Here is a 140,478-nt window from a genome sequence, read left to right on the forward strand (position 1 = left end):
ATTCAGATTATGCACTCTGGGCAGGAATATCACAGGAACGATGCGCGGTTCTCAGAGTAGCCTAGCAGGAGACACGTGCTGTTGATTAGTCCCATTGCTGCAAGCTTATCTTTGGTCATTTGCTCAAGGTGGTGTCCACCACAGTTTTCCACTGTAAAGTAACTGGTTTGCCCTTCCCAGTGAAAAAGTATTTGGGGGGAATATTTCTTGAGGTCCACCATATGACTTAGCAACTATACTCATGAGCATTCTTCTCCAAAAACAGTAAAATCTCGACTGACCAGAGTCAATAAAATGCAAGTTGTTCCTTGCTAGACTGTTGGTTGCTCCCTACAACCCGGGGAAAAGAGAGGATTTAAACAATGTTTTAAAGCTGGCATCAGGAGTTTATCCCTCCAAAAGGATATTCTAGGGTCTACCTGAGGTTCTGAGGGCTGGTCTTGAACCCTGGCATCTAGCGTAGCTGGCCATGAGCACAGATGTTTTGATACCTCAGTCTTCAAGGGTTAACTCAGCCATGATGATTCTTTGTGCTTAGAAAATCAGGAAAGCTTACATATTTTAGTAAGAGTTAAGAAAAAAAGTGCTGAAATCAAAGTCCCATTTCCTATTTAAACTTGAATAAAAACTTTCAGACTAATCAAAATTCTCTAGCATATAAGGAGGTCCTGTTCCATCTTTGACAAATACATTCCTAATACATAGTACTTATTCCATATTTGATTTTTTATGCTTTTCCACATATATGTGAGACTGTATTAATGGAGCATTTGATTTTTACTACAATAATTTCTCTTGTCATTTAACCTTCGGGGTTAACTGTTTTTAAATGAACATTCCTGGCATCAAATCATGTGGTAATTAATGGGCAGGAATTATGTTCAGTCTCTAAAATCATCTTCTAGAATATTTATTTATTTTGTTGTTTCTTTAGAAGAAGTGTGGGAAAATGTGCTACACATATTTCTCAAAGCTAGGCTGTTACCACTTTAAAAAAACACAAAACGCCTGGATTCTAAATGCTTACTCATCGCTGGGAAAGCTTTCACAGCTTTACATTTACAGAAGTGCTGGGCCCTCCAGTTCCAGAGAGTCTTCATTTTATGTTTTGTTAAATAGGAAATGAAGACTTGAGAGGATATACGTCTGAGCATGAAGTCTGACTGAGAGTCCGTAGCTTCCTATTCATTGACATCCACTGACAGATTAGTAGGAGAGCAAAACTTTCTTTCTCAAACAAAATCAGATGTGGAGAACAGAGAAGCAGCAGTGAATTGGTGTGTGTCTGGATGCTTATTTGGCATTCTCATCCTTCATGCCCTTCCCTGACTCCCGCGTTGGCTATGAATTGCTCTCTCATTGGCACTTCCCCAGGCCTTGACCAACCCACCATTGTCCCGTGGTGTGCTTAGCCCCCACTAAACCGAGGACTCCAGTTCTTATTTGTATCTAGGACACCTAGATAAGCTCCTGAGACATGTCAGGCAGTTGAATGGACAACTGAATGCTTCAGAGGTTTGATTAATATCACATAACATTTTATAGGCAGAAAGAGACTTAAAATAATTTAGCACAGTGCAACTTTTTATGGAAGACGAAAGCAACTCCATGTATTTAAGTGACTTGCCAACTATTTAGAAGATAAAATAGGACTGGAACTCATCTGGTACTTTTTCCAATGCAGTATGCATACATAAATTTGATTCTTATAGGATTGGACAAAACCAAATTAGAGAGAATGTAGAGACTTCTCTCCCCATATTCTTTACTTAATGTTGATATAGCTGAGGTCCCTGGAAATTCACCTTTTGAGACTAACAGCCTTGAAGGTCAGAATGAATGACTGTGACAGAAAACCTCTGTCAATCTTCATGTCCAAGCAATGATCCCCAGAGGGTCATCCCCAATGGAACCTGCTCCATTTAAATGACATTTTCCATTTTAGAATCAAGTGCGTAGATGAAACTCCGGTCATATTACTTCTGAATCTTTGTTCTCAATAGTCCCTCCACTTGGAATGCGTTCTACCTATTGAAAACTTTCTGAGACATGGAGTGATCCATAAATTTTTAAATGTTGAGTAAATAAGAAAGTTGCAGAAGGATGAGCATAGTATATAACAACACTCATGTAACTTTTTTCTCTACTTTTAGTTACGTACAATAAAATGTACTCTTTTTGGTGTACAGTTCTGTGAGTTTTGACAAATTCAGACAGTTATGTTACTACCACTACAATCAAGGTACAGCACGGTTTCATCACACACACCCCTAAATTTGCTTCTGCTACCTCTTGGTAGTCAGCCGTCACTCTACTCCCCCAAGCCCTTCCACACTCTCATGAGCACTGATCTACAGGCTGTCATTATAGCCATCTCCAGAACGTCCTATCAATGGAATCATAGAGAATGCAACCTTTTGAGACTGGCTTTCTTCACTCAACATAATGCCCTTGAGATGAACCAAGTCGTTGCTCATACCCAATTATTTTTTCATTATTAGGTAAGTCTTCCGCTGCGTGGACAGACCTTGTTTTGTTTATCCATTTCCAAGTTGAGAGCCATTTAGGTTTATTTTCAGTGTTTGACACTTGTAAGTAAAGCTGCTGTTAAACATTGCACACAAGTTTTTGTGTGAACATGGATTTTCATTTCACTTAGGCGACAACCCAGAAATAGGACTACTGGGCCATATAGTAAGTACATATTTAACTTTATGAGAAACTGTCAAGCAGTTTTGTGCTACATCCTTGCCAATACATGGCATTGTCAAGCATTTTATTTTTTTAGTCACCTTAATAGCTATAGTTATATTTCATTGTGGCTTAATTAGATTTTTTTCTAATTACTAATAATTTGAACATCTTTTCAAGTGATTATTTGCCATTAGGATATCTTCTTTGGTGAAGTATTCGCTCAAATCTTTTGCCCATTAACAAAACTGGATTGTTTTCCTATTGTTGAATTTTGAGAGTTCTTTATATAATCTATATAAAAATCCTTTGTCAGAGATGCAATCTGCAAATACTTTCTCCTTTTTTTTTTTTTTCCAGTTTTTTAAAGATACCTTCTGCAGAGCAAAACCTTTTAACGATGATGAAGTCTAATTAACCATTTTTTCTTCTATGGATCATTGCTATTTGCATCACACCTAAGAATATTTTGAGTAACCTATGCTGTCCTCAAAAAGTTTTATAGCTTTATATGTTACATTTAGATCTATGACCCATTTTGGATTTGTTTTTGTATTAAGATGTGACATGTAAATTTTTAAACCACAAAAGTACTGCTAGATAAACATAAAATAAATGTGATAGATACACAGGGTAGGAGAGAAGACCATGGAATTGGGTAGAATTTACAAAGAAGTGTTCAACATGAAGCATAACATTTTATTTCCTTAAAAATCATGAATCTTGGAGTTATGGGTACATGTAATTTTCCCTATTTCCCTAGCCTGAGTACAACTATAAAGGCTGGACATTACATAGAAAACAAATGTAAGACTCTGAAAGGTGAAAAGAGGAAGGCAGACTGGCTAGGGACCTCAGGTCTCCAGGAATGAAATGGTGCTAAGTTCCCTGGGTTTTCTTTCTTTCTGTCTCTTTCTGTCTCATATATATTCCAGAGAAATCCACAATTATATTTGGGGACCTCAACACTCTGCTTAACAATTTATAGAACAACTAAATAGAAAATTAGCAATGGTATAGAATTCAACACAAATAACTGACAGAACCTCACTGATATTTATAGAACCCTCCACGTAATGACATCAGAATACACATTCTTTCCAAGTACCAGTGGAACATATACCAAAATAGGTCATATCCTGGGCCACAAAAGAGAGTTCAGAACATTTAAAAGAATTAAAATCATACAGTGTGTTTTCCAACCACAGTGGAATCCAGCTAGAAATCAAACGTGGAAAGATAACATGAAAATCTCTAAACACTTGAAAACTAAACAACACTGCAAGATGATCTGAAGAGACTATCTCAAAGGAAATAAAAAGTTATATTGGCCTTAATAAAAATAGAAATAATACCACATATGGAAATTTGTCCCCATGAAGATTATATGATTTTCTACGTAGAAAATCCCAAGGGAAAAACAAATCGATCAATCAATCAATTAATCAATCTCCCAGAACTAACAAGTGTGTTTAGTGAGGACATAGGATACAAGATAAACTTACAACAATTAATTGTATTTCTATATACTAACAATGAACATGTGGACACTGATTAAAAATATAATACCATTTTACAATTGCTTTAAAAAATGAATTACTTAGGTGTAAATTTAACAAAACATGTATAGGACTTGTATGTAGAAAATTACACAATGCTGATGAAAGAAATCAAAGAAGAACTACTTCTTTGAGAGACACACTGTGTGCATGGATTGAATACTCAACACCACGATGATGTCGATTATCCCCAAATTTATATACAGTTTTAAGATAATTCCTATCAAAATCCCAGCAAGAATTTTTGTAGATATAGGCACGATTATCCTAAGATGTATATGGAAAGGGAAGGAAACAGAATAGATAAAATAATTTTGAGAAAGAAGAATAAAGTGGGAGGAAGTAGCCGACCTAATTTTAAGATGTATTATATAGCTCCAGGAATCACGATTGTGTGATATGGGTGGAAGAGCACACTTATAGATCAGTGGAACAGAATAAAAACCCAGAAGTAGGCCCACACGAATATGCCCAATTAATGTTCGACAAGAGTGCAAAGCACTTTAATGGAGGAGGAAATGTAGCTTTAATGGTGCTGGAGTACTGGAATATCCACAGGCAAAACTCTGAACCCCAACCTAAGTCTCAAACCTTCTAAAAAATTAACCCAAGGTGGATCATGGACCTAGTGTAAAATATAAAGCCATAAAACTTTTTGAAGAAAACAGAGGAGAAACACTTCAGGATCTAGAGCTAGGCAAAGCACAACAAAAGCACAATCCCTGAAACAAAAGCACAATCCCCTGAAAGAAAAAAATTAATAAACTGGACTGCATAAAATTAAAATTTCCTTCTCCGCCGAAGACCCTGTTGAGAAAAAAGAAAAGCCACAGAGTGGGAGGAAATCTTTGCAAACCACATACCTGACAAAGAACTAGTATGTAGAATATACAAAGAGCTCTCAAAACTCAACAGTAGAACAATCAACGATCCAATGAAAGAATGTGCGAATGACAGGAAAGGACATTTCACAGAAGAGGATATACAGATGGCAAATAAGCATATAAAAAGATACTCAACATCATCAGTCATTAGTGCAAGGCAAATCAAAACCACAAGGAGATACCAGTAAATACCTACTAGAAGAGCTAAACTAAAAACTACTGAGAACACAAGATGCTGGCAAGGGTTCAGAGTAATGGGGCGCCTGGGTGGCTCAGTCGGTTAAGCATCTGCCTTTGGCTCAGGTCATGATCCTGGAGTCCCAGGATCGAGCTCCACATCTGGCTCCCTGCTCAGCACGGAGTCTGCTTTTCCCTCTCCCTCTGCCCCTCCCCCTGCTCCTTCTCTCTCTCTCAAATGAATAAATAAAATCTTAAAAAAAAAAAAAAGGATGTAGAGTAACTTGAGTGCTCATCAAACTACTGATTGAAATCTCATATGGGACAGTCTTTCTGGGAAAGAGTTTGGCAGTATTTTAAAAAAGTAAACATGCTGCGACGCCTGGGTGGCTTAGTTGGTTAAGCATCTGACTCTTGATTTCAGCTCAGGTCATGATCTCAGGGTCCTAAGATAGAGCCCTGCGTCGTGCTCCGTGCTCAGTCCAGAATCTGCTTGAGATTCTCTCTCTCTCTCTCTCCCTCTGCCCCTTGCCCCTCCCCCTGCTTGTGCTCTCTCGCTCTCTCTAAATAAATAAATAAATAAATAAATAAGATCTTAAAAAAAAAAAAACATGCAATGACTACAACCCAGTGATCATACTCCTGGGTCTTCATCCCAAAGAAATAAAGACTTATGTTCACACAAAATCCTGTACGTGAAAGATGGAAGCAATAATAACGTTTATTAATAACAGCCCCAGATGTCCTTCTTTGGATGAAGGGCTACATAAGCTGTGTACCATGGAAGATTATTCAGCAACAACAGAAAAAGAACCCCCTAGCACTCGGAACAGCTTGGATGAATCTCCAGGAAGTTAAGCAGACTGAAAAAGCAAATCCCCAAAGGTTACATATTGTCTGCTTCCATTTCTATGACATTGGTGACATGATGACAGTATGGAGATGGAGAGCAGATGAATGGGGTCCAGGTGTTAAGGAGAGGTCAGAGTGGGAAAGATGGTTAGTGTGGTTATAATGGGCACCATCAGGGATCCTCGGGGTGATGGAAATGTTCCATATCTTGACTGTATCAGTGTCAGTATCTTAGCTGTGATATTGCAGGATAGTTTTGCCAGATATTATGGGGTGAAACTGGGTAAAGCTTACAGGGGAGCCTTGTCTTATTTCTTATAACTGCATGGGAATCTACAATATCTCAAGATAAAATGTTTAATTAGAAAAGTGAATTTGAAGCAAAAATGGCAACATGTTAGTATTTATAAAAATAGTACATGAGTGCTTATTACATAATTTTCTGTATTTTTTTATGCTGGAAGTTCCTTTATTTGAAAAAAAAAAAAGTGCGTTGAGACTCAGTCACATGTCACCCGTACTCAAGGCTGCTGTCAGTTAGAATTATAGGAATTGCTCTTTCTCCATGACTCTGTGGGAATAGAATCAGAATGGGAGCATCTTGCACCTAGCACAGTCTATCCATCCTTCTATACACCTCCTCTCATACCCCAGGATTGAGTCCAGTGCCTTGAATACAATTGTTATTCTTATTGGTACTGTTAATATGATACATTTACCTGGGTTCTAGGGTTCTCAATTAAAAGGAAAGAAAAAAAAACCCCACACAGTTTGAGTCTTCATTCCATAAAGAAAACAAAACAAAACAAAACAGGCCAAAACAAACACAAAGAAGTATAGAAATTCAAGGAAATCATAAGGTACTGCAAAGTACTCGCAGTGTGCTTTTCTTTTTCAAAGCAGTTTCTTTACCCAAGAGGACAAAATACGGTTTGTGGAGTGGAAATTCTGTTTTTGTTCCTTTGAGGCTGGCTTCTCTATCTTTGTATCGTTCCGAATGCCTTCGGCGTCAAGTAGCAGATGCTGAACTTAACCAGCTTACACGGTGAGACCCTGTCTTGGTTCACAGGCCTGGAGGGTCGGTATGGAATGGTCAGGGTGGCTGAATCCGCAGCCGTAGTCCCAGGCCCCCAGGCTCTGCCACCCTTGTGGGCTAACACTGAGAAGTTCTGGACCTCATATCCTCGGTGACTGTCTGGAGAAAGAAGGGAAAGGCCTTGTTTTCTCCTCAGAGTGAGGAGACTTCAGGAAAGCTCTCTTTTTACCTGGGCTGCTCACTGGGCATTGCCAAACTAGCTGCTGACAGCAGGGCTGGGATTCTGAAGATGGAGGCTATCTCCCTATCAACCCTCACTCAGCTGCCATTTATTTATGCCTTTCTCTTTCTGCAAATTTATTCGGTTTTAGTTCTATTAATGGGGTGGTACCAGGAGTTTAAAATTCTGGACTGATTTGAATTTAAGAGAAGAGAGGAACTTTCTTCTACATGTTTTCTGCTCATGATGATATATGCTAAAAGGCTAGGGCCAGATGGAGCATGTTACCCACTAAACATCACAAGAAGGGATTCCCTAAGCCTGGGGAGAGAGGACTCAGGTGGAGTTCTGCTTCCAAGTGGATAGAAAGCCTGAGAATGCCTGGCAGGTGACAACAAGCCAGGGGCCTGTCACTCTGTGGCAGTCCCTTAGTGGCTTGGGTGAAGTTGGTGAGTTTCCCTAAGAGCAGACTTTCCCTAAGAGGCCGGAAAGACTCCACAAAGATCCTCGGGGGCAAGCCCAGACACAGTAGGGCATATCTGGTATGTGTTTTTAAAAAGCACAAAGGTTAAAGGTACGTCCAGGGAGAACAGGAAACCAGCCAGGAAGATAGCTGGGAGCATGATGTGTTCCTGTTTTAAGATTTAAAGGGAATGGTTAGGGTCCTGCATCTTGAAGCAACAAGATATTCAAGGTCTGTGTGTCCGCTAATGAACATCCTAGTTCCACGTGGTCTCCTTGGATTTGCAGGATCGGTGTTAGTTTAAAGCTCCACTGCATTTCACTAAATGAGGCCCTTTTTGTAATTAAGGAAAAAACAGCTCCATAATTCAAAATGAACTTGGGAACTCGGATTAAAAACAGATAACAGAGAGAGAACCCAGAGAAGGCTAGTGACAATATTATTAAAAGTCTGCCTCTAATACTAAGAGATTATTTTCTTTAATTATCTCTTTCATGTATTTGGAATAGCTTGAGATATTTATGGGACTGGCCTGGTAAAGATTTAGTGGTGATATAAAGTACTGTGAGCTCTGGAAATTTAAAAAAGAGAGAGAAAAGGAATTGGGGCACAGAAAAAAATCATTTTTTTTTTCTCTTTTCTCCTCTCCGAAAATTTCTAGGAGAACACATGAGAAACTATTAATAGTGCCCGTTTCTGAGGAATGGGGCTGGAGGTTGGGCAGGTAGGGAAAGGAAATTTTTTCACTACCACTCTGTGAGGTAGGCATTTTTTCATTCACTATGAGCTTAAATGACTATTGCATTTTGTAGAAATTAAGTAAAATAGAAAGAAGGGAAAAGCATTTATTAAGTGTATTCTGAGTTTACGGAGAAAGTTAGGACTGAATTTTTCAATTCTCAGTTCTGTTATGATCCTGTTACTGTCTTCCCTGTGAAGAATTCATGTTTGAATTATCCTGGGCAGCCTTCATTCAGGAGAGGAGGACTGTAGGCAACTGATTTAAATAACAATAAAGAACTAAGATTCTAGACTGTACCCTGTGTAAAGATGCTTCATGTACTAAATATCACCATAAGAGACTCTTTTTTTAAAGATTTTATTTATTTGAGAAAGAGCAAGCTAGAGAGAGAGAGAGAGCGAAAGAGAGAGAGAGCACACAAGCAGGGGGAGGGGCAGAGGGAGAAGCAGACTCCCTGCTGAGCAGGGAGCCTGATGAGGGGTTAGATCCCAGGACCCCAGGACCCCAGGATCCCATGACCGGAGCCCAAGGCAGACGTTCAACTGACTGAGCCACCCAGGCATCCCCACCATAAGAGACTCTTAACTGTAGGAAACAAACGGAGGGTTGCTGGAGGGGAGGTGGGGGGGGGGATGGTGTAACTGGGGGATGGGCATTAAGGAGGGCACGTGATGTAATGAGCACTGTTACATGCAACTGATGAATCCCTGAACTCTACCTCTGAAACTAATAATACACTGTATGTTAATTGGATTTAAATAAAATAAAATTAAAAATAATTAAATTAATAAATATCACCATGAAGTCTCCGCTAAGCCTTAGCCGCGCTATTGTCATAAATACCCCAGGAAATGCCCGAAGATCAGACACAGCTCATTAGGAAATGTAACAAGAGTTGTAACTGAATGCAAGTGACAGATTTTAATTCAAGTTAGCCCAATAATGCAGAAAAGTCCACCCTTGATTCTGTTTGGGGTGGGGGAGGGGGAAGAATGTCATAATCAAGGCACAATTTCAAGGAAAGAATGACTCCTTAATGTGTTACAGAGTAAATGTCTTTTTTTTTTTTTTTTAAGATTTTATTTATTTATTTGAGAAAGAGAGCACAAGCGGGCAGGGAGGATCAGAGGGAGAGGTAAAGGCAGACTCCCCGCTGAGCAGGGAGCCCGATGCCAGGCTTGATCCTGGGACTCCAGAATCATGACCTGAGCCGAAGTCAGACGCTTAACTGGCTGAGCCACCCAGGCGCCCCTGGAGTAAATGTCTTTAATATTTCACATGGGCACGCATTATTCTGCTACCCATCTCAAAGAGTTAAACAAAATCCCATGTTATTTCACAAGGATTTGCAGGGGATCTGGCTTGCTCCTCACACTTCCAAAACATCAGAGCTAACCTGGAATTTGTAACAACTCTTCGGTCTTCAAAAATATAAACTCAACTTAGATTCCCCAAAGCAGAAACTCCAAGCAAGCAAAAATATTATGACAAGTGATAACCTTAAGCCAATGTATTTGTAATGCTGCTTACTTTTTTGATACTAGATTTTGGTAACAGTTCCTAAGGTAAATTGTTTTATCCATTTTTTTTCCCTTTATAACCTCTCCTGACCTGTAGCTTTCAAATCTGCATTACTGGAGGTTGAAGAGATAACCAGGAACCTTTGGGCCACCAAGGTCCTTCCAAACCTACACACACAAAACTTTTAGTTATGTCTCTCCTTCCCTTCTGTTTCATCTTTCCTTTCCTTACTTTGCCCTTATGCTACTGCCCCATCCTAGCTTATATTCTCTTTTCTTTTCTTTCCTTCTAAGGGAGAATGAATGCTGGATATTATTCGGGGTAAGGGCAGGGGATAGGGTATCTATTGAATACTCAAGATATTTGCTTGCTACCAACAGGTTTTCACTTAAGGTTTTGACTTTAAAAATCTACTCTCCCTATAAAAGCGTATGCTCGAAGAATACATAAAAACAAAAATATAAGCTTCTGATGAATAATAGGGCTCTAATAATTTAGGCATGTACGACGGTTTCTTTTCCCTCAAGGTTCTTGAGTGTGATTTACCTGATCTGGAGTCTTATGAAATTCAACAGTGTGACTCTTGAAATAACTAGAGAAGGTGCTTTTGTTTCTCTGTATGATTTTTAATACTTGCTTAAGCTGGGACTAAGAGCCAGAATTAGTAAGAAACTATTTAAAATGGTTTATTTCAGAATAACGTGTACTCCTTGAAGCCAGGAAGCCAAGGAATCTGTTTTGCTTGGGGCTGAGTGAACAGTTAGACAACAGGAAAATAAAAAAAAAAAAAAGTATAGGAAAAGACCTAAACCAGTTTGTCAACCTTGGCAGTGATGACATTTGGGGCCGGGGAATTTTTTGAGGTGGTGGAGGGGGACGTAATACGGGATGTTTAGCAGCATCGCTGGCCTCCACCCGGTAGACGCTGGTAGCGCCCTCTCCTCCCTCAAGGCGGGACAACCAAAAATGTCTCCAAATATTGCCCAATGTCTCCTGGGTGGTGGTGCAGGGGTCGGGGGGAGGTGGGGGTACACAATCGCTCTCCGTTGAGAACCACTAACCTAAATAGAGTAGCGTTACTGTTTTATGGACAGTCTCCGGGAGTTATTTCAGACACTTGAAAAAATTAAAAACTGTAGAGGGTAAAATTGTACACGCCTCTTCATTTTCCTTGGTCATTTGCCTAAGATGGTGTGTCACCACCTCTCCCAGGGGACACCGGCCTGCTCCAGGAATGGGCTTTGATGACCTAACAGATCTTTCCCTGTCTCAGGATTCTGGCTAATGACAGCATAATCAATGTGCTGATGCTGAAAACATGCTGAGAAAACAATGGGAACAGGGTCAAATTCTCCTGAAGAAAGTTTTTTTTTTTTTTTTGGTAGCCTGGGCCAAGTACAACATTGCAGTGTACATTTTTCATAAGGCAGAACACGTTAGAGATTCAAGGCAAAGTAAAAAGTCGGCCTTTTTAGCGTAGTGAGGTCCGGCATAGATTTGTATACAGATGAGCTAAGATACAGTCGCAAAAGGAGAAATCTTGAAATATGTAACCAGGTGGCTTCAAAGTCACAGCCAAATCTAGATATTCAGTTTGGCAGTAAGACACCTTCTTTCCTTTCTGGGAGAGATATCACACTATGCCTCCTAGATTCTGCTGAATTAGGAAATACAGAAATTGAGACACGGGGACCAAAAAACCAGTTTTTCCCTGTCTTCTTTTCTTCTTTTTTTCCATGATGGTGTTCACAGATAGAAGAAAATTTGATTCAACACATCTGGATTGTAAAATCAAGCACGGGGCATGGATGTGTTAGTACGAGCATTGAGTACCGCTAATGTGCAATTGAACATTGAAAATCAAGCAGCTGCCTTAGCCAGCCCCGTGAAGAAGGTAGCATGGATTTTACTATCTTCTCCGTAGCTTGCAGAACTTTTCCTATTGTATGAACCCCGGAGGGGTCTTTAGTTGTAAAAGCGAAACATTATTCCATGAACTGCTTTCTGGTGGGTGGCTGGACAACTGGCTGAACCAGCCAGGTAGCTTGATGCTCCTGAAAACGTCTTCTGCTAGGAGAGGTATGAGGGGGTCAGACAAGTGACTGGCTCATTGATAGGAATTTCACTTTATGGAAAGACACCCCTATTCATGTTTCCTAAACCTCATCAGTAGAATTTATCATTAAAAGTCTGACCTTCCAGCATCCTACACCATGAACGGACGAAATTCCCTATGCTCTGTCCGCCTCCTGGATTTTCCCACTTCTAGCCTTAGTCCTGGTTGTTTCCCTTGTCTGGGATGGTCTTTCATCCCAGGGCTGAGTGCCCTCCAAAGCCTGCCCATCTCAACTGCCACCTACGTCCTCCATGAACGCTCTTGTCCCTTATCCTTTGAGACCAAGGAAATCACGCCTTCCTTTGAGCTGCCTTAGCACGTTATCTCACCACGCCTGTGATGCTTCACTTTGTCTCATTTTGAGGTCATTTATATTTCTTTTCCTATTATATAGAAAACCCTTCCAGTGAAGGATCTGTCTTTGGTTCCTTGCTCTATTTCTCCTACCATGTGGCCGAGGGCACGGCTTTCAGTATACAACATGTTAAATATATGGCCCTGAAGATACCACATCCATGTCTGATGTTTGTTCTACCCTAAGTAATTAGGTCTGGAGGTCAAGAGAATGGAGTTAAGCTTCTCTCCAGCCCCATCAGGTGAAGAAAGGCAAATAAGAGTTTTAGTTCAACTCCCTGATCTAATGTTGCAATAGTTCCCTTTGCAAACATGTGTCAGCATTTTTGCTACCATTCTTTCTACAGATCTGGGATGAACGACCTCCCTAGTAAACAGGGGCTGCTTCTTGAAACGGGGCCGGTTACTAAAGACACGGCCATTCTTTTTCTGTCTCTGTTGTATAACACACCAACCTGCTCATTCATATTCAGAAATATAAAAACAATTATGTCACCTAGTCCAACCCCTTTGCAGGGGCGCCACTGCAGGAGAGACGCTGAAATGACACCATGCCTGACCCTTCGGAAAGACAAGAAAGAATGTTCTGGAAGTGAATTCGTCGGGCGAGGAAGGACGACGTTTAGTTCCTAAATCCGTTGGTTTGTTACTTTATATAAATTGATGTTTGGATTAAAGGAACTATTTGAGCTGAATATTTCTTCCCACAGAATGAGAATTAGATTTCTTTAACTTGGCCTGGCTCAGGGTTTGTCTGTCTTCCTCCTTTTGAAGAACTGAACTCTGGCAAAACAGTTTCACGTTTTCTGCCAATTTGTGGCCATTGCCTCTTTTGCAGTATTTGAGATTCATATAAAATTTCTTCTGTCTCCAAGATACTGTGCCATTGGTTGGATCTCAGATGCTATCGGGGAAAAGGTAATGGTGTTCTGGTGGGCAGCATATGGAAGGACACCCGCATGGGTGTTCTGGCTTTGTCACTATTGGTGATTTCGTTTGGGGAAAGCCAATTAACCTCTCCTCCTCCCAGTTCCCTATCTGAGAAGTTAAGACATTAAAAATACATATCTTCTAGAATTGTTGCAAGATTTTAATGAGGTAATGCAGGTGAATATGCATTGGAACATTGTTCAATGTTCTATAAATGCCAATTCCTATACCACCAGGCTCTCTGGTATCCGAACCGTACATTCACGTCAAATCAACACTTGGTGTTTACAAACACCTTCTCCATATGAGGGAGAGACAAAGTGAGTAAGAGTTGCTGACCTTGCCTTTTGAGGACATTTAATCTCGAAACGAAGAGGAGGAGGCATGTGAGTTTGGTCATGTTTGCTTTGTGAATCTCACTTTGGTGAGTGTTGTTTTCCTCAACTGAAAATGAAAGTAGTAATACCTACTTTTCAAAAACAAATAAGAGGATACACATGAAGTATTGAACCCCCATGCCTGACACCTCTAGTTGCTCGGTCAATGCTACCTTTCCAAGGGGATAAGAAAAATGCCAAGCTAGTATTCAAGGCTTCAGATTAATAAACAAGAACCAAGAACCATTACATCTGTCTGAAAAAATCTGGCCAGGCTTCACATAAGGTTGACATCTGGCCTGAGGCCTGGAGGATAAATACATTTCTGCATTTGAAGATCATGACAACAGGGGGTAATATGTGCCCCGCGTTGTTCAGAGCACTTTACATGTGCTGCCTCATCAAATACTCGCCAAAACATGGTTAGTGTTGTCATCCACTTTGCAAATGAGAAGATCAGGGCACAGGCAGGGGAGGCAGCTAACCAAAGTCCCACACACCGTTTGGGGCAGAGCGGTAACTAGACCCAAGTGGCTGGGTTCCTGAGCTTGAGTTCATAACCTTGGCATGGAACAGGACAGGGGCCAGGTGGGAGGTGAGAGGGATAGGGAAGGCAGGGCACGGGAAGATGTATAGGAGCAGAGAGAGTGAATGAAAAACTCAGGGTCTTCCTCTCCTGAGAAGCAGCCGTGTGAAGGGGGGAAAGAGGCAAGGTCAGGAGGAAATGGTGTGTGATGAAGAAGTTTCGGGATACAAGGGCCAGAGGACAAGGCTGGGCACTGTGGCCACAGAGAGGTCACAGAGAATGGCCTGGCTTTGAGCCCTGTTAATACCTGTTGACTTCGAAGGCAGCAAGAAGGAGGATTCCAGATTTTGCAAATTCAGGCCAGATTTAAACACAGGGCCTGAGTTTTCTTAGGAGGCTACCTTATCTAGGAAACCAAGGTTAACCCCTTCGTTCTCTGTCCATGAAATGCTGCTGACCTTTGACTTACACCAGGGATTCATCTGAAAAGCTTTCCTCTGGTGTTACCTCTCATCAGGTCTTAGCAATTACGTGTGCTTTTTTAAAAGGTTAGAGTCGCAATTTTTTATGCCTGCATAATAGAATGTTGTTGTGCTCCTGTTTAATCAATCACGTTGGCATCTAGACTGTGAAAAGTACTTCGGCAAAGTACAGTGAAGGAAACAAGAAACACCTGTCAGTCTTTCAAACAGAAACTGCTACAAAAATGTACATTTCCCTTAAGAAGCATAAAGCCTCTGAGTACATCTAGTTTGTATTATTGTTTTGCAGGAGATTTCTTCTCCCTCAGATTCAGAGTTTTGCGGACACAATTTCATGGGAACTCCAAGGTTGGACTTTCTTTTAAAGAGAATCATGATGTCTTTATATAGCCCAATATTGTTGGCATTTAGATTCAAGGTTGCTTCCTCTACAGAAGTTAATTGGATGGGATGATGGTTATTCCATGATAATACATTACACTGCCTTAGTGTTACCCTTGGGCCTGGAATTTCATTAACAGTCCAGAGAGCATGTCTCACTAAGGCTTTTTGGCTCCTCATCACATGAGCTCACCTCTGCATGCAAAATTAGAGTCACTGAAAGGTAGTTAGCATAAATTATTCCATCATTCAACCACAAAAGCATTCTTTCTTTGGGCAAAATATTTATGACTTTTAAGCCACTTCCTTGTACGTGCGTTTCTGCTTCCTATCCAATGAAGGGAAACCTAATGTTCTGTCAGAGTAATCTAAGCAATAGTTTGTTTCTTGCCCAAAAGACCCAAAGATCTGCTGGGAACTTCTTCAGCTTAAAAATAAAATTACTGTAAAAACTACCTGCTGGAAATTTTGTCAGTTTTGTTCCTATAAAAATAGGTAAATACCACCGGTGAGTAATATATCAAGGAGAAGGGTAAATGCTATTATTTGTGTTCAGCCTTTCTACAATGTCGATTTTCCCCTCCATTTCCTTACTTCAGAAACCCTTTAAAGGGGATGTTTTTTGCCACTAGTCAGTATGCATCCCAGAACAAAGGCTTTATTCTCTCGTTTATTTCCTCATTCAAGCATTTATGCATCAAATATTAACTGAGAACCTCTTAAGTGCCTAGCACTATTCAAGTCCCTTGGAATGCATTAGTGATAAAGAAAATTAGTGAAAAAGATTCCTGCCCTCCCGGAGCTTATATTCTCATGGGAGATAGTCAGATAATAAACAGTAATCATAATAAGTAAGAATGATATAGTACCTAGGAAGTTCAGAAGTGCTTTGGGAAAATAAAAATAAAGACAAAGGGACACCTGGGTGGCTCAGTCATTGGGCGTCTGCCTTCAGCTCAGGTCATGATCCCAGGGTCCTGGGATTGAGTTCCGCATTGGGCTCCCTGCTCCACGGGAAGCCTGCTTCTCCCTCTCCCACTCCCCCTGCTTGTGTTCCCTCTCTCACTCTCTCTGTCAGATAAATAAATAAAATCTTTAAAAAAAAAAATAAATAAAGACAAAAAGGAGGGTAGGCTAATGGGGATGGCGGCCTAGAGTGTGCATATGTGGAGACAGGTTAAACAGGGCCACCAGGATAGGCCCTGTGGAGAAACCAGGATGAAGAGAAGCGAGGCAGTTGGCCAAACAATATCCAGCTTAACGCAGAAGCAATAGTTAGATAGGGCCCCAGGGGGGAGCCTGGTGTCTTTCTGATGTTGGCAAGAAGGTCAGAGTGGCTGGAACAGAGAAGACAGGAAGAGGAGGAGGCTTGTAGACAGGCAGACAGAAGTGGGGGTGGGGGGTGGGCAATACAGGATTTTGAGGGGCAATGGGACGTGAGCTGAAAGTTTAAAAAGACCCCTCTAGCATTGGGTTGGAAAATGGACAGTGGAGGAAGGAGAGCATGGAAACAGGAAGACCAAATGATCGCTTGAACAGAAATCACATCAGAAAGTATGAAAACCTCTTTGGTTTACATTGTTTTATTTATTTTCTTTTAAAGATCTTATTTATTTATTTGAGAGAAAGAGCAGTGAGGAGGGGCAGAGGGAGAGAGAGAGAGAGAGAAGCAGACTCCCTGCTGAGCAGGGAGCCCAAGGCGGGGCTCAATCCCAGAACCCCTGGAGATCATGACCTGAGCAAAAGGCAGATGCTTAACCAACCTAACCACTCAGGCACCTCTGGATTACACTGTTTTAAACCGGACTTTGAACTGGAAGACCAAAAACACAATACCACCTCCGGTTCAGCCCCTCTCTTGAGCTCCATCTCTTGCACAGAAAACTCGGCCACACTCCTCCACACAGGCTGCAAGGTTCCTAGCATGTGACTTCTTCCACTTAGGCGGAGCATTTCATTTGAGCTAACCTGGTAGTTCCCTTGGGGGGCAGTACAGTTATATCACGGAAGACAAATCATCAAATTAAGGGGCACTGAGGCAAACATAGGGTTGGAGGTTCCAGAGTAGTTCTGGAATGCTTGGTGACACAAGCAAAGAACAGAGTCACGAAAGGAGGCCAGCACTGGGCTCTAGGGTGAATGTATCTAAACTATATAGTGGATACATACAGATGCTCTTGTTCTTTTTTTGTTTTGTTTTGTTTTTATTTTTGTTGAGAGAGAGAGAGTGTTAGGTTAGGGTGGTGGGGGTAGGGATAGAGGGGAAGAGAAAATTTTAAGCAGGCTCCACATTGAGCGCAGAGCCCAACACAGGGCTGGATCTCATGACGCTGAGATCATGACCTGAGCCAAAATCAAGAACTGGACACTTAACTCCCTGAGCCACCTAGGTGCCCCAGAGCTGCTCTTCTTTGATATTTAGAGTGACAAGATGTAAAATACCACACTGTTCCTTATCTGTCATTGTCTTTGAATTTCGTGAGGTAGCTTAGACTTGTGTCATCTATCTTTTTCTTTTTCAATATCTAACATTAGGGCATTAGGGATGTAGTTGAGAGAGAGAGAGAGAGAGGAGAGAGAGATCACTGTTACAAAAGAGTATCAAAAACCAAGACAAAAGACCTATGGGCAATAGTAAGGTTGAACCTGATACTTGGAAAGAACTGTCTTCATAGCCCATGTCAACATCAGGAAGTCAGCGAGAATTTTTAGGGCCCTCTTCATTATTTCACATGACAGAATGTAGGAGCACAGCTATGAGAAGAAATCCTAGGAGAGATCACTGCCCTAGAAAGGGAGGTCTCTAGGCTTTTGCCAAACCAAGTAAAGCCATCAGAAAGTTTAAATGGGACTACAGGGAAATATCTACTCACAAGAGACTAGAAACAATACTGGAAGGTCATTTAGTGCTAGGATGGCAAATAGGTTGCAGACCTCATTGCCTATTGGGAGTAACATCTGGAGTGCTGAGGGGAAGGATTCTGAGACCACACCTGGTGTTGGTGTAGACATGGGTACCATGTGGACGAGCGATGTCTGCTCCGGGCTAAGGGAGTGGGAATGGTATACGCAGACCACGTACTTATCTTTCCTGACTAGCCCGTCCTCTTGCCTTCATATTTATCTACGTTTAAATCATCTAAGAAAGATGAGGTGCTATTCTATTTTTAAGAGGTTTGCAGAGGACATTATATAAACTTCTTTCAGAAATGCAAAGATTGTTGCTTAAAATAAATTCCCCTTGCATTATCCAAGGCTTTGTTGCTTTAATGTGAAGTTCTCTTTTTTCTCGGCCTCGGTGGAGAGTGGAAGAAAGCCAGGTCCTGGGAACCCACTGCGGTGTCCTGGTCACCACCTGGTCACCTGTGTCAGAGGTCTAGACCTCGGACTCTCCCCTTGCTCTGACCATTGGCTTCTTCAGTCCGGGGCTTCCCCTCCCTAGGTACCCTCTTCCCCATCTTTGTCGCCTCTGCCGGCAAACTGGGGTCTTCAGACTGAGAGACAGAAAGAGCCTCAGGGAGATGGTGGCTCATGGAGAACCCACGCTCTTTTCCTGGATTTGCCACAGCTCCCTTTGAGGACTATTTTGCTTTATCTTTCAGAGGCTAATATTCCGCATCTGTAAAACGAGGGGGATTTTAACCTCGGCACAAGGACGGGACTGAGATGATATATGTTCGGTGCACAGTTCAGGAATGGGGAGTTGGCCTCTTTTATCAGATTCTCAAAAGGAGCTGTAACCCCCACACTGTTAAGAGTCAGAGGCATAGGTAATTTCTAACACTTGTTCAAGTTGAAACATTGCATGTAAAGATCCCTTGTCCTGTATGGATGGATCACTGTGTCTCAGGCTCACAGCTGCAAGATGGGACCAAATCCTTCAAAGGGCAACTTCCAGTTCTTACAGAGAAAGGACCCACCTTAATATTAAAGGACCTATATTAATCAACTTTGTAGAAAATGACTAAGGGAAACCAAAAATGTAACCTGTGTGAGAAAGAGGAAGTAGTGCTGTTAAAATTACCTTGAAAGCCCATGAGTTATGAAAGAAGGAGACATTGTTCTAGAGGATTCCCTTGTCTTTTAAGGTCGTGAATCAGAGGCAACATGCATGGGGGACGGGGCATGGTCTGTGACGTACCCGGGATGAGGCTGTGGCGGCGGCAGACCTCGTCCTGGCCATGGTCCGGGGGGAGCTTTGGTTTTACTGACTTGTATTTGTTGGTAGGGATGCTAGTTTCACACACTAGGTGGCTGAAAACAATTGGAATTTATTCTCTCACAGTTCTGGAGGCTAGGAGCTCAAAATCAAGGTGTCAGCAGGGCCATGCCCCCTGCGAAGCTCCAGGGAAGAATCCGTCTTTGCATCTTCCAGTTTCTGGTGGGCTCAGCCTTTGCTTGGCTCATGACAGCATCACCCCAATCTCTGCCTCTGTTGTTACATGGCCTCTTTCCCTGTGCATCTGCGCATATCTTCTCATCTTCTTTCTTTTTTTGAAGATTTATTTATTTATAGTAGAGAGAGAGCTCGAGCGAGCAGGGGAGGGGCCGAGGAAGAGGGAGAGAGAGGAGGAGAGAGGCAGACCCCGTGCTGAGTGTGGAGCGAAATGCCGGGCTTGATCTCCGAGATCATGACCTGAGCTGAAATCCAGAGTCAGAGGCTCAACTGACTGAGCCACCCAGGTGCCCCTCCTCTCATCTTCTTCTAAGGGCATTGGATTTAGGGCCTGCTCTAAATCAGGATGATTTCATGTTGAGATCCTCAACTAATTACATCTTCATAGACCCTATCTTTTTTTAAGGTTTTATTTATTTATTTGTCAGAGAGAGAGAGAGCGTGAACGCACAAGCAGGGGGAGCATCAGGCAGAGGGAGAAGCAGGCTCCCTGCTCAGCGGAGCCTGATGCGGGACTCGATCTCAGGACCCTGGGATCATGGCCTGAGGTGAAGGCAGACGCTTAACTGACTGAACCACCCCGGCATCTCTTTAGACCCTATTTCTTTTTTTTTTTTTTAAGATTTTATTTATTTATTTGACAGAGAGAGACAGAGTGAGAGAGGGAACACAGGCAGGGGGAGGGGAGAGGGAGAAGCAGGCTTCCCGCGGAGCAGGGAGCCCGACGCGGGACTCGATCCCGGGACTCCGGGATCATGACCTGAGCTGAAGGCAGTTGCTTAACCAACTGAGCCACCCAGGCGCCCCTAGGCCCTATTTCTTAATAAGATCACATCCTGAGGTTCCAGGTAAATGGAGGATGCGACTTAACCCACCATACCAGCATTGTTTGAAGTTTTTTTTTGTTTTTTTTTTTAATAAGATTGTGCTCTTGTAGTACTTAGGATATTAAAAAACCAAACGAAACAATCACAGAAAAGAGTGTTCTAGGCAGCTAGTATATGTGTATACACCCACATATATTTGCTTGCTTACCTTGGCTGAGTTGCAGGTGAGGCGGTTGATGGGAAGAGAAGGGAATATAATAATACCTAACACTTGTAGAGTGCTTACTGTCTGCCAGATACTGTTTTAAGTGCTTTTACCTATTAAATCACTTAATCCTCAGGGCAATCTTATAAAGTAGGTGATATTATCATTCCCATTTTACAGGTGAGAAAACTGAGGCACAGAAAAGTGAAGTTACTTCCTCAAGCTCCCAGGGGAAATCCAGGATTGGAATGCAGACAGTCTGACTCAGAAACGGTGCTCATAAGTGCCCTCCTGTCCTGCACAAGGCACACGTAGGAGATGTAGGTCTGCTTAAAGAAACTTCTCACCACTTCCTGAACATGCACAGACGCGCACGCTCTCTCTTCCAAATAGAACAATAATCAATGAGCGGGTAGCTGCTATGGTTGGACGTGTTTGGAGCATTTCATCTGCAGAATCTTTTGAACCAGATACAGTCAGACATTTACTCAGAACAGATAAAAGCCAGTATGGGCTGAGTAAAACACAGTCGTTCAAGTGTATCACCGACTGCCTTGCAGATTCCTCAGACCACACGTGATTACCACTAATTAGGGTGTGATGTCGCCCGGGTCAAAGAGGAGCTACAAATTGGGGGGGCGGGGTGGTTCACTTAGAGCAGCTTCGAGCAAATTGCTGTTCAACTGCAGTTGTGGTTGACTTGGTGTCTTACAGGCAACACACACCGAGTGAAGGAAAGGGAACTCGTAGGCATATTTAAAATAATAAGAAGAATGACTGTAGGGCTTACATAAATGCCAGGTGCTGCGCTGGGTATATCACCTCATTCAGTCCTAGCCGCAACCTTCTGAATCATCAATCGCCCCAGGGCTGGGACGGTGACTAATAATAAAGTGGTACATTATCCTTATGATAAAAATGGCTATGGGCTTGTTCCTGTAACTTGCTCCAGGGGCTCCCCAACCTCCAAAGCGGACTTGGCTCTATGGAGCCCCACGCACATTCACTGAGGACCAAATCTGTAGGGCAACAATGACCTAAATGAACATTCAGGACGTTTTCACTGTGGGAGCTTGGTGTATGTGGCTTTTCAGGTAATTTCCCTCATCTAAATAACTTCTTTTATTTATTTATTTATTTATTTATTTATTTTTATTTTTTATTTTTATTTTTTAGATTTTTATTTATTTGCGAGAGAGAAAATGAGAGACAGAGAGCATGAGAGGGAGGAGGGTCAGAGGGAGAAGCAGACTCCCCGCTGAGCAGGGAGCCCGATGCGGGACTCGATCCTGGGACTCCAGGATCATGACCTGAGCCGAAGGCAGTCGCTTAACCAACTGAGCCACCCAGGCGCCCTCTAAATAACTTCTTGAGAGAAGACAGGTCCTTCAAGTGCACGGCCTAAAGTTCTGGGGGGAAGGCAGCATCCTCATGAGCAGAAACCTGGGGCTAACACAGCCCAGTTACGTGCCGGACTGTTCGTACCCTCAACGGCCAGATTGAGAGCAGGAAAGTGCACATACCTCTTGATTTTTCCTGCTTTCCTGTAGGATGGGGCTTGGTTGACAAGAGCATCCCACCAGACACTGCAGTGCTGACTGTGGAGGCTGAGTCATGGGCTCTGGAGCCAAAGGGCCAACTTGCAAATCCCAGCTCCATCACTTTGTATGTATGTTGACAAGGTGCTTATGACGTTGGCAAGGTGCTTAACTCGGGAGTCTTAGTTTCTTTATCTGTAGAATGGGCATAACAATAAAACGTCCCACCCAAGGCTGGTGTAAGGATTGATGGGGTTACTTTCAGCATGTGCTCTGCAGAAGGCTTAATGCCTCGGGCCAGGAAATGCTAGTCATCATTACTGGGATATCAACAGTGGAATTCTGGGCAATTGCTTCCCTTCTGGAGGTGAGGTGTGAAGGCAACATCATTGGACTGGACTCAAGAGAGTTACTTTGTGCTCAGTTCACTCCTGTTGTACAAGGAACCATGACCCATCTGCCAGCATTAGGTGAGAAATAGACAAGGAAGAGGAAACTTTTCAGAGACCCACTTTTAAAATGTCTCCATCTGACCACTTCCTAACGGAGGGCTGATGGGGAAGGGTCCATTTCCCTTTTCTGTAAAGTCCCTTAGGCCCTGCTGGCTGTTTCTTTTCTGATAACTAGAGCAGGTTTCTCTCCCCACAGGGGCCCCTTTCTTTCCCCTGAACCAGAAGGGAAGATCCCCTTTCTCTCTTCAGTAATGGGCAAGAACAACGTTCCATTGACAACTTGAATGGAGTGTTTCTTACCCTGGGACTCTTCCTGCTGCAGAGGCAGGGACCTTTTCTCTCTCCATTGGCTTCCGAAGACAATGTTCCAGCTCTCCAGAGGCGGCCAGGGCAGGCGGTTCAGGATTTCTGATTCCGGCACGATCTGAGGAAGGGAAGCTGCTCAGTTTCAGGGTCTCTGTAACAGGCCATTTTCCTTATGATTTCTGACATGCGCAAGTGCCAGAATTTTCCCTGTGTCACCTGCCTCTGGGCCTGCCCTGACCACCCAGCAACATCCCCTCCTTTCACAGCACCTTCCCTCACTCTGCTTCATTTTCCATTAGAGCGCTTAGCACCACCTGGTCCATTTCTATTAACGTGTTTATTGTTTGTTCTTGCTCTTGTGGGAGCACGAGCTCCAGGAGAGTAGGGACTCTGCCTTGTTCATTGCCCAATCCCTAGTGTCTGGCACAGACCCTGGCAGCCAGTAGGTGCTCAATGGAGATTTCGTGAATGAATGAATGAATGAATGAGTGAAGGCTGAAAGGTATTTCTGGTTTCCCTCTAAAATCTGGAAAGTGACTTCCTGATACATGGATAACTGGAGTCTAGCTGCAATCGTTCTTCCAGAATGGCCTGGGGTTGGATCCGTCAACTGACTGGCATGATCCTCCCAGGGCCTGGCAAACTAGAGACACAGGTTATGACCTGATCCTTGCTCTCTGGGCAGACAGAATTTGGCTGGTGAGACAAAGCTCACAAAGGACAGGGTAAAATGAACCCCAGCAGAAGAGAAGCTCTTAACAGCTTGGACAGCTGTGGAGGTAGGTGGGGTGGGTGGGGGGTGGTGGGGGACAGGTCTGCAGCCTCTCTGTTTATTCCCGTCTCTTTAGGGAGAAGGAAGCCAGGTTGACAGCCTGGTGCTGAGGGGCTCGGGTCCTTCAGGTGTCTAGTTTCTTGGCGCTCTCTGCAGAGACTACCCAGAAACCCCACCAATGTTTCCAGGAAGTGTGCACTAACTGCATGTCTTCTGTAGGTTTTTTCCCCTCTTCCTTTCTATCTCACTGCTTCTTGCAAATTAAAAAGTGAATCAGAGAGCAATGTTAAAAATAATCAAACCACAGCTAAAGGAAGGCGCTATGAACAGAAGAAAGGGGAAAAAAATTGAGTTGAATATTATTCCGCAGTGCTTTATACACAGGACCTGTGATTATTCATTCTGTGAAACCCTGGGGGCCTGGGGGGAATTAATGGGGCCACCATTACTTGCCTTTTGCATTGCTTAAACAGGCCATAAGAATGAGCATTGGTTTCAGGGCCACAGGCTGGAAAAAGTCATGCTATGGGGAGGGAAGTTGTCAAGAAAGAGGGAAAACCCACAGGTCCAGTTTTCCTAGATTGTAAATTCTCACTGTCATCTCGTTATGCCTCTCCTAATCAAAATCAGCTTGGGGCATCAGGCGGTCCTGAAGGAAAAGAAGATATGAAGACCCTAAGAATGTAGAATCGAGGCTCCCCAACAGCCCAGGCTCACCAGCCCGGAACTGGGTGTCTGAGGGAGGGCCAGGAGCTTCTGAAAGGTCAGCGCTCCAAGCTGGAGCTGGGCAGAGAGGTGGGGAGTGGGGTTTATGCCCCTTTGGTGTTTTCAAGGCTCCCAGTATATGAAAACATGGGATCACAAAAACTGTGGCATATTTAAAAATAATTATACTTAACAAATGAGACGTTTGAATACCCAAGCAAACCAAGAAAACAAGACAATGGTGCTATTCACAAAGTAAATCCAGGACTTATTAAAAGTATGAATTCAGCTAAACGGGTGATGGGGATTAAGGAGGGCACTTGTAGTAATGAGCACTGGGTGTTATAGGTAAGTGATGAATCACTGAACTCTACTCCTGAAATGAATATTACACTATATGTTAACTAACTAGAATTTAAATAAAAATCTGGGGGGAAAAAAAAGTATGAATTCAGGGTGTGTTGCATGCTGCTGGTGGCAGGGATGGACATGGGACATGCACGTGCGTCTGGCAATATCTTCTTTCTCTTCTGTCGGTGGATCCCCTTAACCCTGTGGGTAACCCAGAGAGTACTGTTAAGTCTAAATTTGAGTCCTGCTTCAATGGGGAGCCCTCCTTTCCTCACTCCGATGCTCTGGGCAATTAAGTCACTTCTAGCTATCCTTTGATACTTGTTAATGCTTGTCCTGCTCTGCTGTCTGGGAAGACACAGAAGGGCCTCCTTTCTGGGCTTGGCCTCCAGGCGCTGAGGGTGGGGTAGCCTAGGATGAGTTGGCAGTTCCGTCGCTGGCTCCTTGGGGCCTCTCCCAACGCCACGGTTTGTTCAGGACATTTTCTCTGAGTCACCCTTGGTGATAAGACGGGCGGGAGCCTCTAAGCAAGTCAGGTTTTAGATTCTTACCCTCAGAGGTTTTATTTCAGAATTTGCAAGTTCTTTAACAAAACTATAGGAGCTTGGGCAGAGCTGTAGTCATTCCAGGAGCCAAAACAGCCGAGACAACAATAAACAGAACCCAGAACCCACTGCATAAGATTGAAGGAAGCTTTATTCTCTGGCTCCCCACTGCTGCCTTCATTTATTCATTCAACCAATACTTACTGAGCCCCTTCTAAGAGCCAGGCTCCATGCTAAGTGCTGGAGGAGTAATGGTGAGCAGATGCAGACCTAGGTCCCTCCTGAGTGAAGTCCACTGTGTAGTGGGGGGCTAGAGACCGTAAATGAAAATCACAAAGCATTGTAAATAGCCATAGCAGCAAGTGCTCCAAAGGAGAGGTACATGCTACCATGAGCACCTATATGGGGTCTGGCTTAATTAGGAGGGAAAGAGAAGGATCTCTGAAGCCAGATATTGAGCGGGATCTAAGGGAGGAGAAGGGAAAGAGAGGGAAGTCTCTTTTTGGAACCAACAATGCATGTGCAAAGGCCCTGAGGTGGGACAGAAGAGAATATAAAAACCAGAGAAGGAAGTGGGGCTGGAACAGGGTGGTGGAGATTTAGGGTCATGCCTGAGGCACTTTGGAGCTGGGGGCAGGGTGGGGAGGCCTAGCATGGTCTGCAGGAATGAGGCCACTTTCAAAGGGCTTCTGGGCCTCCCAGATTTTCTTTCAGCCTCAGAGCAATGGGAAGTCACTGAAAGGCTTAAAGCAGGGGGAGGAGACTGGAGATGCCTGAATCACATTAGCATTTTGAAAGATCCCTCTGGCTGCAGTGCTAAGGTCTCTGAAGGTGATTTCTGCTTCATAAGCAGGGCCAGGATTCAGTTACTGGAAGCAGAAGCTGGGGTGGCGCAGCCCAATGTGGGTTTGAATCCCAGCTTCTTGCTTCATTTCCAGCATGGCCTAGGGCAAACCAGTATTTCAGACTCTCAATTTCCTCCTATATAAAGTGGGGATAATAATACCTCCTTGCGCGTTGGTGTGAGGGATAAGCAAATTTCAGTAAATAAATGGTCTGGCCTGACACACTGCGAACTTCCCTTGGGATTTTTAAAAGTAGAAACCTACTTTGATATTATACAGAGTACGAAAAAGCCAAGACTCAGCCCATCATACAGACTTTCAGCTTTACATGTAGGAAATATTTTGGACTTCCCCTGAACTTCACCTTCCTGCAGATGGATAGTCTGGAAATGCCGCTGCTGCTTCTTTAAACAACATGGTAATAAAACAACGGCGTAGTAAACTGTTTGTACAAGGAGCTACAGCAACGCCTCCTGATTTTGGCATTTATCAGATGACAAACCATGGAAAGATGAACCAGAAAACATACACATGACAAGGGAGCATCACAGAGAAGCAAGCCACTGGCTGTGGGTTAAGTGCATTTGTTGGTGATGAATAAGAGTCTGCTGGGCGTCTTATATTTAGCCGGAATGGGGCTGGTAAGTAAGCCTGTTTTGTTCAGGCCTGATTTGGACATTCCAGCACTGTCCTCTCCTAAACAGCCCAGGGCCCTGGTGTAAGGGTGCTCCAGATGACCTTAAGTCAAGGGTCTTGTCAAAAAGACTCAGGAGCCAACTTGAAGAGGCTCTCACTGGCCAGTGATGAGATGTGAGCACCAAGGATATGAAACATATCAACTACGTTTAATTTCTTGAGTCACTCATGACATTGACAAACATATTGATCACCATTGCAAGGTGATAGGAAACCAATATATTATTTTGCAAATTTGTGAATAAAGGAAAGGAATCAAACATTTATCCTGTCTTTCTGACAGAAACTGTGCCAGAGAGTAGCTGAGGGGAAGTTTATCCTTATAGGAATATTTCAGCTGACAAACAGAGAAGGAATGACAGAATTAGATTATCACCACTCTGTGACCCTTCATAAATTAAGGAATCTAGATATTGATCATCAATGGCTGCTAATATCATAAAAAGATAGAAAGGACCCCCCTCCCCCTCCCCCCATCACGGGCTGCCTGATAGAAGCAGACAAAGAAATAAAATTTTGCCAAGAACAACAACAACAAAAAACTGAACTGGAAACAAGTGAACTAGACCCAGCCACAAATTTTAAGAAAGGTAGGGGTGTTAAATAACATAGGCTGTGGGAAACAACATGGCAAAGGGCCCAGTTCCTTAAAAAAAAAGAAAAAAAGGAATTACAAGGGAAAAGGACATAGAGCAGAAACACAGAGACTTTAGTACAGTATATTACCCAACTACAACGTATGAATTAAAATAAACTATAAGCATCTTTTTAAAACATCAATGAGAAACTTCAAATCTTGCTGGGATATTTCATGATTTTTAAGGAATTATCGTTAATTTTTTAGGTGTGCTAATGGTATCATGGTTCAGTTAAAAAAAAAGCTTTTATTTATTTATTTATTTATTTACTTATTTATTTATTTATTTTAGCAATGCAAACTAACATATGTGCAGATGAATGATATGCTGTCTGGAATTTGCTTCAAAATAATAGGAGGGGTGATGGGAGGATGGGGAGGGTAAGAAAGCCTATTAGCCATGAGCTGATAATTGACGATGGGCCACAGTCTCATGGGAGTTTGATATTTCCCTTAATAGAAAGTTAAAAAATAAATCCATTGACCAATCCAAAATCTGTTGATTACTTTCTCGTAATATTTAGCTATTACTGATAGCATTATATTAACATGAAGTCTCACTTGGGCATTTCATCCAGTTACTTTCAAGGGATGTCTGAGGGCTGGCCTTGGCAATTAGGAAATGTGGGTTCTAATCTTACTTTCCCATTCACCAGCTGAGTGATTTTGGAACTTCAGCTCTCTGGGTCTCCCTGCCCTCCTTTGGGAAAGGAGGGCAGGGATGATTTCTAACATCCTGCTGGCTGTGTTTGCTTAGAGCAATGAAGAGATTTGGGTCCTACAGTCTGACTGTCTGGGTTGGAATCCCAGTTTTCCCACATGTATCCTCCGGTAAATTTACTTAATCCCCCAGAGCTTTAGCTTCCAGATTTGTGCGATGGAAAGAACAGTAATGCTTACCCCAGAGGGATCTTGTGAAGATTAAATGAGATACTGAACGCATTCATTCCATGAACACTGAGCACCTAGCTTCCAGCTCTGGGAGGGGCAGAGGGTGGAGCAGTGAGGAAAATGCTGGGGCCAGGCTGTTTGGAGCCTAACCGGGGATCCCAGACAACACTCAGTAAACACTAAATAAGAAGCAGGATTTCAAACAGCTAAAGCTAGGAAGAAAACCCAACACAGCTATTTCATGGAGGGCTACTTTCAGGAAGGTGGGTCGCAAATTTAAATAGGTTGGTTGGGTTGAGGAAGTTTGCCTGCCAAGCGTGCATAAATGAACTGACTACATCTTTGTCTACCATGGCTCCACATTTGGCAATGTGTGGGCATTTTTGATTGCCACACGGAGGGTGTGGGGAGGGGGTGGTTCTGGCATCTAGTGGGTAAAGGCTACCAGGGATGCCGTGCAATATCCCTCAACGCAATATCCCCCTCACCAAAAAATTATCAAGTCCAAAATGTGAATAGTGGCAGGACTGAGAAACCTTAATAGAGAAAGAACAGCAGGGCAAGGGTCCTGGGTCAGAAGGGAGTTTGTCGTGTGTGCGGTACAAACGGAAAGCCAGTGTAGTGAGAAACCAGGATGGTGACAGAGGACAGAGGGAGGTTGGGTTAGATGAGGGAGCGCCTTTTAAGGCACAGTGAGGAACCCTAGAATTATCCCCAAAGCAGTGGGCAGCCCTTGGAGAGTTCTGAGCAGGGGAGGAAGTTAAGTCAGGTAATGCGCTTAGCACATATAAGCTCTCTAATAAATACTGTCTATCATCACCAGCACCTTTGTATCTTTGCTACTTTGCCCCCGCCCAAATCCAGGCCTCAGCGCGGCCGCAGTAACTAACTCCTCCTGGCCAGCAGAGGGCGCCGGCCGACACTTGGCCTCCGGCCGCCCAGGGCGGGCCTCCTCTTGCCGTCCCCCTTCCTCCGCTTTTCCCCTCCGGAGAAGTCGGGAAGGTGGCGGCGGCGGCGGAGGCGGCGGCGGTTGTCCCGGCCGGGCCGGTTGGTGTGACCCGTCAGCCCGCGCTCCGCAGCGTCCGCGCCGCGCCCAGCGCAGTCGAGTCGAGCCGAGGCGGCCAGGTCCGGCGCGGGCGGCGCGCGCTGACGGAGGGCGGCGGCCGCGGCCAGGGCGGCCCGTGGGACCGCGGGCCCCCGGCGCAGCGCCGCCCGGCTCCCGCTCCCGGCCCTGCCGGCCTCCTCCCTCGGCGTCGCGGCCATGGCGGCCAGCGCGAAGCGGAAGCAGGAGGAGAAGCACCTGAAGATGCTGCGGGACATGACCGGTCTCCCGCACAACCGAAAGTGCTTCGACTGCGACCAGCGCGGCCCCACCTACGTGAACATGACGGTCGGCTCCTTCGTCTGTACCTCCTGCTCCGGCAGCCTGTGAGTGCCGGGCGGCCGGGCGGGCGTGGGCCCTTCCCCCGGGTTGGGGGGCGGGGGAGCGGGCGGCGGGGCGGGGCGGGGGCGCCGGGCGGCGCGGGAGGCCAGCGGGGGCGCCCGCTCGGGCCGCGGCGGCAGTTGGGGAGCGGGGGAGCGGGGAGGGGCGGCGGAGGCCGGCGGGTGGGATGCACTCGGCCCCTGCCTCCGGGCTGGGGATGCGCTTTCGGTTTCTCCGGGCGAGGGTCCCGACCCGGGGCAGCCTTCGTGGGTGGGGCGTGGGCGAAGGTGGGGTCAGGAAGGGGCGCCCGGGGCGAGCATCGCTGGTCCCCGCGGAGCCGGCGCCGCCTCCCTCGGGCCTCCGCTCTCCAGGGCGCTGACCCGCTGGGGCTGTAGGGGAGAGACCGGAGGAGGCTGGGGAGGGCCGTGCGGGTCTTTTGTGTGCCCCGCCTCTCGGCGGCCGGGGCGCAGAGGTCCCCAACGAGGCACCTGCCGGGCGCCCGGAGAGGGGGTGGGGGAGAAGCTAGGGTGGGAAAGAGCAAGGATGCGTAGCCTGGGCTTTTTTTCCCTCGGGTGGAGAGTACCGAGGTCAGTGGGAGAAAGCAGGCACTTAGGAATAGTAGCGGGATTAAAATGTCTTGATGGCAGAGATTTGAATCCCAAGGGAAAAGTTCGAGAGGCTTAATTGCGAGAGAGGAAGAGAAGCAGATGTGAGGTGGTAGGGTTTTAGCTTTATGGTCCAAAGAGAGTCTTGAGTTTGGGGAAAGTTTTAATGGAAACAGGATACTGACTAGAAGCTGTGTCATTGTACTTGTGGTGGTGTCCGTAAGACTTCTCTATCAGTATCGGTATCAGGCTGTAAACAGAAATTGGGAGAGATGGGAAGACAGCATTGCTTCAGAAAAATGGAGACTGCCGTCTGACCTATTGGGATGGTTTGTATTCTTCTTTGCTTCATTAAGCTTTATTTTGATAAGATTCTTGTTACTCTGTTTCTCTGAAATTTTCTTTGGAAAGTTTGCGGATGATTTAGGAACTGATAAGTTGCTTTTATGTACTAATATCTTGTATTTAAAGTAGTCACTTAAAACCTTTGTTACACCAAAACATATACTTAGGTTCTTCATTTGTAGCATTCCTTCATATAAAGTAATTTGGGCACCCCCCGCCAAGAAAAAACCTTTGTAAGATTAATACTGAGGCAAAGTACCATAATACATTAGAAAATATTTGGAAAATGGAGGACATGCCCAGCAGTGCACGATTTGCTTTTTTTCCTTCATGTTGGGCAACAAGGCATTATTAGTCTTTGAATGTTATTTCCTCAACAAACATATACCGGGTGTCTACTGTGTTCTGTGTGAAGCCTTGGGATGTGCTGATGAATACAGTAAAATCCCTGTTCTTTTGGTGCTTACATTCTACTAGGGGAAATAATAATACATAAGTAATTAAATGAGAAAAATGTCCGGGATAAGTATGCACTAAAATAGTATGATAGCAGAGACCTTGTTTGAGAGGTTACTTTTAGATTGTAGTTAGGGAAGCACTCTGAGAAGTTGACAATTAGTGATATTATTGAATTACAGCGGAATCATAGAGCTGGGTGGAATCTAGGAGATAGTTTGGTTCATACTTTTCACTTACAGATAAAGTGACATGGATTAGGCAACTTGGGTTCTAAACGAAGCCAACAGTCCAGTGTTTTAAGTGTATTTGATTTTTATTATGTGCATAGTAAATATGTCCTTTGTTTACTAAACACAAGATCCTTTGGTACATATGAAATACTTGGTTTGGAAAAAATGTGTATAGTTACTGTTTTGAATTTCTGACATTTCTCTGTGGTTCTTACATCTCACAGGGTAACATTTAGTCTGTGCAGCAAATGTATGAGATCAAGAAATACTTACACTTTTCTTCCTAAAACCCACATTTCTGAAACATTGTATATAAGAGGATATCTCAGTATAATGACAATTGTTTATTTTAAAGAATTTAATCTGTAATAGATAGGGCTTCATATCTCCATTCACTGATGATTTTACAAATGTTTATTGCTTGACTGGCCTATGTCATACATTGTGGGAGGTACTGGTGTTCCTTGGATCCTCCTATCTTTAAGGAGCCTGCATTTTAAATATGTAAACAGTGATGACACGTTGTAATATTTCCTTTCTCTAAATGAGCTATCCCTGAAATATGTAAATGGGTAGAGAAAGCTTCACAGAAGATCTGATGCCTGAGCAAAGACCTTTAAAGACAAGATCCATGTGGCTGACTGCTTCATGTTGTTGAAAGAACAAGTACTTGTGAGCTAGATAAACCTGGTCCTAAATCCTTGCTCTGCATATTAGCTGTGTGGTATTGAGAATGTCACTCAGTCTCCTTGAGTTTGAATTTTCTCATCCATGAATAGTGAGGATAAGGTTTACCTTGTAGATTTTGGATGTAGATTAGTTTTCAGTATTAGAGATAACATGTGTTTAACGTCTCACCTGATGCCTGGTACATAATAGCTGCCCAGTAGATGGGAGGTGTTAACAAGGGGGAAAGGATATTCCATGAGTAGGGAACAGGATGTGAAAGAACATTGAAACAAGAAGCACCCTTACAAAAGTCTATGAGTTTGGATTTTTCTGTTTTTAAGTAAGACTTTTTCCAGTGGCTTAATGATGTTGCCTAGATTTCTCTCATCCAAAGATGGCTGCTTCCAGCTCCTGGGGCTGCATATTGCCTTATTTTATATCATGTCCCAACTTTTCCAGAAGTTCTGCAATTCACTCAGGTCATATAGCTACCTTGAATAGTGCCCTGATTGGACTCCTATTCTACAGTGACTTCATTAGAACAACAAAGATCCCCAAATAGAGTCTCAAATCAGAAATTTGGGATTCTTGGGAAGGAAGGAATAGATGCTGGATCAAATGTCTATTGCAAAAATATTAAAGGGACCTATTGAAGCTCCTAAGGATTTCTGTCCTTGAAAAGCAGTAATAAAGGAATATAATTTGAGAAGAATTAAGTAACTATTGAGTTTATAATTATTATATGTTTGCTATTTAGATGAGATGGTATACTTGGAAAAATATAATTTTGAAATCAGATTCTGCCACTGCCACTAGCTTTGTGACTAGGGCAAGGTATTAAGCCAGGTCACCATGTGCCAGTTGACCTGGATCCATCTTTTCAGCCTCAGTTTCTTTTGTATTAAGAAGATAATGCATAGCTTAAGGTTGGTATGAGGATTAGATGGTACAATTTGAGTAGTTACTGAACATATACTACATGAAAGGATGAGGCTAAGCAGTGGATTTTCAAAGTATAAGGCCTCTAACTACCATCAGGAAAACTTGATTGCCTAGAAAATGCTAATATACAATAAGTAGTATCTACTGTCACGAATTCTAAATTTTAGAGGTTAGTCACATACCTTTTATCATTAATTTAGAGTATCTTTGTTTAAACAAATTGAACAAGCATCTTACTGTTTATTTTAGTAGACTCAGGGAATCTTTTTCCCAACGACTGTCATATGCTTGTTTAATGCTCATTCAGAGTATATAACTGAATTCAGATTGCAAAACTTTAAATTTGGTGCAGTTATACTATTTATTACTGAGGTAGAATGGGGGTATTGTAACAGATTGATTTGTCACTTTCGTTCTGGTTCTAGCTGCCGAAATACTTAAAATTATGAATGGATAGCCAACAACAAAACATTGCCTTCATGCCAAAGAACTTTAGTTGATTTAAAGACTAGTTTTAAACCAAATTATTTAACATTAGTATAATCCGTAAATAAGAATTGTTCATCTTTAAAAAGTGATTCACAGGTTTTTCAGAGAGGGTTTAGATAAAAAATAACATTTAAGAAACACTGTCTCAATACCAGCTATTTTATGTGGACAGGGTATTTGAAGTGGGAATTTCATGGGTGTATAAATATAGCCTGATATTAACTTACACGTTATTAATTTTGTGTGCATTTTGACTTTTGTAGTGAATATTGCAAGAATTTTTTTTTTTTTTAAAGATTTTATTTATTTATTTGAGAGAGAATGAGAGAGAGCACATGAGAGGGGGGAGGGTCAGAGGGAGAAGCAGACTCCCTGCCAAGCAGGGAGCCCGATGCAGGACTCGATCCAGGGACTCCAGGATCATGACCTGAGCCGAAGGCAGTCGCTTAACCAACTGAGCCACCCAGGCGCCCGAATATTGCAAGAATTTTGACTTTAAAGTTAGATGAAAAGGCATTTAATCTATTTTTATACATTTATTAGCATTAGAGTGGATTGGAATCAAATACTCTTTTGGAGCTCTGTAATATTCAGGACCTCATGAGGTTACAGTGGGCAGTGATTTATGTCTTAAATTCCTTTTTCATTTTTTTAGTACTCTAATGTGGCTATATTTGATGAGGTATTTTGAAAATGTAGTACAATTTCAATTTAGTATAAGTGGGAAAATTATCTGATGCTTCCCCATTATGAAGGACAGAATTTTTTTTAAAGCAAACATGAACTTCCTGGCACTAGTACATGTGTTGGGGATATAACAAAGTATTCGTTGAAATGGAAAATACAATAATAACTATTAGTCACATTTATTGAGTGGTAGCTGTGTGTCAGGTGTGATTCTAATAAAAATCTTATGAGGAAGGTGCTCTTATTCCTCCCCCGCCCCCCAGCTTTAAATTGTAAAATTAGCATACATTCTTAATGCTTTGTTGTGATAACCCTGGTTGATGTTGAGATCCAGAACTAATGATGATTCTACCACTAACAAAGGTATAAAGGTTTCCCATGAATATTGTAAATTATTGTGAATTCTGTATTTTGGGGATTTAAATAGTAGATTTTAAACTTCATTGGATTTTTAAAAGCAGGACAGATAGTTTATGGATGTACGTGCATTTTTGCTTTATAGCGATGCTTTTTAAAAAAAATTTAAACGACTTAACTTTTCTTAACTTTGTGTTTTCTTTGAATTTTATTCAGAAATTGCTGTTGTATATTGTGAGTGTAATGGGATTTTGACGCTGACTGTTTTGAATTTGGCCCATCTATACTGTCATGAATGAGTTCTCTTGCTATTTTCTTTGTCTGAATTGTAATTAAAACCTCTCACCCTGTGCATGTAGGATTGATAGTGATCAGATTTAAACTGAGGGTTCTAGATGGGAGGGGGGTGGGGGGATGGGTTAGCCTGGTAATGGGTATTAAAGAGGGCATGTTCTGCATGGAGCACTGGGTGTTATACGCAAACAATGAATCATGGAACACTACATCAAAAACTAATGATGTAATGTATGGTGATTAACAACATAATAAAAAAAATAAGATAGTGATCAGATTTATTTTAAAAGTCAATTATGTATGTAGGCATATATATGTATGTTTTTATATACTTAGCTTTTTTATTTTAACATAATTGTTAATTTGCCAATGTTTTAATGTAATTCCTAGTACTTTTCTTTGAATGTGGTTCCACTGATTAGATCTTTGTCCCTTTGATATAACCCAGACTCACATTGTGTTTACAGTGTTTAGAATTTTAAGTTACTTTTTAAAAGTAAATTGAGTGAGGGGCGCCTGGGTGTGGCTCAGTCTTTAATTGTCTGCCTTTGGCTCAGGTTATGATCCCAGGGTCCTGGGATTGAACCCTGCGTCGGGCTCCCTGCTCCGCAGGAAGCCTGCTTCTCCCTCTCCCACTCCTCCTGCTTGTGTTCCCTCTCTCACTGTGTCTCTCTCTGTCAAACATGAATAAAATCTTAAAAAAAAAAAAAATAAAGTAAGTTGAGTGCTGGATTGTTCTAGATCTTTCAGTCTTTCATAATTCTTTTCTGCAGTTAAGTAACAGCTTTTCATGGTAATTGAATTTAGTTGTCTCTAAAATACTTCGTTTTTATGGAAACAGTTCTCACTTGTGTCAGTATTTTACAAAATATTCACTTCAACTGTATATTTACCAAATACTATGCCAACTGTATTACCAAGTTATTATATTAAACAACTCTTGATAAACATAAAACTCAGTTGGAAGGAGCAGGAGAGTGGCTTCCTAGCTATGAATGTTTGTTGTGCAGTAGGGATTTGCTGTAGGTTTTTCAGAAGGGAGGAGAAAATGGATTCATCTCGTAAATTGATTAAGAGGGACTCTTCTGTAGTGGTATGAACATCTTCTTGTCCTGGGAAAACTTTTAAGCATGTGTGGTATGGTGACATCATATTTTCACTCTTTTCTATACAGCATGCATAATGCTCATATTCTTGAGAAATTCCTATGGAGATATTCAGGACTAGGTGGTGTTACCCTTCCCATTTTCCCCCTGACTGATTAATGCATTTCCCACTTGATTTTTTTTTTTTTTTAATTTGAGTGAGAGAATGAGAGAGGGAGAGAGAGTGTGAGAAGGGGAGGGTCAGAGGGAGAAGCAGACTCCCCGCTGAGCAGGGAGCCAGATGCGGACTCAATCCTGGGACTCCAGGATCATGACCTGAGCCAAAGGCAGTCACTTAACCAACTGAGCCACCCAGGTGCCCCTGCATTTCCCACTTCATATAGTCAGAGTGATAATTGGTTAGGAATACCCATCATGGATTCCTCTAATGTATATTAAAAAAAAGGGAAATCATTCATAACTTTGGGTACTGAATTAGTAGCAGGTTCCTTGTGACATCCTTTATAGGCCCACACATGAGAGCTCTTTGCCTTAAAGACCCCTGATTGGGTGTGATAAGAATGAAATTCATCAACTTATGTTACAGTAAGGGTGGGGGACTTGTTTGAATTCTTCGAAATATGAGGAATGATAGGGTTTTTTTGTTTTTTTGTTTTTGTTTTTTTTTTTAAGTTAGAACATATTTTTTTCAAAGACTCCTGAGTAAGATGTGGTCTCTTTTTGATTGGTACCATGCTGTTTTAGAGGGAGGAAAGTCATAATTACACCTTGCCTTTATTCTGGTTGCTTCTTTTAAGAGGTATATTAACTGCAGCATACTCTAAGGAATTTTATCAGGATGATAAGCAGACTTAAAACTATGTATGAGAAGAACATTGCAGGAGCCAGAAATGTTGTTAGCGTGAAGAAGAAGACTAGTGGATGTGGAGAGCTGTACATATGGTCACTACCTCTGGGTAATTTTAAGGGCTATATGTGGAAGAGGTAATAGATATATTCTCTAGGGGGAGATAGGAGACAAATGTATGGAAGTTACAGAGAAACATGCATGTTTACAAAAGGAAGAGAAGAATTTTTCTTGTCATTGTCAAGATTCTAAAAATTCTTGTTCTTCCCCCATTTTTTGTTAGACTGTGCAAGCTCTTTGATGGGGAGAATTAAAATCAGTGGAACTAATAATATGGGAAGATGTGAAAACTCTCTTGTCTTCAAAGCTTTATCTCTTACTCACTGAATCTTGGTGGCTCTAATTTGGAACAGTTGTGTTCAGTAGGTACTTCTACAAAAAGATCTCTGGTGTCTAGTAAAGAGACTTGATACTTTAGAAATTTTAGAAAAATTCCTCAAACTTTTTCATCAAAGATAATCTGTAAGTGTATGTCAGCTAAATTTAGTTTTGAAGAGCAAGAACTGTTTATATCCATTCTTGTTTATGCTTAATTTTTTTTTTTTTTTTAAAGTCATCCTTTTTTTTTTTTTTGGTTTTTTTTTTTTATTTATTTACTTGACAGAGAGAGAGAGACAGCGAGAGAGGGAATACAAGCAGAGGGAGTGGGAGAGGGAGAAGCAGGCTTCCTGGCAAGCAGGGAGCCCGATGCGGGGCTCGATCCCAGGACCCTGGGATCATGACCTGAGCCGAAGGCAGACGCTTAACGACTGAGCCACCCAGGCGCCCCTATGCTTAATTTTTAATTCAGTTTTAATTTTTGTCAAAAGAATACATGCACATAATTTAAAAAAGCAAAGGCTTTAAATGAACAACAGTAGTCATCTGTTCCCTTCCTCCATTTCTGATTGCCTTGGATAGTGACTGTCAACTCTTGTGTATGCCCTTCTTCTATGTTTACCTTAGTATTTCTAGCTAACACACTTAGAGCTATTTTAAAAAATTTTTCAGTTTTGGCTTTATATATTGACTTCTGTACAGGGAGGAAGATAGGATTTGGTCCTAACACTTCTTTCTCCTTTTCCACCTACTGTCTCTACCTCTTCTGTATAATGTTATCACAGTTGTTGGTTAAATCACTAGTCAGTGTTTTCCTTATTGCAAGTATATATATTCTCAGCTTAGTAGTACAGTAAATTACTATTATTATTTCTTACTTGTACAACCTTTTTCCCCCTGAAGTTTGTACTTGTATAGTTCTCTTCATTTGCTTTTTCATGTATGTATCATTAATATATCCCCAGATAGTCTCTCTCTGAGGCATAAAACTTCTTTCAATATGATCAAACACATCAGGTACCTTTTTATTTTTGTTTTAAATTGATAAATCTTTTCTGGGTACTTTTGTCATCTTCTAGTCTAGAAATGCTGCTCTCTAGACCTGCTATGCAGTGGTCATCCTGGGACTGAAATTCTTTTCATGTCTAACCTGTGTTGGGCACTCTCTTTCCAGGACCCCACATCTCCCTTAACCTCCTGATTAAAGGCCAGTGGGAGATCGTTTTGAGAGGTGTATGGCTATAAATGTCTCATTCTGCCCTCATTTTTAAATTGATAGTCGTCCCCATTCATAAGGTGGAAATACTTTATCCTTGAGGTTTTAAGGCAGTGCTTAATTATGTTCACATCCTCAGTATTGATGTTGGTAAGTCTGATGCTTTTTTTTTTTTTTAAGGATTTATTTATTAGAGAGAGTGCGAGAGCATCGTGGGGGTCAGGGGCAGAGGGAGAGAATCCCAAGTGGACTCCACGCTGAGTGCAAAGCCTGAGTTGGGGCTCCATCCCAGGACCCTGGGATCACGACCTAGGCCGGAACCAAGAATCAGACCCTTAAATGACTGAGCCACCCAGCACCCCCTGATGCTATTCTTATTACTGATTCTTTGTGCCCCATTTTCCCCCTCCCTCTTTGGGAGTATTGTAGCCATTCTTTTGGACTCATTAATTTGGAAGTCATGTTTTTTTTTTAGTTCAGAGATATTTTCTCCAATATTCTTTCTTGTTGACTAAAAAAGCCTGGCTGCCATTTTTCTAGGATCCTGAAGGAGGAGACTAGGGGCACATAATCTGTCATTCAGTAGGTAGAGTCTCAGTTAATTCCTTGATGTGGCTTACTTGTCAAACACTTTCATCCAGTAGTTATGACTAATGTCATTACAGTAAAATGTTTTATAAACATTGAATTCACATGACTGCTAGACTAGACTTAGGGGTACCTAATAACAGTCCTTCGCTATGCCTGAGTCCAGAGTCTATTTGGATAATCTCTGCAGATTAAGTTCTCATTCAGACTTCTGCCTAGGGCCTGGTAGGAGTAGTCTTTGGTTGTAGGGGAACTGGGAGTTTTTTTTTTTTTTTTTTTAAGATTTTATTTATTTATTTATTTGAGAGAGAGAATGAGAGAGAGAGAGCATGAGAGGGGGGAGGGTCCGAGGGAGAAGCAGACTCCCTGCCGAGCAGGGAGCCCGATGTGGGACTCGATCCCGGGACTCCAGGATCATGACCTGAGCCGAAGGCAGTCGCTTAACCAACTGAGCCACCCAGGCGTCCCAGGAGTTTATTTTTGACCCTATGTAAATCCCCCTAACCTGCCTCTAATTTCTTCCGTGAGTCTTTCAGAGGTTCTGTAGTGGGAGTCAGCTTCTAGTTGGCTTCTCTCTGAAGGAGCTTCTGTTTTGCTTTTCTTTACTCTGCAAAGTCAGTTACTGCTGGTATATTCACTTTTTATCTTCCAAATTTTATTAGAGAACTATAGTATGCTTTTGGCCTCCTCCCTTACTCTCTGCCTCTCTGTCTCTGTGGATTAATGCCTTTTTATTCCTTTGCTTTCATTTCAGTGAGGTTTGGAGAGGTTTGTGAAGACATTCTTGGGTTTTGTCTGCCTTTTTTTTTTGAGAGAGAGAGAGTGAGCATGAGCAGGATGGGTGGAGAGGGAGAGACAAAGAGAGAGGGACAGGAAGAGGGAGAGAGGGAATCTTAAGCAGGCTCCCCACCCAGTGTGGAGCCTGGAGCTTGATGGGGGGGGGCGCTCAGTCTCATGACCCTGAGATCATAACCTGGCCAAAATCAAGAGTTGGAAGCTTAACTGACTGAGCTACCCAGGCACCCCCTCTTTTGTGGGGGGGCACATTTAACTGGAATATCTTAATTAGGTTTAAATTGTTATTTGAGTATTATTTTTTAGATGTTTCCCCTAAGTGTTACAAGGACTTTACAGTGTAGTATTTGTGACTTTCAGAAAAACAAACCAAAAAAACCCCACAAAAATAACAGATGTAGTTTACATTGTGTGTGTGTGTTTTCAGTATTTTATTTTATTTTATTTTTTTAAGATTTTATTTATTTATTTGACAGAGACACAGCGAGAGAGGGAACAGAGCAGCGGGAGTGGGAGAGGGAGAAGCAGGCTTCCCGCGGAGCAGGGAGCCTGATGCGGGGCTCGATCCCAGGACCCTGGGATCATGACCCGAGCCGAAGGCAGACGCTTAACGACTGAGCCACCCAGGCGCCCCTCTTTTCAGTGTTTTAAAGTTGGGTTCTGGATAGACTAATATTTTGGACTATCCAGTACATATAGTGCCTTGGCATCAGTAGTTTGTAAAATCTTGATGTCCTGTTAAAGGCATCTTCCATCTGTTGTAGATTTTAAGTGTATAATTTTTCTGAATTAAACATTATTTATATGTAATATTTTTACTAAATAACTAGGATTGGGATAGATCTAAATGTCAAATTAACTTTATTACTTTATGTCAAGATTAGCAACCACATAAATTTCCACAGTCTATTAAAACATTTTAACCAGCTTCTCTCCCAGCAGGAGAAAAACAATGAATAAAACTAAACAAGCTTTCTTATTCACCTAGCACACATCGTTTTTTGAGTTGAACAAATGGCTATTTGCAAGATTGTTTGAGGCATAGTTAAGAGCAGCATACTGGTGGACATATGGAATGAGTCACACCATCTGGTTAGTCATACCTGGGTGGTGGTCCTTAAAACTAAAGTGCCTGGGGATCTGCATATGACTTAATTATACTGTGAAAACATACTGGGCTCTACCAGTAGGTGACTTTGGAACTTCTTGAAACCAATTAACTGGCAAACATGCTTTCAAAATATCAATACTGTTGTTATTAAATGAGTCATTATTTAAATTTTTTTTTTTTTGCACTAAATTGGAGACTTAAAATGTGTATTTTAGGATCTGGAATGGGTGGTACTTCAATATTGGCACTATGAAAATGATGTGGCTTACTTGTCCAACACTTTCATCCAATAGTTATGACTAATGTCATTACAGTAAAATGTTCTATAAACATTGAATTCACATGACAGCTAGACTTAGCAAAAAAAGGGAAGTGGCACCAGCTTCCACGAATACACCTTTGAAATAACTAGATAAATAATTCAGTTTTGATTAGATTTCATTCAGTTAATTGATCAAACTTGGTAGGTAGAGGAGAAGGTAGATCCACTAATGAGAAAATATTTATTTTAATTAGTGTGAAAATTGTGGTTACTGTGACTAGTAACATAGAATCAAGACTATAGTGTTTTATTTTTTAAGTTAACCTACATCAGTATTAACTTTTTTGGTATACAGTTGTATGAGTCTTAACGTGTATGGATTCGTGTAACTGCCACCACAATCAGAACATGGAACTGTTCCACCACCCCCTGAAGACTCTTCTTAAATTAACCCTTATCTGTTCCTAACTCCTGCCAACTACCTTTAGTTCTCTCAACACTGTAGTTTTTCTTTCTGAGAATGTCATGGAAATTCTATCTTAAGTATGTAACCTTTTCAGATTGCCTTCTTCACTCAGCATAGTACCTTCAAGATTAATCCAGGTTAGTTGCATATTCCAATAGTTCATTTCTTCTTAGTGCTGAGTAGTTAGTATTCCATTGTTTGTGAATTTATCCATTTCCCATTTGAAGGACAGTTGGGTTTCTAGTTTTTGATTCATATGAATAGAGCTGCTGCAAATATTTATATACAAATTTTTGGGTGAACATAAGTTTTCATTTCACTTGGGTAAAAACTAAGAGTGGGATTGCTTAGGTCATATGGAAATTGTGTGTTTAATTTTATTTCAAAAAATGACAGTTTTTTGTTTTTATTTGATTTTTCCCTTTATACTGGTTTGGAAGCTGTAAATTCCATGTACTTTTATGGTCATCATTGAAATTTTATTCTCCATATTGACATTCTAGAGTTAATCAGTATTTTAATCTTAATAACACAAGGTCTTTAAAAATACAAAGTACCCTCACTTAAGGGCTACTGTTGATGAGATGTTAAATTAATCCCCGTTCTTCCTCACAAATTGGGCATTTTAAAATTAGATGATGTTTGTTTAAATTTACCTAAACATGTTTACCAGTTTCTTTCCTTACCTCTTTGCATTTCAGGACCTTCCTGGGGTTATTCTTCTTCTACAATCTGTATTTCTTTAGTGAGGATCTCCTGGGGTAAACTCTTGGTTTTTGTTTATCTGAAAATATTATTTTGATCTTATACTTTCAGAGATAGTTTTGCTGGGTTCACAACTGTTATTTTTTCTTAACTACTTAAAGATAATTTTGTGTTATCTTTTGGTTTCCATTGAGAAGTCTACTTTTTAGTCAAATTTTGTTTTCTTGGTCTTTTCTTTCTGACTGCTTTTAAGATTGTTCTGTTTTTGAAGTTTGAACAAAATGTTTCTAAGTGTGGATTTTATTTACCTTGTTTTTGATAAGCTGTAATTCCTTACCTGTAGATGCATGCCTTTCACTGGATCCAAAAAATCTCAGCCATGATCTCTTCAAATATCACCTCTCCTCATTTTTTTTCATTTGCACTCTCAAAAGTAAGAGTGTTGATTAGAGGGCACCTGGGTGGCTCAGTCAGGTTGAGTGTCAGACTCTTGGTTTTCAGCTCAGGTCATGATCTCAGGGTAGTGAGATCCAGCCCTCAGTGGGGAGTCTGCTGGAGATTGTCTCTCTCCCTCTGCCCTTCCCCACTCCCCACTCCCACTCTCTTTCTCTCAAAATAATAAATCTTTGAAGACTGTTGATTAGATATGTTAGACCTTCTAATATCCTTTTTTCTTCCTTTTGTCTTTTCTGTCTCCTTAGTCTGTGCTGCTTTCTGGATTTTTTTCTACTAATTCACCAATTTTCTTTTTTGGTGTGTCTAATCTGCTCTTTACCTGCTTTGTTGAGTTTTTAATTTCCACATTTATAATTTTTCATTTCTAAAAGTTCTGACTTTTAAAGTTGCATGGTTATTGTGATAACTACATATATCTTGTTTATTTTTATGCCCTTTTATTTGTTATAATGTTTCCTATGTACTATATTTTCTATTTTGTATTTGATCACTCCCAATATCTAAAGTCTCTGGGGGAGGTGGGTCTAAAGATGTTTCTACTGACAAGCCCAGTGTCACGTTTTGTTGTTGCGTGATGATTTATTGAACCTAATTTTTCCAAATCCTGGTAGCATAGATTGAAAGTGCATTCCTTCTGAGGGGATTTGCATATTCTTCTGGTGGGACCCAGGGATACTACAGCCTGAAGCAGTTTTTTTTCTCATCCAGGATCTTTAGGTTTAATCTCAGGTTCAGCTCTTTCATCTTGTCTTTGCTGTTGTTGGTTGGTATTTGCCTTCTGAGCAATACTAAATTTTGGATATAACATGTGTCACTCTTCTGGTTTCTGCTCAGTTTTTAATTTTTTTTGTCTTTTTTTTCCTTTTGGGAGGGGATCATTAGAGATTTCCTTTACTTTCTAGAAAGCTCACCAATATGTTAACAGTTAGGATTTTTTTGTTTGTTTTGGTTTGTAACTTACAGAGTATCTCTCATATTTTAGCAGAGGAGACTTTTCAGAATATCTGGTCTACCATACAATTGAAAGTAGAAATTGAATGAGATTAAATATGCCGTATAGGTACTTCATAAATATTAATTTTGTTTTGCCTTATTAACTTATATTTTGTTTTAAGCATGTTTGACATAATATAGTTCCATGTTTGGTTATTTTTTGTGGATACTTTCCTTAGTCTTTTCTAATTTAAATTTAATATGTACTATACAAATTTTAAACTTGTATATTTATCTTGTTATTTATCATTTCATAGAAAAACTTAATTTCTATTTTCTGTTCTTCTGAAAATAATGACTTTATGGGAAAATTCAACTTTTTTTTATTGTATATGGGGTGAATGTGTAGAGTGTTTTGTAGAAGATTGAACTTAGGTAGGATTTATATTCAGTAAAGAGCCAAAGGAATTCCAGTAATTTCTTTTGCTTGGTAATTAACATTTGGCATATTTAGAGCAGTGATTCTCAACTAGAGGGATTTTGCTCCCTGGGGGAGATTTGGCAGCATCTGGAAACATTTTTCATTGTCTCTACTGATTTGAGGATGCTACTGTTTATTTAGTGGGTAGACTTTGGGGATGCTGCTCTACATCCTACAATGCACAGAGCAGCCCCCTCCTGGCCCCAAATGCCAATAGTGCCAAAATTGAGAAAACCCTGATTTAGAGAAATAAAATGAAGATAAAGTGTTGATGCTGGTGGGTATAATTTGGGAGGAAAGACTTTCCAGGTTTTTTAGAAAAACTGGAGGAAAGCCTTTCCAGGTTTTTTAGAAAAAGTGAAGGAAAGCCTTAGAAAGGAAGATTGTTCTCCCCTTCCCATATTTTCTTTCTCTAATTCTTCCGCACAGACATTCACATTCATACAGCCAGGACTGAAAGTCCAAAATTTTTGACTACTGCTACTAGTCAGTTGGACTCTTTCTTATTTCTTGCTGTTTCTTTTTCCTATTATAGAATAATGCATATTCATTGTGGAAAACTTGGAGAGAATGGAAAATTATAAATAGAAAGAAATCATCCTATCCTATCATTTATATGCAAGAACTGCTAACATTTGGGGGTATTTAGTTTGTTTTCTTTGCAGAGATTTTTTATGTAGTTCTGAGAATACTGTATAATTTTCATCCTAAAAACTTAAAACATAACCATAAGTATGCATAATGTTTACAGTGTTATTGTGATTTATTTAATCACTTCCTCTTTGATATTGAGGTATTCCTGATGTTTTCCTGTTATGAATCCTGTTTAATGAACGTCTTGTACGTAATTAGCTATGTTTCAGATTCCTTTAGAATAGATTGTTAAAGGGTACTACTGGGTCAAAAGGTATGAATGAGGTTCTTGATTTGATACAAATTGGTGAATTTATCCTACCGTAGTGTATGAGACTATCAATTTTCACTTTGGATTTAACTACTTTTTTTAACCGAATTACTTTATAAGCATGTAATATCTACGTAAAGCTTTTGGAGGCTAAAAGGAGAAAAATCTGTGCATATCCTTGCATTGAGAGTATGGTTAATCTGCCTGAGTAAATGGGAATAAAAGGGCAATTAGAGAAGGCAACATGAACAAATGTAAAATTTCCTTGGAGTTATGTAATTTGTATAATTATTGTGGCCTGGCAAAATTGTGTCTTGCAGTTGTGTAAATTGAGTCCTATTTTAAATGCACCGAGTCAGCTCACTTAAAGAAGTCCTATAATAAATGTTCTTGTTTAGTGGGAAAAACTGTCTTTTCATAGTTTGGTTATGAGTTCATTCTGGTTGAATTTGTTTTGTAAGTTCAAAATATTACCACTTATTTAAATAATATGAATGCCTTCTTTATGCATAAGTAGATCCTGTGATACCATAGGACCATGAGATCTGTGAGTGAATAAGCTACACACTGTACTGTTCTCATGAGATTACATCTGTACAACATAACTAAAAATGAATCAGGGGTTTCCTCATTTAATGGTCTGAGAAATATAGGGGCATAATTCTTTGCTCCAAAATTTCTTATCCAAAACATACATACACTGTTGTAATAGTGTTTGACATTTCCTCATTAGAAAATTATTGCTTTGCCTTTTCCTTTTTTAAAAAGATACTGTAAGGGAGGAGGAGAAGTAAATGGTTGGCTGGAACAAGGAAGGAGGTATTAGGAAATAAGGAAAGATTAAGTTGCTAAGTTAGAGGGAAGAGTAGTGAAATTTAAGAGAATAATAAGTTAATTCCTTCTTACGTTATTTTGGAACAAGGTAGGATGTAAATACACATCATAAATTAAGCTTCCCTGAAAATGGTGAATCTAGTCTTGTTCTCATAATACAGATGAATTGGAAAACAAAGTGTACTGCTTTAAATGAATAATGACTTTCCTACATTTTCACTTTTGGAAATTTAGAAGATATTTTTATTTTAATTATTTTTTAAAGATAGATTTATTTTAGAGAGTACGTGTGAGTGGGTGGAGGAGCAGAGGGAGAGAGAGAGAATCTCAAGCAGACACCCCACTGAGCGCAGAGCTGGGCTGGGGCTTGATCTCACAACCCTGAAATAAGGGCCTGAGCCGAAGAAACCTGAGTCAGATGCTTAACCAACTGAGCCACCAAGGTGCCCCCTAGAAGATATTTTTAAAGCCTTACTTTGTGATTGCAAATTTACTTGAAAATAATTCATTCTGTAGTTGTTTTTTCATAGTTAAGTTTTAAAGTTTTACAAGGATGAAATTGCTGTGTTCGGTTTCTTCTCCTGTGCAGTCTTTATTTCTGTATCTTATAACTTAACCAAGAGCTAGAAGTAAATGAGTTAGTTTAAAATTTAAACAAAACAAAACAGCAACAAAACCCAACTTAACGTTTTCCGTCTTCAAAATAATGAAACAGATAAAGTGCTTTGCCCCAATTCAAAGCATGATTCGAAAGATGAACCACCTATCTCTGACAGTTGTCAGGGAGAGAGGAGTGGGATAGGATAATTGAGGACCTTCTGTTAATTCTGAATTTCCCTTATTGTTGAATTATAATACTGTGAATTTCTAGGATTATTACACACCATATTTAATTATTCAGAAATGTTTCCAGGTTATTTTTAAAAGACTTTTGGTTCATTTATTATTTTACATCGTTGTTAAATCTCTCAATCAGCATGGATGACTGCAAGATGACTATGACAAATTATGTAAAAGTATTAATAATCTGTTTTAGAACTTGGATTCCAAATGAGGCCTTTGGCAGAGAACATGACTCAAACATAATTTTATGAAGCTTTGCATAGATTGTTACATTGCATAGATTATTTAACCCTTATTTTTGTGGGTCGTGGAGTAGGCCACTTTGTGATAACTGGACAAAATGTAGTTTTTACTCTTTTCTGAGTGCATTTCTATCAGTATTTAATGTGCATTGTAAACATCATCAAGAAACATAGATACAAAGTTCTCTTAAGGCCATCTATACAGAAAAGGCTTCAAGGTTGTAAAAGAACTTCAGAGGCATTTAATCATGTATCCAGGTATTTCTCGAATTCCTTCATGTCTCTTCAGTTTCTTCTTGAACACTTACTGCCTTCTGAGGTGATTGAAATGTCCTTTATTATAAATTCTTATTTTAATTGAAGGAGAGGTGAGACTTCTTATGGGTTAATAATGTCCAGTTTTCTTGGGTTAGTTTTCAGTTTTCAAATCAGCCTCAAGCTTAAAGGTAATGGCTATTTGATTAGAATATTTGTATAGCTCCAGACTTAACAAATCCTTGTCATTTTCTTAGGAAATGTGAAAATATTTAAGTGATTAATTACTTTTTGAATTCTTTACCGTAGAGTCCTTACATAGTCTTTCTCCCATTAGAAACACAGTAAAGCAATATTTGTATTTCCTAGAAGCTCATGTGTTACAGGTACTATGTGTTCCTAACTAGATAGTTACCTGAATTTATATTTAAATGTATTTTTTTTTTTTAAGATTTTTTTTTATTTATTTGACAGAGAGAGACACCGCGAGAGAGGGAACACAAGCAGGGGGAGTGGGAGAGGGAGAAGCAGGCTTCCTGCGGAGCAGGGAGCCCGATGCGGGGCTCGATCCCAGGACCCCGGGATCATGACCTGAGCCGAAGGCAGACGCTTAACGACTGAGCCACCCAGGCGCCCCTAAACGTAGTACTTAGTGTGAACCTAACTTACCTTGACATATCTATTGTGGGGATTAATAGTTTAAAATAATTTTTAAATACTTTTAGTTTATAGAGTGAACACTGTTCCATGTTTAAATGTCCTAGTTAAAAATGTTTTACATTGATGTGTAATTTTTAAGATACATAATAGTAAATTTGTAAAATATTTTATCTTTTAGGAGAGGGTTAAATCCACCACACAGGGTGAAATCTATCTCCATGACAACATTCACACAACAGGAAATTGAATTTCTGCAAAAACATGGAAATGAAGTAAGTGTTTTTACAATTTTTAACTTTTTTGTTGGCAGTCATTTTAATAAGATTTAATAAGTTGTTTAGAGTGGTGAATTTCACTGTCTAAAAAGTTATCTTTGTATTCCATATTTAGATATTTTAGAATGTACTCATTTAATAATGTACTTAGAATTAATATCTACTAAATATCTAATAAATACCTTTATTCTGAGGTGAAACATGTATCTAAAATTCACCAACGTTGAATGTAAAAGGCATTTTTGGAGGACATCTAGTATTGGAGTAACTGTTAGTCTTTGCTTTAAAAGGCCAAAAGAGAGAGAATTAACTTTGTAGTAAACTTCTGTTAGGTCATTGTGTGATCAGCTTTTACTTGAGGTTCCCTCATGCCTTTTTATTACTTGCTGAACTTTGTTTTGAGCAGGTGCTGGGTAGGGAGGAGGCTGGCAGTGCTGGGGGCAGCCCAGCATTAAGGGGAACCCAGTAAGAATTTGGAGAGGAGCTTTTTCTTCTAACTCTGCTTTAATGGGTTTCCAGTAATTTCATTCTGTTTGTTTGCTTTCTTGTTTTTAGTTCTATGTTTTTACCATGCTGTTGGTAAGAGTGGTGATCTAATTGAAAAAACTATAAAACTGACAGAAAAAGTGGACATTTTGGGATAAGATTGAGCCCATCATCCTAATTGATTAATAATAGCCATTATTTCATTATTTCATTATTTCATAGAAAGGAAATACTACTTTAGTTACACTATTCTGCTTGCATATTTTTGATATAATAGAAAAGAAGTTGTTTTAAGATTTTATTAGTTTTTTTTTTATCTTTTTCACCCTGAGAAGATATATGTAAACATTTTACAATTTGCTTATCTTTCTTCCCTAACATTTTGAGAGTAATATCTTAAACTTGCTTGCCTTCTTGTTATGCACATGTGTTTTTGGCTCTAAAACAGTGAAGAAGCATAAATTAAAAACTATGAAATATTTTTAATACATGATATAGAGAAGTGAGCACACTATTTTGCTGATAATAAATTATTTTGCATAATCAAGTTCCGGACTGATGTCGGAAAATCTAAAGCTAGGGGAAAGGGCAGAAGATTTGTAATGGCTGTAAGTATAGAATAATATATTTACCAATTGAAATACAATTTGAACTATTTATATATAAAGTTTGGGATTAGACCAGTAGTATAAACTTTTAGTTGCACTCTTAGAATGTTGGCCTAGTATGCAAAATTTTGGACATCAGAATATGGAATCAGAAATAAATATTATTCTGTTCTTAGATTAAAAATCTAATGATAGTAAATAAATTCAGAGTAGTAGAACTAAAAACGATCCATTGGAGAAGTAAGTAAAAACATCTGTACCTGTCAGGAAGTAGCTAAGGTTGGGTGAAGACTGGTCTCCAAGTACTAAGATTGAAGGAACTTTTAATTTTGGTAAGAACACTTAACATAAGATCTCCTCTCTTAAAAAAGTTATAAATGACAATACAGTATTCTTACATAGAGGGACAGTGTTGTACAATAAATCTCTAGAACTTACTCATCTTGCGTAAGTGAACTTTATACCCGCTGACTAGCAACTCCCCATTCCCCCTTCTGAGCCCCTGGCAACTGCCATTCTGCTTTCTGCTTCTATGAATTTGACTGTTTTAGATACCTCACGTAGGTGGAATCATACAGTTTTTGTCCTTCTGTGACTGGCTTATTTCACTTAGCATAGTGTCCTCAAGGTTCAACCATGTTGTCAAATATGGCAGTCATTAAGATTGATATCAAAATAAATTTAGAATATATATAAGGAAATACTTGATTTTAGGCAACTCATTATCAAAAAGTAGAAACAAAATGTAAACTTAGAGATGACTGGAATGGGTTCATGAATATTAATCCTAAAAAGAGTCATGCAAATTGGTAGGCCACTTAAAGCACTCACCAAGGCAGTCTCTGTGCTAGGTACTGCGAATGCAGTTGCAGGCATTTCTCATAGGCTTAGCTAACAGCTTAAAATCTAGCTGGGGAGACAGATACGTAACAGTGATAGCGTGTGTTAGATAATTAATGGTAAGAATAAGAAGTTTCAGAAGTAATATGGAAAGAGAGACTCAACTTGTTGGTGAAAAGGAGAGGATTGGGAAGATCTCATAGAAGTAAAACAGGACCTAAGCTGGCAGGAAGATACTGGTTCATTTGTTTTTAAGTTTGTTTGTTTGTTTATAAGTAATCTCTACAGCCAACGTGGGGCTTGAACTTAACGACCCTGAGATCAAGAGTCACATGCTCTTTCGACTGAGCCAGCCATGCACCCTGTGGCAGGAAAAGATACTGAAGGCAGAACAAACACAGTGCACAAAGAAAAAGGGAAATTTATTATAGTTCATACTGTTAGAAAATATACCAACTTTTTAAATGTTAAGGAAGACACACATACTTTCTGTCCCTAAGAACATCTTAGAACCAGAGTATTGTGCTAGGTATATTTAATTCTTAACAATATTAACAGTATCTGTGTTTATAAAAACTTAGAGATGCATAGAAGATGAGGATTGATACTATGAAGTGCAGGATGATTAACACAACTTAAAAACTTTATAGCCTTCAAATGCAGGTGCTTTATTACCAGTTTATCTTATTTAAACATTTAAGTCTTAAGTATAACATGCATAGAAAAAAGTGTACAAATCTTAATTTTTCATTTCAAAACATGTTGCTGCATTCTGTGTATTTTCTGTCAGTGGTTTGGAAAGGACCCTACTCAATCATGTATATTTTGGATTAAAAAGACACTGCTGTCATACATGTTGTGCGTGAACGGCTCATGCCTGAGAAGGAGTGGTTCACCAAGTAAAGGAGAGTAAACTGACAGACAGCAGTCTGGGATCTTCTACTCCCTCCAGGGGGCTTCGTGTTCTGAGGGGCATATTTGGTTCTTGATTGGGGCATTACGGGCTTAAGCTGGTGAGTGCAGTGGTTGTTGGATGACTCACAGAGTGTTGAACAGAATTAATCTACGTTCCACATGCTTTGAATGTTCCTCCAGACATTTATATGTGGGAAAACCTGTTTACAGTCATCTGTGTATATAACTTAAATCTGTTTTAATGCTTGTATTACAGTTGTGAACAACTTGCCAAAGAAAATCATGCTGCCAAATTCATAATAAAAGAGTAGGAGGGGACTGCCAAGTTACAGGGCAAAGGACATGATACAGGGAAGCCATTTAATTCACCATCAGCACAGTGGCCTAGCACATGTGTATATCTAGGGAAGATTTCAGATTTCGTTCAGAACTATATTAAGAATTGTTCACTGTTTTTGGAAAATCGCAAAACTGATGGCAGTGCCACTTACGGTATTTGAGTCATTAGTAAAGTACATCTGTATTAGTCTGTAAGCTGTGGTAAGCAAATGAAGTTATTACTATTTATAAGCATGTATCAAGGACATGCTTAATATTTATAACAATGCATCATTAGTTTCTACAGATGTAGTTTGCAAAGTACTTGAATATTACTTTAGTATTCTCAGACTCCTGCAGTGTGTTCAGTGGAGCAGATATGTACATTATTACATTATAGACCATAGTGTGCCAGATGTTAGTAAAATATTTTGCAGTGAAGCACTTTGTATTTATTATTTGAGGAAATTGTTTTGGCATTTTTTTCAAAAGTAAAATATTTTACAAAAATTCCACATATTTATTTTGTAATACTTTCTTTTGTGATGTTAACTTTAAAAAAAATCTTTAGTAGTTTTCTCTATATATCCTCTTTTGTGATATTGTGGGTAATTCATGGTCCTCTAGTTGAAGGAATTTCGCTATTGGGTTAACTGCTGATTGTTAAAGTTAATGGAAGGAGGGCTGGTGATCAGTGCTATAGATAATTCAATAAAAAGAAAATGTATTAGTAATTTTATTTTGAAGCATCAGTTTTTCTTTTCTGGTAGCAAATTAAGTCTTCATAATTACGTTTTAGGCCTGAGAATGAAAGAGTTACTACTGATGCTCCACAGGCATACAGTCTACATGGAGAAATAAAATCATGCATTGACATATTTGATTATCTTTATGCTAGATTATCAAAATAACCCCAAAAAACAGAAACTACTGCTTTTAAAAAAATCCTTCTAAAACAATAAACCCATAAAGTAAGGTGTTCTTTTCTCTGTTAACGTTTACGATGGATTCATCTTTTATTTTTGAAGCAGAGATTTATTAATCACCTGTTGTATACCAGGGACTATCCCCTTGGGTGCCAGAGATAACAGTGATAAGCAAAAGCAGATATGATTTTGCCTTCATGTAAAGCTTAGAGTTTAGTTGGGGTGGGGAGAGAGAAAAGGAAAATCATTTCTGTCAATTCTGTTTTGGTTTAAGAGTGAGAAAGGGCTTCAGTTGGGAGCTGCAGATGCTTTGAGAGTGTGGAGACATAGTATTTTTCAGGAAGTTATACTTATGATTAAATAGGCCTTATTTTATGAGACAAGCTATTCAGAGCTTTGGGGCAATTAAATTGCATCTTTGGGAGAGATTGGAGCCATTTATAACCACAAGCAAGCACTACCACAAAATATTTTTGTTTCTAAAAAAATTTAAGATTCCAAATTCACATGCTCTGATAGTTTTGCTGGAATATCTATGTATCATTTTGTGATATGTTATATATACCTAGTCTATTACGAGGTTAAACAGAACACTAGTGGTTATTTCTTAAATCATCCTGTGTAAACTGTAGTATGTGATGATGGTTCTCTATACAGAATTGTGGACTCTGAAAAGTAGAAAGCCAATATCAGAAAGAGTGTTTGGACATTATCAGAGCAAAGACAGTGGACCTTTTTTTTTTTTTTTTTTTTTAAGATTTTTATCTATTTATTTGACAGAGAGAGAGAGAGACAGTGAGAGAGGGAACACAAGCAGGGGGAGTGGGAGAGGGAGAAGCAGGCTTCCCGCGGAGCAGGGAGCCCGATGCGGGGCTCGATCCCAGGACCCTGAGATCATGACCTGAGCCGAAGGCAGCCGCCTAATAACTGAGCCACCCAGGCGCCCCAAGACAGTGGACCTTTGAATGAATTGTGAATCAGTATATGGAAATACCATGTAGCTTCAAAGTATTGTATTCATTCCTTTTTTTTTTTTTTTTTTAAGATTTTATTTATTTGAGAGAGGGAGAGTGCGCACGAGCACACAAGCAGAGGGAGTGGCAGAGGGAGAGGGAGAAGCAGGCTCCCCGCTGAGCAAGGAGCCTGATGTGGGGCTCGATGCCAGGACCCTGGGACCATGACCTGAACTGAAGGCAGATGCTTAACCAACTGAGCCACCCAGGCGCCCCTAAAATACTGTGAAGTCAGGCAACCTATGAAAGTTCCTAGTGTAGTTCTTGTAGAATAATGTAGATATTCAGGTGTTTACTGAATCAAAATCTGAGATAGTAGAAATTATAGGGGGAGGATTATCAATATTTTTACTCCCTCTGTTTTATTGAGGGATTTTTTAGTTTTCATAGAATACGAAAGTGTCATATACATGAATATTTGGTGTATGTATTTAAACTCTAGGGACGTTTTAACCTTTATGCTGAGCTTGAATAATAGTAGCAAAAATTGGCTGTTATTGTAGTAACAACATATTCAGTGTCATTATTGAGTGCAGAGCTAAGTTAAAACTCATTACTCCAGGATCTACAATTACTGTGTTGCTTTTAGCAGAGGTTGGCAAACTGTTTATGTAAAGGACCAGTAAATATTGTAGGCTTTGTGGCCACCTACATACAGTCGCTGTTGCATATCCTTGTTTGAAAAAAGCATTTTTTAAAAAATAATCCTTTAAACATTTAAAAACCATTGTTAGATCAGGCGCAGTGCAAGAGCAGGCCAGTGGCCCAGTTTGATCTGCAGGTGGTTGGCTGAAGACTCCTGGTCTGTGGCATTCCAAAGTTTTCATTTCTCAGCATGAATCCTTTTATAACCTTCCTAGTTAATCTTTTTCTTGCTTCATTCCCAGCAGAAATGTTTTAACTATAGTGATCTCTGTTTTGTTTTCCATGTTTGCTGTCTGTATTCTAGTTTTCTTGCCGTTTTGCCCATGCTGTTTTATTTATTGTGAATCTTTTTTAAGTCCTATCAAATTTTTACTCTCCAGTCAAGTCTTACAGGAATATTGTGGGTGACAGGGACTATAAAACCCCAGTCATACTTGAAAATTTATACACACACACACCCACACACACACACACGTGTGTGTGTGTATCTTATTCACTATAAGATACCACACGAATTTTTTTAAGATTTGTTTATTTGAGAGAGAGCCAGAGAGAGAACGTGCACGAGTGAGTGGGAGGGAGGGGCAGAGAAGAGAGGGCAAAGGAGAGAATCTCAGACTCCCCGCTGAGCAGGGAGCCCCATGAGGGGCTCTGTCCCGGGACTCATGACCTGAGTGGAAATCAAGGACTGGTCACTTAACTGACTAAGCCCCCCAGGTGCCCCTACACAAAATTTCTTTTTTATTGCTCTTGTAGTTTCTTCTGTATTGGTCTTACTACCCTTGAAACGTTATAGACGTTTCTGTGGCATAATCTTACATACCTTTTCATTACACTTACAGCAGTGAGAATGTACAAGAGTATACCCAAGGGAGTTTGAAACTTAAGATCCATGTGAGTTTCATTGGAATTACTTGTAGTAATTTATTTTTATTTTTTATTTTTTGTGTGAAAAGTCGTGGGCTTTACTCCCCAGAGATTCTGATCCTGGATGTGGGGTGAGGCAAAGGACTATCTGTTTGCATTTTTGGCCAGAACCCCACTGTGATTCTGAAGCTGAGGGCTACAGACTACCTTTTGAGAAAACCACTGTAACAGCTAAAGACTCCTGACTAGGGCTCAAAATAATTTGTGGTCTGGTTTCAACACCACTAATAAAATGAATCTTGTCACTTTGGGCAAACTGCTTTTCCCTGAGCTACGTTTTCCTTTGTAATCTGTGAGAAGTACCTGTTTTGTACCTTTGTTTTGTATATATTGTAACATGGTCTTTTTCCATGGTGTCTGAAAACCCAGAGTATTGTAGAAAGAGCTAGATGTTAGGTTGTAACTACTGTTCTGAGTATTTAACTTTTTTTTTTTTTTGCACTGGTATCCCAGGTCACATGATTTATTTCCTTCTAGTTTATTTGCCTCAGCCATTCTTTTTTTTTTTTTTTTTAATATTTTATTTATTTATTTGACAGAGAGATAGCCAGAGCAGGAACACAAGCAGGGGGAGAGGGAGAGGGAGAAGCAGGCTTCCCACTAAGTAGGGAGCCTGATGCGGGGCTCGATCCCAGGACCCTGGGATCATGACCTGACCATGCTTAACAAGGGAGCCACCGAGGCGCCCCTGCCTCAGCTATTCTAGCTTCCTTTTATCTCAGCTTTTTGTTTGTTTCGTGTTATTAGTGTGTTATCTTTTTAAAAACTTACTTGGATCTAATTAAAAATAGAAATTGTTAGTCTCTTTTTTTCCTTTTAAAACTTTTTGTTATGGAGATATTCATATATCTATGCAAATAAACAGAATAATATAAAGAACTTCCACCAACTCATGGTCTTGTCCGTTCTTCATTATTTTGAAGCAAACCCAAGACCTGTAATTTCATCTGTAAACTCATCAACTGATGTTACTCTAAAACACAAAGACTTTAAAAAATATATAATCATAATACATACCATTTTCACATCCATAAAAATTAACAATAATGTAGTTATCTAGCCAGTATTCAGATTTCTTTCATTTCATAAATTTCATTTTTTTCCTTCTCTTAAGAGTTTGTATAAATCAAGATACAAGTAAGGTCCACATGCTGTGAGTGGTTAATATGGGTTTTGAAACTGTACTGCTGGTAAAGGATCAGAGGCTAGATGATCACAGTCTGACCAGGCAACTTCTTGGGGCCTGTATCGCTTGGACTGTGGAAAAAAAGCCGGTTTTGCATCTGAGAGCGGGGGCCTTAGACCAGTGGGGCTGGATACCCTTTAACCTGGGGGCCTTGCCATTGTAAGTCCCTGGGAAACAGAACAGCTCGGATGACTTTAGGCCTTGCGGTCAAACCTGCAGCACAAGTACCCTGTGGTACACACTGAGGTGGAGTCCCTCAGCCGTGTCTCCTCCACTGCTGCAGCATCAGCTGCCATACAGGCTCCTCACAGTTGATGTTTAATTCTTACTACAGAGCAGGAAATCTGTTTGTCTTCTACGACAACAACTGGCATTCATCTTGGCAACAGAGGATGCCATCTGGTTGGGGGGTGCTTTATAAACTGATAAGAAGAAAGTTGAAACAGGCTCTGGGCCCATAGATTTTTAAGGAATTGGTGATGACATTGAAGGTTTCTTCATGTTTCATGAAAGTCAAGCCATCCTACACAGGCAAGATCAGCTTTGGGTAGGAGTAAGCAAAGGCCATGCCCAACAAGAACTTCTTAGAGTTTTAGATGGTGTCTTGTCAATCTTCTACCGGACCGTGGGCTCCACCAGTTCCCCAAGGACAGTCTCATACTGGCCTGTCTAGGATCTTTGCAAGGATGGGGTGGTTGTGAGCAGTCATCTTCTGTTGCAGAACTTGTCGCAGCATGGTCCTCTAGGTCCTACTGCCGGTGAGTGGGGTCTCCCAGTAGTGAGAGTGCTGTGATGTATTAGCGGCTCTGCTTGGCAGGGTGAGCTACGTGCTGTATTCTCTCAGAACCCCTCTGATGGATGGTCATGGCAAGATCTGATCTCGGGCAGAGGCTGCTCAAAGCCACAGCACAATGACCAGATCTGCCTGTCTTCTGCCCCCTCTACCTCCTCATATTTTATTATGAAAAATTCAATTGTACATAAAAGTGGAAAAATTATGCAGGTACAGTAGATACTGTGCTGTGTTTGCTTTAGCACACATCTGTGTAGCTGCCCATTGGTCAATCCATCTTATATATTTTTTATATTTCAAAGTAGGTTGCAAACATCGGTTCACGTCACTTAAATTTAGGATATCATTAATTGGAATATTTGTTAAAAATTGTTTGAGGTATAATTTACATAGACTGAAATGTAAAAATCTTACCTTGTGAAAGAGTTTTAATAAATACATCCAATTTGGCAACCTAGACCCCTTCAGAGAAGTAGAGCTTGACCATCTTCCCAAAAAGTTCCTTGTCATTCCTTCTTATTTAATTTCTCCCCCCTCCAGAGGCAACCAGTGTTTTGATTTTTACTCATATTCATATAAATAAAATAATAAAGTGTGCTTTTTTTGGTAAAAGTTCTTTTGAGCGTTATGCAGGTGAATACATGTAGTTCTTTTTTTTATTACCTAGTACTTTTCTATTATATGAATAGATCAGAATTTGTTCATTCTTTGTAAGATCTGTGATTAGTGAGTATTTTCTTTCAGTCTGTGGCTTTCTCCTTTATTTTCTTATTGGTGTCTTTTGACAAGCAAAAGTTTGTCTTTTTGATGAATTTTACCAATTTTTAGTTTTATAGTTACTGCTTTCTCAGCTCTATCTTAAGAAATCTCTGCCTACTCCCAAATCATAACAATCTCATTTTATTTTAGAAGCTTTGAAAGCTTTAGCTCTTACATTTACATCTATGATCAATCTCAAATTAATTTTAGTATATGGTGTGCTAGAGGTTGAGGTTCATCTTTTTCTATGAATATGTACAGTTGTTCCAGCTCCATTTGTTAAAAAGCACTTTTCTCAATGGATTGCTTTGAAACCTTTGTCAGACATGAAATGACCATGTAAGTATGAGTATGTTTCAGGGCTCTGTGTTCAGTTTCATTCATTTATTCATTGGTCCTTACACCAGTACCACATCTTACACAAGACCTCAGTCTTGAGGTCACGTAGCGCAAGTCCTCCAGTTTCCCTTTCTTTGAAGATTACATGCCTAGATCAGGAGTTGGCAAACGGTGCCCCCTGCACCCCCACCCAAATTTGGCCTATTGCCTGTTTTTATATGTCCTACTTAGTGATCTGCTGTTGTCTGACATAGGGACCAAGCCCAGGCTGCCCCCTGCTGTCCCCCTGCGGTCCCCGTTCCCCTTTCCCCTGTTGGCAGCTTCTGTACCAAGTGCTGGACTCTTTTAACGTGGGAGTGGATGACTCCATCATCTTTGGCCAGCTGCTCCAGTTGAGATGACCCCGGCTCTCTAGGGCAGAAAGGAATGCTGGGATTTGAGTGTCACTGGGGCAGAGAATGAAAGTGAGCACTGTGGTTCTTCAGATTATCTGTTTCTTGTATCCGTTTTGATGATTTGTATTTTTCAGGGAATTTGCCTGTTTCATGTAAGTTGTCATATTTATTGACGTTAATGAAACCCCCTCTTTTAAATGTGCATAGATTCTATAACAGTTTTGCTCTTTATTATTTCTTCTGTTTGCTCTGTGTTATTTGTTCTTTCTTTGCTTAAGGTAGAACCTAAAAGCATTGATTTGAAAGCTTTCTTTTCTAGTATTTTAAAGCAATAAATTTCTCTCCTCTGCTTTACCTGCTTTGCAGAAATTTTGATATGTTGTATTTTATCATTCAGTTCAAAATGTTTTCTAGTTTCCCTTGTGATTTCTTCTTTGATCCATGGATTATATAGAAGTGATTGTTTAATTTTCACATATTTAGGGTTTTTGTAGGTCTCTTACTCTAATCAGTTTCTAATTTACTTTTGTTTTTGTCAGTGAACATTCTCTGTATGTTCTCTCAACCCTTTCTTATTTTTTGAGACTTGTTTTATAGTCCAGCACATATAGTCTGTCTTGGTGAACGTATTATATGCACTTGAAAAGAATGTGTTTCTGAAGTTGTTGGGTATAGTGTTCTATAAATGTCAGTTATAGGTTTGTGATTGATAGTGCTGTTCAGCTCTTGTAGGTCTGCTTTACTGATTTTGTCTAGGTAATTTATCAGTTACTGATTGAGCAGTTAACAAATGATTGTGGGTTTGTATATTTTCCCCTATTTTACTGTTTGCTTCATTTATTTTGAAACTTGTTAGGGGCCAACATATTTATTATTACTGTGTTGTCTTGATAAAGGTATCATTCTGTCATTACACAGTCTCTTTTTTTTTTAAATTTTTTTATTGTTATGTTAATCCCCATACATTACATCATTAGTTTTAGATGTAGTGTTCCATGATTCATTGTTTGTGCATAACACCCAGTGCTCCATGCAGAACGTGCCCTCCCCAATACCCATCACCGGGCTAACCCATCCTCCCCGGCCCTCCCCTCTAGAACCCTCAGTTTGTTTTTCAGAGTCCATCGTCTCTCATGGTTCGTCTACTACACAGTCTCTCTTTATCTTTGGTAATCCTCTTTTCTTCTTTGAAAAGAGTATATTACTTGATATTTTTATTGTTGTTGCTCTATAGCGATAGGCCATTTTGAAGCTCTTTATCTTTGTTTTCTAAAGTATGACTATGATGTACCTATGCATGCTTTCCAAGTATATGTGTGTGTGTGTTTATACTCATGGTGTTTGCTGAGCTTTGTGAATCTGTGAATTTGTCTTCAAGATTATTTTATTTATTTATTTTTGAAGATTTTATTTATTCACTAGAGAGAGAGACCACGAGTGGAGGGGAGAGGCAGTGGGAGAGAGAGAAGCAGACTCTCCGCTGAGCAGGGAGCCTGACCTAGGGCTCGATCCCAGGACCTGGAGATCATGACCCGAGCCAAAGGCAGACGCTTAACCATTTGAGCCACCTAGGCACCCCCCAAATTATTTTAAAATTGAGACTTCACCTGCAAATACGTTATACATTTTGATATTGTCCCACAGGTCCCTGAAGCTCTGTTAATTTTTTTTCTCAATCTTTCATTCTTCAGATTTCTGTTAAATTATGTGTTCAGGTTTACTTAATTACTTTTTTCAGCTCTGATCTCGTCATCAGATTGGATAATTTCTGTTCTTCCCCATCTGACTCTTCTGTTCTCTCCATACTCTAGTTTTTTTGTTTGGAGTTAATTTGATATTTTTCAGTTCTAGAATTTACATTTGGTTCTTTTTTATGGTTTTTATTTCTCTGCTGAGATTTCAAAGTTTTATTCATTGTATGCTCTTGCATATGGGGATACTAGCTGCTTTAAATCATTGTCTGCTAATTCAAAAGTCATCATCATATCAGATGTGTCTCTACTGATTGCTTTTCTTTTGATTGTAGGTCACACTTTGCTGTTTCTTTGTATATCTAGTGATTTTGGATTATATCCAGAATATTGGAAATGGTAGGTTGTAGAGCCTCTGGATTCTGTTTTGTCCCTTAAAGGTATTGGTTTTGTTTCTTTTGTTCATTTTTTACTTTAGCAAACTCTGCTTATCATGAGGATACCAGTTAAAATCTATGCTCAGTTTTTTTAGTCTCTAATTGCTTGGAATCAGCCCCATACATGCCTACCTTAAAGGTGAGCCAGAGATCTGGGCAGGTTCTGTGGCTCCTATTCTCTGATTCTCTCCCTCCCTGGATTTGCCCTTCACTTTCCAATTATTATGGTTGCAGGGATCTCCTTTTTAAGATTTGTGGATTTCTGTTCGAGTTTGACCAGCTCTGCTTGGCACTGACTGGGTCCTGCTTTCTAGTGATGATCTTTAAAAAAAAAAAAACAGAAAATACCTAGTTTCCTCTCCAGTTTCTGTTCGCTGTGGTTGCTCTTTAGTGTCTTCTGATAGTTTTTACTGTTTGCGCAGAGTTTATAGTTCTCATCTGCTGGAGAGTTGGGTGTTAATATGAGCTATTCTGACATTACTGGAAGTGAAAACTGCCTTACTTGCCTTTTAAATCTTTTTTTTTCTATAAGTTTCTGTAAGTAAGTAATATTTACTCCTATTCTCTCTCCTTCTTCCATCTCCCCTCCCTTTCTCCTCTCCTTCTTGCTTCTCCTTTCTCCCTTTGTTCAGTAGTTTCCAATGTCTGGATTTTGCTGATTCTTTCCATGTCGTAGTGTCATTGTTCCTCTGTCATCATAGTTACCTGTAAATTGGTAGTTGGATCTAGTAGCTTCTTAAGATTCATGTTTAATTTGGAGAGGGGGAAGACCCAGTGTTTTATAGGTCGTCGGGTGGTGTGTTCGTGCATGGTAGACATTGGTGGGGGGGTATGTTAGCAGCTCTTATTGCAGTTCTCTCTTCCTACATCCATTAACTCATTTTGAAAACAGTTAAATATTTGGGCTCAAAGTGGTGATTTCTAACTTAGCAGTTTTCCAAGTGCAGTCTGGGGACCTGTTGGGGATCCTTGAGACCTTTTCAGGGATTCTGTAAAGTCAAAAATTTTTAATAATGAAGACTTGATTTGCTATTTTTACTTTCATTCTCATGAGTATACAGGAGAGTTTTCCAGAAGCTATGTAACATAAAGATGCAGAAGCAGATGAGAAATCAGCTGTCTACTGTTCAATCTGGTATTAATGAAATTTGCACAGATGTAAAACAGGGGCCCCTGGGTGGCTCAGATGGTTAAGCGTCTGCCTTCGGCTCAGGTCACGATCCCGGGGTCCTGGGATTGAGTCCCACATCGGGCTCCCTGCTAGGTGGGGAGCCTGCTTCTCCCTCTGCTGCTGCCTTTCTCTGTCTCTCTCTCTGACTCTCATGAATAAATAAATAAAACATTAAAAAAAAAAAAAAAGATGTAGAACAGTGCCACTTTTTTCACTAACGTTTTTAGTTTTAGAAAATATAGCTATTTTCATAAATAAAAGTCATCTACATTAACATACAGTACTTTTATTATTCTTTTTTAAGTACATCAAAACTACTTCTCATACATATCAGGTATAGTGCACATAAAGCTATTTATGGTTCTCCATGTTTAACTGTTTCCAAAATGAGTTAGCTCCATAGCATCTTCCAACAGTGACCAACTAGGTGTGTGTTTTTTTTTTTAAATATCGTTATGAAATTATTTGATGTGTTTCAGTCTGTTATAGTTATTCCAATTGATGCTCAAATTCTCCCCTTTGGACATGGAGATAATCTGTTTTGGAAACCTACTTAAAACTCAACTCTTCTGCAACCCTCATGTCTGCGTAGAAGAGCTTTGCCTGAATATTCCTTCTCCTTTTTTTTTTTTCTTTTTTATTAACCTGTGAGTCAGCCATGTATTCTCAAATGTTCAAAGAAAATGAAATGTTTCTTCTCCAGATAATTAATTTACATAGAATATGGTACAAATCAGGTTTACTTCAGAGGCTTGTTTTGTATTTGGGCCAGTTAGTCTCTCTATTCCTCAGCCAAAGACTACATTCCCAGCTTCAGTCAGCTGTCTGGTAAATGCATGCCTTTAGTCACCAGGCCAACCAGACAATAGAAATGTCAGTACAAATCGATTATTATCATTGAACCTTATAGATTGAGTTAAACATTGAATGAGTAATGTTCTTGTTAGCGGTGGTTCGCTGGTATTGATGCTATCTTTAAACCATTGATAATCCACGAACAGTTCTTCTTTTCATATCATGACAAATAAATAAAAGTGTTCTTAATATTCAGTTCTAAAGGAAATATGATTAGGTTAACTTGCCCATTCTGCTCCTTTGCTCCCTGTTATTAGTTACATTCTGGAAAATGTAAAAATTGAAAACTCTCTGTGGAGAGAGAGAAACTAAAACCTTTGGTTAATTTTTCCTTCTTGGCAGTTTTGCATATAAGATTCATAACTGTCTTTGGAAATGAGAATGCTGTGCTTTAAGAGGTTCACAAATTAAGTGTAGAATGATTGGAACCAAAACACTGGTGTGAATTTTGTTCTCTTTTTTAGATGGTGATTCTGAACTTCATCCAAAAAAACGAAGAAGTAAAATTAACTAGGAAGAAATTGTAAACCAAAGAGGAAATAAGATTGGCTCTACTCGGATACTAAATATATCTGTGTTTATAGGCAATAATTTGCAATATAAATGTGTGGCAACTACAATAGTCTGAAACTAGAATAGGCACAGATCTGTAGACTAGATCCTGAGATACGCTATAATCTTTATATATATTAGGTATATGAAGTTTTCATAAAATAAATGAATTTCAGCAGGTCAGTGTGGAAGGAATTGGTTATTCAGTAAAGGGAAAGTCAGAATGTTAACTGACATAGTATACCAAAATAAATTTCAGAAGTATTTTATTTTTAATTTTAAATTTTTTTTAAAGATTTTATTTATTTATCAGAGAGAGAGAGCACAAGGAGGGGGAGCGGCAGGGAGAAGCAGGCTCCCTGCTGAGCAAGGAGCCTGATGCAGGACTTGGGACTCGATCCCAGGACCCTGGGATCATGACCTGAGCTGAAGGCAGGTGCTTAACCGACTGAGCCACCCAGGCGTCTCCAGAAGTATTTAAAGTTACAATTTAAAAGCACAAAAACAATAAAAATATAGAAAATGTCTCAGAGTGTCTCCCTACAAGATATTTTTTAATCCCAAAGAGAAAAATTGTGACTTTATTGTGGAGAAATATGGCATATGTCACTTAACATCACCCAGGAATGGGACAAGTTGACATCATGTGTCTCCTGATATAATGCACTGAGAAGGATACAGCATGGTTTACGTGCATGACAAAAATTTTATTTTGAGAAAACCAAAATAAAGGAACATACTACAAAATAACTAGCTGTACTCTTCAAAGATGTCAAGGACACATGAAGGAACTATTCACGAAGGAACTGTTCCAGATTAAAGGCAACAAGACGGTTATGGATTCTGTACCGGGTGATCATTTTCCTTTTGCTATAAAGGACATTATTAAGATAACTGGCTAGTCTGTGGATTAGATAATAATAAAAGAAAATGTTTATTTCCTGATTTTGATAATTTTGCTTATGGTTATATAAAAGAATGTCCCTGTTTTTAGGAGATACACATTTAGGAAGAGAAAGTTCATATCTAAATGGTTCAGAAAAAATTTTGTCTCAAGAGAAAATGGTAAAGTAAATGTTAACATTAGAGACTTTGGGTAAGGGGTATATGGGAATTCTTTTCTACTACACTTGCAACTTTTCTGTAAAACAAATTATTTTGTGGCTAAAAAACAGACTAAATTGTAGTGTTTAAGGTTGTATACGTTTGGGGTAGACAAAAAACACCACAAGCGATTACCATAAAAATTAATAGAAAATATAGCTGACTGTTTAACATTTAAATGTGTAAGGACTTTATATACTAAAAGCAATGGAAAAATCACAAAATAAATATTGATAAATTTAACTAGCTAAAACCAGGAAGCTTTTTAAAGACATAGCGTACAAAATTAAAAGACCAATTGTTTCGTTACCCATACAGCCATACAGGGTAATTTACATATGTCATCTTAGTTTGAGAAAGCGGGGCAGTTGATAATCTTTCTCCACACTAATGTGACTTCACTAAAGTAGTAAATTTTACATTTATAAAGCTTTCTGTAATTTGCAAAGCACATTCATGAATCAACATGTATTTTGGGTTGGGGAATCCTTACCATGCTCATGCTCCTTGCTGATGGAAGAAAGGGGGAAGACTCACTCTCCCTGTCTTGGGAAAACCACAAAATAAAGACACAAACACACAGTTTATTGGACCAGGAATGGACAGCTAACCCTGGGGGCCAGTGACTAATCAGATCCTCCCTCTTTTAAGAAATTGAATTGAGGTTCACAGAGGCTAGATTCAAATGATGAATCACTTAAACCAAAAAGACAGTATGTACTTGGGCCATGTGCAGTCTTAACAAGTAAACAGGAAAGAAAATCATGTACTAAGATAAGAGCAGTGACTTTATAGAGATACTGTGAGAATCAGAGGTGATAAACTCTGTTTGGTGGGACAAGTGTGGAGAGGGGCTTTGGAAACAGATGCTCAGACTACCTAGTCCCAGATGGCTTTCTCTTTACAGGTTCCCATAAGGTTTATGTTTTCTTGAAGTTTTGCTGTATGCTTCCTGTGAACTTGTTTTATCTGAACACAGTGTTGTGGCTGGGTTTTTGTTCTTCGAAACCTATCTGAAACACTATCTGACATTAGAGATTTTAAATGAAATCCGCCATGGGAATGTGCTGTGTATTGTGTACTGCCTTTTACTAAGTGGCCATGGTAGATTTCTGAATTAAAGCTGGTCTCCTTCACAGACATAGATATTTGTAAGTAAGTTTTGCTGCGGTTTCCACTGTGTTTAATTTCTTTCTGGTGTTCTAAATATTTTCTGCTTTTTTCTATTCTTTATACTCATCAGTTACTTAGAAAACAAGTGTTAAATACCTGTTAATCCTCACGTGAAACTTACTCTGGTACTTTTTCTCCTTTATTCTCTAGGGAATAAATTGGCCCTTAGATAGTCCTCATTCTTGGAAAGTTCTCCCTCCAAGGAAAGGCTTCTTTCATTTTAGTTTCATCTGTTACTCCCCATGCACAGTATAAGACCTGCCTCTAAAATAGGCTTTTATTTATTATCCTATTTAAATTGTTACTATTTTTGGATGCTGGGATGGTATCCTAGTAAGTCCATACTTGCAGGTTAAGTCGGGGCTGGCAGACCTTTTCTGTAAGGGGTCAGATAGTACGTATTAGGTTTTGTGGACCATATGGTCTCTGTTGTAGCTACCCAACAAAGCAGCATAGACAGTAGATAAACAAGTGCACGTGGCTGTGTTCCAATGAAACTGTAGCTGCCTAACACAGACCATAGGCCAGATTTAGCCTGTGAGGTTTAATTTGCTAACCTCCGGTCTATATAGAATGAGAATTTGGATCAGTGAATTTATTACTTCTGCATGAGTAAGTTGGTAAGCTAAATGTTCTAGGTCAGCATGTATATTTTAGGTGGAACAAAGGGAAAACATAATTTCTGCAGCGCATATGCTTCAATGCTGATAGGAAGTTGCTTTCACTCATGCACTAGGTTATTTATTTCGTGTCTCCTATGTGTCAGACACTGAAAATACAAATAGTGGTGATTCAGAGAGAAAGTTCCTGCCTCATGAAATTTACATTTAGAAGCTGTGAGATAAAGGGGGTGAAAGTAAGTAATATGTTGTAGTAATGTGTATATGAGGTTTGGTGTGGGGGATGTTGCCCCCTTTGGATTGTGTGTTCAGGGAAGACTTTCTGAGGAGGCCTGTGTGGCTAGAAAGAGTGAGGGTAGAAGAGGAGTCTGTAGAGTTAATCAGGGGTTGGCTCCTTTGGAGCCTAAATTGGTGAAGAATTTGATTTTTATGTTAAGGAAGCCATTATAAGGTAGTTAGTGCTTAAATTAAAAAAAGAAAAACCTAAGATTAAATAAATTGGATTTGATATAAGTCTTGTTCCCTCATATATCCATTTATGTGTCTGGTTCACCAGGCTCTGGTCTCTTAGTTATCTGCACATAAAGTTTGTGAGTGCCTCTTCAGTGAATCAGTTGCATATGTTCTAATTCTTTCACATTTTTTAAAACCAAATTTTAAGATGGAATATACCATATATTCCTAAAAAGATACATACATGGAGAACCGTTTCTCTTGCGTAAGTCTTATGAATAGTGTCTTTGTTTCTCTAAGTATTATTAATTAATATATATCCTTTAGATAGGCTATCATGGAGAAATACCTTCCAGACTAGAAATATTAGCATAGTCATGCTAATGTAGGTTGGATGGGTATAGGAAATGTTAATAATGTACTTATTTTTCCAGTATTTAACTTGAGTCATGACATGTATTTGCGATATTTTTCTGATTTTGGATTTTTAGGGCAAATTAAGGCAAAAAACTGATTTTTCTTCTTTTTAGGGTAAAATAATATATTGATGATACATGGTATCTCTCTTGAGAGCTTCTAATGGTATTTCCTGTTTGTTAATATTTATTTCTGTTCAGTTTTTCTGTGTTCTTAGAGTGGATATTAGTTACTTGTTCGTGAATTTTTTATTTCTTTAAGTCTCTTATTACTTGTTTCTGTATTTTATGGGCAATATTATCAAATGCTGTAATTATGTCTTACATGGAGTCAATAATCCTCCATCTCTCCACTAAGGAGTGAAAAGACAAAAAAGTCTAGTTGGATGTGTATAGATTGGATTAATGAAAAAAGATTCTCTAATTCCAGAGCATCTTTCTGTCCTTTCCTTATTTTTTATCTTTTACCTAGAGGTTGCAAACAGGCTAGTCACAATGTTTATTCTTTGCATCCTCTTTGTGAAAATAAGAGTTTGTCAGAATAAAGGTAAATTCCCTCTCACACACATTTCTCTGTTTTGCTGTCCCATGAGGGGATCATAAAGCTGTAATCTCTGCCCTTAGCTATTTTCCTTCTCAAGCCTGGTGCAGCACTGTTTTCTTACCTTTCCTTTTTTATAGGAGTAATTGAGAATTAGTATGGATGTTTCCTATCTCTGGTGTCCGTAATTTAGTTTGTTAAATTGCTTGCACTGCATATATTTATTATCGTGGTTTGGGTGCTGTGCTGGAGAGCTTCCATCTGCCTTTCTAGCTTTGTTCTTTACCCTGCCCTGGCTCCAGGCAGCTGGTTTATCTGGATACACAGATGGGCTTTCTTGATTCCTGGCTTCCAGTTGGGTTTAGCTGATGGGGAACATTGTCAGCAGATTAAAGAAAGGAAAGAGGGAGAGGTTAAAATACTTACTTTCTTCTTCCCTGTGGGATTTCTTGTATCCTTTCTGCATCCTTCCATTGAAGATCAAACTCCTATTAAGTAGCCCTCTTCCTTTTAAGGTTACTGACATCTTCCTCTCTTCCTCCCTTCACTGCCGATGGGTAGGGTTGGGCCCTGCTCTTACTAATGCAGGGAACTATACTCATGTGATTTCCTTACAGCCTCTGTGCTTTGTAAATAGTCTATTAAACTTTTTTCAAATTTCCCAAATTGAGTATGCCACCTGTTTTCTGTGGCAACCCTGACTGATAAATTTGCTTTAAAATGTTTTAGGTTCTGTCAGTGACTGTTATGATTGCAATTCTAAAGTGGATTAGCACTAGAATAAGGAGAAAATTATCCTGACAATTTCATGGGTTTATTCTGTTGGCTGATATGTAATTTATTTTAAAATAAATGATGTGTGGTTTTGAGCATTATTGTTATGTTTATTGAACACACACTATGGCACAACCCATCTTTTTAAGCATTGTGGGGAATTCAAAAGTACACGAGACGCGTGCAGTAATTTGAATATGAGGCAGTTGGTAATGAATCTCATGTGAGAGGTACAAAGTGCTATAGAAGTTTGGAGGAGAAGGGGCACCTGGGTGGCTCAGTTGGTTAAGTGTCTGCCTTTAGCTCAGGTCATGATCTCAGGGTTCTGGGATTGAGTCCTGCATGGGGCTCCCTGCTCAGCGGGAGGTCTGCTTCTCCCTCACCCACTCCCCCTGCTTGTGTTTCCTCTCTCCCTGTGTCTGTCTCTGTCAAATAAATAAAATGTTTAAAAAAAAAATAAGTTTGGAGGAGGGAGATTATCAAGACAACTTTGCTTCTGTCTGTAGCAGGAAAGAAGGGAGACTCATAGTTTCCGGTGTTCCTGAGGAGACCTCTACTTCCCAGCCCTTGCTCACTTTACTATTCCATAACCCACCTCTGAAAGTAATAATAACTAATACTAGTTAAAGTTCACATATATGCCTGTTCCAGAGTAGAAAACTCCTATTAACTCATTTAACCCTTCCACCATCCCTGTGAAGCAGATTCTATTACTAAACCAAGTTGGAATTCAAATTCAGGCTGTCTGATTCCCTAGTCTAGGCTCTGAACTACCCTAGCCATCACATTATTCTATAATTAGAACTGATTATCCACCTCCCTCAAAGAGATTATCAAAACTAATTACATCATGAGTGCAGCTCTTTCAGGTGTTGGCTTTTCAGTCTCATTCTTGCTGCCCAGTGGTGTTTCTGGGCCCCCAGCCGCATGTTTCTTGTGCAAGTAGATTTTATCAACTGCTGTGGCTTCTTGTTGCAGTCATACCTGTGAGGCCCCTCATTCATTATCGATTTTAGCTCCTTACATAATGTCTTTTTTCTACTGGTGTTAATCATTTCTGCCAATCTCAGTATCTGCATGGATAATCCACATGATTATCATAATAATAGATAATTTGGCCGCCTGAATTCCTTGACCTCTTAACCTCCTATAATCTTGCATCTTATTTTAGACTTTTTATTTATCAATAACTGAATCACTTCTCAGAGTTCAGGTTCATACATCCTGTTCTCTGAGCACCCCCACTTCTTTCTTCCCAGCTCATTCCCTCTAATTTCTAACTCCCAGCAACTTTATTACAACCTGAACCTAACCTTCTTTGTTGTCTATCATCCTCATCATATCTTTGTTTTTCTCACTTTAGATTCCATGGTCTGTTATAACCACTCCTTTTTAACTTCTGTTGTATTTTACCTTGATTAAAGCCAACACTTGACTACTTTGTACCTAAATAACCAGATGAGGCTGGAGGGAAACATACAACTTTTATGACTGGTTTCATTTTAATACTCATGACCACAGGCCTCGGTACTGCTTACTGTATTAGTAATTCACTCAGGATTTTGAGCAATATAGAAAATAGTTGTTGTGGGGTAACATAGTCAGAAATAAGAACTGACCAATATCAAGGGGCTTTGATAGTGAGATAGCATGAATTTGTAGTGGACCAAAGCAGCCGGTTTTAATGGTTTTCCCAGTCAGCGAGCCGGAGCAGCACCGCAGCAGTTCAGAATTTTGAGTGGCAGGGCCTACAGGCTGCTAAGCCAGCTGTCTGTCAAGTTGACCATCAAGTACGGCATCTTTGCTTCGTATTACCATGATGAGTGCCAAGACAGGAATTTAATGATCTCTCTTCAGCCCATCTTCTTTTTATTTGTGTATTTGTTATTTATTCACTGTTTGTCGTTTAAAAAATTGTGTATGGTAGTTAATGGGGATTTTTGGAATGTAAAGACTAAATGTCATAAAGTGTCCTGAACTAATTGTGTCAGTTACAGTTAATAATTCTTTGGCCTTGGGCAAATGATTACCATGTCTCTTGTTTTCTCATTTGGGAATTTTTAAGATAGAAGAATTAGAAACTTCTAATCCCCCCTTTATAAATGTAATTGTAAAGCCACAGCATCTTTCAAAAATTACATTTTTGGAGAATCATTAGTCAGGTTTCTGACTAAGGAGAGTCCCATGTGGTTCCTTTTAAATTGTTAAATAGTTTTTGGAGAAACTGGCCCTCTACAGGGTTGATAGTATTTCAGGCAGTAAGTTGCATCACCATTTCTGGGTGTCTTCGCTTCTTGGGCTTTGCCACTGAAAATTTTTATAATGAGATTGTGCCTTAGCCAAAACTTGTGTGTGTCAGCTCTACTGCCTTAATGATGGTATAGTGTCTGTACTGCACCTGGAGTAGGAGGGAACCACAAGAAAAGTTGTCCTGAAACATGCTTGGGGCCAGAAAGAGGAGAAGGGTGAGTCCTTTTTCTGGTTCCTCTTTCTCCCTTACCCACTTCAGTGAGCAGGGGAGGATTGAGAGGTGTGCTGCTGCTTCTCATCCTGATTCCTCAAATCTTTGTCGGGCTTTTTGAAGCTAGATACTGTTCTTTTCACAGTGTAATAATTGGTTATTTTTTAAAACAATATAATTTTGGAAACTTGTGGACTAGTTTCTTATAGCTTTACTGAAGAATAAGTAATTACAATAACGTGCTTATTTAAACTATACAATTTTGATGAATTTTTATATATGTGAAACCATCACTATAGTGACAAGACAACATACATTTTCATTATCCCGAAGAGTTTTTTGTGCCCATTTGTAATGTATCTGCTGATCTGCCTTCTGTCATTATAGATACGTTTATATTTCCTAAAATATAAATGAATGGAATCATACAGTATGTACTTTAGAGGGGGGTCTGGCTTCTCAGTCAGCATAATTATCTTGAGGTTTATTCATGTAGTTTCCTGTATCAATAATTTATTCCTTTTAATTGCTGAATAGTATCCGACTTGGATACTCCAGAATAGATCATTCAACCTGTTGATGAACATTTTGGGTTGTTTCCACTTTGGAGTTATTATCTGTAAAGCTGCTGTGAACATTGTATACAAATCTGAGTGTGGACATGTGTTTTTTATTTTTGTTGGGTAAATACTTAGAAGTGGGGTGGCTGAGTCATCTGGTAGGTATATATTTAACTTTTAAGAAATCGTCAACAGTCTTCCAAAGTGGTTGTACCATTTTAACATTTTTGAGAGTTCCAATTGTTCCACATTGTTACCAACACATGATATGGTTAATCTTTTTATTTTTAGCCATCTAGTGGTATCTATGGGTTTCTATGTAGTGGAGTCTTGGTGTCGTTTTTATTTTCTGCATGACTGGTGATTTGGGGCTGCTTATTTGTGATGTATATGTCTTTAGTGAAGTGTCTGTTCAACTTCTCTGCCCACTCTTACAAGTTTTTTATAGTTGAGTTTTAGAAATTTTTAAATGTGTTTTGGATTTACGTTCTTTTAGGTTCTTAACACATTTTGCCAGTACTTTTTATCAGTTGGTGGCTTGCCTTTTCATTTTTTCTTTTAAGTTTTTTTGAAGAGCAAGAGTTGTAAATTTTGATACCACCTTATCAGTTTTTTCTTTATATTTCTCTGCTCTTTGTGTTCTGAGTTCTGCATCATTTCATTTCTGTAATTTTTCTAAAAAGTTAAATATCTTAGATTCTTACTTTTTAGCCATTAGGGGTAAGAAAGCTTAGGAGGTGATTATAAAGCTAGAGTTGTATCTGCCTTGTATTTTTGTTACTGTTATTATACTTTAAGCTCAAATTATTTATGATTCTAGTATTCTTTGTTTTTGTTTTTTTTTTTTAATTAATCTCTGCATCCAACATGGGATTTAACTCATGACCCTGAGGTCAAGAGTCACATGCTCTAGAGGCACCTTGGTGGCGTAGTCGGTTAAGCGTCTGACTCTTGGTTTCGGCTCATGTCGTGATCTCAGGGTCCTGGGATTGAGCCTTGTTTCTGGCTCCATGCTCAATGCAGAGTCTGCTTAAGACTCTTTTCTCCCTCTCCCTCTCCCTCTGCTGCTGCTGGCCCCCCCCCCCCCCCCCCCCGTTCATGCACAAGTGTGCGCGCTCTCTCTTTTTCAAATAAGTAAATAGATAAATCTTTTTTTAAAAGAAAGAATCACATGCTCTACTGACTAAAACCAGCCAGGCGCTGCTTTTTTGGTTGATTTTTAAATCTGTCAAAGATCCATGAAATTGCTGTTGGTCTAATTCCTCTGTTTTATGGGTGAAGGAACTGAGGTTTATAAAAGTATACGACTTAGTTCAGGGCTTACAGTTTATGGTCATTTCAAGACCAAAAAGTCCCAAATCCCCTCAAATCCCATTTCATTAATTGTTTCCCTGTAAGGTGTTATTTTTTATAATGCTGTTGCTAAGATTTTATTGCAGACTGGAATATATAAAATTTACTTCATTCGTTGCTTCTTCATTTTTCTTTGTGGTAAATATTCTCATTGAAAGGAGTGGTATTAAGTAGGTTAGCTTTTTGAAAGAATCCTAATTTTCCCTTAAAATTTCATTAAGTTAAGATGTTGAAATTAACACTTTTGTTTTTTTAATTCTTTCCAAAGGTCTGTAAACAGATTTGGCTAGGATTATTTGATGATAGATCTTCAGCAATTCCAGACTTCAGGGATCCACAAAAAGTGAAAGAGTTCCTACAAGAAAAGTATGAAAAGAAAAGATGGTGAGTGAATAGTTTGTATTTAGAGCAAAGGCTCCCAAACTCACATTAATTATGGGTAAGATTAATCTGAAAAGGAAGGAAGGAAGGAAATAGGTAGATAGGAAATAAGGAAATAGGTATGTAGGTAGATAGATCCTCATTATATTCTGGCATTTTATTGGATTTGGTTTCTAAAAGCCTTGACTTCTACTTAAGTCACCTGTGTTTAGCAGCAGCTTGTTCCTTAATCCCAGGCCTCCTACCCTTTTTTGGAAAGTTAGGGATCCTTCCTTCTAATCCTTCTGTAGTCCTATTAGCTTCTCAAGACATTCTAGTTTTATACAGCCTCTTTCTTTAAAATCGTCATTCGTTTAGCAAGTATTTGGCATCTTTTATATACTAAGCACTATGCTAAAGCTCTTGTGTAGTAATCCATCCACTTAATTGCATTTTGCAGTAAGTCTTTGATCGAAATATCCTCACTTCTCACCCAAGAAATCATTTTACTACCTGGTTAAGAAGGGAGCGTTTATGCTCCCCTGACTAAATCCATCAGATGTTAATTTTTAAAAAGAAGTTAAAACAGGTTGGACATATGGCTAGTAAAGCCCTTTAAAAAGCAGAGCAGGAAATACATCTATAAAACTATATTCAGCTACTCTGGAGTCGTCATTTTTAGCTATATGAACACAATTTAATTCAGTTTACTAAGACTCTTTATTCAGTGGTATATATTTCCTTCTTGGGGGGTTAAGAAAATTAAGGAGAGAGTCACAAATAGGGGGAATAGATAAGGAGGAAGTAAATGGTTTCTTGTTTTCCCGAGGAGCTGTATTTTAACCCTGGGGATCCTGAGGAGGGAGTACTTGCTGTGGGTCATGGGTGACATATCTCTACTTGTATTCAGTGAGCACAGTAGAAAGAAGTGGCTTTGATTTGTGTGCTCTACGAACTTTGGATTCTTACTGTTTTCTAGAAGAGACTACTTTTTGCAAGGCAAGATTAGTCACAGCCAGGGGCTACATTCAGCGGCACTAGATGCGTTCAATATGAAGGGAGATAAAAACATACTAGTACAATTTTAAAAGATTTTATTTATTTATTTGAGAGAGAGTGAGAGAGAGCATGAGAGCCAGGCGAGGGGCAGAGGGAGAAGCAGATTCCACACTGAGCAGGGAGTCTGATGCAGGGCTTGATCCCGGGACTCCGGGATCATGACCTGAGCTGAAGTTGGGCGCTTAACCGACTGAGCCATTCAGGCACCCCCATACTAGTAAAATTTTAGATGAAGAAAGAAGAAAATCTTTCAGGGTGGAGTAATAGTAAAAACATGGTGGCATAAATGATTCTCTTAAAATGGAGTGTAAAATTACCCTTCTATCATTTCAGCTCTTAATTTCCGAGATCTTGTATCCTGTAGTTAGACCTTTCTCCTTGCATAGCTATAGCCTAATTTTGATTTTCCCAACAGTTTTACCAGCTCAGAAAGTTAGTTTGAATAGAATTTAGCTGGGATTTCAGATGGTTTATTTTTCAACTAGCAAAAGAAAAGTGTGCATGAGTAAGACTTAATAGCTTTAAAACCATTGATTCCCTTCTTGCATTTATGATGGTAATAATTATAAAATTAGTAATTCAGACTATAACCCAAATAACTGTAAACCTCAAATAATTATAATTCATGTTACTTCCTGAGAAACAGGGTAGTAATGACAAGAATAATACAAATACACACTTGAACGGTGGGCACCTAGAGGGAGTGACCCACTGGCCACCCACAGTGGCCAGGCCCTGTGCATTTTAAACTCACACTTCTGCATCCCTGGGACATGTAATGAGAGAGCAGTGCAGTGGGTTTTTAACATGACATAAGCACTATCTAAATGCAGTCTCCCTAAAAATCCTCACTGTACTTAACACCTTGAGGTTATTGTTGTGTTAGATCTGAAGGGGTTTTGAAATTGTTAGATCAATTTTCAAACTCACTTCTATGCTACACAAGCCTAGCTTCTTTACTTTTAGTCAGATGAATATTTTGAACCAAATAGTATTACCTGGTTTTATCCTTTGATAAAACTTGATATCCTCAGTGAATATACCAGATTATGGGAAAGCATAACTTCCTGTTTCCATTTTCATATCACATCTGTTCCATTTACTGGGAAAGCAGTGTATTGTTTGTCATTATTATATAATTTGATAGGAGCTAACACTTAGTAGCTAATATACCTATACCAGGAACTGTTCTAAGTATTTACAAATGTTAACTCAGTTATACCTCCTAGCAACTATATCTCCATTTTATAGATGAAAAATTGGAGGCACAAAGGGTGAAGTAGTTTGCCCTAGGTTTCATAGCTATTGAGTGGTAGAGCTGGGATTTGAACTCTGTCTCTAGAATATGTAGGTGCTCTTAACCACTGTGTTTTCCTACTCCCCCATGTGATACGGGGGGTGGGGGTGGAGAGAAGGGTAGAGGGGGACAAAACCTAGAAATAGAACTAAAGCTCTCGCGTGATCCCAGCCCTAGAGATTAGCATTGGCAGTGTTTGGGCATTATGTTCTTACTGCCTCTCTTTCCTTTCTTTACTCTCTTCCTCCTGTAAATCTTGTACTTACATGACTGAGATCAAACCTGAAAGACCTGTAGTCTTAGGGATATCTTTCCGTGTTAGAACAAGAGTAGCTATGTAGCATTCTGTTATACAAATGTTAACATATAACCTCTTTAAGTATTTTTCTCCTGATGAATGTTTGATATGTAGCTAATTTTTTGAAATTATAAAGAGAGCTGTGATAACATGCATGCCCATGTATCTGTGTTACTTACCAATTAATCCCAAAGGAGAAGTTTCTGGAAGTTGTACTTCTGGGACACAGAGCATACCTATTTATAATATTTCAGTAGGAAATAACAAAATTTATAAAATTTTGCTTGGAGTAAATGTGAAATTTTAATTTGCATTTTTATGAGGTTACAAGTGTTTTCATTTCTATGTCTCCATTTGTGAATTGTTTCTGCTTATTTAAAAATTGCATTGTTGATCTTATTCTCCTAGATTTGTAATATACTTTTATATTTTAGACTGTTAACTGTAATATAATAAATATTTTCCCATTCTTCCGCTCTCTTCCCAAATGTTATTTATGATCTTATGATAGTTTAGTTTTTAAAAAATTAGTTTTAACTGTTCATCATGATGCTTAACTATAGGTCCTCTTTTGCTAAAAAAAAAAAAAAAAATTTATTTTATTTTCTTAGAAAAATTGTAAGTAAATAATTGAAACAAGTTTTGTGGTTAGTCTTTATTACCCTTTCTGAGTATTTCAATTAAGTGCAGTCTTAAGCTATCAATTCTAAGAGGGTTTTGAAATAAGATTAATGTTGAAGTAGTCTCGTAAAAAAATGAGAATTAAGTTTATCATTTTTAAGCATAGTATTCCCTACATTTTTCTTAGGTAACTGCCTGCTTAATTTTTCATGTTTTAGGTATGTCCCTCCAGAACAAGCCAAAGTGGTGGCATCAGTTCATGCATCTATTTCAGGGTCCTCTGCCAGTAGCACAAGCAGCACACCTGAGGTCAAACCACTGAAGTCTCTCCTAGGAGATTCAGCACCAGCACTGCACTTAAATAAGGGCACACCTAGTCAGGTGAGTAGTCTGAAGGCTTTGTAGAGGCTTCTACTTCAGGAGGATAGTGAGCATCATGAATTTGACAGTTCTTTAAGACAATAGCATAAACCTATATGCCAACAGCATTCTGTCCTGAAGGTTTATAATACATTAAAAGAATCTTGGTTAAGTGGTTGGGAGGTGCATATTTTTGTTCTCTTTTGCTATGCAAATTAGTTTCTTCGAATGCTCCACAGGTTTGTAAAGGTATACAGGAATGTTGTTAATAGCTAGCTGTCATATAACTTACATTTAGTAAAACCTGACTGTATGGGGACCATCAGAGTTAGAGCAGTATAGTCTCTGTGATGGACTTTTACAAGAAGGAATTTCTTAAGCAGTAGAATTTTCTCCCTGCCTGGTTGTGAAGCATGTTTATCATCGAAATACAGGTGGCTTTGCATTACATACCTTATTTTAAAAAACTAAACAGACTGAAGTCTTTTCATAACTTGGTAAAAAAGTTAGTGTTTCTGCACTTTATTACAATTGACTGAGCTGTGACAAATTTTTTCCTGTCTGGCTTTACAACGTCTGCCCTACACAAGAATGGTTCTGAGGCAGAGTACTACTTGAATGAAAGCCTACCCTTTTTAATAATGCGCACTCGGGCATCTGGATAAAATTACTCAGTTTTCACAAGAGGTTTGAGTCAAAAATAAAGAGAAGGGTTAAGTCAGTATGTTGTACTCTTCCCATCATGTAAAGGATGTGTTTTGTGAAAGTCTTATCATTGCTCTCTTAGCAGTAAGTCTGCCTTGTGTTAGAAGGTGTAACAACTGTTGTAATACAGTATTTTTTTGCCTTTGCCTTTGTACTTAGAATTGAGAGATAATTTGGAAATAGATGTTGAAAATTTGTGCTTTTCAAAAAATCGCAAAGTATTCAAAACTACAAATAAAAGATTATGTAATCTTTAAAACTATGTTTTAAACTTGGTGGATTGGAAATAGTATTAGAAAAATGTAGCACATCTGACCAGAAGCTCTTTATAGTTAATATGTGGTTTATAGTCTCCAGTTGTAGGTCGCTCTCAAGGGCAGCAGCAGGAAAAGAAGCAGTTTGACCTTTTAAGTGATCTTGGCTCAGACATCTTTGCTGCTCCAGCACCTCAGTCAACAGCTACAGCCAATTTTGCTAACTTTGCACATTTCAACAGTCACGCAGGTACGTGTGTTTTTCCCAACAGCTTTTTGCCAGACGCATATATATAGCACTGAGAAACATCCATTCTTTTTAAAACTTAAATATCAGTAAATGTGTTCTATTGAGGGGTGGGCCCTCATAGCTGTTGACGTGTAATACGTAGCCATGTAACCCTGGTGCTTTTTTAATCACAGAAGAGATTATACTTAATGTCAGATACTGACATGACCTCTTTCCAAAGAAAAATGGGGAAAGATTTTTTAATGTATTTTTTCACCCTTTTAATATGGAAAATTGCAAATATTCAGAAGTGACCAGATAATAGAACCGTTGCGTACTCATTGCTTATGCCTAATCTGGTTTCATTTGTCATTCTATTCCTTACATTGCTCCTCTTAATTATTTTGAAGCAATTTTAGATATATTTGTTTATCCCTAAATATTTTATATGTATCTATAAAACAGAAGAACTTTGTTAAACATAACCACAGTAGTGTTATCATTCCCTAACTAATAATAATAATAATAATTATAACAATAATTATTATTATTTATTAGTCACTATTCAAATTTTCCATTCCAGTTCAGACAAACACATACAGAGTTTATTCAAATAAGGTGTACACACTGCACTTGGGAGATATATCACATAGTCTGTGGGTTCTTCCTCCATCTCTATTTTCTCCTCTTTGTTGAAGAAATCAGGTTATTTGTCCTGTAGAGTATGTAGTTGATTTTACTCTGAATTTGTTGATTGCACCACTGTGGGGTCCCTTGACAGGTTCCTCTCTCTGTGCTCTGTACATTGATAGTTGGTTCTAGATACATGATCTGTTACAGGTTATTCTTTTGGCGGGGTGCAGACCTGCTACTTACAGTTTAAGAGGCACGTATTATTGATGGTTTCTGTTTTTGTAATGTGAGCTGTTGATGCTCCGTGCCTGGGTCCATTATGCAAAATGTTGATATTCTAAATTTATCATTCCTTCATTTATGAGCTGAAATATTTCTTCAAAAATCTTCGGTTATCCAATGGTATAATTTGTGTAGGAAAGTTAATATATGACTGATTCTGACCAGTCACATATCAGAATGAGTTGAAACCCCACCATATTTTAATGATCTGTTTTTTGTTTCATATCATTATGGATTCATAGATTTAACATTTGCTACGTCTCAAATCTGTTGTCATTATTATCTTTATTGATGTTCATATTATCCCATCTTTAGAGTAGCAGTATCTTCAGGTTGGCTGTAAAAGATATGACTTCTTTTTTTATTCCCAGACTTACCATGTTTGTTACAAAGAGTTAAATGTACTTCACCAGAAATTAGAAATTATGGAGTTTTGTTTTGTAAATGAATATATAAACCTTGCAGTTACCTAAGTAATATTTAAAAATTGATTATTAAAGTATAGATGAAGTCATTTGTGCCTTTCTAATTGTAATAGTAAATAATTATAATGGACAGTGAAATGGCATAATGTGGTGAGAAGAAATAGGCTTTGGAGTGAGAATGGAGTCAGTCTTTAGAGTTGTTTCTTTATGCTTCCTTCTACTTTTTTTAATAAGGTCTGAAACAAATAATACATTATATGTTAAAAAAAAGAAGATAGTAGGAAGGGAAAAATGAAGGGGGGAAAATCAGAGGGGGAGACGAACCATGAGAGACTATGGACTCTGAGAAACAAACTGAGTGTTCTAGAGGGGAGGGGGGTGGGAGGATGGGTTAACCCGGTGATGGGTATTAAAGAGGGCACGTACTGAATGGAGCACTGGGTGTTATACGCAAACAATGAATCATGGAACACTACATCCAAAACTAATGATGTAATGTATGGTGATTAACAAAGCATAATAAAATTAAAAAAAAAAAAGAAAAATAAGGTCCGATGTAAACGGTCTGAAAGCCTACATTGTATGTATCAGAGATATGTGTGAAATAATCTTTTGGATGCCAGTAAGCTTTGATGTGTATGTAACAGAAAATTTACCTGTCTGCATTTGTGAATGGTTGAGTAAGCATCAAACCGAATGTGGAGCACTAAAATTAAGAATTGATTTAGTCATTTTGTAGCCCTTTTATTTGATTATTTGAAACTTTGCTTTATATTTTTGCATGACTGTATGGGGTATTAGCTAATGTTTTTTATTGTTTCTTTGTCACTGATTTTCATAACTTTATATAATCAGGAAAAATTCACGACTATCTTTCTAAAACTTGTATTTCACTATTTTGTGAGCATAGCAGAAACTAGCACTTACAGAATTGATTTCCTGTTTGTATTTTAGAACTTATTTTACCTTCTTTTACTCACCTGTGAGATTGTGATACTGTTCGTCTTTTTAATTTGATGACCTGGCTTATATAGTTGGATAATAATGGTATAAAGTGTAACATATATACATATATATATATATACACACACACGTACACACCCAAAATGTACTGTTTAAGATAGTTTGAAAAATTATGGAAAAGCTGCTCTTCAGCCACATTTCTTTCTAGCAAGCATTAAAGGAACTTTTTCTTTTAAATATTAATGAGAAAAAAATAAATATTAATGAAAGGATTTTCTAAGGGCCTGCTACAGGAGGAAATTATGGTGTGACTTACATAAGTTTGTGTGTGTGTTTGCTTTAAAAAGGGATCCTAGGATGAAGAAGATCTCTTTTTCAGCAAAGATTGTACTGAGAAGGGTAAGAAGTCAGGAAGCTTAAGATGTTGGGGCTGTGATAGGTTTCCCTTCTGTGTTAGCTGTGCAGCGAAAAGCCCAGGAAACCAGGAGAGACTTTTTCCCCTTCACCCTCCAAATGGGTAGCCAGTCTCCTGTGACCAAAGAGGAGCCCCAGCTCTCTGTTGCCCCCTGTTGCTTTTGAATGCTGGCAAAAGGAGTTGAAGAATCAAAGAATATAGAGTAAGCCTTCTGTAATTCATGGATAGTTTGCATTTATCTCAGTTTTACACTTACTGATACATAATTTGAAGTGACTGGTAACTACCAAGCTCTTTTGTAAATTTGCAACTTATTTCATGTTTCCCTTATGTTTTTGTCTTTAAATGCAATTTGTGAATATTCACCGTTCAGGGAATTAATGCTATATTCTTCCAGGTAGCCTTGTTAGCCAGAAATAGTTACACAGGTCATTGCAGCTCTACAAGCTGCTTGGTACCATGATTTTACTCATAGCATCAGTAACTCCTTTAAAATGCTCTTTGAAAATAATAGCCATTTTTTTAATTGTAGAATATGTTAAAGAAAAAAGGAAAGAAATGAAACCTGTAATTTTATCAGATTGTTAGAAGATTGTAGATCTTAACTATTTTGTCTCTTTTCCACATGTGATGGAAATGGTAGGAAAGATGGGTCTGTGAGGATATAGTTTAATAACCATGTCAGTTGGGTCAGGTTGCCTAAGAGGAGTAGTTTTTTAGCCTAAAGTTCTTATTTACAAATGCACACTCAAATCACCTTTTTTTAAAAAAAAAAAACTCCATTTGATTCCAGAATAAAATATATACACATGCTACAAGAAGAAGCTAATAAAATTATTCATTTATTTCCTCTTTTTCCATTCTGTCTTTTCCCCTAGCCTTTACAAGAACCCTGAATCTTTATTTTTCCATGTATGGCCCACAAATATAAAGTCATTGATAGCTGAGTTGGCACCCTGAAATTTTCATGTGTTTTTTTTTAAGGTTTTTTTTTTTTTTTTAAGATTTGTTTATTAGAGAGAGAGAGAGGGCATGTGAGCGAGCATGCATGCAGCAGGTGGAGGGGGGCAGGGAGAGCATCCTCAAGCAGAGTCTCCCAAGAGATCATGACCTGAGCCAAAACCTAAGAGTTGGATGCCCAACCAACTGAGTTACCCAGGCACCTCTTAAAAAACCTTTTAAGGTGAAAATTTTCTCATGTACAGATTGATATGACGGAACTTTTAATAGCAAATGATAATTACTCCGATATGCCAATCTAGTTAGCATTATTTTATAGGGAAACCTGTTATGTTTTCAGATAATTTAATGGCTTAAAAGCCAAACGTCTTCACCCTTCCTCTGAACATCCTGGCTGACGTGGTATGTGAGCATGTGTATCAGTGGTGGGATTATTGCTGTGTTCAGGAAAAGTCATCTTCTACAGAGGTACTTACTCAGTTAGAAACATAATTAACCTACAGAATTTAATAGTTAACTTTGCTTGGTTGGTAGTAAACCTATCACAAACCTATGAACTATAAACGGTCATTGATTTTTGTCACACCTTGTACTAGGGATGGATGTTAAACTTCATTGTCTTGCCACCCAGTTAACACAAGTGAGTAATATAATGCATTGTGGAAGGAACCACATGCAAAGGGGGATGTTCTAATCCCCTGTTGACACATGGACATACAGGCTCAGGACTACCAGATAACACTGATTTTCTTTTAAGAGAAGCAAGAAAGCTTGTTTATTTAATGTGCGGTGTTCTAAGTGTTGGGGTTGATGAAAAAGAATTTAAATATGTAGGTGAAACAAATTCAGCTGAATTTGATGAAGGCAGTCAGTTTCTGTCTCTGGTCTCTATGTTTATCTTCCTTTCTCATAAGTACCCTATCTCACTGGAGAGGAAAGACAATTCTCAGCGAGATTTAGGCTCATTAACTTTAGTGCCTTAAAGTCTTAAACTGAGATTACTTCTTTGTGCTTTTTGAGATAAGATTATATTTAAAAAGCATCTTTACTGTTTTGTTACATTCTGTTCAGTTTATATTTCTTTGTATAGAGATTGCTTGAGGTTCCAGATTAGTAATTTTTGTTATTATTGAATTTATTAGTGTTTAATTTCCAGAATTGTGGTTTCTAAAATGTCATTCGACAGTACTTATCAATTTTAAAAGTTACTATAACCATTTGTTGAAGACACTGAGTAGATACAATGTCTCCATATAAAAACTGAAAGAAGTATTACAAAGTCCTGCTTTGCTATAATGAATAGATACTTGATTAACGTGTTTGGTGCTCCAGTTGGAAAACACCAGTGTTTACAAATGTGATAAAATAGACTTGACTAACAAAATGGATTGTTGAACTGATTTGTTTCCTGATGATGTTTGAAACATGTTAAAATATATATTTTCCCTATAATGGTCTAAATGTAAGTTAAATATAGAGTATGTATTATTATAGACTACATATTCACATATATTCGAGGTTATAAGTGATAAACCAGCTTAGGGACCTAATTCCTTTTTCTCCAATGTATAGACGCATTTCATTTATTCACAGATGTACAGGTAAATTGTTCAGGAAACTTAGAACTTGTCTTTTGAAATATAACCCACTCTAAATTTGAGAACTTCCTATACCATATTCTTTTATGCTTTTGGTTGATATATTATCTATATGTTAAATATTCGACTTCTTTTGTCTTTTAGTAGAATTTTCCTCTTCTGGGCCTAGTATTCCACAGTTCTTAAAAATTTATTCCTGTTGTCTTATAAGTTATAGAGTCATACTGCTGGATTTGCAAGTACAGGTCATTTAGTGAATCCTTTTGTTTTGCTAGTGAAAAAACTGGTAGAGCCTGAGCAATTGAGGGACTTGTCCAAGGCTGTACAGTTTTTATGTTAGGATGGAATTCTCTGATTATTTTGGATTCCCTTTTCACAAACTTATTTGATTATACTAAATGGTAACTGGGTTTAAACTTATATTTATTATTTAAACTTGTGTCGATATTTCTTTCAAAATATTTTTCAATATATTGATCCTTTAATTATTTATTAGTATATCTTTCATTGTGTTTATTTTTGGGAAAGTAAAATCTCAGCTGATAAATTGAATCTTATTATGTTAATTAGAAATAATAACAAAAGATTTCAGAGTGTCCAGAAAATACAAAATTTATTTTGTTACATGATAAGCAGCCTTTTAATTTAGATACCTCTGTGTAATGTTTGAGAGCTTGGACAAATGTGTTTAGAAAAGGTGTTCAAGAACAAAGTATGAGCAGTGATACGTATATATAGCATAGCATTTCCACCTCTCAGAAGTGCTGGATGTGAGGACGTAGGAAGGGAAGTGGCTTAGGTGTCTAGTAAAAGGAGGTCTACTTTAGGTGCATTTCCCCCTGCTGCACTCATACCCTTTCAGATAGACACAAAAGAGTAATTACATAAAATGCTATAAGTTTTCCTGATTATCTTCCTAGAATAATATTTTACTTTGTTAGTAGAAAATTTCTTGTTTAGTAACTTTTTTTGGTTTGTATAAATTAGAATACATATTTATTGCAAAAGCTTAGTAAACTTAAGCAAAGGAGAAAATGATACCAATCTGAAAACTCACTACTTTTGTTAACGAAAATGCAGATTTTCTGTGCCCGTGATACGATGCTAACAAAATTGGCAAATGAAAATGTATTTGGAATTTATTAACCTGTTTATCTTATTTACTTTGTCATAAGCATTTTTGAATAGGACTACGTATTCTATGTGTTTTTTTTTTTTTAAATGGCTGCCTTATATTTCTTTGTATGATGTTTCATAATATATTTAAGTGATCCCTCATTACTGGCCATTTGAGTTTTTTAATTTTTTTCATTATTATAAAACACATGTTGTTTAGTTGTTAGATGTAGCCATATTCATTTACAAGATTATTCCTTTATGAAAACTTCCTTGAAGTGAAATTGCCTGCAAAGGATTTAAAGTGGCTGACCTTTACTATGTTGATGGCATTTAACCTTTATCTTTTGGGCATGCTTTTCATTCTTCCCACTTAGCATTCCCTCTCCTGCATACCAACCACTTCTCATCATATTCTCTATAAAAAGTTTATTCAGCATCCGTTTTAGCCTTTAAAAAAAAGTCTTTTGAATTATTTTACTTAGCTACATATTTTAAGTTTAGAGAAGCCTAAAAATTTGCTCTTATGTTGATGATCTGTGGGAAAAAAGCAGTTGGTCTTTTTCACTGAGTCTGAAGTACACTAATGTTATAAATTTTACTGTTTTCATCATTCCTCAAATTTTAGTATGTGTGAAGAATGGCAGGCTTCTAAACAGAATGTGGATATCTTTGATTTATTTGACAATCATGTCGTTGTTAAACATTCAGTTTTTTCATTTTTATATGCCATGGTGTAAAATAGTTGTAAACTTAGAAAAAAGCCAAAAAGAATATTTAACCTTCTTTGTATCATTATTTGAGATTCACATAGCTGATGAATCACTTACTACCATTTTAAATCTGAATTTTCCAGAATGTAATCTATATCCTGCATCTCTGTTTGCTTTACTGTAACTCATGTATTTAATGCTCTTAGAGTGTCCTTTAATAGAATCACTTTTACTGTACTATTCCTGAGGTTATTCAAAGGGTACTGTGTACACATTTATCATTATACAAAGTGTTTTGGGGGAAATTTTTGGATACTTTTTAATGAATTGCTTGAAACTGGGTTAAATAAACACTGGTAGGATTTAAGATTTGATTTCTAAATGAATTCTCTTTAAAGTGAGTTGTGAGACAGAAACTTTTCATAAAATTTCATTTGTCATATTTTTCATTTATAATTTTCATATTCATTAACATATATTGTTCCTTACCATTTACAGCTCAGAATTCTGCAAATGCAGATTTTGCAAACTTTGATGCATTTGGACAGTCTAGTGGTTCGAGTAATTTTGGAGGTTTCCCCACAGCGAGTCACTCTCCTTTTCAGCCCCAAACTACAGGTAGAGCTTCTCCAGCATTATGCTTTAATGTTTACTTTGAAACACAAAACTCTCTAGATATAGTTTGAAAAATTATTCTAAACTTAAATTCTATAATTATTTGATTTTCAAATAGTTCTATCCTTATAAAGCTCTGGGGAAACCTGAAATCTTTTTTTCTATGTTCATCTGGGGTTTTTTTTGTTTTTTTTTTTAACTTTCTGGTGTGTTGTCTAATTCACAGTGCCTATTCTCTTCCTTTTCCTGCATATGAATCTTCCTTAAATTTCTTTACACACAGGAGCATTACAGTGCTAAAAATTTGTTAAATTCACAGAGCACATTGAATAAAGGAAGCTGATGGATCGCTTCCATACAAATAAAAGTAATTTTCAGGGCAGCAAGCTTGAGAAGATAAATACTGGTAGTCAAAAGGAGATCATTGAACAGTCACTCTAATCGGACTGGAAATAGTTTTCTGTGCAGGAATCGGTCTTTAAGCATTGAGTACTCTTCCATAAACTGTATTGTTTTCAGAATCTCATTGAACCCTCCTTTAGATCTTTGGCTGATTATTTTTCTTTCAACTTTTAACTCTGTGTATTGTCTTAAAGACTTTTCTTTCAATTTTCTTTTTTTTTCTTCTTTAAATTCCATCATTTACATAATTTCTGGCTGTCCAGCATTTAGAATGCTTTCATCTAGCTGCAGTTTTGGTGAATTTACTTCAGCTTTTCCTCTCCAGGCTTCCAACAGTAAGTTCTGTTGTCAAGTAGGCATCTTTTACTAATTTGTACGTTTTATGTCGTTTCATGGATTTTTCAATTATAGAATGTTACTCATCTCTTAATGATAATCATTCTGAAATTCTCACTTTTATTCTCTCTTCACTATTACTAAACTCAGATTTAGAGAACACAGTGGTATACAATAAAAGAGTTGATTTAATAATTTAGTTTTTAATAATTTGAAGTAAATTTCATCATACAAATTTTGAAAGCTTAGTATTACATATTTTGTTCACCAGCTACTTGTAACAGATCACAGTGTTAAATACCAACACACCTTACTTAGTTTTGATTGAAAACAACTGGAGTTTAATTCCTGAAAGAAATTTTATCAGTATAAATTTTACAATGTCTGTAATACTAATTGATGGTAAAGTGTTTGTGTTCTCTTTTTTAAAATAGGGCTGTATCTTTCTGTTTTTTAAAATATCTGTAATTGTGCTTTGCTATCATTTAATATATAGGTATATGTATATACTATTTTGATTGCTGAAACTAATATGTAGGTGTAAAGAGCTAATACCAACAGTGTAGCATCAAAAGCATAGAAAGAAATAGTCTGGCTTTAGTCTTTTGATAGTACTTCAGGGAAGTTTCTAGAGTATAGAACAGTCTTTAAAATCTTAGCAGAATTAGTGACCATTAGGTGAATTGTGATCTATAAATTAAAAAATTGGTATGATATTTAGATTATACATTGTGTACTATAATTTTTATTCCTTAAACTATATAATAGGGCATGATTTTACTGAGGACAATCATGATATTATATGTACATTAAATTATTATGTGGAATTAAATATTAGCTCTTTAAGTAAAATAAGCCTAAAGCTCAAAGACCACTTTTTAAGATATTGTGGCTCAAAATAGTACATCTTAAACATTTTAAATCTCTACCCTGGGATTTGTTTCAACCATGTCTCTTTTGGAGCTACAAGAGCTTATAGTATACTTTGCGTCTTGCTTATGGAGTCCATTTAGGGAGAACTAGTAAAAGGTGATAGTATATAGATAGCTGAATAGTTTGTAAAATAACTGAGTCTCAAACCCGGTAGCAAGGTGTTACTCTTCTGTGAATTATAGTCTTTACTTGAGGGTAGATAATTACACATAGTAACTTGTTACCCTGCATGTTGCCAGGGCCTTTGAAAATGTAGTTTCTCAAATTATAAAAAGTCCTGTGTAGATGATTAAAATTAAATGCCTTTTGCCAGTAGAATTGCTTATAGAACACTTAATTAAGAAAGAAATCATATAATCTATCAAAGGATTTTAGGAGAAGTCTAGAAATTTCAAGTGTTTTGTTTATTCTGTTACAGGTGGAAGTGCTGGATCAGTAAATGCTAATTTTGCTCATTTTGATAACTTCCCCAAATCCTCCAGTGCTGATTTTGGAACCTTCAATACTTCCCAGAGTCATCAAACAGCATCAGCTATTAGTAAAGTTTCAACGAACAAAGCTGGTCTACAGACTACAGACAAATATGCAGCACTTGCTAATTTAGACAATATCTTCAGTGCTGGGCAAGGTATTAAACTTTAAACAAAATAAATACAAATTTGTATATTAAACAGTCCTCTAGATTTGGTTGCATTTATTACAATTTAAGGTCGTTATGCTTTTCATAGTTGTGAAGAAATTTTCTCTATACTAAAGGTTCATGACTATTTCCCATATTTTGAATGTGAAATAATCCAATAATAGGCCTTTTGGAAGGCCTAGAAACTATTTGTAGACTTCTAATTTTAAAAGAAAGTAATTGACAAAATTGAATTTTGTCTTAGAAAGCATGCTTCACTGTTGGAAGGCCATAGAGGGCCAACATATCCTATTAATAGTGCTGATTGGAGGGTTATATGGTGGTTTTTGTAATATATTCGTTTTGAACTATTTTTACTATTACTATGTTGGTATTTTAAAAAAACCAAACCCATTATTTTTACAGTGTATTTTTATACCTGGTTTTGATCTTAAGCCCCAGTATTTTGCCTCTCAAAATGCATAGTGTGGTTGAGAACAGCAGAGGTCTGTGTTTGGACTGGAGTCTGCATCCTGATCTCTGACCGTGCTTTCTCAGCTCCAAAATGCGGGTAGTAATAGCATTGAACTCATATGTGTTACTGTATCTCAGTCATTTAGAACAGCGCCTGGCACATGATAAGTGCTGTGTAAATGTCTCCTCTTAATACTGTCTCTAATTTTTTCATGGACAGCCCTGGCAAAACGATACTGTTAATGGGTTCACATTGGGTCTAGCATTTTATAAACTTGTATGTTCACTTGAATGAGAATCACCTGTTCTGGAGACGTTAATGTAGCACTTTGAGAATATGTTCTTTATACATAAGCTAGACATGTTATTGGTACAGAGTGTTCGTTTTTGTTACAGAAACAGTATTTTGTCTCTACCGCAGTGGTACCAGTAGCAACTAATCTTGTCCGATGGTTTCTAGGTAGTTTATTACGTAAGACTGTAGAGTCCTGTCTCTTTATTTACTTAGCTTTAAATCGGTTTTAAATTTACACGTGTTTCATGGCAAATGTGGTTGATAAATTGAAAGCATAACTAAGTTTTCAGTGTAATTTGTTTTTGTTCGTTTATAGGTGGTGATCAGGGGAGTGGCTTTGGGACCGCAGGTAAAGCTCCTGTTGGTTCTGTGGTTTCAGTTCCCAGTCAGTCGAGTGCATCCTCAGACAAATATGCAGCCCTGGCAGAACTAGACAGCGTTTTCAGCTCTGCAGCCACTTCCAGTAACGCATATACTTCCACAAGTAATGCTAGCAGGTACCTTGTCTCAGTCAATGTTCCTGCTTCATGTTGCATCTTTTTTTTCAACTCTGAATAATAATGTTAAATAATGACTGGGGACATATTTTTTAAATTCTTGAATATTTTTGTAGTTTGCAGAAACTGAGTTTAATTTATTAATTAAAATATCCTTGACTTTTTATTTAATCAAAGTTTTTGTTACTTTTCTTCCTTGAACACGAAAGTGTAATTGAGAGTATGTACACATCTCAGAGTGAGGGGTTATATACAGATTTATTTATACTGAGCAGAAAATCCATTTAGCAAATTAGATACTTTTATCTTAGTCATGAAGACTAAACACTGTAAGTAACATGTTGTAGCTTTAGTTGTAAATAAACATTTTTAGAAATGTTTGCAAGAGAATCCAAGACCCAATTCTGTATCTCGTCAGTGTCCTACTAGTATTAACACATAGATATGTCCTTAACTGTGTTCAAATATATCTGATGTGAGGGACTTCTTGGCAGCAGGAAGTCTTAACACATTATAGCAGCAATAGATCTTTAAAAACTCTTATAGTTGTAACTTCTACATTTCTGAAGGAAACAGATGCAGAAGTATAGGTGACTTACCATGCAGTGCTTTATCCGTCTCTTTGTTTTCCATCCTGCAGACTTGTCTCTTCTTTCTTCTGTTATCTGAGTAGCTTTTTGTTTCCCTTTAGCATCTTTTCTAGAGAGAAATGGGAGGATTGTAACACTAACTACTTGGACTCTCCAGTAGTTAATTTTCTATATGCCAAACAGGAAAAAATAAATCCAAAGAATAAAGTTTAGAGTATTTATATATATCTTGTTTCATTAAGATTGTCTGTGTTAGACATATATAATAGTGATCTATAGCAAGGTGACCATAAAGTCTGGAAACATAGGTATACATAAATGGTTTATTGATATTATATTACCGTGTATTAGTGGTTCACAAAGTGTGGTCCATGGAACATTTGGGGTACCTGAGACCCTTTCAAGGGGTCTTTGAAGTTCAAATGATACTCACAATAATTCTGACAGGTTATTTGTGTTTTTAGTGTTTGACATTTGTATTGATGATGCAAAAACAGTGACAAGTAAAAACTTGCCAGCACTTTAGCACAAGTTAAGACCACGACACCAAACTGTACTAGTAGTCATCTAATAGTCATTATATTTCTTACCACCACACATTTCAGTTTTACTTGTGAATAGTCTTTCTTATGAATATTCTTTTTTTTTTAAATGAGGTATAATTGGTATATAACATTGACTTCAGGTGTACAACATAATGATTTGATGTTTGTGTATATTGTGAAATGATCATGTAAATGTAGTTACTATCCGTCCCTATACAGAGCTTACTTTTAGGATTTACTCTCTTTATAACTTCCAAGTGTGCACTATAATATTATTGACTATAGTCACTGTGCTGTACATTACTTCCCTATGACTTATTTATATATTTTAACAAATATTCTTGATGAAACCGTAAAAAAAATTAATTTTACTGAGACGCCTGGGCGGCTCAGTTGGTTAAACGTCCGACTCTTGGTTTTAGCTTGGGTCATGATCTCATGGGTGGTGGGATGGAGCCCCACGTCGGGCTCTGAGCTGGGTGGGGAGTCGGCTTGAGATCTCTCCCTCTTTCTCTCTCTCTCTCTCTGCCCCCCCATTCTCTCTCTCAAATAAATCTTTTTTTTTTTTTTTTTAAAGATTTTATTTATTTATTTGACAGAGAGAGAGAGAACAAGTAGGCAGAGAGGCAGGCAGAGGGAACGGGAGAAGCAGACTCCCCGCTGAGCAGGGAGCCCGATGCGAGGCTCGATCCCAGGACCCTGGGATCATGACCTGAGCCGAAGGCAGCGGCTTAACCGACTGAGCCACCCAGGTGCCCCTCAAATAAATCTTTTTAAAAAATCTCATTTTATTAAATATTGATCCTTAAATAATGTCCTAACTTTCTGTGTGTTCAAGTAAGGTATGTATCAAGTAGTTTCTGCTGCATATTGAAGTACGGTGGGTGACTTGGGGGCAGTCGGCTTGTGTGGTTGTTTGAGTTGTGGAATGAACCAGCCACATATAATAATGGATATATCCATTGTTTTATGGAACACTGGTTATTTTATGGAACACTGGTTTTCCTTAAAAGTAAGACTGACATACCATGGTTATTCAGATTTGGATTTTTGGCAGACATTTTCTCAAAAATGAAATATTTAAGTCTGTCACTTTAAGGAAAATAACTGATAAAATTCATACTTCCAAGCAAATATTAGAATTTTAGAAAATTTATTGGCTCCACCATGAGCTTGACAGCTTCACATTACTTTTTGATAAGATGAGTGGTGATATTAATGAATGTAAATTTTTGATTTTTACATAAAGAAATTGTTGACATTTAGAAGATTTGCATCAGATATTTTCCAAATGATATAAAATTGGTAAAAGATTCATTTAAAGTGCAAGATAGGTTAGTAGGTGTTACTTCAGTAGAGTGCAAAGGAGTTCATTGATATGATTTCAGATTCCATTTTGCATCTAACCGTTAGTAAACTATCACTGTCATTTTGGGTATGATACCAAGGAAAGTATTCAGTTACCTGAAAAAGCTATTCAGATTCTCCTAGTTTGTCTACAGCCATACCACCCTGAATGTGCTCAGTCTCGTCAGATTCTCCTAGTTTGTTCAGCTAGGTGTCTGTGAGCACAGTTTTTCTTCTTATACTTTAAACAGTGTATCACAACAGGACAATCTTCTGTTAAGGCAGCCATTGAAGGGATTTGCAGAAATACCATTGTGACTCTTAAGTTCCTTTGGTTTTAGAAAATAATAATTCTTTATCATAAAAATGCTACTATGTGAGCATGTAATAGCTTTATGGTTAATTTTAAAAGGATGAAATTTTTAAAAATTTCTGTTTTAATTTCTGTACTCTACATATTATTAATATACAGCACATCTACACAAAGACTCTTTGGGGTTCTCAGTAACTTTTCAAAATGTAAATGAGTCCTGAGATGTAAAGTTTAAGAACTGCTATGATATATGGTATGTTCAGTATTACCTGTTTCCACATTTTATGGCCACCCTGTAGACTGATTACCCTTGCTTTAAAAAAAATAAAAAGAACTCTTTCTGTTTTTGTTTCCAGCAGTGTTTTCGGAACAGTGCCAGTGGGTGCTTCGGCACAGACACAGCCTGCTTCTTCCAGTGTGCCTGCTCCCTTTGGAGGTAGTGTTTCTGGTACATAGACTGGTTTTTATAAAGAGCTTGTGTATATTGTATTGCATTTTCTTAGGAATACTGGAAGGCTATGAAAGCAACAATTTATTACCAGAAAGCTCTAATTTTCTGTCTTCATAAATGTATGCATAAATATTTTTAATACTTGAATACAAATATATTAGGATTTTATAGTGTATTTTTGTAATTTTTTAAAGCTACGCCTTCCACAAATCCATTTGTTGCTGCTGCTGGTCCTTCTGTGGCATCTTCTACAAATCCATTTCAGACCAATGCCAGAGGAGCAACAGGTAGGAAATAAATATGGATTATAGAACAGAAAACTTTGGAAAAGCTGTCTGTTTATTGCAAAGACACCATGGGAAGAACATCAGAAAATAAAGTTCTTCTTTCTTACTGTAGTGAATGGGAAGTGGATGGAAGAGCTTGTCCGTAAAGTGTACAGTAGCTGAAAGTTTATAAAATCCTGGACTTTCATATTTGAGAGGGACCCTAGCAGTTCTCTAGTGGCCCCCACGGCTCAGTCACAGCTTTCGTTCTTCAGGTGAGGCAGCCCAAGCACGGAGGCGAGACTTCTTAGAGCCATGCAGCCACTTTGTGACCGAGATGGGACTTCTGAATGTAGTAATTCTGACTCATTTGGTGGTCTGGTTTTGGAATTACTGGTTATTACTCATTCAAGCTTAATAGGAAAAATTTATGAGAAGTTTTTTTTTGTTTGTGTTTTCCTCTTCATGAGATGGCAAAAAACGCATTAGCTTTGTTACATGAGGTCTTAGCAGTTAGGTCTTTTCTAGTGCTTCTCTCTTTTAGGGCATTCACATTTTTTAAGTTGTGCAAACCTGATTTGATTGGGATATAATATTTGAATATTTTCTCTTGATAATTTTTTAATCCTCTTTATTCCTTCCCTTTTTTCTTTTTGGTTCATGCTGCAAGCCAGCCACATAGTTTTCGTATTGCGCCTCTTTGATTTTTGTCCTGTCACCCTGAACACCAGAACTGTTTCCCAGTATCTTGGGGTGTCAGCAAATAAATGTGGTATAGCTTGAAACCCATTAAGGCCAGCTTTGTTTTGTGTACGTGTCTCAATAATTTTAGAACTAAAGCTTTAAGCATATAGCATATATTGATGTGAAATCTTGAAAGAGTAAGGTGCTTGTAACATAATTTGTGCCATAAGAATTGGTAATTATTAGCAAATCCGTGTCATTGGCAAGATTAGGAATTGTGGTAGTAGGAGTTTCTTCAGTCATAATTTGTTGGTATCTCACATAATAGATGTTTAATAAGTATTTTAATTTCACATAATTTTTTTAAAAAGTTTGTTTTAATTCAGGTATACCTAATCAGTGATTTAATTTCTGTTGTGTTTTGGATGGAAATACTCATCATTTACGATACATGTAACGTTTCTGTTTCTTAGCACATTATTTTGACTTGGTGGAATGAATATGTAAGATGTCTCTGGGCACATAGGATTCTGTACATTGTCTTATTTAGTCCTCTTAACTCTCATCAAATACACGTTGACAGCTGAGGGAAATGAAGCTCAGAAAAGTTAAGTGAATATGTTTTCGGTACAGCCAGACTTGTGTTCAGATGCTGATTTAGTATTTACATGCTAGGTGATCCTAATTTAAATGTTAATTGTATATGAGTAGAGTAGAGTAAAGATGTTAGGAAGATGTACTAACATTTGTTGAGTGTTTAAAATTGTTTGCAAGATACTGTCGCAATTTTTATAGCCTTTATAACCCCATCTGACAACTGAAGGATGGAAACTCAGATTGTACCTTGACTAAGCTTGTATTGATCTAACTTCTCTGAGCCTTATTGTCAGCCTTTTCTATAGAATGTGAACAATATTCTCCAACTGGCAGGGTTTTTGTGAGAATTTAGATGATACAAATCACTGTGCGTGGTCTTTGCATTATCCTAGATGGTTGGTAAATCTTTCCTATTATTTTCCTTTCATGACTGTACCTCCAAATTGGTTTGTTATTAGAGTTAAGGGCTTTTTTTGCTTATTTTATGTAGAGTATGAAAGTCCTTTAAAGTTAAGGATCTACATAGGATGTACAAGAATGTAAAAGGTACAATGTATGTTCAGATGATATAAGGTGATCTTTAGTATTAGGCTAAGCACAATTGAAAGGTAAATTGTGTCCACAAAGTCTTATTTCAAGGTAAAAAATTTTTTTCCATTATAAACCACTTTATCACATTGATCACCTTGTTACACAAATGATTAAAAGTAAATGTTAACTACTTATGTTTCTATTGAAGTTGAAATATGAATAGTATTTTGATAAATATACTATGCTTAGAAATTTCCAATGTCAAAATTAATATTCTTTAGGAAATATTTTTTGTTGCTTTCAGGTATTTTGTTAAATTCCATTTGAGGTAGCTTTTGAAGGAGGTTATTGCGTAGTAGTTCTTTGCAAAATTTAAAATGTTTTACTGATAATGTTTATTTCTTAAAATACATATTTTAATAATCATTTTTCTTCTGCATTTATAAAGCTTTGGGGCTTTAATTTTCTTTCACCATGTTACATAGAAACCTTCATTAGGATATTAGCCAATATGGCCTAAGACCTTTTTCATTTCAGGATTCTATAATAGCATTCTTTCTTACAGAGCTTTTGAGGCCTTAAATCCTAACAGTTAATACAGTTTTCAGTTATTATGAAATTCTCTTATAATTCTGTCGTTTGCTATGGAATGAATAGTCTTTATTTCCCTAACTTCATTTTAATGAATGAATGATGTAAAAAATTTTCTTCACCCTCAAGGAGATAAACTTAATAGAAATGTAGAGGTGAAAGAATAATAGTAGCATCTAGACCAGCCTCCTAGTTTTATTACCTAGGTGGAGACCGATTTGATGGGTTTGCCTTAAACTTTCAGAATTGATTAATGACTCATCTTATATTTGTACCCAGAACACTTCTAAACCAGCTCTGTTTCCTCTTTCCACTCATTCCACTCATTAAGAATATAACCTAAGAGAAATGAAAATGTACATCCACATAGAAGCTGGTACACACATGTTCATAGTAGCATTATTCATAATAGCCAAAAAGTGGAAACAACCGAAAATGTCCATCAGCTGATGAATGGATAAACTGAATGTGTTATAATCATACAATGGAACTTTGTTTGATAATAAACCATAATGAAGTCCTGACACATGCTCCAACATGGATGAACCTTGAAAACATTAGCCTAAAGGACGCTAGTCACAGAGTAATGTATAACCTGTGATTCCATTTGTAATGTGGTATGTCCAGAATGGGCACATCTGTAGAGACAGAAAGGAGGGGAGGTTAGAGGGAGGGTGACAGCTGATAGGTATGGAATTTCTTGGGGGGGCGGGTGGAGGAGATGAAAGTGTTCTACAGTTTGATTGTGATGATGGTTTTACAACCCTGGGAAGATATTAAAAAGCATTGAATTCTACACTTTAAGTGGACAGATAGTGTGATAATGTGGATTATATCTCAAAAAGCTGTTAAGTCTAAAGTTTTATAGCAGCCCAGGACTAGAGCTTCTTAAGAGGGCATCATTATTGCGGACTGAGGTTACGGCAGTTCATATTGGTTCAGTCACTGTTGACTAAAGGTCAGTTTGTACCAAAGTGTATTTTGTAGAGCTTGACTCTTGAGATGTTATCAAATACTCCATGGAAGAGGGCCAAACGTATATGGGAAACGCTGGTATAAACCATTTAACTCTTAGTGCAGGACTTCTCAAGAGACTTACGGATTTTAAGAAGGAGATAAACATAGAGTGACCTAACTTATTTATTATAGAACCCTTCCTCCTCAGTTAACCCTTTTGTTGAATTCAGAACACAGTACTGATGTATCTCTTAAGTATACATCTTTTAAAGTTATTAGCAAGGAAAATATATCCATTGAATATTTAGAGCACTTTTTAAAAATTTATTGTTAAATTTATCTTCATGGCAGCTTTGTCAAGTAGGTACTGTTATCCCTCCCTCTGCCTCCTGTTTGCAAATGAGGAAATGGAAGCTTCTAGAAGTTAAATAACCTTCTGTACTTAGAAAATGACAGAACCAAGACTCCTAACCACTCTAATCTCTCAGTAGTTCTGTTTTTCCACATCTAATTGGTTAAGTATGCTAATTTAAAATGCATGGACATATATTTTAGAAACATTTCCACTCCAGATGGTTAAAACAAACAAAAAATTTCTAGTACTTACAAACCTAAATTTGTTTTCTGTTCATTACATATATTTATGTGTAACCCCTCTGACCTCATTTATGCCCGGTAAGATTTACACGAGATGCATTTTTCTCTTCTCTTTTCAGCCATTACATTATAAACTGCAAATTGTGCCCACCTTTCTAATGATTTACACTGAATAATTTTCCCCTTATCATACTTAATTAGTTCACTTGAGTTATCTTTATGAATTTCTAGTTAGTGCAGAATTGTAAACAATCAAACATCATTCAGGTGCTCTCCGCAAGATTTGACTTTTTAGATGCAAAAGGTAGATTCTAGGTCATTTTAGATAATCCTATGAATAGCATAGGGTGTAACTCCTGAGGCCTACGAAGTCTTTTTATGGACATAGTTGTATCTTGACATGAAAAAAATGTTAGTGTTTATTTAAAAATGGGTTTCATAAATGGTTTTTTTCATTTGGTATTTATTTCTCTGGTATTTATTATTCTAATTTCCCCTTTATTTCAAACAGGTTAAATATTAGTGTCATCAGTGTGGTTGAAATTAAAAGACTTTGTGGATATGTTTTTATTATGTATTTTTATGCTACCCACTTTGTAACAGTGTATTCTAATTTTAGGACTTTTTAATTAAACAAATTTACTTTTATTTTGACAATAGTTATCCGTAAGTTAATTGACATTGGTCTCTCTATGGCTCTCCATAAGGCCTTTCTGGAGCAATGCATTCTCAAGTGTTTCCTCACGCTCATTTTGGTAGGTGGCCACAACTGATACCTAGATTTGTGTGGCAATTTGTCTACCTGCTTGTGGAAGCTTCTGCTAGTGTTCTGGATCCCTGCATGTGGAATTAAGTTTTTTCCATGTTTTACAATGGAGTGGGCATGGATGTGTGGCATTGGGATTACATTATATTTAAAGTTACATGAAAATTGTGGTGATTTGTGTTTTAATGCTGAAAAGCATTATTGCTTACCTCCATGGTCACATTAGAATGTTAATAGCTTTTTTGATTATTTTTCTTGAGTTTGAATTCATAGTACTTTGACACCTTTTTGATAAACCAAACCATCTTACCACATTATTCCATGGAGTTTGGTTTTGCCTAACTGTATACAAGTTTCGCTTTTTAGTGCTTTCTTAAAAAGTGATTTGTCAAAGTTTGTCAGTGCTTTGTTGTCTGTTATGAAACCCTTCTGTTTCCCTTGCAGTGTGCTTATTATTCTTTAATTCACTGGCTTCCTAGTGGCTTGTTTCTCCTGTTTTCTCATCAATCGTAATATCAAAAAATTCGGCATTCTGATTAGGTTCATTGAGAAAAATTGCATTGTTATAAACAATAGGATTATAAGATTACTTTGGGCAGTATCCATAACATGACTTCCAGGGTTTTTTTTTTAATAAAATATAATCTGTGTAACATTTTTAGTAATAATTCCTGTGCCTTAAGTCAGAGAGCAAGTTGGTAAATTAAAATTTTTTTTAAATCAAAATCAGTGAATTACCATGTTTTTGATAGCATCATGCCAACAATATTTCTCTATTGTAATTGCTAGTATTCCTTAAAAGCACCATTATTGGCTCTTACTTTACCAGGACTTTTTCTAGAACATACATTCATAAGGTTCTGTTTTTAATCTTCACTAGCAGTAAGTAGTATACTGTTTTGCTACTACATGCGTTTCTTTTAAAATTTTTTTTAAGAGAGAGGCTGGGGCGGGGGTTGGGTGGAGAGAATCTTAAGCAGACCCTGCTCAGAGCCCAAAGCCCGATGTGGGGCTCGATCTCACAATCCTGAGATCATGACCTGAGCCAAAATCAGGAGTCGGACACCTAACCTACTGAGCCACCCAGGCGCCCCTACTGCATGAGCTTCTGTGATGCAGATTAGGTTATAAGTAATGCATAAGTGGGCGAATGATGGCAGCACGCCACACGTGTAGTGATTGTTGTGAACACACTGATTTCAGTGCAGCCTAGATCACAGCAGTAATTCACCCTACATCCATCTTTTCTAAGAATGCTTATTTCACTACCTTTTCAGTCTTTATGCATTTTGCCCTAATCTCTGTACCTCAGGAGTCCTAACCTTAAACCCCTTATCCAAAGCAGTCTATTTATCTTTCAAACAAGATATGGTGGTCCATATATTTCTTTTGGAATTGATGTATTAAGAACTTCACATGTTCTTTTAATTGTGTTAGTGGTTTTATTAGGGAAAGCCATCTCCCCCCCCCCCCCCTTTTGGCCTCTGGTTACAAAGCTGTATAGGTTTTGAGAGGCCTGCTTCTAACTCTGTTTCTCCTATAAGTTTCGTTATCTTCAATGAACTATTTTTTAGAAGTTCTAAAATTTTTTTGTCAGGAACATACTTACTACGTTATAGCAGACAATTCAGTGGATAAACTTCAATTTTTGGCTATTTTACTGTATATAGCAAAACAAAACTAAAAGCAGAAATGTTATTAGTATACATGTGACTTGCATGATGATGGGCTTTAAATTTGACTGCTGTTTAGGCTTTTAATTACTTTGAGTTTTCTTGTGATTTCATATGATAGCTTTATTAGTGTCATTCTGGTCATTGGGTTTCAGCAGAACAACATTTTATAGATTGTGTTACACTGTATGATGCTAAAACTTATTACTAACTTTGTTAGCGTTTTGGAATTTAAAATGCCTTTGGTGTACAACTTAGTGTTTTCAAGTGAAATCATTCTGTAGTGTGGTGTGAGGAGCAGAGCCTGCTCCTTGTGTGTCAGTGACCAGCCCTTGCTTTTTCCTGTCAGCCGCGACCTTCGGCACCGCCTCCATGAGCATGCCCGCGGGCTTCGGGACTCCCGCCTCCTACAGTCTTCCCACCAGCTTCAGCGGCAGCTTCCAGCAGCCTGCCTTCCCGGCCCAGGCAGCTTTCCCTCAACAGACAGCTTTTTCTCAACAGCCCAATGGTAAGATCTAGCACTTGGCTAGCTGTAAGTCCACTTCAGATACCCTTTATGTATCATAACCTTGTATGTTGGGGCGTGAAGGCTGTCCAGAGAACGCTGTGGCACTGTGCTAAACGTTTACTATGGAAATACAAACGCCTGCCTTGCTTTGGGCCTTAGAAAACCGAATGCTTTGGTAAGTTTTTGTGACCAGGTTATAGATTTAGGAGAAATCAGAGACTGTCTAAAGAATACCCCTTCTTAGAATCTCCTGTGTCTTGTCTTTCCTTTTTTTTTAAAGATTTATTTAATTATTTTAGAGAGAGCGCCTGTGCATGAGTTGGGGGAGGGGCAGAGGGAGAGAATCCTGAAGCGACTCTGCTAAGAGCGGAGCCCGAGGCAGTGCTCGATCTCAGACCCATGAGATTACGACCTGAGCTGAAATCAGGAGTCGGATACTTAACCGGCTGAGCCACCCAGGCCCCCCCAACTCTCTTTCTTATTAATTTCTCTTGTATGTTTTAATACGCCTCTTGATTTTAAAAGAAAACTTTGTAGACCTTGAGTGTTTTTGTTTTGCATCAGAAAGCTGTTGTGGATCTGCTGTTTTGTAGAAGTTATTTATTTATGTTGGAGACATAGGCTAGTTTTCCAAATAGGTAACTGTATTGTGGTCAGAGTTTGTTACTTGTTCTAGAGGCCAGGGTTTTTTTTTTTACCCATTAAGCTTATTTGGTAAAGTTTGAAAGTCCCTAGATTTGAAGATTATTCTTAAATTATAATTGTGTGTGTATTTTTTAGTGTCTGTGGTTAGATAAAAATTTGGAAATAAGGTCCATGGCAGAGCCATAATGATGAAATATTTCCTAACAAATACTGTGCTGTTCACATGAAGCCATTGTGTTTTACTCACAGTCCGTCTCAGATAGTCACAAGTCATCTGTTAGTTCAGACGTCAGCAGCTTACATAGCTGAGACAAATCAGAAGTAACCATTTCTGAGAAGCTGTAGGAAAGCTCTGTTACATGTGCCACAGGAAGTTTGTCTCTGGTATTTGAAAGAGCATGAGACTCAACAATTAAACATTGATATTTTACTATTGTTGCTCTGGTAGAAATTTCTCTGAAACTCCTTAGGCTTTATAAGGATCAGATTGTCTCTGAAAGGTATGGGTTATAATTGGTGGTTCTGTTTTAACAAGGTGCAGGTTTTGCAGCATTTGGACAAACAAAGCCAGTGGTAACCCCTTTTGGTCAAGTTGCAGCTGCTGGAGTATCTAGTAATCCTTTTATGGTAAGTGAGATGCAATTTTTTTTTTTTAAGGTTTTATTCATTTGCGACACAGAGATAGAGAGAGAGACAGCATGAGCAGGGCGGGGGAGAGGCAGAGGGAAAGGGAGAAGCAGGCTCCCCCGCCAGGCAGGGAGCCCGATGTGGGGCTCGATCCCAGGACGCTGGGATCATGACCTGAGCCAAAGGCAGACGCTTAACCATCTGAGCCACCCAGGCGCGCCAGTGAGATGCAGTTTTAAGCACTTTATAAATTGTGTGTTATTTGCAAATTGGGAAAAGCAAGATGTGACTCTCCTAGATACCGTTTGCTATTCTACTGATGTGACAGTATAAAATTTTACAGATTGAGGCAGCCGTCACACATGATCCTTTTTTGACTTAGATGCACACATGCACACACACACACATTAATCAGTTGCAAATCAAAGCATTGACAGTAAATAAGCTATTTTATAGCATGAAACTTTTCTGTATTCTTGTCAAAATAATGCTTTATGAAAAGCTATAGATTTAGTGAACTGTGTGAAAAGGGCTTGGAGTCAGAGATTTGGTTTGAATCGTAAATGCATTTTCTTAGATTGTGTGAGGAGAATTATATGAAATAATGGATATTAAAGGCCATAACACAGTTTCTGACACCTAATAGTTTTATTATATCAGTTGCTAATAACGATAATGAGTAAATAGGATTGCTAATAATTACAAAATAATTTCTAATTTGAATAGTTTCGTTAAATAAGATTTAATCAAAGTTTAATCTTTTCATATTTTCACACATATACCACTCTTACTTGTCTATTTATTGTCTTATGTTTTCCTTTAGACTGGTGCACCAACAGGACAGTTTCCAACAGGAAGCTCATCAACCAATCCTTTCTTATAGCCTTATATAGACACTTTACTGGAACGAACTTTTACGTGGTCACATTACATCTCTCCGCCTCTTGCACTGTTGTCTTGTTTCACTGATCTGAGCTTTAAACACAAGAGAAGTCTTTAAAAAGCCTGCATTGTGTATTAAACACCAGGTAATATGTGCAAAACAGAGGGCTCCAGTAACAACTTGTAACCTGTGAATTGGCAGAAAAAGGTAGCGGTATCATGTATATTAAAAATTGGCTAATATTAAGTTATTGCAGATGCCACATTCATTATGCTGCAGTACTGTACATATTTTTCTTAGAAATTAGCTGTTTGTGCATATCAGTATTTGTAACTTTAACACATTGTTCTGTGAGAAATGTTACTGGGGAAATAGATCAGCCACTTCTAAGGTGCTGTCATATATCTTGGAATGAACGACCTAAAATCATTTTAACCATTGCTACTGGAAAGTTACAAAGTCAAAATTGGAAGGTTTTATTCATTCTTGAATTTTCCTTTCTAAAGAGCTCTTCTATTTATACATACCTAAATTCTTTAAAAATGTAGAGGGATACCTGTCTGCATAATAAAGCTGATCATGTTTTGCTACAGTTTGCAGGTGAAAAAAATAAATATTAGAAAATATGCTATTGTTTTTGTGTTCTTGCTGCAATGCCTTTACCAAAGTGGCCTTAAAATATGAGTAGTGAATTGAGAACATCTTGAATTCTTAAATTAGAATTTCAGAAGACTTCTAGTGACTAACTTTTATGTCTAAAAGAAAAAAATTTTATAAAAAAGGCCATGTAGAAAATTTATTAAAACTACTATGACTGCTATATTCAGGAATATGTCAGTGGTAAAGCATTTAAATGTAGCTTGTCAGATTCACCATAATCCTTCTAATTTCTTTGCAACTTCTTAATTTTGTGAAAATTTGTATATATGAAGAATTTGCATGTATGTGTATTTACAAATTTTTTTAAGTATCTTGAATTCTCAGACTGCAGAAGTCCTATTTTAACTATTGATTTTTAAACAAAAATATTGTCTTTGAATGTATTGGAAGCAGACATGCATTAACTGTGACATGATTGCACCTCAGTTTTTTTTTTTCTTCCCCTTTGTTTGGACAAACTGATATTATTAAAATAGGACATTTATTTATGTTCATTTCTGGAGGAAACAAACTGGAACCCAGTGTTACCTTAAAGTTATAGAATACTTTGTTTAAAAAGGCAATGATACTAATGTTTAGTTATATCTTTTTGTTAATAGATGAACTTGTTTAAATATTTATGTACAGTAATGCCTCATTCATCAAGATGTAATCTAGCAGTCTCATCAGTACAGAACACAACTGAGAAACTTGGAATAATTCTTTTTTAAATGCCTTTGAGCAACCCGCATAAGTCACAAGGTCTCTATATGTTTGTTTTTATGTGAAATTTTGATTATTGGATTTCCCAGCCCTAGCATATTAGCAGTTCAGAAGTGACGGTTTGGAAGGAGATAGAAAAACCATGAAAACTTGTCGACCATTTAGTGTAAGGACAGCCAGGCCAGCCTAGAGGACATCACTGTATTAGATCATGTTCTGATAATAGTCTGGTATTATGACTCTGTGTCATCAAGAAAAGGTAAAATTACATATACAAATGTAATACGTGTTTGGAAAGTTTTACCTTACAATGATTAAACATTATTTTAAAGTTTTGGTATTAAAAGAAGTGAACATCAGTTTCTTCAAACATTTTATTTGTGTTGAATACCTTTTCCAGTGGTGACTACATGAGTTTTTACACAGTCTTAAAGTCTGTGTAGTGTTCCGGACTTGGTAAAGCCTTGCTGTCCCATTGCATCTCCAGCTCAGTGTGTGGCTTATCTTAACTATTTTGATGAGCAAGAAGACTGGGAAATCTCTGCCCCTTTTTGAACATTATGCCTCTTCTCTTAATATTGAATGAATGCTGCAGAGGTCTAGATGTGTGGGTTGAAATACCTTGAAATACTACAGTTTGGGGGTCTCTCTCCAGCCCTTTTTTCATGGAGGGAATGCTTAAGAAATGTCTCTGAATTTCTGTGTTTTAGATTGTACAATTCATATGTACAAAGTTATACTATATAATTGTAGGCCATTACCCAAATAACCTACCAGGCTTTCCATCTAAGAAATAAGTAAATTAAACGGTTGTTATTAAAATAATTTTAAAGACTTTTTTTTTTCTGGGTAAATCTTGAACTTTGTAAGTAAATGAGAACTCTTATTGACTTACTTTAAATGAGTGCTTATAAAATCGAAATCCTTAGTTTAAAAAGTGATCCAGCTTTAATGTGGATTTAAATTCACTTCTGTTAGACTTTCATATTCAGATTTGCTTTTGGTTTTATATAGACCCATCAGAATTGTGTTGAGTACTGAAGAGGAGGACAAGGCTGAAGAACTCCAAATTTTCTGGCTTACTGGTTGAATCAGATCTTCTCTCCTGTCTTTGCTCTGGAAGGAGAATTTTCTTTTCTTTTAGAGTGGCAAACATTGTTGATACAGTTTAAAGGCATATTTTATTCTCATTTTTGTGACAAGAGATTTTAGGCAATCACTTTCTTCCTTAAAATAATTCCTTTTATAAATTTGAAGAAGCCTCTCAGTGCTTTACCTGTGCGTTGCCCTAGCCCCCAGCACACACCTTTGGTACAGTTCCTGGAAGTTGGGAAAATGGAGGATGCTAACTGGCTGCTTTTGTATGGTAGCACTCAAACAGTTCTCAAACATTTTGGTTTCTTTTAAAAAAATTACTGAAGATACCCAAAGAGCTTTTGTTTATGTAGCTTTTATCTATCAGAAATTACTGTATTAGAAATTAATACTGAGATACTTAAAAAACGTGTTTATTCATTTAAATATAACAATAATAAACCCATTGCATGTTAACATAAATGCCATTTTTAAATAAAAACTAGTTGTCTTCCAAAAGCAGTTAATTAATGAGAAGAACATTGTTTTATGTTTTGCACATTTCTGTTGCACCTGGCCTGAGAAGCAGTGAGTTTCTCCTGCTCCCTTGGCATCACAGTGATTTTTCTGTCACGTGGCATGCGGGCCCTGGGAAACTCCACTGTGTGCTTGTGAACTCATGAGTGAGACAGACCTATAACATTTTAGTAGTAGTATGAAAATAGTTGTGACGCTTGGCTTTTGGGGACTCTCAGAGGTCCTCAGACCACACTTTGAAAACCACTGTGCTACACTTTAAATTTCTATTTTCCAGAATAACAGTGTGTGGTTGTAGGGTAAACATAGTGCTCCTTGAACTTCCAAGTGGTTTTCTTTGCTTGGTGGGAAAAGTGGAACGTTGGGTTGAAACGGCAAACATTTTTAATACTGTTTTCTGGATTTTCTATTTCTGTTTGAAATTGTTTTAATAATGATGACATTGGTGAATATGTCCTTCAAGGATATTACCAGTTCTGATTCATGGTTATTGATGTTTATTTTGGAATCATTTACTATTCCGACCACTTTGAAATTGTGTCATCGTTTAATAGCTATCAAATAGCTATTTTAAAAATGAAAAAATGCTTTGCTGAAGAGAAGTTCAAAATGAATAGTTTCTTCTCTCTCATGTTTATAGCTAATAATTTTAGCTATAGTTAAAGAATTTTTTTTAATGAAAAGTGGATTTCTCTAACAAAAAAATCACTACCCTCCAGGAAGTCCGCTATTACAATTTAAAGGAATGTGTTTACTTCTTTAGAAAGAGGTTTCCTATGGTTTTCCCACCAGTGGCTTTTTATACCTTGTTCATCTTTAAAGAGAGCACTTGCTGTTGCTTCTCATTTAAACAGAATGCTTTGAAATTCTTTTGAAGTGACTTTAAAAGATAGTTTACAATAATTAGTTACCACAAACTCTGGCTTTGTTACTGCTATTGTTGGCATATTGTAAAATAGGCTTTTTTGAGCTAATACTCCATTTCCATCCCCAGGCGGGCCCTGTGCCTTGCTTCTTGGGCCTTCTCCGTCCGTGTGTTGTGCTCCTTCACTGAACTTGTGTTCAGAATGACTCACCTCATCTTTGGTCTCCACCAACAGTCTCAGACTTGTATCAGAAAATTAATCTCTAGGAGACCGTTGTGAAGATACGTTTTTTAAAAAGTAATGACTTCAAAGTATGTGGTGGTATTATGGGGTGTGATTTATTAAGCCCTTTAAATGTATGAGAATCTTGCTAAGTGCTTTTCATGTATTATACAATCCTTAAAGTGGATGCATACTTTAAGGATGAAAGAAGGCAAGGCATAGGGAGGCTAAGCTAATGACAGAGCTTTTGCTCTGGAGAGCAAATATTTCATTGTTGGATTGAAGGCCTGTCACATTTATGTGTAAGTAGCCCTGTAAAAAAAGTCTTTTAAAATTCCAGGAGAGTTACTTTCTATATCCCGTATACCTAATAAAACTTAGTTATTTAATTTGAGTTCCATTCATAATTTGATGAAATCAATACAGTTTATTCACTAGGCTTTTATTTAAACTTTACAAGTTAATTAATGGGGTAATTAGTGGAGCTTGTTTTAAACTAAAGAAGCATCTGAAGTATTACAGTGATCCCTATTTTGTGAGAAACACTCCATCTTTTATTGATACGGTTTGTGCTCTAGGTGGTTTTAAAATTTACTTTCTAAAGGATGCCATTATTAAAATTTGTGTTAAGTTAGCCTATTATATGAAATTCATCCTCATTAGTTAAATTTTCCTTTGTATATTTTAGAACATTATAATGTCATTAATTAAAATTTTGCATTGTATATTTGAACAAGTGAATATATGACCAAGATGTAATTCTTAGTGTTGTGCCGATGAGACTTTTTCTCATGAAAAAGTGCCCTGTTTGGTACTGCTTACTGATATTTGTGGTGTAGATACTCTCACAATGGCTGGTGTCACCTATCAATCTGATGTCATTAAACTTGGAATTAGAAAGAGACGTGCACCAGGCTCCCAAGCCTTTGCAAGCCAGCTCCAGTGCAGCGCTCACAGTTGTACAACTTGTTCATTAAATTCATTGGTGACTGTATCCAGTATTTGAGGAGCCCTTTGTTTATGTTGTTAATTCAGCAAGCATTTGGACACTAATTCACTTTAATAAGTGGACGGGGCATGGTGATATTTAATCTGGAAAGACTCAAGTATTGTGAACCCTGGTATTAAAAAGTCCAGTTATTGTGCTAATGATAAGGCTTGCACAGTCATGACATACACCCTGAATTCTGTCTGCAGTTTTTTGTTTGACCAGCACAGTGTTTTAAGAACTTGGATTTTTGAATAGTTTTAAAGCATGCACGCTTAAGGTGGCCACTGGCCTCCTACTCCCAATTTTCTTAGCCTCAAACATTCAAATGTATTTTAAGACCTTCGAGTTGGCAAATCCCGTGTCTGGGTAAGAGGGTTCTTACGAAACCTCATTGTTCTGATTTTGGAGTCCTGTAGGATTTGAGTGTATGGTATTAATTTCCAGTGAAGACTTTTGCTAAGAATGTGTTTCTTTTCAAACTTTTGGCATCTGTATATTCTGTTTATTTTCTAGCCCTGCATAAGAATTCAACGTGTGTTAAAATATTATGTTTTTGGAATCTGTGCTTGTCCAACTCAAAGGGCTGTGGAGTTTAATGAAAAGAGAAATCTTGTGGCTCAGGCTCTTGTAAAAAGGAAAAGTGATCTTGGATAAAATATTTTAATTAGTGGTTAAAATGCCCATTTAAGTTAATTTTGTCATTGGTTCTCTAGAATCTTGACTAGGTGTCATCCAAGTCACAGTTCAATCAGTGAGGTTAAGATTTAAGCTCTAAATTCTCAATATTTTCCCTTAATCTTGAGTGGAGAGAGAGAGAGGAAGCACACACCCAAGGAGCCTTCTAATTTTGACTAAATGACCATTAAATAAATGGCAGCAAAGGATTGTAAACTGATGTTATACAGTTAATGTTTCATAGAATGCTGTGGGTACAATCAGGTTTTTTAAAGACTTTAACTTTTTTTATGTGTTATAAAACATGCTTATGATTTTTAAAAATTATGCAATATATAAAGGGTATAAAGTGAAAAATTACATCTCGTCTCCTTCCTGTGACTTCATTCCCGCACCCCAGGGGAATATAGTTTCTTGTATTCTTGTATAGTCTTTCAGAAATGTTATCGTTTATTTCATATGCCTCTGTATACATATATAGTCCTCTTGCTGTCCCCCTTTATTTTAAATGTACAATTTTGTAACTTGGTTCTTTTTATTTAATTTGGTTTTCTTTACATAGTAGCACATCCAGCTCTAACTCATTATTTTAATGGCTGCAGGATTTCATTATATGGATGTCCCTTTTGAAGAGTATTTGTATAGATTTTTCTACTAAAAACATTAAAAATTGAGAGCGTCCTTATGCATATGTGAAGATAAGTCTTGACCCTGCCTGACTGGAAACTCAATAAAACAGACCTCATTCAACTTTGAGGCTCACCAGCTGTTTATTATCTTACGCTTCCATTTAGAAAATTCTTTCAGTTAAGGGGCGGGGGAGTCCTTCAAATCGACTATCTTAAGATATTTGAAAAATCCTGTGCTTTTTAATTGAACTTTGAAGGTTTTCAGTCAGTCATTGAAAGGTTGTGCAAGTTCATACCCATTTTGCACTTTTAATTTTTCCATTGTCCCTACCCATGACTCTGGAAGTTTCTAAAAGTGCACTTTGGGGTGATTTTCTATTACTACTTGCTGGTGTTGCACCTTTCCTTATCGACATTAGCTTAGAATATACCTTATATTTAAAAAGAAACGGTATAGATTTACTACAGTAAAATATTTTGGCACAACCGTGTATTTTATTCTTCAAAATTCATTCCCTTTGCCTTAGAAAAGGTTTGGATAATAACTTAAAAGTTCTGATTCTTACTCCTCAAAAGACTAGGCAGAGTCCAGAGAATTTTTTAACGTGCATTTACCATTAGTCAAGACAGGATGTGCTTCCTGGGATAGTTTCTGTATGAGGACTGATAGCCCTGCTACTAGCTGATAGCAGGGGTCCTGCAGCACCTTCAGGCTAAGTGCAGGGAGGGGAAGGACTTGCCGAGAAGTCTGAAAGAAAGGAGGAAACCTTTTTAGCCAGAAAGACAGGTCTTGGAAGATGTGTTTAATATGCCAACATTTACGAAGACAAATCTTAATGCAGGGGGTGGTTTTAGGTGTTGGGCCGAAAACCTACAGGCTGATTTCAGTATTCATCTCTAAAACCATTTAGTATAGTAGATAAACTTGGTTGAGTTATTGTTCATTGTAAAATATTGTTGGAAGAATTTTTTCAAAATAAAGACTCCTCAATTTGTGTACCATTTGAGAGTAGCCTCTTTAATTGTCACATAACATTATGTATTTTCTGTAAAGCAGCTCATGCATCTACTTCCAACTTAATTTTTTCTATTCCATTAATTATACATTAATAACGTTTCTCACTTTTTTCTTTTTACATTACGAAACATCTTTTTTAAAAGCACGTGTTTTTACTGAGTTTCCAATACTGATTTTTTTTTTTTTTTTTTGCCCCTAAAAGATGACATTTTTTTTCTTGAAATACATGTTGATGTTGTTTGGTTTTAAGATAGATTCATTGTAATTGGGTTTTACCCATTCTATACAGATAAATCGTGAACTACAGCCTGGTTCTTCATACCCCAATCTTTGTGGTAGCTGTCACTATTATTTGTATCCGTCATGATTATTCTGTACATTTCTGTTTAAATTATTTTCATTAATAATCATCACCAGAACCCAGAAGAAGATTTACTTTCCTTAGAATCCTTATTTCCACCATGACTACCAATATCACCTACCCTTCTCCCAGGGGAAAACTAATGTTTATTTTAGTCTCATTTAATGAGAAAAGGTTAAAATTCTTTTTTTCCTCCCCCCGCCCCCTTAAATGGTATGCTAACAATTTTTACTGAACTTGTTTGGGGGTCTGGAAAAAGAACTTAGAGTCAAATTTCCTGCATCAAATTTCAGACTGTATTTCCATGAGGTTATCACAGTTCTGCTGTTAACTGGCCTTCAGGCCTGTAATGTAGATCCTTCCCGTTCCTCAACTTTAAGATGAGACCTCTTCCAAATGGTGAAGTATGGTTCCCCTCAGCCATTAGAATACATGTTTAAATTAGATAGTAATTAGCCTTGGGAATTAGAATTAAGTGTTTCACAATAATAGCTCGAAATTGGTGTTTTTGTAGATCAAAAATACCAGGTGTCAACATCATACAGTTTAGTATTTTGGCCACTATTTGTTAATTACCAATTTTGTGACCTGCATCTCATGTAATTGCTATCATTTAATAGTCACAACAACTGTTTGCAGGCAGTATTTGTGACAGAAAAGTTGACATTTAGATGTTTTTATTTGGCCAAGATTATAGTTATTTAGTAAGTGGCAGGAGTAGAATTCTGTCTTACTTTAAAATTCATCCTCTCCTATATTCATACTTTGAAGCTTCTAGTTCCAGCAGTTTTAATAAGAGTGAGATTTTTGAAAAAACAACCTATTTCACAAACATTAATGGGAGTGAAAAAAACAGTCTTACCCTAAGTGATCTAGTTTTGGATGTTTTCCCCCTCCGTATTTGCTTCTTGCGCATAGGAGATCTTGCATTGTGATCATAGCCAGTTAGTTAATTTTTGAGATACTTTCCCCACATAACTATGTTCTTCCAAACTGGAAATACATTTACTGTTTTTTTCTGCTTGTAAAAATAATATGCTTATTATAAAGAATCTGAAAATACAGAAAATTACTTTTTAAAAAAACTATACTATCGTGTAGATATATTGTAAGTACTTCTGGACTCTGTCCCATATATAAGTAAATACAAAGATCTCTTCCAGAGTGGAATCATGCTGTGCTCACTATTTTGTAACCTTTCCTCAATATATCATGGGTTTCTTTCAATTTCAAACATAGATCTACATTCTCTGCCAATGATGTTTCATTATGTGGGGTTTGCATCCCTATGGTGAACATTGAGGTTGCTTCTAATTTTTCAGCATCAGAATTTTTACCTACCCCTTTACACACTTAGGGTTTGGCATCAGGCTTTCTTAGAATTGTTGAGTGAACAGTGTGTATCTTGGTCATTTATCATTTTTCATAATTTAATGTAAATTGAATACCTTGCTGTGTATAACCTTTCATGTGTGTTGTTAGGTCTTGGAATAAATTCTTATAAAATCACACAAATGGTTTATAAGGATTAACATTGTATCCTCTCAACCAAACTGCTGTGTAAAAGGATTGATTTAATTTTTACAAATGCCAAAAAGATAAGTGACCCATTTTTACCTTAATATCCGGTTGCCAGAGGGAATTCTTTTTAATGATTGCTTTAATTTAAGGGATATGAAATAATGCCTTATCATATGTTCCTTTATTTGATTACTGAAGTTGATTTTTCTCATGATTTCCTAGCTGCATTTTCTCACTTATGGATTGTTTCAAGAGTTAATGTGAAAATATTAATTAGGTCACCTAAATTTATATCTTTATTGACATCCTATATTTGGGGATTATAGAGATACAAAGGAGAACCTTTCTAAAGCTAATGATGTCATTTAGGATGAATAACCTCATCTGTAATGGGATTTCAAATCTAGAAAACTGCTAAGATTCCTTCTAGTTTCATAATTTTTTTTTTTTTAATCAGAAAAGGATTACTTCTGGGGCATCTGGGTGGCTCAGTCGGTTAAGCGGCTGCCTTTGGCTCAGGTCATGATCCCAGGGTCCTGGGATTGAGCCCCGCATCGGGCTCCCTGCTCAGTGGGGAGCCTGCTTCTTTCTCTTCCCGTCCCCCCCTGCTCATATTCTCTCTCTCCCAATAAATGAATAAAATCTTAAAAAAAAAAAAAGATTACTTCTTCAGATCCCCTAGTTGAACTGGCCATTGTGCAGGCTCACGAGTTCATCTTTTCTCCCTTGCCTGTGTTTGCTACATGCAGAAATGGCTATTTCGCCGGATGTATTAGTTTCACTGTGGTGTCTGGATGTAGGTGTTGATTTTGTGCCTGGAATTTGATGGGCCTTGGGTCTAGAACGCTGTTTTTACCAGTTCTGCAAGTTTCTTGATCATTCTAAGTGTCATCTCTGCCGTATGCTCTTTTGCAGTAACTTAAGGTTTTTAAGATTTTGGAAGAACTAAAATTCTGTGTAATTCTAGAAGAATTTTGAACATTGTTTTTTTACAATTATAAAATTTCAGACTATATTTCCATGAAGGTATCACAGAAGGATATTGTGTATTTATGGAATACATTAGTTATGATTTTGGAACAGTATGGTACCTTTCAAGCCTTATTTTCAGTTACTATACATATTTGGGTAGCTCTCTCAAAGAGAGAAATGAGGAATTGCCACATCTTCCAGATTAAGATATCTAACATCCTAAAAAACTATGGGAATTTCAGAAGAGAGAAACTTGCAAGTCCTGGGCCATTCAGAAATGTCCAATATTTTGAGTTTCTCCTATTTAGAAATAATATCTTTAAAATGCATAACAATTTTGACTTTTTAAGTAATGTTTGAGAACTACCCATGTAAAAGAAATTACACTAAATGCTTTATGTCCTTGTCATAGTAGCTCCCATTTAGTGTTATTTTGGTGCCACTTTGCTAAATGATTTTTAAACATTTTCTATAATCCTCACAACCTTTTATGTAGGAATGATTTGTATTTTACCAGACAAAACAGGCTTGGAGATGGTTTACTTGCTCAGGTAAAGTGGATGGCAGAACTGAGCTTTGAACCCAGCTGTAACTCGAAGCAGTTACTCAGAACCACTTTACTATCACCTGAAGGAACTGACCATCTAGACCTGGGGGGTGGGGATGGGGGCTGATGGATGCATCAGTGCAAATCAAGGGCAGGGAAAGGGGTCTCTAGAGAGTAGGAAAGATCTCAACCCTGCCTAATGTAGACTTAACAAAGGAGTGGTAGCCTTGAAAGAATAGGGCGCCTGGGTGGCTCAGTTGGTTAAGCGACTGCCTTCGGCTCAGGTCATGATCCTGGAGTCCCGGGATCGAGTCCCGCATCGGGCTTCCTGCTCAGCGGGGAGTCTGCTTCTCCCTCTGACCCTCCTCCCTCTCATATGCTCTCTCTCTCTCTCATTCTCGCTCTCTCAAATAAATAAATAAAATCTTTAAAAAAAAAAAAAAACTTTAAAAAAAAAAAAAAAGAATAGGATTTAAGACAGCAGTAAGGATGAGCAGAAGCGGAGGGAAGCAGGAGGAAAAGGAATTTGTGTTGTGGGTACTCCATAATGATGGAAAAACAGCTGTTAGAAACACTTGGACCAGTTTTCCCCCAGGACATTAGAGCATTAGATTAAAGGGTGATGTACATGTAGAAATACTTGTTGCAAATACTTCCCTTTGCAAAGTAGTATTAATTTGGACTTCTCTACAAACATCTATATTGCACCCATTGCGTTTAAAGATGATCATGGTCATTTGCTACTCAAGAGTGTGGTCTGAGGCCCTATAGTCTGGATGTTGCCTAGGAGCTTGTTAGCCGTGCAGAATCTCATCCACCGGTAATAAGTCAGCATCTGCATTTTAACAAATCTCAGGTGATTTGTACACATTGCAGAGATCGAGATGCGCTGATTTTGGTCCTATCTATGTTAGAGAAATAATGTTTGTATCTAGCTTTTTAAATCTGGATAAATTTGTTATGCTAAAATTGCCCTAGAGGATCTTAAGAAGGTAGTTTTTATTAAGAAGAACCAAAAGAAATGATGTAAAAGCACATTTGAATTCAGTTCCCTTCTCAGTTTTAAATGTTTCTAGGAATTAGGAGTCAGTGCAGGGGGTATTTTATTTATTGGAAAACGAATTAGTAAAGACATGGCAGCGTTGACTTCCTAACACGTAAAGGCATCAGGTGGGGCTGCTACAGGAAGGTGTGCGTGAAAGAGGTAAGCCTTTCTCTTCAGAGGCTATTGTGGGAGAGGGGAGTTTGAAGGACGGGATTCACGGTCACCGCTCACCGAAGCCAGTCCCTGGAAAGCTAAGGAGGCTCTGCAGATGACAGAACAAGTAGCTAAGGACACCGGAGGTGTTTCTTGGTAGTGACCGCGGAACCACGCCATCCACACTGAGGCAGTTGGCTCAGAAGAATCGTGAAGGAGAAGAGGATGATCCTAGGGGTGGCCCAAGCACTGGACGCTGGCAGAAGAGGGGCAGTGGTTCCGATGATGATTTCAAAGAAGTGATGTTACATTTTTCTTCATGTACCCCAACCATTTACCTTTGAACATTTGAAAGCAGTAGCTCTATTATTTGCATTTTTACAAAAAGTAAAATCTGTTCATTGAAGAAAACTTTAAAAGAGCCGCTCCCCTTCAGAGAATAACCTCATCACCCCAAGATCACCAGTATCAACCTTTTGGTGTAGAGTTTTCCCAATTATAATTGTGGTTTTGTTTTTTTTTTTGGTATACAATTCATGTAAATATTGTATCTACTTTTACATTTTAATAATAGAAAAGTACTCTTCCCCATCATTAGTGATATATAGAGTCATTCTTAATGATGGAGACACCGGTTTCTTTAGTTGGACCATAAATTACTAGTTCTGTAGGTTGGGGGTCTGCACCCTTTTCTTAAAATGACCAGATAGTACATACTTAGACTTTGCAGGCCATGTGGTCTCCGTCCCAACTACTGGGCACTGCCTCAGCGGAACAGAAGCAGTGCCATGGAAATGGGTGAGCTGGGCTGCGTGCGAGCGACACTGGACTTAAAAAGCCAGGCCAGCAGGCTACACCGCCCACCGCCCCAGTGAAGCTTGAGGCTGTCCGTGTTCTCTAATCAGGAACCAACTTTCAGCGTCTTTGCTCAACTGCAGTTCCAAAAATTAATCTCTGGAGTGGATATTGGAGGATGACTATATTCCAAATAGGAAAAATGTTCCTTTACTAAACAATTAAGAAACATACTAAGGATGTGAATAGGCAAATCCCCCTCCCACCCCTCCACCCCCCAAAAGGAACTAGAACCAGCAAATAAGACTTGGGGAAATAGTTTCTCTAGCAGTTTAAATACAATTTAGACAATGAGATACCATCTTCTGCTTATAGTAATACTAAAGACTACTTAAAAATGCCCCATCAGTAAAGATCAAGCAAAATGAACATTCACATCCTGATGTCAGAGTATAAACTTAGTAAAATCTCTTGGGAGGCGTTAGGTAATACGAAGCAAGACTCTTGAAAAGATCAATCCCAGTGAGCCGATTCCTGGAAATCTTTCGAAAGGTAACACTATATGTACACACAGATTTATGTATAAAGATATTTATTAAAATATTTGTACTAATGCAAACTGGAATGCTTAGTAAATTATTGCATATCTATGTTATGGAATACAATTTAGGTATTTAAAATCTTGTTTTCCCAATATTGACATGTGGTTCAATATATGTATATAAATTGTCTTAGTTCAGGCTAATACAACTGAATTTTTTCTAATTGCTTATCATTGGAAAAAGTAATTTGGCCAGTTTGCAAGTGAAGAGCTGAACAGGTGACTGGATATCATGGCCGTTGAGAAATTTTTCCTATAATAAAATCTAAGTATGTTTGGCACTTTTTTTGTTACTATCTATTGAAAAGTTGGTAGAGCTTTTAGCACATCTGTCTTATCTTTTTATGATAACTATGGCTAGAACTGAATTCCCTAAATACCAATTTATAAAAAATTATTGAACTTGAAAGAACAAAAATAAGCTTGTATGTGAATTCTAAACATGCATTTCCAACTTGGTATAACATAATGTGTACAACATTCCTTTTTGTACTTTAAACTGTTCGGAGCAACTCTTAAAGCTCAACAATAAGAAAGACAACCCAGCTAAAAAATGGGCAAAAGATCTGAGCATACATTTCTCCAGTGAATATATGCAAATGGCCAGTAAAGCACATGGAAAAAATGTTCAACATCATCAGTCATTAGGGATATACAAATCAAATCCACAATGAGAAGCCACTTCACATCTACTGGGTTGGCTCTGATAAAAAAGATGAACAATAGCAAGTGTTAGCGAGGATGTGGAGAAAGCAGAACCCTCATATACTGCTGGTGGGAATTTAAAATGATGCAGTAGCTTTGGAAAACAGTTTTTAACAGTTCCTCAGAAAAGTTCAACATCGTTACCATATGACCCAGCAATTCCACTGCTTGGTATATACCCAAGAGAAACCAAAACATGTCTACACAAAAACTTGCACACGAATGTTTGTAGCAGCATTATTCATAATAGCCAGAAAGTAGGTACTGCCCAAATATTCATCAACTGATAAACGGTTAAATAAAATGTGGAATAACCAGACAGTGGAATATTTTTCAGCCATAGGAAGGAATGAAGTACTGATCTATGCTGTAACATGGATGGATCTTGGAAACATGCTAAGTGAAATAAGGGAGATACAAAAGGCCACCTATTTATAATTCATTTAGATGAAGCGTTCGGAACAGGCAAATCTATAGAGACAGAGAGTAGACTAGGGTTACCAGGGCTGGGAGGAGGGAGGAATGGGAAAGGAAATGACCACTCATGGGTGGAGTTTCTTTTTGGAGTGAGAAAAATGTTCTGACATTAAATAGTGAATGTTATGAATATACTAAAAACCATTGAATTGTATCCTTTAAAAGGTAAATGCTATGGCAAGTGAATTACATCTCAAAAATTGAAAAAACAAAAACCCTATGGAGGGATAAGTTATTCAAATACTTAAATTAGCTTCCCTTAATGGACTAGAGGACTTCATCTGAATCCATCGCACCAAATCAATGCCTAAAGGCACTGGTTTTTTTTCTTTGAGCAATTAAACAAGTGAACTAAATACATACGTTATCCTAAATTGAATTCCTTTGACTCATTTCCCCAGGGATGATAAAATTGGGTCCCTATGACTCATTTCCAGTGATGATGTGGCTGCTGCCCTCCTAGAGTGGGTTTAGCCCTCAGCCACTTAACCAAATATGCACTTGCTCAAGTGATGTGGTATGAACAGCCTAGTCCTAATGGATTATGTCCCAGCACTTTGTTGATGATAATTCTAATATTTCACATAGGACACCAGGATAGCATGGGATGAAGAAACTGGATGGGATGTTTCTGCAGTGAAAGCAGCCGACTGTCACCATGTTGGATGTGGGTTGAGATGCAGCGGGAGGAGGAAGAGAAGGTACAAGTGGCAGTGAGAGAAGAAGGGTGGACCAGCCCAGGTGCGGATGGAACATGGTCCTGTCCCCAGTTTAGAAAGACCCTGATACTTAACTTTTCTGTGCTACTTTTAAAGGGATAGAGCATTGACATTGCTCAAGTCAAGAAAAAGTTCAGTTGTCCTCATTTAGATCTTGATAAATCAGTTCTCCTTACCCAAAAAGAATGAACAATGCCAGTAGTTACTGCTAAGATATACAAAGACATCTAGTCATCCCCACTGCCATTTGCCCTTGTATGTCCAGCAACCCACCGTTCCCGTGACTCTGTTGGTGTTTGCAGCGAGGTAACTAGGAGCAGGGGCTATAGAATCCCTGAAATCTGGATGCTAGCTCCACTCCTCAGAAAGCCCTGCCCCCTTGGCAGCTTATTTAATGTCCTTGAATGTTTCTCCATTTGTAAAATGTGGATCGTGATGTTGATCTTTTAGGATTGTCATCAGAATTAAATTAGATTGACGTATGTGTATGCTCCACAGGGGTTAACTGTTATTTTATCTTCATTATCATCACGGCTCTAGTTTCAAGTTTTTACTTGTTCAGAGTCTAAATTTCTTGTAGGTCTGGCCTAATTTTTAAGAATAAAATTTGGGTCTATATGCTTCTGTTTTTAAATTACAATTCTAGCATCACCTCCTTAACCTCTCATCAGGAAAAGAAATTTAATTGAAATAAATTCACATATTAATTGTATGCATCAAATTAATAAGAATGAGATCTTCAATTCAGATGAAATAAAAACTTCTTTTACACTCTCTAGGCAAATGAGTAATTCCCTAAATAAGTATGTATCTGAGAAAGACTGTCTAGTTAAAACGGACGATTCTGAAATTTAAGAGCTCACAGGACCCTCAGGAGAGTTGGAGCCAATGTTTCCAAGGGACGAAATGGCTGTTCAGAGAGGATTGGTGACTCATCGATAGGGAGACAGCCGACCAGCGATACGGACAAAACCAGATTCCCACTCAGTGCTCATTCCAAGGCACGAGTTCCCATGTTAAGGAAAAGACAAAGAGTGATAGTGGCCACTTGCCCTTAGGGTTTGCTCTTTCCCTTGTCTCTGCAGTTCCCTGTTTGAGCTCGCCAGTGGACGTCTTCCCTCTCTCAAGCCCCCCAGACCCACTCTAGTTCATCAACCTTACAACACCCAGGCTCTCTCCCAACCTCCAGTTCAAAAGTCTTCATAGAGCTGCCAGTGGTACCCCTTGCCTCCCGCACCGTGTTCCTACAGTCTTCTGAACAATTACAGAGCTGGTTATTTCTGGGTAAAAATACTCAGCCCCATATCCTATGGCTCCTCTCATGAAGAAGTGTTTGATGCGATTTTGGTCTTACCTGCTGGCTCCTGGTGGGTTAGCAATGTTGCCCGACACCTGTTTTATGTTCCATTCAATGGCTCTTAGTTTCTAATTCTTTATTCTGTTCTGTGTCAGAATAACTCAAAGGGAAAAGAATATTCACTAACATCCTCCTTGAAAAATAGTTAAAAGCCATTTTGAAGACGTTGGGTCCTGGGGAATTAGGTGTGTCACTTTGTTCTTGTCTTGGTCCTGCTGGCAAAACTTTGTATCCCGGGATCAAGAGGCTGGTGAATGAACTGAACAAAGGCACTGGCCGCTGGGGCTGGTGTGGCTGGGTGCACGTGGCCCGCAGGTGTGGACTGGGGGAGACGCAGCCGGGAGAAAGTCTTCTTTCTGGAGGTTGAGTTTCCAGCCCATTGAAAACCAGTCGAGACACGTGGATAGAGGGTGTTACGCAATAGCTGCAAAGATTAGACATTTTAGGTACTTCATTCTAAAGGTTTTCTTTTTATTGCCTATTTGGCTTGTATTTTTTTTTTTTTTTGGTAGCTCAAGTTTTGCTTGTATCTAGTTACACATTTTTGTAACAAACAATAAAAGCCACAATAACAATAAAACTTGAGATTAATTGGGGTCTCGTTTTAATGTGTTTTTAAAAGAGTATTAGCATAATCTTATTATAGCATGGATTTTAAAAAGCCGTGTCTGCTTTTCAGATGACTCTATTCTCTGAGTTTCCCTCATCCACTCTGGTTCCCTCCCAGAAGCTTGGTAGACCCCAGAGGCCACTGGAACATCCCTTACGCAAACCACTGAAATGAAAATTTGCATGAGATCTGTTGTATTGTTGTTATGGGGCTTTCCCTTCTCTGCTGCTTTAGATGATGTACCTTTTGGAAGAGTGTTTCAGTTTAAAATATTTCTAGATGATACAACCGTGCTTTGGGTGTGAGGCTTTGCTCCTTTTCTGGGGTGTTTTCTGTGAAACAGACCTTTGGCCAGAAGCTTCCTGACCTGGCCGAATTGTGTACTTTAACGAGAAGGGAAGCGTCAGGTCTCCTGTGCCTGTCCCGCATGCCCCACATAAGACACGTTCAATATCCATCACCACTGACCTTGTAAATGGCTGTAAATGGATTGTTGGTGGTGTGACCACCTGGTGTCATCCCCTGCAAAGAGGGTGAAGTCATTCATTCCTCAAATATTAATCGATGCCTTATACAGTGAAAGGGCCTGGGAATGCAGCACCAAACACATGGTTCCTGCCCCCAAGAACTTCAAGGTCTTGTAAACAGGCACGTGCATGACTGCATCCATGTCCCAGTAAGATCGTGGAAAAGGCAGGTGCCCGCATGGGGGAAGGAGCCACACAGAGCTTCCTTCTATTTATTCAGTGGGCATTACTGAGTTAATGCCTCACACTGCCACGAGCCCAGGAACACAGCCCCGAGAGGGCAGAGAAGCAGACAGAGTTCAACTCTCAGGGGGAGAGAGAGAGAGAAATAAGTAAGGGCCAACTAACAAGCAAAAATTGGGTGTTTACCAACAGATAACCTAAGAGCTGCTTCGGATCCAGTGACCAGGGAAGATCACTCTGAGGGTGTGGGATTTAAGTTCAGAACTGGAGGTTAAGCGGGAGTCCGTTGTGCAAAGATTTGGAAAAAAATTTCCAGGCAGAGAAGACAGCTCGGGCAGAGGTATTAAAGCAGAAACAAGCTTTCTGTGTTTGAGAAATGGAAAGAAAGCAGGAGTGGCTGGGGGGCGGGCGGCGAGGCTGAGGAAGGGGGCAGCGGCGGACCACGCAGCACCTGCTTCAGTCAGTACCTGATCTTCAATTCAGATCCACGTTTGCAGGGTCCTTTTTGTGGCTGCATGGTATTCCCGGGGGAGGCATGTACCCTAGTTTCACTGGTCACCTGTTGAGTGGCAGCTGAAATTTTTCCAGCGTGGGGCTATTATGAATAAAGATGCTATAAACATCTGTGTATAAGTTTTTGCGCGAATTGCACTACTGGGTATTTACCCCAAAGATACAAAAGTAGGGACCCGAAAGGGTACATGCACCCCGATGTTTATAGCAGCAATGTCCACAATAGCCAAACTGTGGAAAGAGCCAAGATGTCCATCAACAGATGAATGGATAAAGAAGATGTGGTATATATATACAATGGAATATTATGCAGCCATCAAAAGGAATGAGATCTTGCCATTTGCAATGACGTGGATGGAACTGGAGGGTATTATGCTGAGCGAAATAAGTCAAACAGAGAAAGACATGTATCATATGACCTCACTGATATGAGGAATTCTTAATCTCAGGAAACAAACTGAGGGTTGCTGGGGGGGGTGGGATGGGAGGGATGGGGTGACTGGGTGATGGACACTGGGGAGGGTATGTGCTCTGGTAAGCGCTGTGAATTGTGCAAGACTGTTGAATCTCAGATCTGTACCTCTGACACAAATAATGCAATATATGTTAAGAAAGAAAAAAAGAAGAAGAAGAATGTAGCAGGAGGGGAAGAATGAAGGGGGGGAAATCGGAGGGGGAGAAGAACCATGAGAGACGATGGACTCTGAAAAACAAACTGAGGGTTCTAGAGGGGAGGGGGGTGGGAGGATGGGTTAGCCTGGTGATGGGTATTGAGGAGGGCACGTTCTGCATGGAGCACTGGGTGTTATGCACAAACAATGAATCATGGAACACTATATCTAAAACTAATGATGTAATGTATGGGGATTAACATAACAATAAAAAATTAAAAAAAAAATAAGTTTTTGCGCGAGCATAAGTTTTCATTTCTCTGGGATAAATGTTCCAGAGTACACGTGCTGACTTCTTTGACTACAACTTAGCTTTGTAAGAAACTGCCATAACTTCTCCAGAATGGCTATACTATTTTACGTTGGTGCTAACAAAGTATGAGTGATCCAGTTTCTCTGCATCCTCACCAGCTTTGGGTGTTGTCACTATTTTGTATTTTAGCCATTCTGGTAGGTATGTAGTGGTGGCTCCTTGTGGTTTTAATTTGCATTTCCCCCATGGCTAGGGCTGTTGAACACCTTTCCGTGTGCTTACTTGCCATCTGTATATCCTCCTCAGGGAAAAGTGTGTTCATGCCTCTTGTCCATTTTCTAATTGGTTGTTTTCTTTTACCGTTGAGTGTTGAGAGTTCTTTACGTATTCTTTTTTTGTTTTTTTAAGATTTTATTTATTTGACAGAGAGAGAGAGAGCACAAGTAGGAGGAGAGGCAGAGGAAGAGGGAGGAGCAGACTCCCCGCTGAGCAAAGAGCCCAACTCGGGACTCAATCCCAGGACCCTGAGATCATGACCTGAGCCAAAGGCAGACGCTTAACTGACCCAGGTGCCCCTCTTTATGTATTCTGAAATGAGCCCTTCGCTGGATACATGGCTTGCACATGTTTTGTCTCAGCCTGTAGCTTGTCTCCTCATCCTGTCAAGCAGGCCTTTCACGGAGCAAACAATTTTGATGAGATCTGACTAATCAATTTTTCCTTTTATGGCTTATGTCATATCTAAGAACTCTTCACCTTGCTCTAGGTCCTAAAAATGTTGTTCTATGTTTTTTTCTAAAAATTTTATAGTTTTATGTTTTACCTTTAAACCCATGATTGACTTTGAGTTAATTTTTTATAAGGTATGAAGTTCAGGTTGATTCTTTTTTCTTTTCCTTCCTTCCCTCCCTTCCTCCCTTCCTCCCTTCCTCCCTTCCTCCCTTCCTCCCTTCCTCCCTTCCTCCCTTCCTTCCTTCTTTCCTTCCTTTCTTTTGGGCGTGAGGTGGGGCTATGGATGTCTAGTTGCTCCAGCAGCATCTGTTGAAAAGACTATTCTGAATTGCTTTTGCTCCTTCGTCAAAAATCAGCTTGGGCATGTTAGTGTTGTTCCTCTCCTGGATCCCTGAGTCTTGTTCCATGGATCTGTAAGTCTGCCCCTCTTCCCATCCCACACTGTCTTGATTACTGTATCTGCATAATAATCCTGGACATCAGATAGAGCGATTCCTTTCACTTTACTTTTCTTTTTCAAAATTGCTTTAGCTATTATAGGTCCTGCACCTTTTCATACACACTTTCAAATAAGCTTGTCTATTTCTACAGAACACCTGGCTGGGACTTTGGGATTGCATTAAACCTACAGATCAATTTGGAGGTGGGGGAAGATTGGCATCTTCACTACCTTGAATCTTCAAATCCCACACACGTGATATATCTCTCCATTTATTTTATTTTTTAAAAAAATATTTTATTTATTTGACAGAGAGAGCGAGAGAGCACAAGCAGGGGGAACAGTAGAGGGAGAGGGAGAGGCAGGCTCCCCGCCAAGCAGGGAGCCCAATGCGGGGCTCGATCCCAGGACCCTGGAATCATGACCCGAGCCGAAGGCAGATGCTTAACCATCTGAGCCACCCAGGTGCCCCATCTCTCCATTTATTTAGGACTTGTTTAATTTCTTCCATCTGCATTTTGTAACTTGCAAGAATATGGATTCTGTGCATGTTTTGTTAGATTAATACCTAAGTATCATTTTCTTTGGAGCGATTTTAAATGAATAGTATTGTTTTAAATCTGTTTCCACATGGGTTTTTGTTGTTGTTGTTAGTATGTAGTTTATTTTTGCTCTACTTCTTTTTTTCACCTGTTCTCAGGTAAAAGATTGCACCTCATAGCAAATATAAATCACGAAGAGAATCACCAGTCCTGGAATTGTGATTTCCAAAACACGGTTTCAATCCTGATTTTCTGGAATCTTCATCTGGGTAAGAATTAGACCTCCTCTACCTCCATGGAAGCCTGTGATGTTTGGTTGGGATTCACTGTGAGTTTGTGTGTGTCAGAGAAGAGGGGGGCATTGTTTCCAGGGAAAGGGATTTTGTCATCCCGGCAATCACACTACTCTTTGCATTAGCTGTTTTTGGTTCGTTGGATCTATTTAGAATTAGGCAGGTGGCCTAAAAGAAAGTTCATACAAGCTATATTTATTTTACTGTCTCTGATTTTCATATTCTGTCGGGAAGTACCGAACGTACCTGCTGTAATGACATGCTTCTATTTTCCTCACTTATTAGTCTAAGAACCAGTATCAAGATCAGTAACTTGAAGGTTGGCAGCATCGGTCACTGAGGAAAGGGCAAATGCACCCGGCTTAGTCTGACCAGCAGCTGTGAAGCCAAAGACAGTTATTCTATTTCTGATTGTATATTTGACTGACGCCATGAAAAGCATGTTCACCACTTGGTGTTATTAGGGAGATCATCTGTCCCAACCCCAAACTGGGCATTAGAGGTGAGTAAATGAGTTCCAAGTTACTATTCATTGATAGGAAAATTGTATATATGTTGAAATGTATATATTGAGATGTTAGCCTAGAAGCACCAGGTAATTATTAGGGAACTCTGCATTTGGGTTATATTTATGCAAATTTAGCAGATAATACAATCTTAGCAAGAAAAGATGCTGCTTTCAAAATAGTAGACTTCATCAACTCATGGGTCTAAGAAAAGATATGGAAAGAAAATCCTGAAGACAAAGTAAGCATACAAAAGGTGACTGAATAATGCAAATTAGTAAAAAGTTACCTTCTCTATATTTAGTTTTTAAATTAAAACAATTTCTTTAATCTTCTCTAGTTTTAAAACATCTCCAGTGGAAAAATGGGATGGAAATAGTAAATGAGGTGCCTATTCTGACGGGACGACACTCCGACTCCAAATGTAAACTAGCTGCTTCTTTGAGATTGACACAGTCAAAAGGTCTCAAATTTGAACATGCCTGAGAATCACCTGGAGGACTTGTTAGAACACAGATCTTAGGGCCCAGCCCCAGACTCTCTGAAATGTGCATTTCTAACAAGTTCCCTTATGATGCTCACGCTGCTGGTGTCAGGGCCCAACTCTGAGATCGAATATAGTTCATTCTTAACTCCACTGAAGGCTAACATATTGGGGTTAGATTCGACAAGGAAAGGACTGAAGGCTGTCCCCAGGTCTATAAAGACTTTGGATGAGCAGATTTCTAGATGTGTCTTGTGTCTCCAGTGGACAAGGGGCAACACTAAAGTACAGTAGATTTCCGTTGTAGATATAGAAGTCATTAAGTCCCAGGGTGATAGTGCATTGGGACAGATCAACAAAGGAAAGCATGGGTTTTCTATACCTGGAGTCCTTCTAAAGAAAATAGGCCACAGGCCATTTTTTGTCCTGAATTGTTTGGAAATTCTCCTGTCTATAGGTAAATGACTAAGTTTCTAAAAACACAGAACATGCCACAAAGTTGGTGTAGATTAATTCTTCCCAGTTTCTAAATCTAGTGTAGTAATTAAATTCTTCAGTTGTATAGATGTTTTCTCTCTATGCTTGACTTGTATTCTCTTAGTTACACATGAGGAGAATCTTTTTGGGCTTAACAATCAGGCACTCATGGTAGGTATACTCGTGGGTGGTTTGGTTTGGCCAAGAGTCATTGAGGTCCTTATCCTCATGGCACATAGAGATTTCAAATGTCTTCATCCTCTTGCTCATGAATGTACAGAAATAGTTTTGATGGGGGAGGTCCTTGGTCAACATCTTAGATCTGATTTGCACATTTACTTTCTTTGTTCTCATGAAAACGAAGCAAAGAATAACCCTCAGAAACTGACAAGTGCAAGAGTAAAATATTATCACCATTTCTAAGAAAGATGCCAGAATGGGACGCCTGGGTGGCTGAGTCGGTTAAGAGTCTGTCTTTGGCTCAGGTCATGATCTCGGGGTCCTGGGATCGAGCCCTGTGTGGGGCTCTCTGCTCAGTGGGGAGCCTGCTTCTCCCTCTCCCTATGCCCCTCCCCCCCGCTCATGCTAGCTCTCTCTCTCTCTCAAATAAATAAATAAAAAAAAAAAAGAAAAGAAAGATGCCAGAGTAAAAACGAAGAGACTGGGGCTGAAATCTTCAGGTGCAGGCCTAAGTGGACTCCGTGAACTTTGATAGCACCAGTATGCCATCCTGCTCTCAGGGCAGCTCCACCCACCCCAGCACCGAGCCATTTCTATGTAAGAGTTAAATGCCTGCTTGCTTGACCTGGTCATGACCTCTTCCCAAAATCACTTTCCATAACAAGCATTTTGTGTCAAAGGCCACATTCTTCTGATTGGAATTTGAAATGGAAAGATTTAAGGCAGATTGGTAGATGTATTACATTTGTATTAAAAATGTCCTTTTCGGGGTGGGTTAGGCCGATTTTGGGAAAAACACCTGCTGTTCTACTGGAGCGACAACAGCACAAACTGGGTTCATGTTCCTTCAGCCCAAGGTGACACGTGGGCCTTTTTGGAAAGAATAATAACAATCCCATTGATTTCAAAGAACTGAGTGTCCCGACAGTGAGATGCGACCTTGAAGTTGTGTAAATAAGGCTGCTCTAGACCTGTTCGTGACTGTGGCCACGGAGAGGAAGATTCTTACTGGAAAAGGGAATGGCATCATGGATTTTTCTTTTTTAATAGAGAAAAAAGAGAAAAAGTTTATGTTCAGGAATACCCCTTAGGGACTTTTTTTCAGAATTACTTTGATAAAGACGGGTACATCCTCTAAATAACCAATAGAAAGAAGGTTGCACAACAGAGACATCATGTTTGCTTTCTAAAAATTTCATTGCATCTTGACACAACGGCCCGGCTTTGGGGTAACGCGAGGGACACCAAACCTCAAAGCAAAATGGAAGACTTTTTCTGACAAGGCAAATATCCGGTTCTGAGCTTCCCGATGGGATGAGCATTCCAAGCCACCTGAGCAGGGAGAGGTAAAATCTTTACTGCACAACCCCGAGCACAGCTGCGCTCTACCTCCTCACCTCTGATTCTCAAGGTAGGGGGACGGTCCTGCTCTGTCAGGCACTGGGCAACCAGTGCGCGGTGAGAAGTGCCTCTTCTCGCGGGCTTTCAGGCCACAGCCACGCCCCCTGCTCCCCGGGTCACGTGTCATCTGAAGCACGTACCGCGTCATCTGAAGCACGTACCGCGTCATCTGAAGCACGCACCCTGGAGCGCAAAGCCAAGTTTCAAGGACCGGAAATGGCGTCGGTCACCACCATGAGTGCGGCGAACGAGGCAGGAGAGCATTCATACAAAAGATTACTAAAAACCATGTCTGCACAGTTCGTGGCAGGGATTAAAGGTAAACATTGAAATTTCAACCATGAAAGGGGTTCTGGGCTGCTTGCCTGGAGTTGGAGGCTGACGTGGAAATCCAATTCTTTTGAGGGTCTGTACATGGGAATTGGCAGAAAACATGATAGAACAAAACTTATCAATTCCTTTCTTTTGAAAATGGGTCTTAAGGCAAAACTTGCGGTTAGCGTCCTTTCTCCGTGGCCCTGCTTATTCAGCCCTCCGGAGCTTGCACAGCCCTGGGTCATGGCCCGTAATGCCTCCCAGGGCAACTGTGATCATAAAGGACGAGACTCCTGCAATAGGGGATGTTCTCCCCAACAACGGTTTCTTTATTTAGCTTGCATGAATTTATGGAACACAAACGGTCCTTCATAGCAAGACAACAAAAAAAGAGATCTCAGCCATCCGCGTATGGTACATTATACTCTGCGTGCATTTGGTTTTCAGCAGCGCAGACCTGCCCGACATAGGAACAGAGTAGAAACGGTCCGAAACGTGTGAGCACGATGGAAATGCAGGCACCGAAGCTGTGGGAAAGAATTTCAGAAAAACAAAAATTAGTTAGTAGCTATGATTCCATTTTCAGTTGGTTCAGCATGTGAATTGACTCCAGGAGCTGGGCTGTCTCTTGTTTTTATAGTTCTTGTTGTTCACGTCAAATAGCAGAGTCTGTTTGAGATGATCAGTTTATGATGTGACAGAGGAGAGTGTCAGCTTCCAGCTCTTGAGGGCCCGGGACTGACTGCCAGGTCGTGGGAAGAGAAACGGGCACGCTGGAGGAAAGCCGCACCAACAGGCCAGCGCCATGTGGGCAGGCTCTCCCAGAGGCCGGCTGCCTGCCTAGCAGGGCGCTGCTTCTTGCAGCAGCTCTTCCCACCACTGCAGCCACGAGAGCCGCAGCCACGAGAGCCGCAGCCACGGGAGCCGCAGCCACGGGAGCGACAGGAGCGGCGGCAGCAGCAGACCATGGGTGTACTGCAGCAGCCCCCACAGCAGCCGCAACTTCTGCATCCACAGCACCCCATGGTGTCAGGAGAGGCGAGGAGGGAGACTCGGGAGGTGAGGGAGGTCTGGTATTTGCCTCTGCCGGCAGCCCTTAAATACTGGATGTGGGGGTTTCCCGCGTGTTACCTACTCACCCCCTGGTTGTTTTGACCCGTTTCTGAGATGGATGTTTATTTCCTGTTACTTCCTCATGAGTACACACGACTTAATTTTCTTTCAGTTTCAGATAAATTCACTTTTATTTCAGAAGTGGAATTAGAACTGACTGAAATAGTTAATGCACGCTGCTTTCCCCCAGTACGACTGCCGGAGAGTGCAATTCTTTTGATTAATATTAGATGATGGAAACTGTGGCGATCGAGCTTTCCCTCTTCTTCAGGGGATCTTCACCTCCCAGAGGAGAGACCCTGACTGGCATTTTATCTTATCTTTTATATTACTCTAATTACATGTACTTATGTACATTATCTTATCTAATCACTCTTAAAAAGGCAATGAATTTGGTGTATAGAGTCTCTCATCAAATGGATTTTATAGTCGAATAAGCCCAGGATGGGCTGTATAGTTGTGTCTCCATTTGGGAAGTTGGCACTAACGTAGCAGAGGTAGTAAGTCCAGGAGGGAAAAAAAAAATGGAAAAAAAAAAATCAATTTTCAACAATAAAGAAATTTCTTATACACCAAATAGAAAATGTAATTAAAAAAAAAAAAACATTCAAAATAGCAACAAAATTTATACCAGTGCCTAAACCTAATGACTTACAAGATCTTTAGAAAGAAAATTATTAAATTGTGTGGAAGGACATAAAAGAGGAAATAAATGGAGAAATGTACTAGGTTTATAGATGGGAATTCTCAATATTGAAACAATGTTGTGATGGTGTTTCATGTGTCCCCTTGGCTGGGCTAAGGCTGGCCCAGATATCTGGTAAGACATCTTTTCTGTGTCTGTGAAAATGTTTCCAGAAGAAATTAGCATTTGAATCAGTTGATTGAGTGAAGATGGTCCTCATCAGTGTGTGTGGGCACCATCCAGTGCATGAGGATCTGAATAGAACAAAAAGGTGGAGGAAGTGCCAATTTGCTGCCTTTGCCTGAGCTGGGACAGCCACCTTCTGCCTGCAGACATCTGCAGACATCAGAGCTCCTGCTTCTCAGGTCTTCAGATGCAGCCGGAATTATATCACTGGCTCTCGTGATTCTCCAGCTTGCAGATGGCAGATCGTAACACTCGTCAGCCTCCATATCATGTGAGCCAATTCCTATAGGAAATCTGTATGTCTGTATCTGTATCTCTATATCCAATGGATTCTGTGTCTCTGGAGAACACTGCTTAATGCAGATGTCAGTCCTTCCCAAAGTAATTAATAAATTCATTGCAATTCTATGAAAAACCCTAAGAGATTTTTAAAATATTGGTCTCTTTTCACTTTTTATAAAAACTGGACAGCTTCCCCAAAAATATGTTTGACAAAACAAGAATGTAAGAGACATTTAAAAAAATACTTATTTATTTATTTATTTGAGAGAGAGAGAGAGAACACACATGTGAGCTGGGGGAGGGGCAGAGAGAGAGGGAAAGAGAGAATCCTCAAGTCAAATCCCCGCTGAGCACAGAGCTCAAGGCGGAGCTTGATCCCAGGACCCTGAGATCATGACCTGAGCCAAAATCAGCAGCCATCCATTAACTGACTGAGCCACCCAGGCGCCCCAAGACAATTTTTAAAGCAGAATGAGGAGAGTTCACCTATCATATATTGGAACTAATTCTAAAGCTACGATCATTAAAACAGTGTGATATTCTGTTGCTGAGAGAGACAGAGACTAGTGGATGGGAATTGAGAGCACAGAGATAAAATAACACAAATTTTGGAATTTGGTGTATGGCAGAAACATTACAAATCAGGGGAAGTTCCTGGCCATTCAGTATTGGTACTGAAATAAGAGGCTGTCTCTATTGATACAAATAATATGAGGGTCCTTCTTCATACTACACATTAAAATAAGTTCCGGATGATTTTAAGAACAAAAAGTGACAAGCAAAATTTGACATTTTAGGGAGACGTGAAAAATTAGCTTTATGACTTCAAATTAGTAAAGTATTTCTTTTTTTTCTAAGATTTTATTTATTTTTTGACAGAGACACAGCGAGAGAGGGAACACAAGCAGGGGGAGTAGGAGAGGGATAAGCAGGCTTCCTGCTGAGCAGAGAGCCCAATGCGGGGCTCGATCCCAGGACACTGGGATCATGACCTGAGCAGAAGGCAGACGGTTAACGACTGAGCCACCCAGGTGCCCCTAGTAAAGTATTTCTTAAAATATAAAAGGAATACATTAATTAAAGACAAAATACATGAAAGGGAAGAAAACATTTTACAAAATGATGCTGAAAACAAAAGTTAAAACCAGCCACAGGCTAAAGAGAAAATCAATTTTAGAAAGGGAAACAACTTAATAGAAAAATGCGTGAAGGATATTAACTGAGGAGTCACAGAAGACATGGCTCTACATACAATAAGAAGCTCAACGCCACTAATGATCAGAAAGGTAGAAATGAGGACCACACTGTGGTACGTTTTATATCCACCTGCTTATCAAAATGTTCAAGTCTGATAATACCAAATATTGGTGAGGATATTGGAAGGTTCATACAGTGTTGGATGGGAATATACATCACTATGACCGATTTGCAGAGCAATTCAGCCACATCTGGTCAAGATGCAGATGTGTGTTATCTCGTTTACTCACTTATATATCAATGTGAGTTAATGGAAAGAACAATCCTATTCTATTTACTAAGTTATCATCTATTACTGTCATTGTTTTGACACTCAAGTTGTCCTACATTTTTCCAGTTGCCACACCTTCAAGCTGGTTCCTGTACCTTTTAAAAATACGTCTATCGTTTTTTGAGTACCAAGTTATATTTCAACCCAAGATGTTCACGGCCCATTTCATCCCTCCCCAGCCCTAGACCTGGAATGACTCTTTCTTCCAAAGAGTCTGGTTTGTTTTATTGGAGAATGATGTTTAGAATTCGAGATCAGGATGGCAGGATGCTCACTGCGAAGATTTTTTTTCTCTATTTACAGTCAGTTCTGCTATAACACAGCAAATCATAGCACTGTACAAAATTAAGCCATAAAAACCACAGGGCCCTTGGGTTGGGGAAACGGCACTCAAAAACCATCAGTGACCTATTAAAAAAGGATGGGAACTTAATAAAAATTGTAGATGATTTTACACATATGGTTAAAAGTATATAAATGCTATAAAAAATGTGACAGTCTACTTTGAAAAAGATGTGAAGTTTGCTTGTGGAAGTGGGTCTGGGAAGGGGCAGCTTGTGTGATTGTCAAGGTGTGGAACGGGGTGTGTCTGAAATGGGAGGGCAGGTTGTAACGGCGGGTGTGGATGAGCCTAGTTCAGAACACGCAGGGCATGCAGGTGGCTGGTAGTGGTCTGAAGTGTGTGTGTGTGTGTGTGTGTGTGTGTGTGTGTGTGTGTGTGTTGTAGCTGGGTGAAGTTTTCTCCATCTGTTTGGTGTTTCTTATAGACAAAGTCCTGCATAAGCAAACACAGATTTAGCATTCTTCTCTAATTGTTCCCTAATATAGCAATCTCCTTGGAATAACTTTTTTTTTCAGCCCTATGAAGGTATAATTGACACATCAAAATTGTATATATTTAAGGTGTACAGTGTGATTACTTGATGTATGTATACATTGTAAAATGATTACCATAATCAAGTTAATTAACACATCCATCACCTCACTGAGGTACCATATTTTTCCTTTTCGTGGTGAGAACATTTAAGAGTAACTCTATGAAGCAAATTTCAGGGGTACAATACAGTATTATGAACTAGAGTCACCACGTTGTACAGTAGCTCCCCAGACCTTACTCATCTAACTGAAAATTGGTACCCTTTGACCAACATCTTCCCAATGTCCCCTCCCCTCAGCCCCTGCTGCCTTTCTATTCCTGCTTCTGTGAGTTTGACTTTTTTAGATTCCGTCCATAAGTGAGAACATGCAGTATTTGTCTTTCTATGTCTGGCTTATTTCACTTAGCATAATGTCCTCCTTGGAACAAATTTGCGTTTTTAAAACAAATGTTATAGCAGAACTGGCTGTATTGTATATCAGAAATTATGCTAGGTGTTGGGAATTTAATTAACTGATCTTCTGTATGTTTTCCACTTGGCCTTCTGTGATAGAACTTTTCATATTACATTATTATGGTTTACTTCTGTCTCTTTTTGATGGACTATATATGTTTCTTTAGGGCCAGTTTCATCTCTCATTCACCTTACTTCCCTGACTGCTACACAGTGTCTGGAATCTAGAAGACAATTATTAAACTCTTGGTGAGCTGATTCAAAGAAGGATGAGGTGTGGTCCTTTCTTTTGAGGGGCTGTCAGTCCAGAGCTCTGCTCTTCAATACAGTAGCTGCTCGCCATGTATGGCTATTGAAATTTAGATTAATCAAAATTAAATAAGTAAAGAGTTTTTGTTCTTGAGCCTCACTAGTCATATTTTAAATACTCAGTAACCACATGTGGTAAGTGGCTACCATATTGGCCAGCTCAGAATAGAATATTTCCTTCACTGCCAAAAGTTCTATGGGTCAGTGTTGGTCTAGACTCCAGTGGATGAAGAGTTAATAGCTCCCTGATTATCCAGATTATTCTCAGAAGACCTGGTGATATTCCCCCACCTTCCCATGAAAATGACAAAAAGACGATCCCACATTTGGGAAAATATTCTTGAAAACATTTCAGACTGAAAATGCTCTTTAGAAAAATCAGATTTTGAAAGTAGGCCGATCTATATAATAAAATCTACCTTATTCCACAAAGGAGTCAATAAGCTATAAAGGCAGTGAATTTTTTTTTTAAAGAGACAACACCAAGCAAGACTATACACCAAGTCTCGAGCCTCCCAAATAGCCATTTTTTGCAAAGTAGACTGAGGGGGGATGACAAGATCAGTAGGAGAGAAACAGGATCTTGTCTCATCAAAGCCAAGAGATACGAGTGTCAAGAAAGAGAGATTTGCCAACTGCCTCGTGCCGAGAAATTATCTTGTAAATTGCCTGAAGAGCATATTTTGGAGTTAAGCACATGGAGGCCATCTGGGACTTGAACTAGAGCAGTTCCAGTGAAGTAGTTGTCTAGGGAGGAGTTGAGAAGTTCTGGAGTTCTTGGCGAAGATTTTTATTTATTATAGTAAACAAAAAATACAGTAACACCCAGGATACACCCTGTCATCCCCGATTATGCTTTTGAATAATGCATATGTGTACTCTTCCAGAATTCTGCAAGAAAATTATAGTGAACAGTAGTTAATTCAGTAACATGTGCTTGTGGGTAATCTTTATTTTCTTTGTGTTTCTGTGCATTTTTCATATTTTTTATGATGAACATATATAGCTTTAATGATCAGAAAAAGCAAAAATTGTATTAAGTATGCATATGTGTGCTATTAACTTATGAGTAATTATGTTTAAATAGTAAAATGGGTAATATTTTGTTTCTACATATTTTACTATATGTTGAAAGATTGCCAATGCATCTTATTATATCTAATCTTATGCATATTTTGCTGACTGTCCTTTCCCATATTCTTGATCCCCACTGAATCCCTATTTTATTTGATTTTTTCCCCCAACTTTACTGAGGTAAAATTGACAGATAAAATTGTAAGGTATTTATCACATGATGATTTGATATAGGTAAACTGTGTGAAAGGTCAATCCCTGTTTTCTAATGTCACTGTTCTCATGCCTGTCATCTACAGGGAGCTAGTTTGGGGACAATGCTTTCTGCAGTCGTGGCTGTCAAGGCAGGAGAAACAAGAGGAAGTGTCAGGAGGCAGCCTGGGCCTACCAGAGGGGCTTCCTTGTTTGAGGGTGGGAGAGAGACCATCCTGAGGGTTTCGATGCTTCTGAGAAGGCTCCAGAAAGCAGAGGGAGTGCATTGCCGTGTCTGCATGTGCCTCTAATGGGCTGGGCACTTAGTAGGTGCTCAACAAATACCTGTGGAGGTAGAAGGTGCATGAGAAAGGAGATTTAAAGGGCCAGAGGGATGGTCTTCAGAGCACAGATGGAGGGGCTGGCCTGTGATGGGAGGAGTGGGGAGGTGCACCTCCTTAGTTGTAACGCAAGGCAAGAAGGAGAGGGCGCAGATACGGGCGGGTTTATAGAGTCTGTGGTAGGAAGCTCCTTCTCGAGTGAAGGGGCTGGAGGAGGCATCTGGCATCTGAAGAAAGGGAACAAGATTGGAAGTGGTCATTGCCCTAAGAAGAGGAGCCAAGCTGATGAGAGGAGAGAGGTGAGCGTGGAGGCGGGACAGGGCAGAGGATCCAGCAAGTTCCCTGGATGCCGTTGATGGTGGTGGTGCCACGAGCTCTCAGCCCCTTCTTGCCTCGCCATTGTCCTCCTACGCAACACCATTTCCACCTGTTTTCCTTGCCTGTCTTCCCTCCTTCCTTTATCGTCATGTAAAGAAGATCCAGCCAAAACCAAAGGGTAGAAGAAAGAAAGATTAATTTCAGTTGGCGTGATTGGGAAAAGCTAACATTTGATCTGCCTTTTTAAAAACGAGCAGAATTTCAGTGGTGGAAGAGGGCATTTTCAGCCAAAGGCACACTCATGAGGGAGGTAAAGAGAGGATATAAAAGTTCAAATACTGATTATATGGCTGCTGTGTTTCCTTTAGGAGAGCAAAAAGGTCTGGGTCACAGGAGGAATCGAGGGCGGGTCCTGTGTCGGCACCATCATCCCACAGGACTTTGGCTCATTGACCCTGTTCCTTCTTGTGCTGCATGTTCCTTGCCGAATCTTGCCTATTTCATTGTTAACGTCTCTGTCTTATTTCTAAGTACTCCATACACTGTGCAGCACATAGTACCCGTACCATAAAGATTAACTACTGGTCGTAGTGCTATGAATTACCAAGCTCTCCCTTCTTGTGCAGCTTTGGGTTACAACCCTCGAGCCCCAGACAGATTAGGCTGCAAAGCAAATAGAAGCCAGATGGTTACTGGGGAGTCTGGACTTTAGTTTAAAGCCGAGGATTGTTGAGTAGGAACAAAATGTGCGCCCCTGGAAAATAGAACAGCGTAAGGTAGGGTTTGCTTGTTTATTTGTTTTTATATAGAAGCACTAAAATTTCATTAAATGGCCTTGAGCCATCATTATTATACCATATACTAATGATGCGTAGAGATTTATTACACTTGATGAGGTGAAAGTCAATAGTTGGGTACATTTTTAAGTAGTTTCTTTCCTCAGGGACCCAAAGTTTCCAAATCTCTCTTCTGGCAGTCCTCAATGTGTGGTTCAAAGACCCACAGGGACCCTGAGGCTGGTAAGATCATCCTTTTCCAACTGGGTCTCGGTGTGAGGCTGGGTTTTCTTTATGTGCTTCCACCAAAACAACACAGTCCAGTAGTTACAACACTGAAGGTAGATAATGAGCAGCCGTTCATCTTTGATTAAATCAGACATTAAAGCGATTTGCAAAAGTATAAAACAATGCCACTGTGTTCACTAAATTTTTGGGGAAAATCTAGTTATTTTTCCCAAAAAAGTGCTATTTACGTGAGCAAGTAATGGGCTTATGGTGTTACTTTAAAATTAATGGTAACGCTTGGAAGGCAGCCGTCAGATGAGGGAGTCTCTGGGGACAGAGGAGCTTCCCCAAGCCTCTGAAAGCTCACCGCGTGGCCGCCTTGTCGCCTGCTCTGTGACTAAGACTGAAGCTACACATGTGACTCAAGCAAGGAGAACGAATGACAAGGCAGACATTTGAGAATGCGAAGGTCCTGAAGCTGGATCTGGAGACTGGGGGCTTCTCCAGGGAGGATGGTTTTTATCATTTGCCGAGTTCGCCATTTGCAGCCAGAGCAGGTATCCCGGGAAGAAAAAACACGCGTCTGCTGGTCTAGAGGGGTCTGTGACAGGCTGACCGGTGGTAGAAAACGTGGTGGATGTTGCAAGTTACCTCCTTTATTTAAGGTTCTGTGTATTCTCTTTCCCCTACTGAAAGGACCCCTAAGAATTTTCCTCAAAGAGGTGTCAAGGGAAATAATCATTCCCCGGGGCAAATACTGCGGAGGAAGCAAAATGTCAGTGGGCAGATGCGTTTCCCGGCTCATCCATTACAAGAGCAGCTCTATTTGAAAACGGGGATGGGTTCTTTGCTAAATACTCCCGTTGGGTGAAACAGATAAATTTAGCCGAGATGAAAACAGGTGACTTAACGAGACTAAAGGTGTCAGGAAATAAACAGGAAGAGCCTGAGGTTTTCGTGTAGGAGCTGAAATCAAGCACAGGGAAGTGGTCACGTGTCTTCCCGCTCCGACCTGCAGGGTTGGTACATAAGGGGCCCCCCCCGCGGACGGCGGCATCAGACCTCCCTTGCCTCCCGAGTCTCCCTCCTCGCTACTCCCTCCTGAGTCCTCTCTCCTGACACCATGGGCTGCTGTGGCTGCGGAAGTTGTGGCGGCTGCGGCGGCTGCGGCGGCGGGTGCACCACCTGCAGGTGCTACCGGGTGGGCTGTTGCTCGGCCTGCTGCCCCTGCTGCTGCGGCTGCTGTGGGGGCTGCTGCAGTACCCCCGTGGTCTGCTGCTGCCACCGCTCTTGTCACTCCTGTGGCTCGTGTGGCTGCGGCTCGCATGGCTGCGGCGGTGGGAAGGGCTGTTGCCAGCACAAGAGCTGTTGCCAGCACAAGAGCTGTTGCAAGAAGCAATGTTGCTGCTAGGCGGCCGGCGGCTCGGCCCCTGCGGGGAGCTGGCTGTGGGAGGCCACCCTGCCCTGCGGGTAAGACGGCTTCACCTCATCCACCTACGCCTTTCCCTGGGCCTCTCTGTCACCAGCTTCCCCGCTCATGCTTCCTGGGCCTCAGGCTTTGTCCTTCTGAGATCTCCCTCTGCCCACACTTGGCACCAATTTGCCCCAATCGCACAGCGTGAAACAAAGATGCAACCAGAGAGCTGATGGGAAGACAGCTGGGCAAAGCCAAAGTTTACTGGGAACCCTAGGAGTTTATTTGTTTGCAATGTCCTATCTTTTATAAATATCCAGGCCTGGCTTTTGGCCATTTGGGAGTTTTCTGCCTGCCTTTTCTGTTGCTCTGTCTACATCTGCTCGTTTCAATTTCCTAATAAACTGGCTTGATGCACGATGACATCTCTCCATTAGTCACATGTTCTATGAGTTCCTCCGGCGGCTGCTCGGGCTCCCCCACAGTGAATCCAGCTCTGGTGCTCCCGCAGCCGCATCGCCCTGCAGCCGGCCCGGGGCTGGACCCTGTATCCACAGTCCCCTTCACCGCTGCCCTGAGGGGCCTCTGTACTCACACTCACCGGAGGATGTTCCAGGGTGGGGTGAAGGTGGTGGGCATTGGTGGTGGTGGGACTCTGTTTCTTGAAACTTATTTAAGAAAAAAAAAAAAAAAATGAGCCTCAAAGGAAGGAAGAAGGCGGGTAGCCCCTACCCTGCGGTGCTGGGTGGTTTCTGGGGAGACTGAGAAGCATTGGCCCCGGTGGGGAGCTTGAGCTCCGTGGAGGGTTCTGGGAGCCTCTTGTTCGTGCTAGCATCCTTGGCCATGCCTGCGACAGCTGTGTCTTTTCTCTCTGCTTCTGCTGATTTTGTGCAGCAGACTCTCGGGACAGGTCCTTGGGGAGGGAAGACATACCACTGCCCAGGTGCCAAGTGCATGGGATGATTCTCAGCAACAGGAGGGGAGCCACACTATGACGTCAGGGCCAACCCTTGTGGCCAGCCCAGCTCCAGCAGCAGGGCAGCCAAGGGGTCCTCTCCTTCAGCTTGCGCACTGCTCCCGTGTCCATGCAGAAGAGAAAGGATGGGTGGTGAGTTCTCCTGGACCCCCCTCTACACACATGGCTACTTCTATAGCTCACTACAAGCCTTCGAGGTGAGTTGTATTAGACCCATTTCATTGCTGAAGTGACTGAGGTTGAGGCAGTTAAGAAACTCACTGAAAGAAATGCAGCTAAATAAATCCTGATTGAATCCCAGGTTTTCCTGACACCAAACCTGACAGTCCTTTTCCTATACCAAACTGATTCTCTGAGTTTAGACCAGTTTCCTTGTTCATTTATTTTCTCTCTTTTTGGTCTTCCCCTGCGCATGCATACATGTTTTGTTATCTCTCTGTTCCTCACACTGCCAGGTGGTCCTTGAACGCGGCTTCCTGGGTGACAGCTACGTTCCAGCAAGTTCCTTCTCAGCACTCAGAAGAATTTCTAGGCTGCACAAGGGCATATTCTCTGCTTATCCAGGTGACAGCTACTTAACTCATTACTAGTGGGATGTAACTGTCTACCAATGCTTAATGCTGGAAGGAAGAGGGGTCTTTTAGTCTCCAGAAGTGGTCTTGAAGTTGGTGTATTTGTTCTGGGCTCCTTGACGAGTGGTGTGGGAGGTATCCATTTACCATCCTTACATAGGAGATATGGGGCCAGGGCTGGAAGACTTTAGCTATTTTTTAAGTCCTATTTCTTGTGCCTCTTGAACCCACCTGGAGATGGCATGGGTTCAGCTTAAATCCCATCTTCCCCACTAAACCTCCCCCACCTCTAGGCTAGGAACTTACATCTCTCTGAGCTCCCATAATGCTTCTTTGTTTTTTTAGTATCAGATAATGTATTCTGTATCTTACTATTGTTGCTTATAAACAAATGATGCTAGATAGATAGATAGGGACTCTCTTCATAAAATTATTTTTATAATTATGTAATTTTTAATACATCTGTCTATCTATAGATGTAAATTTTTCTGTTCTGTCCCACTGATGTATGCATCTATTCAGGCTCCAGAATGACTGACGCTCACTGTGCCAGATGCTGGGGCTGGAAGATGCTAAGCAATGGCTCCTGGCCCTGGGGTGCTTACATTCTGATGAGGGAGACAAACAAGTAAATGAGAAATACTGTGTAATGTGATAAGTGCTGTGGCTGAGAGCCCTGAGGTATTATGGAAATGCATGAAGATCTAACCCAGGTTTTTTGGGGGGGAGGGGGCTGTGCTAGGGTCATAGAAAGCTCATGGAGGAAGTGACACTTGGACCAAGTCAAGAAAGGTTAAGGCAACTGCTGGGAAGAGCGTGTGTCAGGGGACATGGCAGGGATGGGATCTATTTCAGGCAGAGGCAACTATGTGTGCAAAAGTCAGAGGTGAGAGGCAGCATCACCAGTGGGGACAGCCCGAGTGGGGAGTGGCTGCAGAGTTGAGGGCGCGGGTGTCACATGAGGAGATGGGACCGGAGAAGTGAGCAAAGTCCTCACGCAAGTGTGTGGACACTGTGTTCCATACTGTGAAAGATTCTTTGCTCATCTTTGTGGCCTTTCAGAATCTGTCACGTGATTCATGGTGGAGGCCTTCCTCTTGCCATGACTATAATTGAAAATCTGCTCCCTGGGAAATGGGACCTTAGGGACTCTGCCTTCATGCTAACCACATGTATCTTCCCTCCTGCCACAGTCTTTAACAGGAAGAAGGTGGAGCCATGTTTGTGTTTGTGGATGATTTAAATACCTAGGCAATACTAAACTGTGTCAGATGCTTGTAAAGTAAGAAGCAGGGTTGGGACTAGGGGAGGCTGAGTCAAGCAAGTACAGCATCCAGCCCTGTCTTTTGGTAAAATTTTGATTTTGTTTTCATCATGGACTTTTTGTACCAATTTTAATTTTTTAAAATATTGCATTAAAAAGATCTCAATGACTTGAAGTTTTTGGTGCCATCTTAAATTTTCACCCCAGGCAAGTGCTTCATTCACCCTACATTAGGTCTGGCCCTGGGAAGAAGCATTATGTGGATCCAAATATTCCCCACTCACCCCACCACTGTTATTTCTATGCAGATATAAACATAGATTTTCTACATGGAATAATATTCATATTCAAATTGTTATTCTCAGACAATGACTAGGCATCAGTGATCCCAGGGACCACTGGAAATAGGAAAGCCATCCTAATATTAACAACAGTTTTTATTGAGTAGGTCCCAAACTCTATTTTCAGTGTTTATATGTATTATCACATTTACATTCCACAATAACCCTCTGCTAGAGGTATTATTCCTTTCATCAGGAAACTGAGATAAAGAAGGATCCAGTCATACCCGTGGAGGTGGAGGGGGGAAGCGGGATGATCCCAGACAGCACACTCCACCCCCCCCTTCCTCCTGTCTACCTGTTCCCATCTGGTTTCCCATTCAAGACCCAGCTTGAGCTCTGCCTGCTTCATAAAGCTTTCCTATCTTCACTACATAATTGGAATTAATTAGCCCCTCCTTGGAACTCTTGCAAATCTTAAACAACCCACACTTGGAGTCAACTCTTATTTTATTGGACTATTATTTAAATCTTTTTTCCCCTTAATTTACCCAATTATTTCTTCTCATATCTCTGATCAGTTGGAATTACTTAGAAGTACATTTCTTTGCATTACCCATGTGTGGCCTGGCATGTGAAATGGGTTCAACAAATATTTGTTAATGTGGTTTGCTTTGCTCAAGTGTTTATCATTCCAAGTAGGACTATAAGTAGGAAGTTAATTGATAGATGCACTGAATAGTATCCTCTATTTAGAACAGCCCCACCTGGTTATTTTTAACTGGCATGCTTATGCATTTGAACCATGCTTTAGGTAGGAATTTGTGTTACCAACTAATGGGTCACATGTTTGAATGCTCTAAGGCTTCCAATGACCTGATTGTACAGGTTGGGAGTTGGGATTGTTGTCTATCCCAACGGGTTGGAGCTGAGCTGACAGTCCCATATGGGGGTTAATCTGAAGGCAGTCACCCTTTGAATGAGATCTGATCATTGTCGAATGTTATTTCCTCAAATCTCAGTAAAAGTTCAAGTGAAGCAAAGAACCCATTAGATGGTATCTGTGTAGGAGTCTAGTTTGGTCTTTGGGTGATTATAGGGATTCCCGCACTCTTTTACAATGGAAGGCATTGTTAATTAATATTTAATTAGATTAATGTTATGGTTTAGGGTCTACAGG

General features: G+C 39.0%; 1 protein-coding gene, 1 long non-coding RNA gene and 1 pseudogene across 17 annotated transcripts; all 3 read left to right on the forward strand.

Annotated features, from left to right (window-relative positions):
• Positions 1 to 29,446: 29,446 nt before the first annotated feature.
• On the forward strand, positions 29,447 to 108,153 carry AGFG1 (ArfGAP with FG repeats 1). 15 transcript variants are annotated; one of them, XM_036074010.2, is made up of 15 exons: positions 29,447 to 29,905; positions 48,238 to 48,331; positions 72,914 to 73,029; positions 76,499 to 76,661; positions 77,696 to 77,849; positions 85,432 to 85,551; positions 86,214 to 86,285; positions 87,638 to 87,847; positions 88,924 to 89,104; positions 92,259 to 92,347; positions 92,545 to 92,637; positions 97,281 to 97,328; positions 99,362 to 99,520; positions 100,701 to 100,792; positions 101,616 to 108,153. In XM_036074010.2, the coding sequence occupies exons 1-15, from the start codon at positions 29,739 to 29,741 to the stop codon at positions 101,673 to 101,675; spliced, it is 1,818 nt and encodes a 605-aa protein (XP_035929903.1). In that variant the 5' UTR covers positions 29,447 to 29,738; the 3' UTR covers positions 101,676 to 108,153. The 15 variants fall into 15 exon arrangements, with proteins under 15 accessions (XP_035929903.1, XP_035929893.1, XP_035929908.1 ...); XM_036074000.2 differs by having other exon boundaries at positions 29,448 to 29,905; positions 92,256 to 92,347; XM_036074015.2 differs by having other exon boundaries at positions 29,448 to 29,905; positions 92,256 to 92,347; positions 100,707 to 100,792.
• A 14,791-nt stretch (positions 108,154 to 122,944) lies between these two features.
• LOC144381529 (uncharacterized) lies at positions 122,945 to 125,677 on the forward strand. Its single transcript, XR_013446802.1, has 3 exons — positions 122,945 to 123,041; positions 123,351 to 123,567; positions 125,492 to 125,677. It is a non-coding gene; the product is annotated as an uncharacterized LOC144381529 (long non-coding RNA).
• A 10,095-nt stretch (positions 125,678 to 135,772) lies between these two features.
• On the forward strand, positions 135,773 to 139,186 carry LOC118524202 (small cysteine and glycine repeat-containing protein 9 pseudogene; annotated as a pseudogene). The gene is made up of 2 exons (XR_013447400.1): positions 135,773 to 137,745; positions 138,276 to 139,186. The product of XR_013447400.1 is annotated as a small cysteine and glycine repeat-containing protein 9 pseudogene (transcript).
• The last annotated feature ends 1,292 nt before the right edge of the window (positions 139,187 to 140,478 follow it).

The sequence above is a fragment of the Halichoerus grypus genome, chromosome 4 (assembly GCF_964656455.1).
Source record: "Halichoerus grypus chromosome 4, mHalGry1.hap1.1, whole genome shotgun sequence".
NCBI lineage: Eukaryota > Metazoa > Chordata > Mammalia > Carnivora > Phocidae > Halichoerus > Halichoerus grypus.

What these genes read in the sequence shown, in the direction of transcription:
- AGFG1 (XM_036074000.2), top strand. Translation starts at nt 29,739, where the DNA reads ATGGCGGCCAGCGCGAAGCGGAAGCAGGAGGAGAAGCACCTGAAGATG. An exon ending in TATCTTCAGTGCTGGGCAAG is followed by an intron (nt 87,848 to 88,923) that starts GTATTAAACTTT and finishes GTTCGTTTATAG; the next exon opens with GTGGTGATCAGGGGAGTGGC. An exon ending in GTTTCCTCACGCTCATTTTG is followed by an intron (nt 97,329 to 99,361) that starts GTAGGTGGCCAC and finishes TTTTCCTGTCAG; the next exon opens with CCGCGACCTTCGGCACCGCC.